The 144,179-nt window shown below is 34.6% G+C and overlaps 6 protein-coding genes and 1 long non-coding RNA gene across 8 annotated transcripts in view; 2 read left to right on the top strand and 5 right to left on the bottom strand.

Moving 5' to 3' along the window:
* The first annotated feature begins 15,805 nt into the window (after positions 1 to 15,805).
* On the top strand, positions 15,806 to 17,513 carry LOC133173683 (uncharacterized). The gene is made up of 3 exons (XR_009719061.1): positions 15,806 to 15,858; positions 16,422 to 16,570; positions 16,931 to 17,513. It is a non-coding gene; the product is annotated as an uncharacterized LOC133173683 (long non-coding RNA).
* Positions 17,514 to 20,515: 3,002 nt separating this feature from the next.
* Positions 20,516 to 22,420, bottom strand: LOC133173736 (immediate early response gene 2 protein-like). The gene has a single exon (XM_061308760.1). The coding sequence runs from the start codon at positions 22,294 to 22,296 to the stop codon at positions 21,355 to 21,357; it is 942 nt and encodes a 313-aa protein (XP_061164744.1). The 5' UTR covers positions 22,297 to 22,420; the 3' UTR covers positions 20,516 to 21,354.
* A 10,990-nt stretch (positions 22,421 to 33,410) lies between these two features.
* LOC133173694 (DNA (cytosine-5)-methyltransferase 1-like) lies at positions 33,411 to 77,527 on the bottom strand. Its single transcript, XM_061308692.1, has 38 exons — positions 77,455 to 77,527; positions 77,334 to 77,382; positions 74,343 to 74,450; positions 73,442 to 73,789; positions 73,332 to 73,359; positions 70,647 to 70,728; positions 70,420 to 70,539; positions 70,102 to 70,243; positions 69,804 to 69,913; positions 69,583 to 69,701; positions 69,155 to 69,247; positions 68,283 to 68,434; positions 67,627 to 67,704; positions 67,409 to 67,512; positions 66,822 to 66,993; positions 66,607 to 66,704; positions 66,020 to 66,098; positions 65,850 to 65,906; positions 65,601 to 65,684; positions 65,050 to 65,174; positions 64,405 to 64,510; positions 62,247 to 62,356; positions 61,883 to 61,994; positions 61,419 to 61,607; positions 61,013 to 61,191; positions 60,680 to 60,753; positions 56,962 to 57,077; positions 56,293 to 56,358; positions 55,712 to 55,835; positions 55,415 to 55,566; positions 47,596 to 47,727; positions 45,592 to 45,794; positions 42,194 to 42,305; positions 41,754 to 41,903; positions 39,033 to 39,199; positions 36,953 to 37,193; positions 36,239 to 36,355; positions 33,411 to 34,090 (listed from the first exon to the last, which is right to left on the bottom strand). Exons 1-38 carry the CDS (start codon positions 77,499 to 77,501, stop codon positions 33,908 to 33,910), a joined length of 4,728 nt encoding a protein of 1,575 aa, XP_061164676.1. The 5' UTR covers positions 77,502 to 77,527; the 3' UTR covers positions 33,411 to 33,907.
* Positions 77,528 to 77,795: 268 nt separating this feature from the next.
* LOC133173224 (FIGNL1-interacting regulator of recombination and mitosis-like) lies at positions 77,796 to 124,372 on the top strand. Of its 2 annotated transcripts, none has more exons than XM_061308201.1 (25): positions 77,796 to 77,874; positions 85,359 to 85,461; positions 85,664 to 85,703; positions 85,831 to 85,919; positions 86,495 to 86,593; positions 87,211 to 87,351; positions 96,654 to 96,740; positions 104,241 to 104,316; positions 109,825 to 109,909; positions 110,349 to 110,484; positions 111,473 to 111,624; positions 111,788 to 111,936; positions 113,091 to 113,171; positions 114,971 to 115,066; positions 115,228 to 115,291; positions 116,169 to 116,250; positions 116,442 to 116,524; positions 116,924 to 117,062; positions 118,524 to 118,712; positions 118,922 to 119,149; positions 119,464 to 119,577; positions 122,694 to 122,882; positions 123,333 to 123,443; positions 123,780 to 123,833; positions 123,957 to 124,372. In XM_061308201.1, exons 2-25 carry the CDS (start codon positions 85,366 to 85,368, stop codon positions 124,116 to 124,118), a joined length of 2,742 nt encoding a protein of 913 aa, XP_061164185.1. In that variant the 5' UTR covers positions 77,796 to 77,874; positions 85,359 to 85,365; the 3' UTR covers positions 124,119 to 124,372. The 2 variants fall into 2 exon arrangements, with proteins under 2 accessions (XP_061164185.1, XP_061164184.1); XM_061308200.1 differs by having other exon boundaries at positions 122,691 to 122,882; positions 123,957 to 124,369.
* On the bottom strand, positions 88,642 to 96,042 carry LOC133173095 (uncharacterized). Its single transcript, XM_061308016.1, has 5 exons — positions 95,765 to 96,042; positions 95,265 to 95,398; positions 92,124 to 92,304; positions 91,423 to 91,544; positions 88,642 to 89,590 (listed from the first exon to the last, which is right to left on the bottom strand). Exons 2-5 carry the CDS (start codon positions 95,376 to 95,378, stop codon positions 89,363 to 89,365), a joined length of 645 nt encoding a protein of 214 aa, XP_061164000.1. The 5' UTR covers positions 95,379 to 95,398; positions 95,765 to 96,042; the 3' UTR covers positions 88,642 to 89,362.
* Positions 124,373 to 132,216: 7,844 nt separating the features above from the next.
* On the bottom strand, positions 132,217 to 134,153 carry LOC133173380 (uncharacterized). Its single transcript, XM_061308363.1, has one exon. The coding sequence runs from the start codon at positions 134,141 to 134,143 to the stop codon at positions 132,308 to 132,310; it is 1,836 nt and encodes a 611-aa protein (XP_061164347.1). The 5' UTR covers positions 134,144 to 134,153; the 3' UTR covers positions 132,217 to 132,307.
* A 5,706-nt stretch (positions 134,154 to 139,859) lies between these two features.
* The window catches only part of LOC133173510 (uncharacterized), a 13,488-nt gene continuing 9,168 nt past the window's right edge, over positions 139,860 to 144,179 (bottom strand). Inside the window, exon 2 of the mRNA XM_061308491.1 lies at positions 139,860 to 144,179. This exon is cut by the window's right edge and continues 863 nt beyond it. Within this exon, the coding sequence (XP_061164475.1) occupies positions 140,040 to 144,179 (4,140 nt within the window). The 3' untranslated portion in view covers positions 139,860 to 140,039.

Raw genomic sequence — 144,179 nt, 5'->3', positions numbered from 1 at the left:
TGATTTTGAATTTCCTGACGATAAAATTTCTAACATGTATTACTTTAAACTTAACAGGACGGTGATAGGACGAGACGGAGTGGATCTTTCACAAATTAATGTAAAATTCATAATGAGTACCGATGTTAAACTTTTAATTCAGGAAAAGATTTTAGATATATGCATAAAGAGTTATAACCAAGATCTTAGCAGTAAATTCAATTTTATACATAATTTTAAAAACTGATACTAAATATTTCAATTTTTGTCACTCTTATAGAAGGAACCAACACCTTTTATTGGAATGTAATACAATTATTTCTAGAATAATTTGTACTTTTTCTTGAAGATAAGACTGGCCTAGTAATCAATATTACAAAGAAATCTTTTATTTTTAGGTTTTATTGAAAATAACACCAATATTCAAAATACCATTATCCTTTAGCTTAAATACATTTATAAGGCAAATGTACGGAGAAACCTTTGAATGTATGCGCAGCAAATATAAAAAAGATATTTTTTTATTGAACACAAAAATTATTTCATGTAAAATGATGGAAAGGAAAAGTTTGATGCCCAATGAAACAGATGGCATCAGCTATTCCCCCCCTCTCTCTCTCTCTTTCTCTCTCTCATCAAACGCATCTTATTGTTTTAATTCAATGTAAAATGTTGTAAAAAGATTTGAGAATTAAATTTTAAAAAATAGTCAAGAAAATTTGGTCTCGTTCCTCCAATCTCTCTCTCTGTCTCTCTCTCTCTCTCTCAACTCTTATTTTTCAAAAATATTTCTGATGGTGTATCATATGTAAAAACAATCCAAGTAGTGAAGAAATGTATAGAATGAAGCAACGATTTGCTTATTTTTTTTTTTACCATGAACACTTACATAAAAATGTAGAATTACAAAGTTTGTAACAATTTTATCAAATAAAGACAAAGTATGTTTGTAGAAGATAAAGTCAATTTATGAAGTAATTTATATTACCTACATATTCCAAAATTACCACGGAGATACAATATCGATTTTATGATAATTTCTTTCTATCCTACTTAAGAGTTTGGAGTTGTGGGGTTGACGCGTGATTGATGCGTATCTTAAGGATTGTACTATATACTACCTGTCGTAAAAATCAATATTTAATAGCTTTAAACATCACATTATCTCCTTGGTCTACAGAACTACATATCACTGTAATGTTCAAATCGATAACAGAGTATTCTGTTCACCGTGGTAAGTTTGTGACGTGCTTGACTGGGACCTGAGATAGTAATAAGGTGAAGAATTCTACTATTTCACTTTCTAGTGGGACAGGGAGACAATGTTATTTATGTATATGTATCTCAGAAAGATCGAACTGCGCACAGTTTATCAAGCAAACACTTGCATTTCATCTGTAAAAAAAATAGACAAATATTAGTAAATAATTCTGAATAATAATGATGCTTTGTCAATTTTTTCTTAGAATTGTAATGTTGTTCATGTGGGAGTAGCTGTTGAGATAATGGTATAAGATATTTTCTGCAACTGAAATGAAACTTTTCAAAACTTTAATTTCTCGATAGGTTTAAAATAGAAACAATTCTGTGGGAATTTTACTGCCCAGTTTCATATTACTATAGATCTATGTAAAACTTCCGTCAATAGTAATACGTGACCTGAAAACCCCGAGACCTATATGTATACACACAAAGCCCAGTTACCTATAAATAGAATGTTCTTCCTTGTCAAAAAGTTTGCGATTGCCTGTTTGTGCTGGATAGACAGATAAACAAACACCGTTACCTCGTAATCTGGTTTTCACCGGTGTGACGGATTTGCACGTCCCACAGTAGGATATTACAACAACTATGACCTATTTACTGAAATAATCCAAAACATTGCAATATACACACAAAAAATGTTAATGTCGCTTAATTTCAAAGTTAAAAATGTTGATGATCAAAAAAAAAAAAAAAAAAAAAAAAGGGGGGGGGGTCACCAGGCGGACACGACAGTAAATAGCTGCAGAGCTGTATCTCTCCGAAAAAAAATATTGACAGACCGGCCTCTGGTCGTCCATCCCACTTTTTTTCAGACCAGCGAGCTACAGATCTGCAGCTAAACGGTAAATTACCTTTGTTTTCTAGTATATAGTATATAGTGGCAAAATTATAGGGGGAGGGATGCAGTCCCCATACCCCCACCATTCCGATGGGCCTGACTCCATCAGTCATTTAATATCACGATAAATGTTAATCACGAAGATATTGTTATAAAAAGGATAACATTTTCAATGATTCAATTGTTTCTAATAAAGTCATGAAGTCAAGAATCAAAAGAATTTAAGAGCAGGTTTGAATTCTAAAAAAAATTCAAATGGCAAACAGGTGAAGCAAATAGCGTCATATAAGAATTTTGATATGTATACTAAAATCAGGCGTTCGGCAATATTCGTCTCTTGAATAACAGAATGTATTCTGCCCACTCCGTCAACTGCCCATTTTTCAGCTTTTCATAGTTGCACCCTCTGTTAACTGCTATTCCTTCAACTTCCCACTCTTTCAGCTCCCCATGGTTTTCCAGTCTGTAATCTGCCCACTTCGTCAACTGTCCACTCTTTCTGCTCGTCTTGGTTGCCCCCTCCGTTAACTGCCTACTCCATCAACTGCCCACTCTTTCTGATCTCCTTGATTGCCCACCCCGTCAAGTTCCAGCTCCGTCAACTGCCCACTCTTTAGACTGTTCGTCTTGGTTGCTCCCTCTGTTAACTGCCAGCTCCATCAACTGCCCACTCTTTCTGATCTCCTTGGTTGCCCACCCCGTCAAATGCCAGCTCCGTCAACTGCCCACTCTTTCAGCTCACCTTAGTTGAGCAGTCTATTCTCTGCCCACTCTATCAGCAATACAAGAGTATCATTGCTGGTGCTCAAATACATCTGTGTATATATATATATATATATATATATATATATATATATATATATATATATATATATATATATATATATATATATATATATATATATATATATATATATATATATATATACGTTTAATGAAGTCACAGGTTTGAAACTTCAGCCTGAAGTTTAAGCCATTGCATCATGAAATATTTTATTCTGATGGAAAACACTGAAAACACTGTTGAGAACCCGCAGCCCACTAATTACTAATCAAATAAATGATTTTTTGTCAACAGTGTACAAGTACCCTTTTCTTAGTAGTCACTTTTCTTTGAAAAAGTGTTTTTCCTGTCCTGAAAATTATGTATATTAAAAAATTAAAAAACCGTGACAGAGGGCAGACATGGAAGTCTGAATAACCCGGATGTTTTGAAATAAAAACACCGAGCACTTCTTAAAACTTGACCCCGGAAAAGTATATAGGAACTTTATTTAAAAAGAGTGACTATTTAAGCTGATAAAACTCCTACCGGGTATTAAATGTTTACAAAGAGAATCTGACTAATATACCTCCGATCATTGCCAGTGTTGAGTAAGTCTGTTATGAAATAGAATCTTTTGTATGTTAATTTGGCAGGGCTATATGATACACTTGGTGGCAGCTTTTTAATTGATGAATAACTTCCTAACGTTTTACTTTCCCATAAATCAGAAGATATGCTGAGAGCTTTTAAAATGTGTTGATAGTTTGAAATACAGAAGCGAATGATGAAATAACATCCCTTTTATCTTGGTAGGCATTTCAGGAGGTTTCTTAAAGCGTGAAGAAACATGACATCTTACACTGTTCAAGTAGAAACGCCCATTTTGGATTAATATTTTTTCATTTCTTGCGCTCATTTTGTATAGATTTATCCGTTGCTAATGGGGGGGGGGGGGATTCTTTTGGCAATTTCACTGGAAGTACAAAAGACCTTTGTTGAGAAAAGTTCAACAAAGAAGAAAAACTAATATGCTATCAATACTTCAGGAATTAATTCTTATTTTTTAAAGAAACATTCTATATCTTCCCTTTCCTAAGTTCACTGTCAATACGAATGCAAAGAATACCGCCCCCCCCCCAAGAAAAACCCAAACAAAATCAAGCCTTGTACAACTGCATTATATGTTAATAGAATAAACAAGCTGATATTTTCTTTATAAGGTAACTGGGTAAAATTTTTATAGAGCTATAAATGGAGGGGGAGTTATCAGTGAAAGTCAACACGGAAGGGACGAGCACCTGTTGTGAAATGACCCAAGATTAACTTCTAGACAAAACCCCCCCTAAACATATAGAGTGTACTGCAATCAATCTTCCAATGGCCATGGTGTCTAGTAGAATGTTAGGGACAATATGGATATGTTATCAATTCCACTGGAGATGTCTATGAACATGATCACTCCTTCATTTGTTGGATATTTGGTGGACCTTTTACTTTAAAACAATGAGCAGAAGACATGCCTTTTTTTTACGTCTCCTGTTTACTCATTACACATTACACTGTGACTCTCCAACAAACGACAGGCATGCACCTATATTCTCAATTCAGACCGTGACCTTGAGGAAATGTTTTCCTGTCACATGAAATGCCACCCCACGTCGGTCTAGTATTGGCCTCAACTGATCGATAAAACCGATAAACTTTGGCAGTCGGTTAAGACCTTCTACTCATTGTGTGTTGTGCAGTTTACTATTTGAGAAATTCTTTATCATACCACTAATTATGAAAGATTTTTCCCTCTTTCCCTTTTCGTGGAGAGATTACCTGATTCATTCTAAGTCAGGGGACTTTGCACCCACTATAAGGCCTCTGCAAACTTTGTCATTTTTGGTTAATAAAATTCCTTAAAAGGAACATTTTTTTTTTACATAATCATATATAATAATCAAAAGCACCTTGCAGTATTGATGACGTAATGGGTGTATTAATTTTCCGATTATGAAACACTGTAACAAAACGATAAATCATATCGATATTATATATAATAGATCCAAGGAGAACATAATTATTTTTACACCGAAATTTAATTCCAGATCAATATTTATGTGCAATGAAAAACAACCCATGACGTAGATGAGGATGAAAGGAAACAGATCAGTGGTGTGATTAGGAATTAATTAGCAGAACAAGTAACTACTGATACTGTGAAATATATATCAACAAAAACCGGAAGTCTGGTATAAATACAACACAGAAAAGGGAAGCAAACGTCAAACTAGAAAAGAACGGTGACTTAATTAATCTTTGTACAAATTGTAACAAATAAAGAAACGTCTTATCGGAAAGGTTGAAGACATTTACATATGTCACACAAGACTCAAGGTATATATATGTAAGGTATTAATATGGGCGAAATACGGGGAAATGACAATTAATAACTCAAGTAAAGAGTCAAAAGCGTCAATCAAAAATCGAGTCACCAAGACTGCAGTTGCTTTATTATGCAGGCTATCTCACTTATAATCGAGGGAAAATTTATATTAATCAGCTGATCAAAATTTCTACTTACCACGAAAAAAATCTACAAATGATATTCAAGCACTAAATAACTGAAAAGTTACATGAATATCTATATGGAAATAATTTGTAACTAGTTTTACCGAGACCTGTGGCCCGCAAATTGATAATACATCATCATCTTAGCAAACCAAAGGATTCCGGTTCATCCCCTATATACTGCATGTTTGTAGGAAGCAGAGTGCAAGCCCTAACACTAACATCAACGTTGGATAATAATGACAAAGAGTCGGTATTTCCTTGCTGCAACATGGGTGGATCCAGGGGCGCATCCTCTTCCCCTAAATGAAGAAAGACTTGATATTTAACGAATGCTATTTCAATTGTATCATCTTCAAAAATTGTGAGTTTTCATAGTAAAGTAAGGATGAAGGAAAGAGGGATGTGTCGTCCAATTCCCATGAAAAAGGATTTTTGTGTTTGACTTTTTTGGTTTATTTTTTGGTTTATTAACATATCTTTGAATATATTTTTTCTTCTTAAACCTGGATCTACCACTATGCAGTTCCAAATATGATTTATGTGAAGGTTGAATACAAATTTAAACGTGAAATGAAACAGTTATTATATCATGTTTTCTACATTAAATGCTAAGTGAACAAAGTTTAGAGTACTCTAAATTGTTGAAGCAATTAAATATCTTTGAAATTTAGATGTCGGCATTTAGTTGTTTACGAAGAAGATATTCAGTGTTGTTTATGCTAGTTACTCGGCAGTTAGTGCTTTCTTTTCAAGGGTCGATGGCCTGAAATCTCTTACTTCTTAGTGGCTCTGGCCGAGTACAAGGTCACTGACCAGTCTATTCTGAGGGAGTCTTGTTTGTAAATGCTTAGCTCAAATGGTCGTAGACCTATCCCTCAGACTCTAAATAAACCACTCCTTAAGTGTCTGTCTCATATAAATTGAATTTAACATAAGGTTCATAAATTTCTGTCCACGGATTTTCAATTTTGAACGATGTTGACCGTGTTTCTAAAATCAGAATACACATTTCTGTGCAAATTAAATTTGCTTGTGCATCGTTGCAAGCGACGGGTTTCGTGTCCATTCTATTTCCACGAACACAACCTGTGTCTTGCGACGGTGGCGTTTGTGCTGTTAATGAAAATAAAAAAAAATCTATGAAAATAACTTATTATGTTTGAAAAAGAAAAAAAAACGTGTACAATACAAATAGCTTTTACTTACAGACTCACAAGATTGTGCATCATTTTGATATTTTATTCTAGAGCTCTCATCCACTTGAAAAAGACACCTTATCCCTGTATGCATACTACACCTATAGTGTTACTTATGTCAAAATATATAAACACACTGGTCCTATAGTGTTACTTATGTCAAAATATATAAACACACTGGTCCTATAGTGTTACTTATGTCAAAATATATAAACACACTGGTCCTATATTGTTACGTATGTCAAAATATATAAACACACTGGTCCTATATTGTTACGTATGTCAAAATATATAAACACATTGGACCCTGTAGATTATATCTAGTGTTACTTACGTCAAAAATTTGTAAACACACTGGTCCTACCTATGTTTATAAGAGGCAAAAGATTAACAGTATCTCAATGAATGTCGATAAAGAATTTTTTCACTTATTTTCTATCTAAATTTTAAACCACTGGAGCTGCAGTCTCTTCAGAGACCTCTGGTTTGTAATAATCTATTCTTCAGAGAGGTCAAATACATGCATACACTATAGTCTATAGCTTCCCACGAAGCTCGGCAAGCCTATAGCCTTTCGCTTGATTCTCAGTATAATCCGACCTTGACTCAGCAATGCTAAATAGAATGTTTAACTTACACACGATATGTAATAGTATACATCAAATAAACTTTTTCTTATATATGTATTTCTGCTGACTTGAAATCTTTCACCTTATAAACCGATAAGCAATGGGCGGATATTTGAGTACAGGTCATCTACATGTATATCATTAACCAGAAGATTTCCTTTTCTTTTCTCAAATTATTTTTCTTAAATTTATCTTGGAATCCATTTCCGTATATTATTCAAAGCTTACAATAAGGAAATAGCGCTCAGCCTAGAATTCCAAACATTCGTTTTCCTGTACAATAAATCGTGGTTTCCTCCCTATTATTTGCATGTAGTTGCTGATTTCAATCAAACAACGTACTGTATTACATAAAGGAAGAAAAGGCGATACAAAGTTATTATCACATTGAAGAAAAGTTAGTTTCACTTAAACTAAAATTGTAAGAATTGTAAATAAACTTTCTAAGTATGTTGAAAACACTTCATTAAAAATTAAAATGATCAAAAATATATAAACGAAAAGCGACCTTCGACATAATTAATGGTGCTTTATTTTGGTACTTCAAATTTAATAGTACTATAAGTGTTTTAGGTAAACATGTTTTGGGCAGGGAGACTTGTCAAGGATTTAGTAAGCAGCAGCCATACAGAGTCTAACAGAGGGTCCTACAGTACAGCCTAGTCTAAGCCTCGGCGTTTTTCGACGTATAGCAATTTCTAACCACAAGTTAATTGTCACGCGGAAATAAGATGTAATGAATTTTGATAAGGGAATCACTATGAGATAATGACTTATTGTGTTACAGTGAATCTTGTCTTTATGTCTCATAAGGATGGCCTTCCAGTGCGGCGATCATTCGGCGCCTTGGTGTTCTTTTTGATATTTAACATAATAATCTTTTGTTTGTGCATTCAAGCTTGGCATCTATATGATAACATTTTTTAAAACAAAAGTATATATTTATGCAGTGATGATTAAGATGATTTAAACAATAATAAATGTGAAGGAATAACAACAGTTGTTTTTAATAATGCATATTATTTGTGTATGTGTTTTAGAAATTAGCTCAAAATAATATTTTTTAAAAATTATTTTCCTCATTTCGGACAATGTGACTATATCTTAGAACTTCTTTGTTTTGTTATTTCATTAGGGCAGATATACAGGGAATTTCTGATTATTTTTCGTTTTTTTAACAGAATCCGGATATTGAACCAGGACATTGAAATAAAATCCTGAACAAGGCGGAAGTAGACTCCTAGGGCTATGTGCTCGCCGTTTGGGGGTCACATTGACACAAGGAAATTTCTCTTCTCCGAGACGTCCCAGTGCGGAACCGTTTAGCTCAAATTTCACACACGGACTAAGTTTTGGACAAAAAAAATCTTCAAATACTTTACAGATTTTTTTAGCATCTATAAGGCTTAACAGAAATCTACTTCAGTGACTAAGTAAATTTGAATCATGCAAAAAATGGAAAATTTTATGATTCAAAAAGCATAAATTCGATTTTCCCCAAAATCAAATGAATTGCAAGCAAGCAGAATTTGAAGTGAAGTGATTGTAATTCCTTAATTGCGTCAGGCTGGTCAATGTGATCGTATTTTTATTTACGCTCGGACTTGCAATGTGACGACCGTTGGGTATCGCTCGTCACATTCAATAACATGCGAGTCTTTCCACACTCTATTGATCTTAAATGCACGTTTATCAGGTATACAGGACCGAAAATGAACCACACAGAAGGAGAAACAAAGACGGTTTTGTCAGGCTGGTTCTTGCCAGCCACCTGTCTAAGCCTGCAGTAGTCCGGGTCGATAGCGGGGACCACAGGACACGGATGATAAAGCATCGGCATCGTTCGGAGTTTCTAGTTCAATGACGCCCATCCGTTTGTTGTGTAGAAAACGCCCATCCTGTAACTATCAATACCTTGCCTTTAGGAGCATAACTAAAGCTGATGACAATTTTTAGTGTGCCTTTTTAAGCTTTTGATCCGAAAAAAAGTTTTATTGAAGTTTTCAGAAACTGTATGTAATAGGTTGAACATTGATAGACATGATTGGAAAAACAAAAAAAAAAAACCAACCAGGAAGTTATATAATGTCAAGAACCGTGACGGGAAGTGCCTCGTCGTACGAATCATGAATGAAATGGTTTCATATTCATATCGAGGAATAAAGGGTTACAAACTTACAATGTACAGGTACATTGTACATATAAGTACGGAGTAAATATTAAGAAATTCCATTTTATTACTACTTGTTTTAAATATGTAGTAAATATTGATTCGTTCTTCAAAAAAGTATAACTCAATCCGTAACATTTCGCTGATTTTTGTCATTGTGCAAGCTAAGAAGCTCACACCTTGATTCTGTCAATCTAGTAATCTTTGACCAGGACTGATCGCCGACGTTACATTACAAAATCTCATAGTCTGACCATACTCTGGGCGTTACCATTTAAAGATTTTTTTTTTTTTTTTTAAATCCATCTTATTTGATGTGAGGTCAATAGGTTATGATGCTATGCTTTCGGTCACCAGAGTGACCTTCTGTACCATACAATACAAAATGTGGGTAAGTTCTTGTCAAAACAGAGTAGATGTGATAACTTTTATAGTTAGTATTTACGTGTCTTGGATATCGATATGATTCTTCTTCAGCTCTTTTGGGTCGTGGAATGTTTGTAAGATATGAAGAATTCCGAGTCAAAAAAAAATTGCTCCCATCTGAGTTGGAATGAACGGAATGTATGTGTTCCTCGGTATCTTCTTCCGCCCTTCAGGAGTTACACACTCTAATGCTGTTTGATCAAAGATCATAATTATCATAATGCAACGACTTTATTTTTATTTATTGTATTTAAAATGTAATGAAGCACTGATAATTATTCTGGGCGTCACTTGCTCCGTGACCTTTTGAACGGGTCGGACAATGGCCTAGTTGTTAGACACAGGTAAAATGAAGCAAGAATCGCTAGACATTTCACCTGGGACAATGAATTAAGGGCGGTAACGCCTAATTGGAAAATCCAGGGCGTTCAAAAACTAGAGGAACACAAATAGTCCTACCACTAACATAATTTCAAATCTGACGTAAAGAGCATGCGTCCTAATGACGAATGTTAACCCTCTTTTATACAATTTTATAGAAATGGAAATAAACTTTTGAAGACCGACAGTTCACGTTTTTGTTCAAGCGTGAAACAGCAGAAAACGATCGCTCTCTGACGCAGAGCTTAATTGATTCAGAATTAAGCGATCATCAATTGCCCTGATTTATTTTCGGCGTCTTAGAACTTCGCCAAAGCAAAGTGAAGCTTCCATCGTTCGAAATATTACTATAGTCTGTGTCCGTTCCACGTACAGTTGTAAAACAAGACAGGCTATTGACGACGACCAATAAAATCTCGTCTTTATTACTTCCTTGAACCGCCAAAGCCCAGAGCAATTCCCATTCTTGTTGAATTTTAATGTATAATTAAATTAATTAGAAATACACATAGTAAATGATTTGATGTCGCGCGCACCACAGGAGAAATGCCTGAGATTCCTGGCTGCTCTACTTAATGACTTTTGACCTACTTAGATATAGGTGCTTTCTTCACACCTGGCTTGGCCAAGATGAGACTCGGTATTTATTTTTCCGTTTCACGGATCCGGTATCAAGTCACCTGGTACACTTTTAATTTTGCAATGTTGCCCAGGACAACTCTTCTCTCATTGTGTAACGCGAGTGTAACGAACCGAAACTTATGATACAGCTAAAATCATTGTTAAACCCGCGCTCAGTCGTATTGATTTCTGATTTCCTCCACACCGATATAACTTAACGCGCTCCTTTACTTAACAGTATACATGTAAATAGCAATGTAATGTGATCCATTATAAACTTAGTCCACATTTTTATTGACAACAGAATTACATAGGTATCTTATCATGGCAACGTCTGACGCCAGTCTCTATTGGACACCATGTTATGACGTCATTAGGATCTATGGCGATGCCCCTCGTCCCAACAGAAAAACAGTAGCTCTCAGAATGAGTGCACATAAAGTTGCTATGGAAACTGGGCGTAGGTTTTGTTTTTCTAATCTTCTATTGCTAAATTATTTACAGTTTTTGGAATTTAATAAATTGACAAACAGAGGATGACTAGCCTACAGTATATTTATTTGATATGCCTTTTACTTTTTTGTTGATTAAACTTATCATAATTGTTCTGCATGCATTTGTAAAACATGACTCAGTAGAAATGGGGAGCTTTTTGAAAGTGTGCTTGTGACATTTTTCGCATTCTTCTAATGACTGTTTAATTAAACATCTAATGAACAACGCATAGGTTGGCGAAAGTAAAAATAGCTACAGTAGACACAACTATTGTTAAATATATCACACACAGTCTCAAAATAGATCTAACCTTTGATGATAATGATAGACAAATAGTACCACCCAGTAATGACTAGCGCGGTGCCTCTCGGTTTGGTGATTAATTAAGAGAAATATATTGTATTTTTTACAGACTTGTTAATATGGACTTCATGATAATTAAAATGTAAGAAAAAAAACATCTTTGTTGACTCTTACTAAAAGGTTTAATAGGCATCCATTTTGGACAGTTTTTACGTTGTCTGACTCAGGTGTTGGAATGACCTTTGTCCTCGACAACCCGGTGTGTGACCTCAAAAAGGGACCAGGGTAGACTCCTCGTGCACCGTGTATAGCACCTGTCGTCTGCCAGTCTGCTCGTATAAAGCTACTGGTCAAAACTTCAGATTTAATCAATTGTCAGTGTCATTAAAAGCTCATCCAAAAATTTTGTTTTTAATCTTCTTTATTCCAAATTGTCTGTAAATAAACAAAAAATTAAGGGTCGTGGAATAAAATTTGAGTTCGTAGGCTGTATAGTCTTTGAAAGTATCTTTCAAATTGAAAGAACCTGAGAGATTGCATTTTTCTTTAGCAATGCTGAATCATAAGTTGTTAATAAAATATTTAGTGTATGCTGTGATTCACTTAAAAACCTCTTTTGAGATCTTTGTGTCTGTTTTTTCCCTGCATTAGTGTATCCATCTTTGGTTAAACAAACAATAAACATCATTTTATGAGTTGACATTAATTGAATCTGAAATATGATGCTGATTGCTTTTTTGTGTTGTTTTATTAATGTTACCTAAAGACACTGCATAAAACTAGTGCAGGGAGACTAAATAAAGGAACCTTAAAAAGATACTCTGTCAAGTCGGAATCGAATGCATGGACACTGACAAAATCTAATATTATCGTGCATAGGTTAAAAAAAATGAATTGAATCCTCACAACTTGGATATGTTTACAAATCAGTTGTTCTATCTTAAGGTCAAGATCTAGTAAATGAAAAATGCCTACAGATTTTTCAAATTGAGAAACGAGTTCTTTTAATGATCCTTTACAAATATGGCTTGCAAAAATAGGGTGTTTCGGGACATAATTTTTTGATAAACTAGACGAAAAAACATATTTTAAACTGTAATTTTTAATGAAAAACGAAGAAAGTCGGGTATAAATTTAGGAGTTTTTTCCATCTCAGATAAAAGAAATGTAACAATACTGCCTAAAGTCTCTAAGAAAACGGTTTTGTCTAGGGAAGCTTTCACATGAGTTTCGTCGTTTCAGTTCCAATGGTCCTTGAGAAGGATTTTTTTTTTAAAAAAAAATCCCTATTTATTAGCTCAACTGAGCTAAAAGCTCAAGTGAGATTTCCTGATCACATTTTGTCTGTAGTCCGTCCGTCTGTAAACTTTTCACATTATCGACCTTCTCCAGAACCACTGGGCCAATTTCAACCAAACGTGCCACAAGCAATTTTGGTGAAGGGGATTCAAGTTTGTTCAAATGAAACCAATGGACCAAAAAAAATTGAAACTTTTATATGTGAAATCTTCATAACATAGAGTAGATTCAAATTTGTTCAAATCATGACCCCCAGGGGTAGGGTGGGGTCACAATGAGGGATCAAAGTTTTACATAGGAATATATAGGGAAAAATCTTTTAAAAAATCTTCTCAGGAACAGCAAAGCCCTGATTGATCATATTTATTTGGAAGCATCCCCAGGTAGTGTAGATTCAAGTTTGTTCAAGTCATGACCCCCGAGAATAGGATGAGGTCACAGTGGGTAATCAAAGTTTTTCATTGCAATAAAAAATAGAAAAAATCTGCTGCTGAAGTTTTACATTGGAATATATAATAGAAAAAAATCTCCTGCTGAAGAACAGCAGGGCCTGTCGACTCAGGTGAGCGTTTTGGCCTATGGGCCTTTTGCTCCAATGTAAAACTTTGATTTCGTATGACCTCATTCCACCCATGGTGTTGATGATTTAAATAATTTTGAATCTACTATGTCAAGAAGCCTTACCATAAGTTTCATTTTTCCCTGGTCCTGTGGTTCTTGAGAAGATTTTTAAAGATTTGTTTCCTTGTATTCTAATGTAAAACTTAAAATCTCCTATTGTGACCCCCTCCCCCTCCCCCCCCCCCCCCCCAGGGGCATGATTTCAACAATTTAGAATCTACATCATGCTACACTTCCATCTTCTACTGTCCAGTTGTTCTTGAGGAGAAGATTTTTAAAAAAAACATGCCCCTATATATTCCAATGTAAAACTTTGATCTCTTGCTGTGGCCCCGACCTATGGTGGCATATTTCTGCCCCCTACATGCAAGATAAATTATGTCAACATGCAAGAAAAGTATGTCAACATGCAAGATAATTATGTCAACATGCAAAATAATTATGTTGACATGCAAGTTACCAATCTTTTTTGAGAATCTAATTTTAATGTTGGTAAATTACTTACTAAAGCCGGTATACGACATCATACAAGCAAGCTGCAACAGAATTATGGTGACATGCGACTTATTTATGTTAACATGCAACATAATTATGCAGACATGCGACTTATTAACAAAATAATTATGTTCCCTAATGTAGATTTTCCAAAGGGTTTGGAAAAGTTTTGGAATTCCATGGAATTCCAAACATTTCCATACAAGAGTCTAAAAGTGTTTTTGGAAGTTTTTGGAATCTTTTGGAATTTGAATAACAAATTTGGACTTAGACATTTTGAGGTTTGGAAAGTTGTGGAATTCTATGGAAAAGCTGATAAAATGAGAAACTTAGACATTTTCTGCTCTGGAAAGCTGTGGAAAATAACTTAGAATTTTTTCTTAAACTGTCGGCTCATAGTACAATTACGTCGGGATCGATGTCGGGCTCGATGAACAATTAATTTAAACTACAGCCCGCCAAAATTCAACAATTCGGCTGCCATGTTGTATTGTTGGACAGAAGGAAAGAGAGTGTCACGAAGAAGGGAACTGCAGTCATTATTAGCTTGGAATGGAATTTGTATTTTGACAAAAGATGCAGACATTTTAAGACCCGGTAGGTACAATGTACAGTAATCAGTATTTTATGTGTTCTTGAAGTTGAATGGATAATTGACTGTTCCTCAGTCTGGGCACCACACACATAGAATGCCCGACGATGAAACCATTAGGGCGAGTTTCATTTCTTTAATAATTATTGTACAACTCTAAACATCTCTTATCAAAATATGTTTGAACAATGTGTGGATTTCAACCCGAATTTCCTCCGTTCGTACATGTCCTTAGACCTCGCTATATATGCTAGTGGCACGTTGCCAATTGCGCCACGACAGTCCATGTTACATCGTACACAGACATCATAACACTATTAGTGTCTCCAATATGTTGCAACATGCAACATCTAAATTGGCTATCTTTACCATGTTTACAACAAAGAAAAAACGTGTAGACGGTGGTAGACTAATAATGCTCTATAAGCTGTCTATATGATATAAAGTTGTGCACAACTTAGTTGCGGTAGACCCAAGCCTCTATTTAGTTTCACAGACTACCACCAACAAAGGCATTTCAAGTCTTCCTTACTTTCAGATCTTTAGTACTTGCACAGATAATTTAAATATAGTCCCCCCCCCCCATTATGGAAATTTATTTCTCTTCCATGCTCAGTGGTGTCGGCAGCCTCTTTGGGGCCAGTTCAGAACTCTGGTCCGGATTATTAGCTAATAACATTCCTTAGTACATGTACTACTTACATTTACAGAGTACATTGTAAATAATTGTATCTATTTTTTAATGCATGTTCATGATCATTCACAGCACTTACTTTTATTATTTTATAGCTGAAGTACTCGATTTGCACAGCGCCGGCATATAATCATCAAGTTTGATGAAATGTCCTAATATGTAGATGTAGATGCTAAGTCATTCAGTCACCTAGCTTGTGAGAATGGTGAGAGCCTGCTCAAATTATCATTCAGCACAAATAAACTAACATTGTTTTTATTAATTAATGTTTTATAGCATAAGATTTTTTTTATTGAACAAGTAACAAGAGGTTTATATTCTTAATTCCTTAATAATGCATAACAATTATAACTTTTGACAGGTAATCTAAACATGCTAAATGCTACATGCATAATCATTTTACATTTTATTTAAGTATAAATATTAAAAATGACTATACTCTATGACATAAAATCATGCATGCATTATTTACAGGAATGCTCATAAAAAGGACAAGAGCGAGAGAGCTGTATGGAAATTTACACAAAGGTAAGATTTTTTAATCATTTTCCTAATCAATAAAATCAAAAGAATTGAAATTATGTGTTTATCAATGTTAGCCAGGCATTGAGAAAAGTTATTATGAACCTTAGACTCCACTCTTTCAAATGTACTTTAGTTATTTTAAGAAGTTGTTGCTTTTAACTTGTTTCCTATGTCAGTTCTCTGTCCTGTTCACAAGTTTTTACCTACGCCTTGTCAATGTCATTCATCATATTCTTACACAAACCTATAACCTTAGTCGCAGATATAAATTTCCAGAAATAAAGAAGTACATGTATACATGTACTAATATATTATCTTACTCAATACTGAATTGTTGAGGCATGGAAGTTACATGTATTTATAACAGTTTATTTAATATTTTATTAATTTTTCAAAAATAAAGTATATGTACTTGTATTCGCATGTTTGAAGCCTAGAACAAATGTATTCTATATATTCACTTTATGTTATTTGCTTTGTCTATATTTTTGTTACATTGTAAATTAACCAATGTGCATTTAAAGCAATTACATATGCCTATAAATTTGTCTTTTCCTCTTTTCAAGGGTCAGTTAACGGAGTAAGCTGATATGGAGGATAATTAATATATCAAAGGCAGCATAGGCGTCCAAACTCCTGTTCAAGGTGCTTTTAATCAGAAGCTTAAGAGACAAAAGACGAGCCATTGACAAGGCAAAACTGAATGTTTTATATGGTATATAAATTATATTTACTAATGTACTTTTTTTCATACCTTAACTTTATTTGCTGAATGTTTTTAAGGGTACATAGTTTATGTAATTTACAATGTTCTCTCTCATATTCAAGGTTAATTAACTTAGACACAATCATGTCTCTTTATTTTTTTTTAATTTCACAACTTCCATTAGTTTAAAAAGAAATCAATCCTAATCTGAACAAAAAATTACAAGATAATAAATTCCTATTCTACAGTATTAAACTGATCTGCCAGGTTGAAAGAACCAATTGTCTTATATAGCTTTAGTTTATTATTTGTCATATATTTATACATGAGATAGATATCATACATCTTTATGGTAATCTTTTCTTTCAGAAATTGAGCAAGAAAAGTTTGAAGTGTCTTTGGGAATGATCAACATCAAAATTGCTGAGCTTTTGAAGCCGTCGTACCAAAAGTGAATCCATTCGTGACACCAATTATCTGACCACCCTCTAACAGAACCAGGGAGGAAGTGATTCTAGCCAATACTTCAGAAGTTTAGGACCCTCAATAATTAGGATCTTGGGGCATGTTTTATGTTGTACATAATTATGTTGCATGTTAACATAATTTATCTTGCATGTAGGGGGCAGAAATTTGCCACCATACCGACCTCCCCTGGCTTACAAAACATCATAACACAGACGGAGAGGTCGTAAGGTTAAGTTACGATTTTTGTTTTGACGTCACAAACATTGAACACCGTGCAAGTAATTCATGCTCACATTGAACATTTATAGCTCTTCCATTAATTGTTACTTACCCGAAGGATAATACAGGGATTTTGAAATATAAATCACATTTGCAGAGAAGGTCGGGAATTGAAAAATGAAAATTTAAATAAGTATTAAATTGTCTTATAAATGCATGCAAACAAATTCAGTAACACACATTTGTTTGCACACACCATTGCAATAATGAGACTACATCTTTCAAATAATAACAATTCAATGCTTAAATATATCAGATATATTATATCATTATTACGTCGTATTTGGCTGACGTTTATATCCGTGATTAGTCTAATGGCAAAGACTCAGAAATTGACCATTTTTGAGCGAATATAGTGCTGACCAATCATACAAGAGCATTAGATTGAACGCCACCTGGCTCTCCTGCCTTGCAGTGGATGAGCCAGGGAACCAGTCTACCTATCGTGAAAGTACGGGTGTTTCCATCGTCGGATACCCAAGGGGATCTCGTCTTTAGCTCATCACCCGTGGACAAACTCGCCGAAATATCGTTGTAAAATATGCTAATTTGTTGATTAAAGACAACCAATCAGAAAATTGGAACACTTCAGAATGCAAAATGCACCGGTGAGTGGATTTATTTGCAATCCGTGTGTCAACTACGGAAACGTTTTTGTCATTGCCGAACATACGTACGTAACTTAACTTTTAAAATTTGTTGACTTGCGACTCTGTGGAGCAGCCAATCAAACGACCCGCGAATATCAATTACATACGGCGATTTTTCGGTGAGTTTGCCCACGGGTGATGAGTAAAAGACGAGATCACCGTGGGTATCCGACGATTTGGTGTTTCGAGTAAGTAGATAATTATAAGGTAGACTGTTCTGAACATTAAGATGTGCCATTACATAGGCCACAAATTTGACATCTTAACTTTCTTTAAAAGGAATACTTGTTTTTTATGCATCTTATAGCAAATAATGTGAAAGATAGAATATTGAACAAGCTCATGACGACACTTTTATTACGGATGTGACGTCAGCAATTTCAAAGAGAGAATGGGTTTCTACAGCTGTAGACACGAATGAAATGGAAACGGATATCGATTTCGTGTTCTACGTGTCAAAGAGCATTTATTGTCTGTACTAAGGAGCGGACGGGAGTGGGAGGACAAACTCTATCCGCTGTAATTATCCGCCGCCGATAAATTTAGTTTAGATACCGTGTTCAACTTCTACACACCAGAAAAAAAAGTCGCACTGTCTTGCCAAAGTGCGAACCTATACTGATCGGGTTCGGGTTTGCGCTTTCCTGGAGAGAAAGTATAACCATGTTCATGTTTCATGCACTTGAGTTTTGTTAATGTATAGAAAAGTATGTTGTTGACACCAATGGTTTGAGAAGATTCTCTATAGTAATTGAGTCAACAAAAGTGCAAAATGATGCTATAGTGTGTAAAAGAGGTAAGCAGTGAAAGGTTATGATATACGTTATATAGGTTATGATATACGTTATATAGGTTGTGATATACGTTATATAGGTTATGATATACGTTATATAGGTTGTGATATACGTTATATAGGTTATGATACATATACGTTATAGACCGTTATAGGTAATGATATACGTTATAGACCTGTAGGTAATGATATACATTACAGACATAATTATTTGAATACAGGTTATTTAAGAATCTTTATTTCATTACTACATTATTTTGATGCTTTAAATAAATAGAATGAAAAAGTGGGTCAAAGTTCCATTATTTTGCACCACTGTCATTAATTATGGTGTTAAGATGGTGACAAATATTACAACTTTGATTTTCAAAGAAAGTTCTAGCTGGTACTAATACGTGATAGCATGCACGTGCTTGCAAGTACACCTCCAGGTTGAAATTTAAATCGTCTATTTGCAGTAATTTGTATATAGCAAATAGCATGTTTAATTGTTGTTCTGTCATAAGATACGTGCCTTGAGCAATAAAAGGGAAATCGCACAGACTATTGTATTATGCAATTATATTCAATGATCCGGAGGAACACGTGCTATTTTCTTCTGATAAATAATGCCTTCATTAAAATAGAATAGACTATAATAGCAATACATCTAACGTTGTTTTGCAAAGCACAAAATTTGATAATTACTTTTCAATTTATTTCTTATTTCCATATTTGTATCATAAATGTAAACCTGTTATCTGTTTTATTTATTTACGTATTGCTTCAATGAATTTACGTAATAAATACTTCTTTGGAATCTGGAAATTTTTTGGTAGGTGGAATAAACCAAAGTATGTCAATTTCTGTGTTGGAATGAATATATATATAATTATATTATATATATATATATATATTCTAGGTTGGAAAAGCTCGTGAGAACATGACCCGCTTAATACTGCCCACCCAGTTATATGTGAATTGAAGTTATAAGTCTAAAGCCTCATATGATCTTTCAGAAAATGTAATATTTTCCTTAAAATATCTTTTTAAATAATAAAGTTAATTATGCCAAATGTAAATGTAGTGAAAGTACAAGAAATGGATTCGATTCTGGAGTTTTTCTTTTAGAAAAACAAAAGCGTAATCTCTGAGGTAAGGAAAACGAACAAAAATCCCTTGTTTATTTATAGAATGTTTGCATAATACGACATGGGAAGGGGAAATCCCTGTTATAACAGTGACCTAGTTAGTAATACTGGATTTTATCGCTGAATTACCGGGAAATCGGGTTCTTATTAGTTTAAGTTTTGGTTTTTGAGAATTAATCATTTAACAATAAGTTGTTTAACATTGGAATTATCGTTAGAGGTGTGTCATCGAGGTCAAATACTGAACTGTACCACGTCAACATGTTTACTAGTCGGTGTTGTAAACAATCCAATCCTGTTCGAATTGCTCTTGGCTTTTTTTTAAACAGATACACTACATATAATAAAATGGTCTTTTTCCACATATTGTTTTGTCAGCATTTGTGTTATTGTATAAATATTCCCATTCAGATACCAATCCCTTTGTTTCGTTTTTGCTTTATTATTCCAGTACACGTTTAAACCTGCTAAACAAACGTTGATGGCCTGTGACAAAGCCACAGCTGTCCCTACCGATCAACCACATCTGCATTACCAGATGTTCTCCACATACATTGTTCTTCCCTTTATTAGTGGCGCCTTCTGTATATTCAAAAACTCTAATAATTGTCCAAATAAAGACAAAGTCAGCATATTAATTCTTTGAATTTTTAATTGATTTTTTGGGGTTTTTTCACAATTTTTCGACATTGTTCAATAAATATATAACATTAAAATATCTCACAAACCAGTTGCATATTCACTTGTTTACAATTCATATATACAGTGATTTAATGATTCACAGCACTAATACACACTTCCGGTAAAAGTCACGCTTTCTCTCGCCTTACATTCATTGTCCCACAAGGATGAACCAGTCATCCATAAAAAAAAAAATCTCGTCATCGCTTTAAAATTCATCCATCATGACAGTGATGATATTTGAAGCTTTGGTCGATTTCATATTTCGTTTAAATATAAAATTTCTCCAAAAAAGAAATAAAAATGAATAATTTTGCTCCCTATCAGTTAAATACAGCGATTTGATTTCTCTGAGATCACATGTGGCAAATAAATGTACATGAAATTTGCATTGCAATTTCATTGCATAATGATAAAGTTTGTGTTTCACAATAAAAATAAATCTGATAAAAGATTTATAAATAAATAAATAGTCATTGGTATGCGAGCTGTTGATTTGTAATCTGTATTATCAATAGGTCGCGTCACTCATCTGTTTACTCTTCACAACGTGAATTGATACAATCCCCTGCGTGGTGCCGCGAGTCAGCCTGGGCCTGAATCATCAGCAAATGCTTCGGCACCAAAAGGTCAACGATGCATGAACACAGTCTGCTATTTGTGGCAAGTGAACCGTAACGGCGGAACGGTAGCCCTTGAGCGATTTGTTTGCAGAAAGTGGACAATTGAGTAATTACCAATAAATAGGCAGTGTTTATTGTCACAATCTGTTCCGCCCACAGGACGAAGAGTTCACACGGTCAATGCAATCGGTGTTGCCATAGAGATCGAGTCACGACTGTTGTCAATGACCTCCGTGCTGCACGTGGAGACGCCATTGTCTTTTATTGTAAATCCATTTATCGATTGAACTGCGTAGAATAAATTTTCACTCGCAGTAAATGTTTTTTCATTGTTGTTGGAGTCCATTGTTTCACTTTCTTTCGATGAGTCTTCACAAAGACCATCGAATCCTGTGCTGAATATGCTGACGAGATTCGTAATTTGAGAAGGTTCAGTTTGCATGTTTTCAACTGAATTGTCAGAATTCACTTCGTTAATTGGTCCATTTTCCATTTTAGCTTTTTTGGCCAAAACACAACTGTCAGAATCGGACACATTTTCAAGGGAACGCCTCCGCTTAGAAGCGCACCTAGTACAGTTTTGTGTAGGTTTGCTGACGTAATCCGTGACCTCTTTCTCCTCAGTACGATGACCTGCATCCGCCAATGGCGCAACTTGCTTATTCGCTTCGATTTTTTCTTGGCAAGGTTCCGCTCGTTCCGATGGTTTCTCAGACTCAATTTTGGCGTTTTCTACCCGTAAGCATTTGGTAGGAGGCGAATTTTCTTTGTCTTCATGAATGGGTGTTCCGTTTTCAACTCTCAACCTTTTGACCTCGACTGAAGCGTCACGCGTACTGCTATCTTTAGAATTCGTAGTATTTTCTGAAGACGTACTTATCTGAAGTCTCTGTTCTTTCTTGGCCTGCTCCTTCGCCTCCGCCTGCGCTCTCCTGTTTGCAAGCACAGTTTGTAAATTCTCCATCATGTAAGCAGTCCTGGCTTTATGTAACACACTGGCGACAAGCAAGTTCTTGTGTAGGTTAATGCCCCCACGTTGCTGTCTAGAAGCAGCAATCTTCCCAAGAGACAAAGCCATCAGACGTTGAGCTTCGCTGCTCATGGTGACCATTTAAGTTCACAATTAAATCCAAAAAATGTAAACAATAAAATTTAAAAGTTTGTTTAATCACTCCGTACAATTACCGAAGTGATCACCACGAGTTGTGAATGTCTAATGACTTGGTTAACATGTTACATCCTCTTTTCAGGCGTATGACGTGCTTGTCTCGGGCATCCACCAATCAGAACGAAGCTTACAAGTGGCTCTACTCGACATATCCAATCAAATTCTTGGTTGTAAAAGTTACGCTGTTATTTTCCCGAATACTACGAGTTCTATTTATAAATTGACCTGCACAAATAAAGGAAAACATGAATGTCGTCATAGTAGCTACTAGGTTCATTCACCAGCGCTGACTCATGAACCGAAAAATGACCAGAAATGACTTGTTATCACAGGCTGTACGACACACCGTTGCGCAATTATAATTGTGTGCAATACACTTACTACATAAGCAGAGTAAATCTATATTAAGATTTCAAAACCTTTATTAAATATAGGCCTACAGATATTTCAAATACCCTTTTATGTAATCATTACGGTTGTGTCTATATAACCTAGCATTTATCATGTTTATATGCTTATGAAATGAAAATCTTCAGATGATTTCTGAAGGCCATTTTTACAGTACATTAATGGCAGCTCTACAAATTGTATAATGATTAAAGATAGTTATTGCAAATTATTAACTTTTAATTTCCTGTTTATCATTTTAAAAAATTGCTTAAAATAATTCTTGAGAAGCATAAATTAGGTGACCACAAAATGCGCATCATGAATTTTGCCGAGCGATCAGAGGGAATATGACAGGACAGGTTATTCAAGAACTAAGGACTTAAAACCAAGCTCACCACACCTCTGCATATTTAATCAATCCATTGTTAGTGCTTGATCATTTTTACACTTTACCTGTATTGTGTCAGTGAGAGATAACAGAAAAACTGAGCGTGTTAAAGTTTACTGAAGTGATGTAGACTACGAAGTGGACCCACTGACGCAAAGTGTTAAAAATTTTAAATATTTTATGATCGAATGCTTAAATAATCGTAAGGCATACCACATAATGTGTGTCACGGGACAAAAGATTTAAACGTGAATCAGTTTCTTTGTGAGTCAGGGACCATCTGCAGAGGAGGGTGGCCGTGTCTGGGTACATAGTTGTGGCGAAATATGAATAGAAACTGACTGAACGCCACCGAGCGTAGGGATTTCCTATCGACCAAATCTTGTGTAAAAATAAACTCGGATTAAAACCAAATTCCAGACAATCAATCTTTTAAAGGGCACGATGTTATTTAATTATTTGCATAGCGAAAATACATAATTAATTAATAATCCTCGGATTTTGGGAAAATTATCCTCAGCTAAAACCACTATATAGATATCAACATATGTTAGGATATTGTTAAGAATAACGGCGTTTTCATCCCCTTGTTTTATTTCCGTATAGAGTGCACGACGTCCATGCGAGAGTGGGCGCCTACTTTTATTTCTGTGGCAAACCTGTCAATTTCAGTTCAAAGACAATAAACAATGTTTATTGTGTACAACCACAGCTAAAAATAGACCGTTCACCGAAAGGTGCTGTAATAAATAGTAAAGGAGTACTTCCCATAATGTACATGTATGTACCTTCTTTTCTAATGGAGTTTGTGTCGCCCAACCACTCCAATATTTGGTAACAGGTGAAATAAACAAACATGGCATCTTGTTGACCTCCAAGAAATAAAATCAAATTTTATGATAAATCTAAACATGAAAAGATAAAATTTTAGATTCTTCCTATAAGCGTGAAGAGCATTCTGCGTATTTTTTTAGCACGTGACGAAATTTTAAATGCGTCGATTCGTCATCGGCAGTAGCGTCACGTGTCGTAAAAGAAAAGGTGAGGCTTTAACTTGTAACCTTGACCCTAGTTGTAAGGAATGTCATTTGTTGGACTGAAAACAATGTTATAATCCATTTGACACCCAAGTACCCCACGATAAGACCAAATCAAGGTAAAATTTATTAATGAAAGGTCTGTTTTGAATAATATTCATTTAAGGAATAACTGTCTAATTTTTTGGATTCATGATGTGATCAATCGAGTGGCTTGCGTGATAATTTGCATAAACGCCGAAGGCGTTTATGCATAAAATTATCACGCAAGCCAATCGATTGATCATCGTCATGAATCCAAAAAATCTGACAGTTATTCCTTATATTTACATGCTCCTGATTCCCGTGCGAATAGCCCCGATTCTGTCTCTATTTGTCCCGCCTCGCACGTGATTTTTTTTTTAACCGCGCCTATCGATGAACCAGTAGATTTATGTAGAAATAAAGTATTTTTACAATTTGTAATTTTATCTCAGACAAAGACATTGGAAATGTAAATATAACAATATATTTCTGTCGAAGAAGGTACATGTATGCATATTATATGAATTATCTATTTTCATGTTTAAGTTCTGTAAAATTATGAAGTACACAGTTATTATGAAAAAAAAAGTCAAATTTAACCTTTGCTGGCGTATGTTCTACTTCTGTAGAAACTGACGTATGTCTTAGTACCTTGTTTGGCCAAAGGAAACATTTAATGATCGCTTCTCTTTAGATCACAGTCAGAAATTTTAAATGGAGTGAGACACCTACGTCATATAACTTCCCTCCGTGGGCTGACAGGACACGCGCTATTGTTTACAAACAGAGAATTATACGCGGATCTGGAAGAACTTTAAGTCTATTTTAAGAATACACATACATGTGTATATATACCATAGTGTGGGTTTTTTGGACGATATAGTTCGTCCAGCTCAGCGATCCATGGAAGCCCTTTACTCACGATTGTAAAGGTACAAACCCTATGACCCAATCAGACATTTAAATAATTTGGGACGGGTCCAGCAATGAGGGCATAAAAACAACAACATGTCGTAAAGTAGAACACAGCATACGGCAAAATGTTCTTTGTTCTAGACACAGAGTGCACCACTCCGTGTATACTAGACTGTGGACCAGGATCCATAGCCCGAAACCTTATCTATCATCAACAGAGTCTAGTCAGTCTACAAAGCCCTCAGTTCCTCTTAACTCTTCATGCTTTACTGCAAAAAGGGACGATGGCATCCGAAATACAATAATCCTAAAATGGAGGGATATTTCGAGAGATAGGTCTTCTTGGTAAACAACATTTATACATGCGTTAATTTACATGCAATGTTTACATGCAATTTATCTATTTTAATATTCATCAGTAAGCTGGGTTTGAATAGATAACTTCTGATGCGCCTTGACTCCAGCTCCATTGTTCGTGAAAGGACTAAGAATAATTAGATGTCATTTACAATGAAATGATACAAATTGACTAAATAGTTGCATGCAAAGTCCGATAGCATTCTGTTGCATTGAAACAGGAAATACCTATAAGTATTGTTTATCAAACTTTATTTATCATAATCATAAACTTATAATACTTTCATCCCTGAGTTAGTGTTGAGGACATTCGTATAAAGACATAGCTAAAAATGATGAAATCTGATTGCAAATTGAGAACTTACAACACTGACTTAAATGTGGATGTTGGACAGGCTTTAAATCTATAAGCCATGCAACCCAGCTTCTTTAGGACCTGATTGGTCAATAAACAACAATACAGCAAAGTTTAGGACCTTTTGGATCAATAAACAACAATAAAAAGTCAAACAACCTTGTTTGATTAAGACCTTTTGTGTCAACAAACAACGATACAACAAACAACTCCGTTTGTTTAGGATCTGTTGGGTCAATAAACAACAATAAGACGTGTAGATCCTTTTGGGTCAATTAACAACAATATGACAAACAACTCCGCTTGTTTAGGACCTGTTGGTCAATAAACAACAATAAGACGTTTAGGACATTTTGGGTCAATTAACAACAATATGACAAACAACTCCGCTTGTTTAGGACCTGTTGGGTCAATAAACAACAATAAGACATTTAGGACCTTTTGGGTCAATTAACAACAAACAACTCCGCTTGTTTTGGACCCGTTTGGTCAATAAACAACAATACGACAAACAACTCCGCGCTTGTTTAGGGTCTGTTGGGTCAATAAACAACAATAAAACGACAAATAACTCCGCTTGATGAGGACCTATTGTCAATAAACAACAATACAACAAACAAGTCCACTTGTGAAGGACCTGTTGTCAACAAACAACAACTAGATCCACTTGTTTAGGATCAGTTGGGTCAATTATGAGCAGTACGACAGACAGCCAAGCTTATTTGATTCTAAACATAAACATTTGGGATCAAAAATATCAGAGTGCATCATGAAATATTTCGACCTTTGGGACCAATAAAACCAAGCTTGTTGGACCTTTTAGTTAAAAACGATCAACTCATATTGTTAGAAAATTTTGGACCAGTATTCCAGTAAGTATAAATATTTGTAGACATCTTGGGGATAAGGACGAAAAGAATAAAATACAGCACATGGGGTAAACCCAATAACAACAAAAACAACAACAAAATCATTCACTTCTATACATGTAGGGACAGTCAAAAAAGTCTATATTGACATTAAAATAAGAGAAATACTGTAATTTGCTCGGCTGACTTGGTAATAAGGAACAAGCCCTTAATTGTTATTTTTAACAAAATCCCCTGCAATCATATCTTGAGGAAAACATCACATACATGTATACAATGTATAGTCAACATCTCAATTTTCTAATCTACATATTTCCTGCTGGACCACTCCTGAATTTTGATTATTTTGGTAAACGTTATTTCTACTAGTCACGGTTTACAGGCATCTAGTGCGCATGTGTGATTCTGTGATTCCTTTCCGGCACTCAGTAAAAGCACTTTAATTACGCCCTTTCATCCTAAGAAGTTACAGTGAAAAGAGTTTCTTCCTAAAAATTCAAGGAATTGTAAGAGGAAAGGGTACAGAGTTCTGAGAATTTTTAGCCTTCTGTTTTTCCACGTCTGTAACCTTGACCTCGGATATTTAAAGAGAAATGATAAACCTCACACTTTGTGGCTATCCATATACCCAGAGTTCATGTTAGGTCAAAACTGGTCATATTTTAGGGGTCAAAGTTCAAATCCAGATTTTATCTCAACTGGACAAATTAACAAATGAGTCTTTTTATAATTACTAACTAGAATTTTTGAACCATGTACAGACACCTAAAGAAGAAGTGCTATGAATACGCCGCGGATATCTACCATCGACATGAAGCTCATTTCAAATGCTAATCGTAAAAAGGATCGAACGAAACTTCAGCCCCTTCGGAACTGGGGGGTTGGGGGTAGAAAATAAAAGCCAATTTACGGTTGTTGACGCCTGGTGTCCTTTTTGTTTTTTGCTTGTCAAGGATTTACTATACCCCAAAACTGGCTTTGTTAGGTATCCCCCTCCCCCAAATAAATAGAAATTGCTTCCTAAGGCCTCGAATTTGTTGCTATCAACTGGATCCTATATATTTGAAGTATTATTTCGGTACAAGTCAATGTTGAAGAACGGATGTATGGTATATATGTGATGTACTTATAAAATGGATGTCATTTTCTACCACAGAACATTTTTATTAAAAGTGCATATTAGAAGGTTGCTAAGAAAAGCTAAATTGCTTGCGAAGCACAACAGAGTTGTATTCACGTGGTGCAGTGCTGTAGTATTCTAAATAGAGCGTGATGCTAACAGTGTTATATAATTGATGATGCATCAGGCGTTACTCAAATACCAACTGGTTGATGACACACTTCCTATAATATACAATAACTCTCTATGTATCATTGTTACTCATATCTCCCAAAAGAAAAATTTCAAAGGAACATTGACCTCAAATTCCTGAATTTTATTTTCGTCGGTATGAATGAAGTTACCTAACCTTGGCGGAATTTTTTGCAACTTTTTGGTCACCAGTGGGCTGTGTCTACAATATGTTTTTGATTGGGCATCCTTTGACCGCCTACCGGTATCTTGATTATCACAGAGTATTTTATACGATTAAAATCGTTTTCTAAAAGACATATTAGCAATCTAAATCATTGGCATAATTCATTCATTTATTAAACCATTTCCTGTTTCCTGCAAAGAAAAATTCAAAACGTTTTACTTGGCGCTCATCTTCACTTCTACTTTTACTAAAGACTTTGTGAATAAACCACTGGACTAGAAAAAATAGTGACATTAAGTTATAGCCGTGTTAAACCTTGACATACATTTAATTGTAACAATTGTCAAAGATCGTGTAATCACAAAGGTTACTGACTTTAAGGTGGGTTTGCTTAAATTTTAAATAACATTAAAGATTGACATCCGCACGACAAGCAGGCAATGTTGGGGTCGGGTTCGTCTGTCAGACTTCTCTTGATGTCAAAGAGCATGAATTGGCAGTTTTAAAAGACCTTTAATACTAATAAATAATTTATCATTGGAGGAAAAAGTGTTTGATTTGAATTAGATTAATTAAAATTTTGCATGCCTAAATAGTAAAATGCTGTGATGGGTGATGTATGACATATTCTAATTAATTTTCTGTCCCACTAGTCATGTTTTAATGATACATGATAAAATTTATCAGTATTACTTTTGAAATAAATCCAGAGAGTCTCCTTGTATATATATTTACGCCCCAGTATCAAAACGATTGAGAGCTCTCAATCTTAAAAACGCGTGCTTCAAATAGAGAGAATCCCCATCTATATTGTATACGTGTCATGTTGTAAATTTTGAATTTACCGGGTGGCAGTAAATACAAAATTTACAACATGATGTCATGTTTGTAATTTTATATTTAAACCCGGTAAATTCAAAATTTACAACATGACAGATGTGCAGCTGCTTTTTATATGTATATACTTCCGATTTATAGTATAGAGATCGTGTACAGAAGTATAGTTTCATTTAACACCGACTGCTTATACGTCACTTATTTAACTAACTGCCAATTACAAGTGTACAACCCTCTCCAGTACATGGTGTGAATTTTGTGTTTACCTCCATACAATGAAATCAATTTAATGTTCCGTAAAACATTAAGATGACACAGAAGATTGATAAATCACCAAGAAGCCATCTCCTAAAACCTTTTTTTTTTACCCAGACAGGATAAGAGTAAGAACCGTCAAAACTCGGAATAACGAGCTACCACAGCGATTTTGACAACATGCATTTTATTGCAAGAACCATCGTTGCCCATGGGTGATTTCGTCTTTTAAAGACGAGCTCGAGATAACTCGTAGGTATCTGACGATGTGCAAAGAACAGGTTTAATTAGGTATCGTGTAACCGAAAAATTACTGCTAAGCATAAGTAACATTTCATCCCTTTTGATAGTTCAAAAGTCTCGACTTTTACACCTTAATGAAAGGAAATCCATGTCGTGCGAGACATAAATAAACATAACTGTAAAATTCTGATCACCGATATCAGCACCAGCAAGGCAAGATGATCTTAAAACAAAATCCAGAAAATCATTAGGTTAAGTGGGTTAAGTTCAGCAAAAATTCTATTTGTACTCAGACAAAAACGCTCCCAAAGCACGTGTTCTTAACATTTGATGTTGGAATGCTACCATCCAATAGATTACAATTAAACCAGGATTGCTTCTGGTATTCGCCCCACTTTGTGATTTGAAAACTCTTCCCCCATCTTAAAATGAAATTTGTCAGGCATAAGGGCAAAAAAGCAGAGTGTCACTAAATGTGTGCCAGCATCACGCACAAGGAAAGAACTTCCATAAAATGCTGTCAATGAGAACACCGCCTGCTGATCTACCTTGCTTAGACTTTTGCTTTACCCATCTCCCAGGGGCATCCTCTATACAAGTGTTGCGTACGTTACTGATAACAATATGGTTAATATGAGGAGCCTGAACAGCACCAGTGACACCATAATGATATCATGACTGTCCCACCTTAATCTGCTCACTTAAGTCACGTGCTTCTTCCAAACTGCTTCTTTCAACATAAGCAGATAAGTATATGCTGTCAAAACTCATTGATCAGCATGAAAGTAAACATAAAGGTCAAAAGACTAAAGAGAAATAATTGTTATGGATCATTATAGTTTCTCTAGTAACTTTTTATCCCATAAACACAAGTTACCATGGTACTTTTCACACAAAGACAAAAAAGGGGGGGGGGGTGTTGGTCCCCATCACTTCTTTCCCGAGAAAGTACACCCCCCCCTCCCCCCCGAAATAGGTTTTTCGAGTTTGGGTAGTTTTTTTCTTGGCCAAAGTTTTTTTAAGGCACTGTCTTTTATTTTCTGTTCTGCTCCCCCCAACCTTTAAAACCTGTAACGGAAATTATTAATTTTTATCATGGTTCTTCCGTGTCAGTTAGAAAACTTGAATGATGGGAGTTGTAAATAATCTGAGTAACTAGTTAACGCAAGGCGGTACACATGTATTAAATACGATGTACTTAAACGTAGAAATTTAAGCCATTCAAGTTTTAAGTGTGGGATGATATCTCTATATTTGGACTTTATCCAATATCTACTTAAATAACTGATGACATGGTTAATGAGGGAATGTTATCGAGTTGGAAGTCGTGGGTTTTAATTCCTCATGTTTTAGCGATATAAGTACCTCAGTATATCACCCTGTAATTCAGAGGTAGTGGGCGTTCCACCTGCTCAAGGTGACTAATGTCCACGTAATGTCCAGTAGAAATCGCACATATGCATTAACGACCAGTGACGTATGTCTTCAGAGCTAGGACAAATATTCTTCACAATGCTGACACGATCATCCATGGTGTACTAAGCAGAATACTCGCGTGTATACCCACACGATCAATATGGTGTCTATCCGTCCGTCCGTTACGCTTAGGGGTACCCATCTCTTTATTATACCACTGAATAAAATTTGATGAGACTTTCATAGAATCATTGTTGCGTAGTGCCATTGTGACCTCCTATTTTACTTTTTGATCAAACATACATTTTTGCATTTCCCATAGCAAACCATAGACACTGCCATTCTTTCTACAATACTAGTATTGAGGGTACCCATCTCTTATCTACAACTCCTATTACGGCTGGGTATACGTATCGGCTGGAAATTTTGTATTGCGATATATGACAGTTAAAATGATCTTTTTCTTATTTTATTAACCCCCATCTATAAGCAGCGTGTGTAAAACTATTATAAATACATTGTTACAAAAAAGTTTTTGTTGATTTCATTACAGTTTTGGAACGAAGTGCAACCATACAACAGCAACCTAACCGTTTGGTACGATTGAAAATGTTTCCGACATATTAAATTTCATATTTTACTTAAGAAATCTCAAGTCCAAGCAGTTTGCCGATATATCGGTACTGGAGAAACGTATCGCAATAGACACGATATTTTTTGCTAATGAATCGCAATATACCGGAATATCGATATTATTGCACAGCCCTAATTCCTATACCATTGAATAAAATTTTATGATACTTTCACAGAATTTTAGTTATATAGTGCCATTGCACCTCCTCCTACATCATGATTTGATCGTAAGATATTTGGGCTTTTCCGTAGCAAAAAAGGCCAAAGGCGTTATACTCATATGGGAGCTGGGGGTATCATTTTGTGAGCTCAGTGCTTACAGTACCTCTGGTTTTTAATTATACTGCCACTGAATTTTTCCCTATATAAAATTAAATCGTTAGATGTGAATAATTTCCTAGAAATCGCTATGAATGGACAATCTCAATTTGTTGTCTTCATTGTCGACCTCGGCTTCGCCTCGGAAAATAGTCCTGACCTCGGGGAACTCTCACAAAATCTTTCAATGATATACTTAAACTGTACCCTATCACCCATTTACCATTCTCTCTTTCCATTGGAGTTTTCGAGCATTTTTAATGTTGTCATATTTCATTATCCCTCATTACAATTTTTGAAACCACAAAATGATAAATGGGTGGAAAATGATAAAACAGTTAAGATGGTGATCCTGTATTTTTTTCTTTTACTAATTGACCTCAGAAAGATAAATTCAAGATACTGGGGTTAACAAATTTCATTAATAGGTTACTAGAAGAATCCGAAAACAAGTATCTCTTTTCATTAGAAAAGAAGTATATAAAGAAGAATCAGTGAATGTTTTGGTCATTCAAAAATAATACATCAGATTTAATAATGCCCTTTGATATAGGGATTTGGTTGGGTTTTTTTTATATTCCACATTTCAAATAAATCTTTTAACAAGTGAATAATCATTTTATGTAAATCTCCAATTTTTTAAAGTCACAGACAAGAAAAATCCTATTATTAACAGTAGAATAAGAAAGGTCGCCCTTCATTATTCTTTTGTACTAGTTTTGAAATCTTGGAAATGGATTCGTCATACCATATATTGACAGTTTGATTGATTTACATACGATTGTCAACAGTCGGCTGTTTCATATTCGGATATTTTACTAGAAAAAGACGCTAATGGTAATCCAACAACAAAGCTTTATGATAAACGTGATGACTTAAACTTTTCAATCGTCAACTTCCCTTACTTATGCAGCAATATACCATTATCACCTGCATATGGGGTGTATATCTCTCAGTTGATTCGATACGCAAGAGCTTGCGCTACGTATGAACAATTTCTAAAACGAGGTAAGTTATTAACAAACAAGTTGATGAAACAAGAACATCAACAGTCTCGTTTAAAGTCATCATTTCGTATGTTCTATGGTCGATTCATTGACCTTGTCCGCAAATACAATCTATCATCAAGTCATATGCTGACTGACGTTTTTCATACTAATTGTTAGGCCATTATTTACACACTGAACTGTCTACGGATTTTTCTGTTATTTCCCGATTATGACAAGGAGCACACGGCGGGTGTGACCTGTCAGCAGGGGATGCTCACTCCTCCATGGCACCTGGTCCCACCTCTGATGTTTTTGGAGGTCCGTGTTTGCTCTGCTCCCAATTTGTATTGTTCTAATGGACTTGAGCTTGAATACTGTTCGTTATCTCCATATTTCATTCCATCTATGTAGAATCCTATGAAGTCAACTGTGAAATACTGGAAATCCAACCAATATTATACACTTTTGGTTTCCTCTCATGAAGTATAAACATTTATGTTAAAGAAATGCAGTGTTTGCAATTAAAACTCCGTAAGACAAGAAAGAAATGGTGTAATGTGCAGTGTTTATTTACATGGGTAACACTGTAAACAAGGTTTAATACAACGTAATGCATGAAAAATTATACATATGATGTGATGTAACCACTTATTATTGTTTGAGGAAAAAAAGGCATTTCATAGCCTAAACAATTATAATAACTTATTCTAAAAATATAGTTTTTTTTAATGGAAAAAAACTTTCAATATCACAGTTTTATTACATTTTTTAACACAATAAATTCTCCTTTTTTCTATTTCTTCTACATTTGTAATCTGAAATTAAACCATGCTTGCTGACAAATCCAATTTTCAAAATATTAAACCCAATTCATACACAGCATTTTATAACAATGACAGTTCATTCATTTGACATTATATATGCCAAGAACTAACTTTGTTTCAACTGAGCCATTTCTGAGCTTTGAAACATTGAAGTAATTTTCTGTATCTATAGATTTAGATCCATGTATTATAACTTTGCTTGTCCATTCAGTTTTTCTAGGTCTCTTTAATCTACAGAAGAGCCAGGTTTACATGGTGATTCCTTGGTGACCTTGACCTCAGTCTTCATTTCACCTTTGACCCCTTCCATTGTATCTGTGTCTGTTTCCTGTGTTATCTTCCACTCTAGACATTTCTTGATCTCAAGTCCAATGAACCTAGCCATAGGTGGTGGTACCGCATTCCCAACCTGTAAAGGAGTGATTATTATCATATAGACCTAATTATCAAAACAGCATATCAATCCAATTCATTTTTGTCAAGTCTATTCATGAAATCACACCACTAACCATTAACATGATTTTAGTCAAACAAGTTCATTCCCCCCCCCCCCCCTTCTAATTTTTTGTTGATAGGAATTAGTCTATCTGTAAAATCTAAGTTACTGGAAAACCCCTACTTGGCACCAAATCTGTATATAAAGTCTCTATATAGAGGATGTGTCAAATCCTTTTCCCAAGGAAATTAAAGCAAGTCCATAGTCAATGGCAGAAAACAAATGTAATTTCATGTCATAGTGGGCACTGAGGTGTAGATAGCACTGTTATACGTTTGTGAAAGCCTCCTTCAATTCATAGTTTTAATACTGTATTTTTGGCCCATGCATGTTTAAAATTGGTTAATCAAAGAGGAAATTTAATCAAAGAGGAAATTTCACCAGTTTGAGCTCCACGAATGGCAAACAAAAGGAATAACTTGGAAGGAAAATACATCATACAAACATAGGTAATCAAAGATTACGAAGCTCACCTGGAAGGTCATCAGTATAACAGTCTCACACAAAAAAAAAATGTTCTGGTAGTGTGCATCACTAGATAAATCATATGTGTGATATGGGTAACCGTAGGGCTTACAGTTACTTGGGAATGAACCTGCTCCAAAAACTTTAACCTGGTCATTCATCCAGAAAACATGGGTCAGATCCAACATCCATAATAAATCTGGAAATGTGCATCCTAGATCCATCATCCATGCAAGTTTGATCACCATAGGACTTTTAGTTATTTGGGAATAGACCTGCAACTAAAATTTTAACCTGGTCATTTATCTGGAAAATATAGGTCAGATCCAGCATCCGAAGGAAGTCTGCTAATGTACATCCCTAGATGCATCAACCAGTCTGGTCACCAATCAGCTAATAGTTACTTGGGAATGGGCCTGGTCCAAACACTCTCAGGTTGCCAATCAAACAGAAAATGTAGGTCAGATCCAGCATCCGAAGCAAGTATGGTAGTGTGCATTCCTAAATGCATCAACCATGCAAGTTTGGTCACCACAGGGATAATAGTTACTTGGGAACAGACCTGCTCCTAAAACTTAAACCGGGATGCTGGCGCCAACGCTGGGGGTATAGTATAAGCTCATCTTGACTTCGTCAAGGTGAGCTAAAAATTATCTATAACAAAAGTTGGTAGAGGTGGGGGGTGGGGGACATGTGTTAGCTTGTCATGATCTTGTCAAGTTCACTGGCAGAAAAAAAACATGTGCAAATCCTGTCTGGGCTTTACCGTTGAAATGGGGAAACCTTAGAAACACAGAGGTTCATCGTGACCTTAATCTATGACAATGAACAGTAATAATGCTAAAAAGTCTTAAAAATTACAAATTGTGAGCAGAGCTTACATGGACCTCTGAAAACAGAGGTAAGATTTAACATTTCCTAACTGGTAAAACAAAGGCCATAACTATGGAAAAGTGGAAGCCCTTAGTTCACATAAGACTGCTAGTCCCCTATACAGTTTCCTGACCTTGAAGTCATTTGAGCAGATTTCAATGTTAATATCATCTCGTCAATTTGTACAAGCCGCCATTTTCCAGGACAACTACTTTCATTTTCAATTTTTTGATAAGTGGTTCGTGTATCATTTCGTATGATAATTCAATGCATGTATCGTAAACCCTATCTTAGCAGAAAATATCGGTATGTATCGGAGTATCAGTATATCATCCCACCTCTACCAATAACCTGGTAATGTAAACCTGATCACAAATTATTTACTCAATGTTAAGGTTACTGGTTAAAGAGAAGAAGGGGGGGGGGGGCATTTTGTGTGTCATCATCACCATATTTCTATAGTTTATCAACCTTTTAAATTTCTACTGCCCACATATTAGTTTACAAAGAGAGGAATTTCCTTCATGCACATCGTCATCTTTCTGGAATTATCACCACATCATTATGTGGGTTGTGTGACATAAATACACAAGTAAACACCTGAGTCTTATCTTATACACAGGGGCTGTGTGACTTACAAGTCATAGCCCTCTTATTAACACCTGTATATGGGTTAGTTTGGGCCACCTATGTGTCCAGGTGAGGAACTTGATCTTTACCCACCTGTCTGTGTTTGTCCAATATGCTGCCAAAGAATCTGTAGGTGTCGGGGAATCCCTGAGATCGGGCACACTCCCGCACGCTTACCACACGATGCTGCTCTGGGTGTAACACTCTACCCTACAAATATATCGACAAATATTAACAGCAGTAGATTTACTTCACATTTTTATCAGTGATGACATTAAGAAGGAATTCTTTAAAGGGAAGAAAAACATAAAAGTGGCCAATCTGTTCTCATAGACTCTGAAGACCCAGCTAATTAACTGATTAGACAAGTGGTCTGTTCTTGCAGGTTATGACATACTGCAACAAAAATATTACTTAGTTCATACCATCTCAATAAAGAATTCAAGAAACATGATGAGAATTTCTTGCAAGATGAAAAAATCCTACGGAAAATTCAAGATTGAATCAGTGATGTTATCTAAAAAGTTCGACTGTCAGCCAACAATAAAAAAACATCTTAAAGATTTGTACTCAAGTCTGTTACATACATGTTATTTCGAGTCCATGATCATAATGGATTTACACTAGTGCAAAGATATCAAGATCATTGGTTCCATTGGCTCTGGTTAGTGACTTATGTTCCAACATGTTTTCCCATTGGATCTGGGTTAGTCGACTTATGTTCTAACCAGTTTTCCTATTGGCTCTGGGTTAGTGACTGTGATTCTAACCTGTTTTCCTATTGGTTTTTGGGTTAATGATTCTAACCTGTTTTCCCATTGGCTCTGGGTTAGTGACTGTGGTGCTGAAGAATCCGTCATATTGAAGTCTTCCATACAGCCCCGCCCAATGATTATGTCTGTTCCCGGTGTGTGGGAGACACCACGGAATTAAAGTATTGAACTGTCGGTCCATGGTCTCACACTGTTTCCCCTCAGCACAAGAACACACCCCTCTAAGACAGCCACTGGAACTCCTCCCATTCTTCTTGTCATGGTGAGTGTACTGCCTGAAATAGCCCAAGAAAAAAATTAGGTTCCTGTTAATATCCTGGTCATACAATAAAGCCAAGAGCAGGTTCATTCTGCATTGTCACCATAATCAAAACTTGAACTTCCACTGAATTTACAATGCTTCTTCCAATGATGATTTAACAGATAATGACAAAACATAGGCAAACTAATCACAGTGTTCAACGGTGATTTATTTATTATCAACAAAGAATTATGGGACAGTCAGGGTAACAACATAATGTTTTTAAAATCAGTATTAATTAACACTTCCCAAACTGACCAATTACCCTCTCAATCTGGAGAGCCATAATTAACTCCAATTTAGCTTGGTAATAAGATTTGTAAAATGCCAAGTTATCAACTTTTTATGAAGAGTTTTCCTTTTTTAAAAATTAATTTTAAAAAATATTGCGCTCAAAGTTACATATATTTTATTTTTTCTGACTGATTACGGATTTTCTAATCGATTTCCATCGTTCCGACTGTTTAATCGGTTAACCAGTTACAAATTGCCATCCCTAATATATAGATTACATTTTGCCTTCTTACACTCGGCATGAGTTATGGCTTGCAAAGTAAAACAAGAGCACCGCTAAGCAGAGCATCCCCTCGCGCCAGGAACTTCACCAGTAATGGCAATGTCTCCATACGAGAGAAAAATTCTCAAAAGGGACTTTAAACAAAATACAATCATCTAGGCCTAGTAATCAACGGTACCCAGTATTCCTATGTAAAGTTTAAAATAAGGTAAAGAAATTAAAATGTATTGCAACACTAATTAAATTTTAACAAAAGTCAAGGTGGATATCCTCGGGGGTGGGGTGGGGATTGCATCATAAGCATACGTGATTGGGCAGTTTCCCTTATTCCTAGCAGAAACATATCACGTATACTTTAAGTTTCATTAATTTTCCTACCTGAGTAAACACCTCACAGTAACATGCAATATGCATCAAATCTGAAAATATGCACGGAAGTAATATTTTTTTGTAGTGAAATATGACAATATACCGTTGTTGAGATGTCAATGACACTTGTGAAACTATATATTTATCACTGTTTATAACTTTCAAGAATTACGTGTGCCTCAGGCCCCTATTGTAAACACACACACGTGTGGTAATTTGGTATTGAAACCGCGACGTTCATCAAATTATTTCAGTTACTCTGTGACAGAGATGACACTTTTAATTCATAAAAACTTTCTCAGATACGCACAATAAAATGACAATACGCAAATACAAAGTAGAACTTACAGAAGTGGCTCTATCAAAACGACCCGAATTTTAACCTGTTAAATTTACGTAAGTGAGTATTGTCAACTCGTACATAAAATTGCAGGGTTTGAAGGTAGTAAAAACGCGATATTTTAAGAACTATTTCACCGCTTAACTTGAAAATGAATAGGGTTCGTCCTTTCACAATGCCACATAAGTATGTGAAGGCTGAAAAATGATAGTGCAAAGGTTCTCTTTAAATCTTGCCCACAAGCTGTAACGGAGACACTAACACACACACATACGCACAGTAGCGATGCTATATCCCCTCCGCAACTAGTTGCGCGAGGGGATAATAATAATGTTCATTTACTCCCAATTTAGCCATTTTTACTCTCTTCTTTGCTGTATTGGAATCAAGATGGTTTTCATTTATGTTCCCAATGCAATATGTTTTACTATAATTATTTCTCATATATTAAAATACTCATCTGTTTTTATTACTTTTTTTCTAAATAATTTACAGATATACAATTAAAGGGAGATAACTTATATATCTTCATGATGGACTGCATTTTTTAGTGGTTTTTTTTTGATAAGATACCAATATTTTCTTACAATTTCTTAGTTTTGGTTCCATCAGAGAGTCGGACCTCTATATTGGGAAGGTCCCTCCAGTCTGATCCTGGGGCCAGGGGAATGTGTTGCATTCTGGCGGCCACTAGTGGACTCATCTCCTTACAAATATGATCTCTCAATATTGGTTGATGTTGTTTACCTCGTATCTAAGACAAAAGTACAACACTTACATAAATAGAAAAGCATTACCTTATGCTTAATGTAACTGGGTTTTAAAGCAAAGACACTGTTTACTTCCAAAATACCAATGGCCATACTCCCTCATAAAACTCTATGGTTGAATGGAAGTTAGTATAAAATTTGGGAGACTGAAATAAATCATTTATTTTTCATTGAAATAAAAATACATAGAGGTATATCGTTTTTTTTTTTATGTAACATTAAACAACATTTTCTAATTAGGCAGACCATCTAAAGAATTTTTTGCAGCAAGTGGTCTTGTATGAATCCCAAGGCCTTTGATTACAATTAACAAATTTAAGGATGTTAACAATTTATAAATATAACATGTCATATGAATGAGTTTTCCAATTATGTCACAAATGTAACAAGTTTTACAATATATCCTTAAGAATGCTGATTACACTGGAAACAGCTATATCACCCTGGAAACAGTTACAACACATGACGGACACAGTTATTACCCCCTCCCAATCATCCTCGCATGCTTTTATGCTACACGTTATAGCTTGGTTTTGAGATTTAATGATGTCGGTCGCTAAGCAAACCTAAACAACAGAGCGTAATTCTTAACGTCATGAAAGCATTATTGGATTATTTGTCTAAACTTGAAGGATTTTAGATGAATTTAGAAAAAAAAGTTATATAACATATACCACATGACTTCTCGGGTGACATACCAGAATATTTGCCTCTGAGTGACAGGAAAGCCCTGGAGAATTATGTCACCCTCTACATTCAGCACTGGGTAACATAACACTCCATGGCTTTCCTGTCACCTTGGGGCAAATATTCTGGTATGTCACCCTCAAAGCCATGTGATATATGTATAATATCAGACTGTTTAGAGCTCTTCGTTCTTAGCTCAGTGGGAGAACTTTCTGGTAAATTTGTTTTTACTCCAACATTCTGTGAACTCTTCACATGTTTAACTGTTTTGTTTTTTGTTTTGTAATTTACTCTGTCTCTCACTTGATGTAAAAACTCTATCTGCTAATCAATTACCTGGCATTTAAGACAGAAAATATTATTTTCTCGACTCTGAAGGGGGTCCCCGCAACAACTTGTTTGTCCTTGACTTTATTTATAGGAAGATGTTTGTAGAATGTAAGAAGAGATGCATAAATTGTATGAATTGTAATCTTATATTGCCTCCTTTCTTCAGTATAAATTATCTTTCAGTAAATTTACTGTGAAGTCACTATTTTTGTAGTTTTTCGAGGTGTTACAAGACCCACAAATTCATGTCCCCCTCGAAATGTGAAGTTTTCATATGCATAACTACACAACACTTTATCAACAAAATCAAATCCCCATAAACTCAAAATTTTCCCTCAAACCACAAAAATTTGTCCCAGCGAAAAAATGTGATTTTACAGTATTTCAGTTACATGTAGAATATGATCTCATGTTTAACTATGATCTCATATTTAACAATCTCATACTTTAAAACATTGCTTCTCATGACCCCCCCCCCCCCCCCCCAACCCGTATTTTTCTTGAAATTGCTCAATAGAATGCAATTTCGTTTAAAAATCTGAGTAGACAAAAAATGCCTCAAAGATAGCCCCATCCAGATACTAGCAATGCTCCATTATGTTTCGGGAAAAACTTCATATTTTGTTAATCTTGTAAATTTACTTGCAGTTAAAGTTAAATAGGAAGCTACACTCATTAATTTTGCACAGTTTTTTTCAGATATTGTAAAATTCATATTTTGTTAATCTTGTAAATTTACTTGCAGATAAAATTAAATAGGAAGCTACACTCATTAATTTTGCACTGTTTTTTCAGATATTGTAAAATTATCCTCAAACAAACATGAGATTTACAGGATGAGTCCTTCACAGTGGGGTGGGTCTTCTTTCAAGTTTGGAGCAGGATTTCGTTTTACAATTCTTTTTCAGTTTGGGGCAGAACTGAGCAAATTATTTTCCTTTACATTGTTAACAGGACAAATACAATCCATTACACTTAGGGCTAATAATTCTTTAGAGGCTGGACTTTTGTGCTTACAATCCTTTATACATGTAGTTAGGGGCAGTATTTAGCTGATTATTTTTTACATTGGAGGCAGGACTTTTGTGCTTACAATCCTTTATACATGTAGTTAGGGGCAGTATTTAGCTGATTATTTTTTACATTGGAGGCAGGGCTTCTGTACTTACAATCTTTTATACATGTAGTTAGGGGCAGTATTTAGCTGATTATTTTTTACATTGGAGGCAGGGCTTCTGTACTTACAATCCTTTATACATGTAGTTAGGGGCAGTATTTAGCTGATTATTTTTTACATTGGAGGCAGGGCTTCTGTACTTACAATCCTTTATACATGTAGTTAGGGGCAGTATTTAGCTAATTATTTTTTACAATGGAGGCAGGGCTTCTGTACTTACAATCCTTCACAGTTAGGGGCAGTATTTAGCTGATTATTTATTATTTTTAACACTGGTAGTTGGGTTTTTGTGCTTACAGTCCTTTACAGGTAGGGAAAGTATTTATCAAATTATTTGTGCTTACAATCCTTTGGAAATGGGACTGGTAATCTCCTTGATAAGAAATCTCCTCAGCTTTGGCCCCGTTCCTGATTTCTGGGAGATCAGACATTGTGTCCCTGACCGTGATTGTCCTGAAAGGAGCTGACTCCGTTCTCGTGATATTGGACATGAACTGTAAAACATCAAATTATACATTCTTATGAATCAACAACTAGCAACATGAAAGATTAAATGTGAATATCTGATTTCAAAATGACATCTGAATGGGAAATGGTGCATTTTTTTTGAATAGTAGATACATGCCTTTTAAAACAGTCTCCTTTATGACAACCTTGCACAATCCAAACAAAAAAAAAAGGTTTTATTTTGTCAGCATATTTTTGCCTATCTAATTATATTTCCATAACCTCATCATCAATTTTCAAAATTCTCTCTTTACCTTATACAGGCACTGTGGTTTACCTTTTTATCGTCCACCACCACAGACAACTGCATGGCTCGAGGAGCAAATACGTGTTGGGGCTCAGGGAAAAATGGCAGCTTCTCTCCGGGAGCAGCAGCTAGGATAATAGCTCTGTCAAACATCACAAAGTTTACATTTATCTTCACTTATCAATAACTTAGCTGATATTTTATGGCTTTTCTATCAGGCAGGATAATAGCTCTGTCAAACATCCCAAAGTTTACATTTATCTTCACTTATCAATAACTTAGCTGATATTTTATGGCTTTTCTATCAGGCAGGATAATAGCTCTGTCAAACATCCCAAAGTTTACATTTATCTTCACTTATCAATAACTTAGCTGATATTTTATGGCTTTTCTATCAGGCAGGATAATAGCTCTGTCAAACATCCCAAAGTTTACATTTATCTTCACTTATCAATAACTTAGCTGATATCTTACAGCTATTCTATCAGGCAGGATAATAGCTCTGTCAAACATCCCAAAGTTTACATTTATCTTCACTTATCAATAACTTAGCTGATATCTTACAGCTATTCTATCAGGCAGGATAATAGCTCTGTCAAACATCCCAAAGTTTACATTTATCTTCACTTATCAATAACTTAGCTGATATCTTATGGCTACTCTATCCTGTACGAGATATTCAAATTTGGACTGATATTTTTATGTATCGATAACTTAGTTGACATCTCAAGCTATTTTATTCCGACAGACAACTGGTCCATGTTGGGATAAGTTAATCTGGATCAACATTTTACATTTACTTAATTTACAATATTTTGTCCATGTTTGTCCACATTTGCAAGTCTCTCTGTGGATTGACTGAAATTTTGTCATGATGCTATTGTTAAAGAGGCCCATGGGCCACCTCACTCAGCTGAGCCACCCTGGCCCTGCTGTTCTTCGTAAGAAGATTTTCAAACTAATGTTTTCAGTCTTTATTCACATGAAAAATTTTGACCCCAAATTGTGGCCCCCACCCTGGCACCACAGGGTCATGGCATTCTAATCTAAATACACATTATGGGGATGCTTCAATATGATTAAAATGGCATTGCTGTTATTGAGAAATGTTCCCCCAATATATATGCATTAAGTAAATTTGATCCCCTACTTTATCCCAACTCTAACCCCAGTGTCAATAATAATGATAAATCATTTCACACAACTTGGGAATGCTTGCAAATTGATGATTCTATCATGGATCTTAAGATGACGATTTTAAATAATTTTCTTCTTATTTATTCCAATGAAAAAATTTGATCCCTTATTGTGGACCAAACCTACCCCCAGAGGCCATGATTTGAACAATTTACAATCTATACCATATCATGAAGCTTTCACATAAGTTTTATCTTTCCTGGCCAAGTGTTTTTTGAGAAGATTTTAAGATTTTTTTCCTCTGTATTCCCATGTAAAACTTACGGTAAATCCCCTTCTGTGCCCCCTCCCAACCCTAGGAGGTCATGATTCATCAATTCGTGCCCTGTTCACATGGAGAGTTTAATTCGAATTAAACGTAAGTTACTGCGAATTAAATTTGAACCGCGTTCACATGGAGAATTTAATGCGAATTAGTTTAATTTGAATTAATTTACTGCGCATTAAACTACTTTGCATAAGCTCCGTGTGAATGCTAAGCGAAGCTAATTCGAATTAAATTTTGACGCATGTGTAAAGACAGAATTAAGTCAAAGACCACATGTCGGTGATCAGATATAGTAATTTGTGCTTTTTTTGAGTAGAAAACCAAAGAAAATTATGTTAATCAATAAAATTTGTACAGACACTATGACATTATGCAAAATGTGACGTAATTTGAAAATGACGTCATAATAGGCTTACAGAAAAGCCTTAATGTAGAAATATAATTTTAATTCGCATTAGTTTACTTCGCATTAGCTCTCGTGTGAACGCAATCTAATTCGCATTAGTTTACTTCGAATTAATTTACTGCGAATTAAACTCTTCGTGTGAACAGGGCATGGGAATCTACACTATGTCAGAACAGGTTACACACAAGTTTTATCTTTCCTGGCCAAGTGGTTCTTGAGAAGATTTTGAAAGTTTTTTTCTCCTAAAAATATTTCCATGTAAAATGTTGATCCCCTAATGTGGCCCCATCTTCCCACAAGGGGCATGATTTCAACAATTAAGATTCTTTACTACAACAGGAAGCTTATATATAAGTTTCATCTTTTTGAGAAAAAGATTGTTTAATGACTCCACCCTATTTTACCTTTTCTTGATTATCTCCTCTTGAAATGGGTCTTGGCCATGCATTTGATTCTGAATCCTCTTTACCAAAGAGTGCCTTGTGCCAAGTTTGGTTAAAATTATGCAAGTGGTTCTCCAGAAGAAAAATTTACAGACAAATGGACAGACAGACAACAGTTGATCAGAAATACTCACTTGAGCTTACATCTCAGGTGAGCTAGATGCAAGAGGCCTATGGTCTTAATGGTCACTTAGAGTTGTCATAATGTAAGTTTTTTTTCTTAACCACATTATGTATTTTTTATTTACTTCATTTCAAATTCTGAGAGCTCCAATGCATCTTCCCTTGGTCAATAAGGCAAAGATTCAGGCAAATTTGAATACATACTAAATATTTTAATGACTTGAAAATATGAATCTCTGATAAAAAAAAAGTTTTTTAAAACTTTAATTCATATCAACCAAGGATGCTTTGTGGGAAATTTACCAGATGAAGAACAAAAACAGATAGAAAGACTTGGGTGACCTAAAAAAAGATATACTTTTCAACACATTTAATGAGATATAGTTAAGTTTTTAAAAAAAAAAAAAATTACAAGCTACTGTTGGGGACTAAGCAATTTGGCATGTGCGAGTAAATTCCCCCACCCCATTTCAATGTCCTATTATAATCTGGTTAAAGCTGGTAAATTCATTATTAAGTGCATAGTTTGCCAACCGACTTCGACTGAAAGGTGAAGCAAATGACAATAAAAACGTGAAACTTAAAGTGCAGAGTGATTAACAGTGGTATTTGGAATCAAAGTTAAATTAGAAACAGAGCAATAACAAAGCTTTTTCCATCATTTGTTACGTTATTCAGCAATACTTAATTAATACAGACATAATAAGAGTTTATACAATCTCATTAAATTAGATGAAACCATCCAACATGCACGTAGAGTGCTCAAAAAGTTCAATCAAAAGTTATAAAATGATAAAATTTACGAGAATTGTCCTTAGAGAGCTCGTATATAAATAATTAATGACATAACAGTATTCCTTAATGTGTGAAATAATTATCAAAGAAATACTCCGTGTGCCTTAATTGTATGATTAACAGGAGACTATTAGTCATTGATGAGCAATTGTTACTCGATTTATTTTAAACAAAGTGCTATTTTTTGTATCTTTACCTTCTCCTAGTTTGTGGGACGCCATAACATCCTGCCTGTAGGACCCCAAATGTACACTGGTACCCCATCCTCGTCAAACATCGCAGGGCTAACTTCAGAACCATGCTGCGCTTAAATGACACAAAGTTCCGGACGTTCTCCAGCAAAAAGAATCTGGGTCGATAATAATCGCAGTAACTCAGATAAGAGGCTATCAGTGAATTCTGTTAAAAACAAGAGGTGTTTGTGAGCACTGATGCCCCCCATGGTAGTTCATGGCCAAGATTCAAGTCTTTCAGAAGTAGATAAAACTCAAAGGTCAATGTCATTAGGTCATAAAAGTTGGTACCCAAAGAAAAGTCTTGTCACAAAAAATATACAAGTGAAATATGAAAGCCCTAGCACCAACGGTTAAGAAGTTATGGACAAGGTAAATGTTTCTGCAGACTAACAGAGAAAAACTATATGTCCAAGAATCTTTGATTACAGGGGCATAAAAATAACCCAAACACTACATCTGAACAATATTGATTCCAATAGGCTTGGAAGCAAGTTTAGATGAAATTAGCTGTTTCTGAAGAAGTCAATAAAATATAAAATATTATATAATATTAAGGATTGTTAAGAAATTTTACTGTAAACAGGGTTATTTTTGCCCCCATGTTACTTTTGCCCAATCATACTGGGGAACGATTCCTGTTTCAAATTAGCCCAGATACAGCTGTGTTGATGGAGAGAAATCACACCCTGCCCAACACCAGATCAAGTGGTCCAGAATTTCAGAAATCTTGTAAAAATATCCCTGCTTATTACAACTATGTTTGCCTCCTAGATGTCCAGGAGCAGAGGAGATTTTCAGAGAATTATTGCATTTTCATTATAGATTCAACTCAGCCCCACCTTTCACCCTGACCCAGGGGCCACAAATTTAACAATTTTGGAAGAGGCATACTTGCTCATCATAAGTTTGCAACAAGTTCATCTGCTAAATACCCAAAAGCAGAGAAGATTTTCAAAGAATTATTCACTACATAATCAATAGAGCCCTGCTCAAGTCCAAAACCAACACCAAAGTCCCAAACTATGAATTTCATAATTTTGAAAGAGGCATTTTTGCTCATCATAACCATGCAATTTCTTTGTCTGATAAATACCCCAGGGGCAAAGAAGATATTTAAAATATTTATGTATTTACAATATTTTTTATATCCCTTCACCCATTGATGCTATATGCTACAATTGGTTGAAATTGGTTCAGAGGTTCTCGAGAAGAGTGACTCAGGTGAACTAAAAACAAGGACAAAAATTTCCCTGTATACAGCATTTTTTATTTGTGAGCAGTCATTTTCCCTTCATTGTTGTTACATCTGATACTTCCAACTTGTTAGGCCATAAAAAATTAATTAATAGTTTCTCAGGCCAAAAATTTCAAAATTTAATGCAACAGGCATTTTTTTTTTTTTTTTTTTTTTTTTTTTAAATTTTTTTTTAGCAGCAGGTGTTATACCTTTTTTCATATCAGTCACTCAACAAAATGACGATATCAACTGATTCTTACTTTTTTTGTTCTCTTACATTAATTAAAATAAGTATTCAACTTTAAATAATGTTATTCCAAACAAAGTTAATTCATAACATACCATATTAACAAGGAATGTATTGTTCATCTAATAAAAACGTTTGTCTATTAGCATTTATGAAATGGGGAATACTGTATATACTCACCTATAAGTCGGTTTTTTGGGAGTTAACTTTGGTCCAAAACTAAAAAAGAATGGTATTTTAGTGGGTCAATCCCTCTAACTTAAGCTTAAAAAATACAACCGACTTATAGGCGGACCGATTTATGGGCGAGTATATATGGTAACTCAATTTTCTTTTTCAACTTGGAAAAATAGAAAATTGAGTTATTTCCCTTTTAAATATGTCAATAAAATTTATCAATGCAGCAGTGTTTGACCTGATGCGGCGGTGCCTGAGAAACTATTGATTAATTTTTTTTGGCCTTAGGCTGTATTAACTGACCTTAAATCTAGAGTATTCCCTGGAGTTGAACCGGTTCATTCCACTGAATCCCTGACAAGGGGGACCTCCACATAGAAGTTCTACATCCCCTTTCTGGGGCAGCCTCTGACCAACATTATTCTTTTTCTCTCCCTGAAAATGGATTTTTACAATGAATCTTAATGATTGATAACAATTTCAGGTACGTACATGTGTCTTATAAAAGAATTCTCCCTGAGCACAGTGATAATACAGATTTAAAATTGACATCATTATAAAGATTAGGTTTGAAATTGTTGTCATATATACATGTACAGTCAAACCTCATTATCTTGAACTCAATGGGACCAAGAAAAAAACTTCGAAACATCCAAGGGTTCAAGATATTGAAGAGTAAAATTTTTTAAGAAAGAGTGATGTGATTTCCAATTCACTTTGACATATCAATGGCTTTTGAAATATCTGTTTGAGATACTGAAGTGCAGCATTTCTTCTTACTAGAGAAGTATTGGAAAATTATGCAAGTAAATGCAAAATACGGCCACATAAATTTAAATTTTCTGGTTTTCAGGCCAATTTTCTCCAAAACAGATAAGGGAGGAAGTTTAAAAAAAAAATTTTTTTTTGCCATAAAGTAGATAAGGGAGGCATTTTTTTTATACCCAAATTTTCTATAAAATAATGATAGAAATACTTTTCTTCATAAATATACTCTATTTATGTCTAGTAAAGTAAATCTACTTCACATCTCACAAAACTACCAAATATACGTATACTGTAAATCACTTTATATATTCCTGAGAACTTTAATTTGCGCAATTACACCAGAGTGTCTGCTCGCAAAAATTTCATTCTCACGTATATTTTTATTTTTAAGGATTATATTCAACAATAACCAGAGTTTGTGAAAAGTTTGTCTCGCTTATAAACACCATGACTTCTCAAGAAAACTAGTATTAATTGTAACGGGGACCGTTACAGATGTTCCCCAAACGCTCCCCAACTTCCTTTTGGTGTCTTATTTCCTGTAAGCTTCATTAAATAAGGCAATCAAGTATGTTGCTTTTTTTACGCATTACACGCACGCGCACTGGCATGCATGTACAAAATGACCATGTCAACTTGTCTACACTTTTAATACATCTTTATATTCAAATTTCATCAAAAGATAAAAAAAAAGATTCGGCTATATTTAGTATATCTGTCATTTAACGCTTTGCAAGCGCGCGCACGCGCATGCATATCCATGATGACCGTGTCATCTTACTATAGTATTAGTATATATCTACATATTTTGAGTTCAAAGCATTTCATCAAAAAGTATGAAAGATACAGCTATATCAAGTATATTGGTCATTTTAGCATTGCATGCGTGCGCACGTGCATGCATGTGCATGTTGACAACATCATTCCGTCTGTACTATAAATGCATCTTTATATTCTCAGTATCAAAACATTTCATCAAAAAATATATAAGTTCCGGCTATATCAAGTATATTGGTCATCTTAGCATTGCGCGCACGCGCACCTGTATGCATGTTCATAATGACCATGCCATTTTGTCTACACTTATGATATGTCTGTTTATTCTTAGTATCAAAGCTTTTCATAAAAAAATATAAAAGTTACGGCTATATTAAGTATATTGGTCATTAAACACATTGCACGCGCGCGCATGTGCATGCATGTGCATGATGGCCACATCATCTTGTCTACACTTTTAATATATCTGTATATTTTTAATATCAAAGCTTTTCATCAAAAAATATAAAAAGTACGGCTATATTAAGTAAATTGGTCATTTAACACATTGCACGCGCGCGCACGTGCATGCATATGCATGCATGTGCATGATGATCATGTCGCCTTGTCTACACTTTAAATACATACAAATATTTTGAGTATCAAAGCATTTCATCAAAAAGTTTCAAAGTTACAACTATATCAAGTAAATTGGTCATTTTACGCTTTGCGCGTGCGCGCACGTGCATGCATGTGCATGTTGACCATGTCATCTTGTTCATACTTTTAATATATCCTTATATTCTGAGTATCAAAGCATTTCATCAAAAAATATAAAAGTTACAGCTATTTCAAGTATATTGGTCATTTTACGCATTGCACGCGCACGCACGTGCATGCGCGTGTGCGCAAAATGACCTTCGTTCCGCAAATCTACATAACATGCCTAGTAACCCTAAAAAGGTTTCACCTCAATCGGATGTGTAGTTTCGGAGATCACTCACGGACAAAAAAGTACCCAGGAAGAAAAATAATAATAACTAGAAACTCATTGCGAGCAATGAGAGGTCTTCCGTCCGAATTTGAAAATAAAAACGTAAATTCAAGCTGAAAAAGTGATAAAAGAAATTCAGACACTCTGGAGATTTAACCCTGGTTGTCAGCGTGAAAATCCAACGTGCTAACCATTAACTATTCACTTTTTTGCATCACTTCCTGTTACGACCGGAAGTAACGGCGATACAAAATTTCCTCGCGATTCAAATAAACTGATGACTGACAATCAGTTCTGAAAGTTTCAGACTTCAGTCGTTTACTGTTGCCGAGCAATATTGTGTGAACAAATTCTAATTCTGAGGACAGGTAAACACGCGACCGGAAGTGAATTTTATAAAAAAAACTTTGACGTTTCTCTAGACATTTGCAGTATCTACAAAATGCATAAAAACATTTCAAGTGCTTTATCGATAAGCAATATTTATGAGAAAGTTAAATATCGAAATAACTTAGTTTATCACATAAAACCGGAAGTTGACGTTTTTGTTTCCAGAGGAATCTAACATATTTCAAAACAGCGAAAGAAATGCAATAAAGTGATGCAAACTTTAATTTAAAAAAGAAAAGTTAAAATTTTTTCGATTTCTTTGATCACTTCATGTGACGACCGGAAGTTACGACGGACGCGTTTAACCAAAATGGTTTTGCCTACTCCTCAAGGTCTGCTACTCATAAAAATTTGGTGTTTTAATCTTTTACCTGTTTTTGAGATCTCGCTCAGATAATTTTCATTTTGAGGACAGAAAAACACGCGACCGGAAGTGAAATTTTGAAAGATATTTGAGATTACTCTAGACCTTTGCAGTCTGAATAACATATTTAAAATTCATTTCAAATACATTATTTATAAAGAATATTTATAGGAAAGTAAAATACTCAAATTTTGTATTTTTTCTCTTATAACCGGAAGTTGTCGTTTTTGTTTCCGGTGGGACCAACATCTTTCGAATCTGTGAAAAAGATGCAATAAAGTGATGCAATTTTTAAATAAAAAAAGAAAAGATGAAATTTTCGATTTATTTGATCACTTCCTGTGACGACCGGAAGTGACGGCTGACGCTCTGAACCCAACTGGTTTTGGCTACATCTTAAGGTCTGTTGCTCATATAAGTCTGGTGTCTTAATCTCTTACCGTTTCCGAGATCTTGCTCAGAAAACTTCTCATTTTGAGGACAGAAAAACACGCGACCGGAAGTGAGTTTTTGAAAGATATTTGAGGTTACTCTAGACATTTATAGTCTGAATAACATATTTAAAATTCATTCCAAATACTTTATCTACAAAAGATATTAATGGGAAAGAAAAATACTCAAATTATGTAGTTTTTCTCTTATAACCGGAAGTTGACGTTTTTGTTTCCGGTGGGACTAACATATTTCAAAAATACAAAAGAGATGCAATAATGTGATGTAAGAATTGATTTAAAAAAGGAAAGTTGAAATTTAACGATTTCTTTGATCACTTCCGGAAGCGACCGGAAGTGCCGACGACGAACGAAAATGTGATTCCACAAATTAAGAAGTCACGTTCTATGCTCTCCAATAAGTCTCCAGTTCATATCTTTAGTCATTCTTGAGAACATTCGCGGACAAAATTTCATTTTAAAATCAGGAAATTGCCCGTAACTTGGAACCAAAATGGAATTTTCCAAATTTTCCTTGTGATGAAACAAGTTCATACAATGACTAATTTTTCCTGAAAGTTTCACGAAAATCCACTGAATAGTTTTCGAGAAAACGCCTGCACAAAATTTGGTCAAAAAAATAATAATAACTAGAAACTCATTACTAGTAATGAGAAGGTCTTCCGTTATACTACTTCCTGTTTGCATGAACATGTCTTATCCAACGTCGGTATAAGCCTAACACTGATTTAGAAACAAAATAACTTAAAAAAATACTTTTTGCTTTATTTCCTGTCACGACCGGAAGTAATGACGACAGACGATTTTTACACGATGCAAATGAACTGAAGACTGACTATAAGTCCTGAAAGTTTTAGACTTCAGTCTTTTACTCTTACCGAGCGATTGTGAGAACACATTCTAATTTTGGGGACAGGAAAACACACGATCGGAAGTGAATTGAATAAAAATCTCTGAATTTTCTCATGACATTTTTAAGTATCTACAGCATATGTATAAAAAAAAACATTTCAAATACTTATCTGTAAGTGATATTTATGAGAAAGCTAAACATCGAAATAACGTAGTTTATCTCAATAAACCGGAAGTTTACAGTTTTTGTTTCCGGTGGAATCTAACATATTTCAAAACACGAAAGAGATGCAATAAAGTGATGCAAGCTTTAATTTTATAAAGAAAAGTTGAAATTTTTGATTTTTTGATCACTTCCTGTGACGACCGGAAGTGACGGCTGACGCGTCTAACCCTATGTGTTTTGCTTACTCCTCAAGGTCTATTACTCATTTAAGTTTGGTGTCTTAATCTCATGCCGTTTCCGAGATCTCGCTGAGATAACTTTTCATTTTGAGGACAGGAAAAACACGCGACCGGAAGTGAATTTTACTAAGATTTTTGACGTTACTCTAGACATTTGCAGTCTGAATAACATATCTAAAAATCATTTCAAATACTTTATCTATAAAAGATATTTAAGGGAAAGTAAATTACTCAAATTATGTAGTTTACCTCTTATAACCGGAAGTTGTCGTTTTTGTTTCCGGTGGGACTGACATATTTCGAAACTACACATGAGATGCAATAATATGATGCAAAAAAAAATTCAAAAAAGAAAAGTTGAAATTTTCGATTTCTTTGATCACTTCCTGTGACGACCGGAAGTGACGGCTGACACGCTTAACCCAAATGGGCTCGCCTACTCCTCATGATCTATTACTCGTATAAGTTTGGTGTCTTAATCTCTTACTGTTTCTGAGATCTCACTCGGAAAAAATATTTTTGAAAAAAACGGAAATCGGACATATCTGACGACCGGAAGTGAATTTTGAAAAAATGAAAAAAACGCCTCGGGGTATTTTCATTCTCTATCAACCCTGAAAATTTCAGGAAAATCCATCCAGTCATCTCTGAGAAATCCTGCCGACAAAAAAAGGGGAAAATAATAATAATAATAATAATAATAATAAACAGTACAATCACTATAAGGTCTTCCGTCTGGAACGGAAGACCTTAATAATAATAATAATAAGAAACAGTAGAATCACTATAAGGTCTTCCGTGAAAACGGAAGACCTTAATAATAATAATAATAATAAGAAACAGAGTAAAAACAATATGTTCCCAAACTTCGTTTGGGGAACATAATAAGGTGTTGCGAAAAATTTGGTGATCTATAGGAAGTGATGCTACTTTATCATGATGTAATTTTTGCCAAGTCCTCATTTCTGTTCATTACCAATAAAATCAGCCACTGAAGCAGTCCATTATTTAATCAAGAATACTCAACTTGTGATTGCTCTATAGAAATACTTATTGAAAATACTGGAATTTCAAAATGTTCACTCATGATACTCATCAGGTTTCAAACTGTTAAAGGGACAGAACTGAAATACTTCTGAAATATTTCCTGTTTAATATTTTTAGTCCCCTACCAGTGAAACCGGAGGGGACTATAGGTTTCCTCTGAGTCTGTCCGTCCGTCTGTCCGTCCGTCTGTCCGTCTGTCTGTCAGTCTGTCCCACTTGGTTTTCCGCACTTTTTTCCTAAACGCTTGCAGATATTGAGCTGATTTTTGGTATGTGAGTGTATTTTGATGAGTTACAGATCAAGTTTGCATTTCGTTCCGCTTCATTGATTTTTGACATAATTACGGCCTTTTCAATTTTTAGGGGTTTTCCGCAATTTTCTTCTAAACGCTTGTAGATATTGAGCTGATTTTTGGTATGTGGCTTTACCTTGATTAGTTATAGATTAAGTTTGAATTTTGTCCCGCTTCATTAATTTTTGACGGAATTATGGCATTTTCAATTCTTAACGGGAACGGAACCAGATTACACTTGCCGGTAGGGGACTAGTATTGCTAATGCAATACTCTCAGAATGCTTGTTACATTTAACATTTCCCGTTTCATTTTTTTTTTATCAATATACAAGCTATCATTTTAAGTAAACAATTTAAGTAATGGAAAACAAAGTTGTGAGTACTGGTATGAGAATATTTTGTTGTGAAAACTACTAGTACTTTTTGGCATCTCTGAGGAAGCAAAGACTGGTACAACTAAATACATGTGAAGCACATGGCTAACATAACCATGTGTAAATATGTGAAGCACATGGCTAACATAACCATGTGTAAATATGTGAAGCTCATGGCTAACATAACCATGTGTAAATATGTGAAGCTCATGGCTAACATAACCATGTGTAAATATGTGAAGCACATGGCTAACATAACCATGTGTAAATATGTGAAGCTCATGGCTAACATAACCATGTGTAAATATGTGAAGCTCATGGCTAACATAACCATGTGTAAATATGTGAAGCTCATGGCTAACATAACCATGTGTAAATATGTGAAGGTCATGGCTAACTTAACCATGTGTAAATATGTGAAGCACATGGCTAACATAACCATGTATAAATGTTTAAACTTCTGCTTTGGTAAGAAACCCATTAAAACCATTAAATTAAAGATAAATAAATGAAAACAGCAAAGACACTATTGTGTACAACTAATGCCTTGTCCTGTGTATATTTATTAACTTATCTGCATAAAATGCATTTGCTCCTACTTTTGTTTTCAATATTTAATTATGGAGATGTTTTTCTTTTTTCATATGATTAGAATATGTTCTATTTCCACTATGGAAGAGTTATACTTCTTAGTGCGCTCTTTCGTGAAAAAGTCTGAAAATGTACAAATCTTGTGGGATTTCTGGGACAAACGTAACATAAACATGTAAACAATATGTTGAATGTCGATGAACATATTCTAAGAAAATGCAAATGAAATATTTTATTGTTGTGAACTTTATATACATCAAGAGTAGGAATTACATTTAACATTTAAAATTGGATTGAGATTGGCATGTTTTGTAATATCCGTAACGCCATGCTGTCCCAGTCAGACGACCAAACGCGCCTCTAATTTTGAAGAGTTCAGTAATGGAAATAGAACGTATTGAGTGTCTTGTAAATTGAAATGCTTCTGATGTTTGACCAATAGATCTGTATCAATGTGTGAACATTAATCATAGGCATTAATGAATTTTTTTAACTGTTTAAAAATGGGTAATGAAGGCAAAATTTGCATCTATGAGAAAATGAGGGCAGAAATTTTTGTTGAGGACTGGTCTACCAATTACTTATTTTTATCAAATTTATGATAAAATTTGTAATATGGCTACCTCAAAATGGATGTACGCGAGGTACAGAACTGTAATTAGAATTTCATGAGGCCTAATTGACCTTCCTATACAAAACTCACTACACAAATTTCCTAAATTCCAGTTCTATTTTGTCTAATTTCATTATCCTTATCTAAAAAAAAATTTGCAATAGTACAGCTTTAAAATCAAAGGGATATATCCCATAAATATCCAATAAAATCACTGAATACCTCCATAACAAGCTTAAGAAGGTCATTGCAGTCATCTGTAAACACGGTACAGCCGGGGTTATTGAGGCGGAATGCCTGGGCTGCTGGTTCCTCCTTCTCGATGGCCCAGCAAGATTCCGCTACACCTGCCTGGTGGAACCCTTCCGATATACCTACAAAGATAGAGATACAAACATGATTATACAAAGACAATCACAAGTATACCTTCATACAAATTATTTATAGACTTCCAGTGTACTTCCTACTGCGATAGGTGTAAATGCAAGTCCAATAATTTAGCAACATATCAAGTCATACCTCCACATCCAGCGAACACATCCAGAGTGCGAAGTCGTTTGTAGTCGATCTTCTTGGGTTCTGTAGATTCCTCCTCTGTTATGGGGGCTGAACTTTTACCCTTCCCTTTGCCTTTACCTTTTCCCTGCTCCAACACAAAGGAAAATAAAACAGGGGGACAAAACTCCAACTTTACAGTCCCAACAATAAGGCACAATTAAACAGATACACAACATTGACTTGTATCCCACCCAAACATGATGTCACAATTAAACAGGTACACAACTTTGACTTGTATCCCACCAAAACATGATGTCACATTTAACAGGTAACAAACTCCTTCCTCCACCCTGTCCCAGCATAATGGCACAATTACACTCCCACTTTTACCCAAACCCATTAAACAGGAAACACAATTCCCATCTTTACCCTGCTACAAGTTGCAATAAACAACATATGGCTATTAGTCTTTCTCAATTCAGTCATATGTATAACTCCTGTCAAATAATACTCTTGAAATTCTAAGTTCAAGTGGTTTGAAATATAAAGGAATCATATCTTCTCTATATGTTAAATAATTCAACAGTGTCCAATGTTTTTACCTTTCCTCCTGAAACTCTGGCTTGTCGTGGTGGTTCCTCAAACATCTTCGACTCCGAATCATATGCCTAAAACAAAGGAATGCCAGACAAGTTCAAAGTAAGTAAAAAAAAAAAGATGTACTATTAAACACTGAGCCCACAAAATGATACCCCTGGCTCCTATATGAGAATGACGGCAAAATTCATTTTTTTTGCCATGGGAAACCCCAAATATCTGTCCGATCACAACATAAAATAGGAGCACAAGTGCACTATTCTGTGAGGTCACATTAAATTTTTATCAGTGGTATAGGAGGAGTTGTGGATAAGAGATGGGTACCCTCAATATTATAGAAAGAAAGGGAGTTTCCATGTTTTGCTATGGGAAACCCCAAATATCTGTCCAACTGATATGAGAAATAGATGCACAATGGCACAGTGTAATAAAGATTCTGTTTAAGTCTAAATCTTATTCAGTGGTATAGGAGGAGTTGCTGATAAGAGATGGGTACCCCTAAGTGTTATGGGCGTACAGAAGGATGTATGGATGGACACTCAGATCACTATAAACCCTCCAGCTTTTTTAAGTGGGGGGTATAATTATTTCAGCTGTCCATCTAAGAAACTTCAAAGTTGAAAATAATGCACCATTAAAATTGATTTTTTTCATCAAATACATGTATAATGTACCTCAGTAAAGTAGAATCTGTCGAGGCCATCCGAGAAGTACTCCTCTAAACTCTTCAGATTCTCGCTGTACACGACCTGACACTTCCCCTTCACCAACTTAAAGTCCGCTACCGCCTCTGATATAATAAAGAAAATATTAATACATTCATGATATAAAAAATTAAAAATTCCCAACATTGACTGGGAAAGGGCTATATCCATTCTAATCTAAGCAAACCAACAGACTTTATATAGGCTTTGTTTCTTCTGAAATAAAACTAGAGTGTTTCACGGAATGCATATTTGTAAATATATAATTCAAAAACATCTGACATTATTCATCAGGTGATAATTATTTAACCAAGTATTTGGATTCTATAGCGCCAACAAGAAGTCTGTGAGCCAATGCTCACTAATATACCCCCGCTCTGATGTGAATACACAAGATCATTTTTGGACAGACACAGGGATAAACAAGAAGTTGACATTAGATTCATACAAAAATGTTTCCCACCATATGACATGCCTAAAACAATGAGTCTGCTAAACTTTCAAACATCTGCAATAAGTAGTTGCTGAGAAATCTGCAACCAAAATTTGTTATGTATGGTAAGGACAGACGCACAGATAAACAGGAAGTTGTCATCATATTCGTACAAAAATTAATCCCACCATATGGCATGCCTAAACATAAAGAGCATGTTAAAATTTCAAGCATCTGCGTTGAGTAATTGCTGAGAAAACTGTGACCAAAGTTTGTTATGTATGGTACGGACAGACACACGGATAAACAGGAAGTTGACATAGGATTCTCACAAAAATGGATCCCACCATATGGTTAAACAAAAACATCTCTAGATATTGAGCTGTCAGTATCTTCCCATGTCTAGTTTCACCCTTTGATCTAGTGACCTCAAAATCAATAGGGGCCATCTACTCCTTAAGGAGTACCAATGTACAAGGTCAAACAAAAGGTTCTCATGATATTTAGCAGTCAATATAGGGTGAGTTAACCATGCATCGGACACATACCTTGCTTTGGACAACTTTAAGCAATAAACTTTCATTGAATCTGAGTCTTTCCGTGTTTCTGTCTTAAAGGTGAAGATCTCAACTTTTAAATGATGTCAATTTTTATTTTCATGTTGTGATAAAAATACCACAAGAATGGCCTTGAAATTACGATATATTTTGCATCATCAAAGGGGAGTAACCAGAATTTTACGATTTTGCATTTTTTAGAGTTGTCGTTCTTTTAAATAGACTTCAACGGAACGAGACAGACCTAGGTAAAATTTGTCAATGATTGACAATTTAAAAGAAATATTTCAACTAGAACTGTCCAAAAGGGACAAATACCCCCCGCTGGGTTTTTCAGAGAAGGTACCAAATCACTAATGTTTCTAGATGTGAGAGGTGTTCACAATTTGCCTAAACATTTAGAATGAGAATTTAATTACTCATATTTTTTTAATGAATGAAACTAACGTGCAGCCTAATAAAACATCAATACTAATAATTACAGTGTTTTTTTATTACATTGAAAAAATAGTTTGCAACTATCTGTCATCTTTGTGAGACATGACACTGCAAATTGATTGTTGAAAAAAAAATTATCATAATTAATTATACAAAATCAAATTGATCTTAATACCTTTATATCAAACTCATTTTAAAAATAAAAGGCTGGTTTTCCAGTAACTATGTATTTTGACAGACATAAATTACAATTAAGAGACTTAGACAACAGAGATCTTTATTTCTTTCTGCCCAATTCCCAGGAGATATAGATAAGACCTGCTTGATCAGAGATGCCCTAACAGCTTCCCACACTGAACTCATTAATTAATCTTTAACTGGATGCATGTCCACTCATTACTCCCAAGGGACAAATGGATTTACAGTATCTGCTGTGTAATGTAAAAACTGTTTTTAATACTTTGTGATTTTTTTTTTTTTTTTAGATCTAATGAGTTGTTTTAAGCTGTAGTTCACATTTTTGTACAGATGTTCTAGATTCTATGCCTCAAACCTTAGACATCAACCCGAAATGACTAACTCAATAAAAATGAAAAAAAAAAAAACAACAGTAAAATGCAGAAAAATTATCAAATACTGTTGAAAATACCAGGTGCAAATCTTCATATGGTAAATAATAAGTGTGCAAATTTTCATACAAATCTATGCAATAGTCTCTGGGAACAGATCCGGACAAAACCATATAATAAAAATGAAAGAAATACCTGTAAAATGCAAAACAATTATCCAATCATGATGAAAATACCAGGTGCACACCTTCATATAGCGAATAATAAGTGTACAAATTTTCAGACAAATCCTTGCAACAGTTTCCAAGAAATGGTCCGGATAAAATCTCGTCTACAGACAGACGAACAGACAGACAGACGGACAAGCTGATTCCAATATACCCCCCCTAAACTTCGTTTGCGGGGGGTATAAAAATTTTACTTCAATGTTTGTATAATATTTTTAGAGTTGTTTTTTACTAGTATGTTTATTTCACTGTACATCGGACACAAATTAACCATGCATCGGACACTTTCCCATGTACGAGTAATCGCTTCCATTTTCATATAAAACCAATATGACAGCTGTTTTTAACAGAAATAGAAAATAAAAACTCTAAATTTTCAGTGAAAATACTGGTTATCGATATATAACGACTAGAAATGGACTCAATTTTATTTCTTTAAACTAGATGATAATAACCCACTAGACAAAGGCGCGAGTTGCCATAATAATAGCATTGTAAAGCCTTTCTAAGCCGATATGATGCAACTAAATCTCTTCATATTTGTGGATCGAAATAGTCATTTAAATTTAACTAGAGGGTTAATTTTTAAATTAAAGATAAAAATGTTTCGATATCACTTATTTTAAAGCACTGAGAACAAGGTATCATATTTTTCTGCTTTAAATACCGTATGTCTGATGCATGGTTAATATTGTCCGATCCATGGCGAATTCCGACTTGTTTCGAAAAAATCGGTTCTTAGTGATATTTCTCAATAAATAGTACACGATTGTGTCAAAAATTTATATTTTAATCACATACCACATGCTAAGTTTCATTTTGATAATATTCGTTCGGTAGTGATATCGCTAGAACTTGTTAAAGTACGAGGGTGCCCGATGCATGGTGAATTCACCTTATTCCTACATCCAGTTTGACCCTTGATCTTATGACCTAAAAATCTACATAGGTCATCCACTCCTAAAGTGGAACCATTCATCAAGTTTTTTTTAAGGGTTCCTAAGATATTGAGCAGTCAATATATTCCCTTGTCCAGTTTGACTGTTGGCCTTCAGATCTAAAAATCAACAGTAGTCAATTACTTTTTCAATGGGAACCTGAGTACCAAATTTGATGTCTGTCAAGCAAAGGGTTATCAGGATACTTAGCTAAAAGAAATTCCTAACTCAAGGAGTATATCATGGATAGTTAAAGATTATAGGTGGATGAATTTAAACAAAACATGGTTCTTTGGGAAAGCCAAATATCACCATAAATTAAAAAAGATCAACTTTATTTTGTAATGCACTTTACCAAAAAATAAACATTTTCTAATGCACTTTACCAAAAAATAAACTTGTGCAAGCTATATCCCTATTATACACGTATAGGTTAACACAATGCCAATACAACTTTTCATTTCTTTGTGATGGGTTTCTATCTTAGAAGTGCCCTTGTTACAGAAAATAATTAGAAGACCCTAACCTTCATCTGACCAGTAGAGCATATTGAGGTCCGTGTGGTACCCAGCCCTGGGTCCTTTGTGTGTGTCCTCTGGTCTATAACAGCAAATAATACTGTGTTTAATCAAAAACCAACAGTTCATTTTATCTAAGCTTGAGGAATGAAGTCATATCTATTAATATAAGTCTTGGATAGATGTAGTTGAATAAAATTCAGAATAAACCAACCGCAGCAGTATAAGGACATCAGGAATGTATTACAATCTATGTATTTCTTGATGTAACTGGGACTTTTTACATTAATGATTACGTAACCCTATTTAATACTGGTTAAGTTTAAGGACCCACCACTCACCTGTAGAACTTTCCCACCTTGACCTTGATTTCCCCTAGGTTGACTATCTTTGACCCTGGGGACTTTTTACAGAAGATTTCCAATATCCTCCCAATCTTGTAAGGTTCAGGGAGGGACTCGTTGGAACCTTTAATGTACTCCCCCTTTCTATAGGCCTCAGGGTAGAGCTCTTCATCCACCTGTAACACACAACAAAGTTATAGTTCAAGTGTGTCTACCATTTTACCTGGATTGAAATTTGCATGAATACTGTAAAGAGTGGACATGGAAATTTTTTTGGGACCTAAGTGTTAATGTAATTTTCAATGTTTTAAAGTTTAATGACAGAACAATTTTTGACGGTAGAACTTTTAAGAATGCATAATCGTGCTAAAAATATCACTTGGATTCATGCACAGGATGGTACCTCTTTCCTTTCAGATTTGACCTTCTTGACAGGTGGCTGTTTGACATTAAATCCAAAGGCAGTGGGCTCTATGTAACAACAATCCCCGATTCTGAACTGGAATCCATCCCGAGCCACACTACTGTAGAACGTCTTGGTGGACGAGGAATCTTCACGTTTTATCTCCTCACCTAGTGATGGATTCTCCTTCTGATGATTTAAAATAAAATTCTGATGAATGGACAGTTCAATCAATAAATCAACTTTCTAATGAATGGACAGCTCAATCAATAAATCACTTTTTTAAAAATTCTATTCACAAAAACCTTAAAAACTCCTCATTACACCATTTTAAGAGATTCTGAAGTGCAACTATACTGCAAAATTGAAATCATAATACTCTAAGTAAGAATACTCTACCTAAATAATATTTTGATGCATATATACTTCTTCTATCATATCTTTATTCAGGTTTACATTTCTACCTTTCTTAGCTGATCCAGCCTTTCGCAGCTAAGACAGAATTTATGATGTTTTGTGTTCTCTGCTTTTTCAGGTTTCGGTAAATCCTCAAAACGTGCCAGCTCTGGGTCATACCTAGGAAAATATAAATTTGTCTCCAACTCAGAATACAACAAAATTTTAGACCAAATGATGATTTGTTTAAGGGGTAAACTCATGGTTATTGTTACCTCAAATATACGTACATTAAAAATGCCTTTTTGAATTCTGATGATTAATTTTTGTCCACTAACCTTATAACTAAAATGAGTAAATATGGAAGATGTTTCCTACAGATATTATCTTCAAAAATTATTGATGACAACTTTTTTTCTAATAAATCCTCACCATTTTTGATAGAAGAATGTATTGCCATCATCCTCTATTGGGAACTCTTCCTCTGGGTGTTCTATACCTCCCATCATATTCCAGTCAAGGGGCGTGTCCTTGTGTAAAACCTACAGAACAAATATGTATACCAGTCAAGGGGCGTGTCCTTGTGTAAAACCTACAGAACAAATATGTATACCAGTCAGGGGGTGTGTCCTTGTGTAAAACCTACAGAACAAATATGTATACCAGTCAAGGGGCGTGTCCTTGTGTAAAACCTACAGAACAAATATGTATACCAGTCAAGGGGCGTGTCCTTGTGTAAAACCTACAGAACAAATATGTATACCAGTCAAGGGGCGTGTCCTTGTGTAAAACCTACAGAACAAATATGTATACCAGTCAGGGGGGCGTGTCCTTGTGTAAAACCTACAGAACAAATATGTATACCAGTCAGGGGATGTGTCCTTGTGTAAAACCTACAGAACAAATATGTATACCAGTCAGGGGATGTGTCCTTGTGTAAAACCTACAGAACAAATATGTATACCAGTCAGGGGATGTGTCTTTGTGTAAAACCTACAGAACAAATATGTATACCAGTCAGGGGGCGTGTCCTTGTGTAAAACCTACAGAACAAATATGTATACCAGTCAAGGGGCGTGTCCTTGTGTAAAACCTACAGAACAAATATGTATACCAGTCAGAGGGCGAGTCCTTGTGTAAAACCTACAGAACAAATATGTATACCAGTCAGAGGGCGTGTCCTTGTGTAAAACCTACAGAACAAATATGTATACCAGTCAGAGGGCGTGTCCTTGTGTAAAACCTACAGAACAAATATGTATACCAGTCAGGGGATGTGTCCTTGTGTAAAACCTACAGAACAAATATGTATACCAGTCAGGGGATGTGTCTTTGTGTAAAACCTACAGAACAAATATGTATACCAGTCAGGGGGCGTGTCCTTGTGTAAAACCTACAGAACAAATATGTATACCAGTCAAGGGGCGTGTCCTTGTGTAAAACCTACAGAACAAATATGTATACCAGTCAGAGGGCGAGTCCTTGTGTAAAACCTACAGAACAAATATGTATACCAGTCAGAGGGCGTGTCCTTGTGTAAAACCTACAGAACAAATATGTATACCAGTCAGAGGGCGTGTCCTTGTGTAAAACCTACAGAACAAATATGTATACCAGTCAGAGGGCGAGTCCTTGTGTAAAACCTACAGAACAAATATGTATACCAGTCAGAGGGCGTGTCCTCGTGTAAAACCTACAGAACAAATATGTATACCAGTCAGGGGATGTGTCCTTGTGTAAAACCTACAGAACAAATATGTATACCATTCAGGGGATGTGTCCTTGTGTAAAACCTACAGAACAAATATGTATACCAGTCAGGGGATGTGTCTTTGTGTAAAACCTACAGAACAAATATGTATACCAGTCAGGGGGCGAGTCCTTGTGTAAAACCTACAGAACAAATATGTATACCAGTCAAGGGGCGTGTCCTTGTGTAAAACCTACAGAACAAATATGTATACCAGTCAGAGGGCGAGTCCTTGTGTAAAACCTACAGAACAAACATGTATACCAGTCAAGGGGCGTGTCCTTGTGTAAAACCTACAGAACAAACATGTATACCAGTCAGGGTGTGTGTCATTGTGTAAAACCTACAGAACAAACGTGTATACCAGTCAGGGTGTGTGTCGTAGTGTAAAACCTGCAGAACATACTTGTATACCAGTCAGGGGGCGTGTCCTTGTGTAGAACCTACAGAACAAACATGTACACCAATCAGTGAAAGGGGGGGGGGGGGGCATGTCCTCGTGTAAAACCTACAAAACAAATATGAATACCAGCAGGGGGTGTGTCCTTGTGTAAAACCTACAGAACAAACATATATACCAGTCAGGGGGCGCGTCCTTGCGTCAAACCTACAAAACAAATATGAAATATGAATACCAGCAGGGGGCATGTCTTTGTATAGAACCTGCACAACAAACATGTACACCAGTCGGGGGGCATGTCTTTGTGTAGAATCTAAGAATAAAACAAATTATGTCTGTATACTAATTCATGGGGCATGTTCTTGTGTAAAACCTATAAAACAAAAACATGAATACCAGTCAGGGGGTATGTTTTTTAAATTAATAACCATTTAACTTACTGTCACTTTCTTTAGAGCTGATTCTAGTTTAATGCTTTCACAGTCATCAATAAAGAAAAGTTCCAATGGATCAGCTGTTTCTCCTAGTAAGGTATCACTTCCTCTGCTGAAGAACAGATGATTCATATCAATTCACAAGATTCAAATTTTAGGAGTGGAGAATTTTTGTTTTCAGAATGCTGTTTCATATCTTTTTCATTTCATCAATATTAAGTAGACAACTTTTTAAAAGGAGTTGAAATTTTCTTTTTTTTTTTTCTTTATACTGCTTTTGCAAATTTATTTTTTCCCCCTCTAAAAATTTAATCTTCTGGAAAATCTAGATTAAATAACTTTGCTTTTAAACAAAATCTTCCAATAGTCTTGAAATACCATGTAAGCAGAAATTTTAACGAGTATTCAATTTTGGCATTTTTAGTGAGGATATCAAGATCGCTAAAATCAAATATCGCTAACAATTTATTCCACATTAGAGGTACCATCATCCTTCTATGCACCATAAAATTGCTAAAATTACTTCTCGCTAAAATTAAATACTGATTTTTTTTAGGATAAATCGCTAAATTTGCATCTCGCTAAAAATTCCACTTATACGGTAGTACAGTATGTTCAAAAGAAGTGTATGTAAGATGAAAATGACCTAACCATAACCACTGAGCATGACACATTTTGTTTCCGTTGGCATTTTCCCAGAGATAGTTGACCTTAGCGATGTACACAGGTATGGACACATCCTCAGGCTTGATGGAAATAAAATCACCCAAGCTTACCTGTCCAAAAATCAAGAGTTTAAGCATACATGCGTTAGATTACCCCAGCAGCAGATAAAAGTACAACTAAAACCGACCAATCAGAAAATTCCTGCTAAAGGATAAATATCTAATGGTGGTGTTATTTTTCTTAATGGCAGAAATTATGGGAAAAACGAGAAAATTGTGGTGACAATTGCAGGGGCAGTAACTACCATTGCCAATTTTTTTTCTAGGATCCTAATTGTACTTTATTCATTCAAAAATTGTGATGAATATGCAAAGAACAACAATAACATCCCCCCCTCCCCAAAGAGAGAAAAGATGATTGGATGGAAAGACAAGTCAGATACATTGTATATGAAGTACATGTGCTTAATGACAATAAAACTTCAGCAAGAGAACTTGCTTTTAAGAATCTCTGTTTGATTTTCTTTTTCTTCCTACCTGTTCATCATTGATTGACACTGCAGCATAATAAGAATTCTTTCCATCTTCATGTATTGCTTCACCAATCCAGGAAAGTTTTGTCTGAAGTTAACAAAATAATTCATTAAATTCAGGAATAACTTGATGTCAGTTTTCTGAAAAATTATTTACTGACGCACATTTTTAGTTCTAAACATCTCTCAGAAATGTTAATAGTAACATTTACTTCAGTGTTAAGAACAAACAAACAGAAATGTAAACATTTACCTTTGTATTAAGAACTGTCTTGTGTTTCTTTATTGGTGTTGTCTCTTTGTTTTCCTTCTGTGATGTCAAAACAAAATTATTTATGATTCATGTTCAGTATAATTTTATCTGTACACTCAAGTTTATAAAGATTCAATTTATTGACCTAATATAAACAAGCTTTAACTGACCACATTTAACTTGTCATCTGTATCATCATCATCTAGAATATCATCTTCATCAGCCTCCTTCATCGCCATATTTGGACATCTAAAAGACCAAACCAAATCTTAAGGACATATGCAACGTAGTTTGAACTTCATTGTCTTTTTCCCTGGAGTTGAAGAGTTCCAATACTTAAAGAAACTGTGTGCTACATTTTAATGTCTATGCTATTGTACACTTCTTCTAAAACAAGTCTGCATAAACAAAACACCTGGAATATATGTTTAGTAATTTTTGTAAATTTTTTTTTTTTGAATTATACAAAAATTTTCATCAATTGATATCTTTTCAAAACCCCTGGTAATGCATGCTGATTTTTCGTCTATGAACATCTGATGGCACTATAATCTTAAATTAAGAATATCTTGAAAAATTATCAGTAGGTAAGGTACATTGCGTATGTCCTTTACTTTGTCTTAAATTAGAATGATGCCTCAGTAAAAGAAATGGCATGTTTAGCTTGCACAGAACTTCCAAATTTGATTATGCTGCATGCAATATCGGTACAAAATGTTCAGCTAATCAAAACCCTTAAACCTGATCTATTCCTCACCTTCTGTTAACACAAGCCTGTTTAGCTCGCCCGGATCCTCCAAACTTGACCATATCTTTACAAGCAGTACATTTCCCACAATCTGGCTGTTGACAGATCTATAGGTGAAAAAATATGCATGTATTTATGTCTCTCTTTTGTTTTTGCTACAAATTAAAGGGGGGGGGAGGCTTCTGAAATTTATGGTTATAGACAGAACAACCTGAAACATTTACCTCACAGATGCCACACCTGCGTCTTTTGGATTTCTGCCCACTTTTATCATCAATCTCCCCCTGAAACATGCTATCAAATATCTGGGTCACCAGCCTCGTTGTGGTGGCCATGGTGAAAGCTGGCTTCTTCACCTTCTCTTTGGTCTTTCTTAACTCTTTCCTCATCTGACGCCTAAAGCAAGAAAACAAATTTCTCCTTCATATACCGTATAAGTAGAAATTTTTGCAAGGATTCAATTTTGGCATTTTTAGCGAGGATACTGAGATCGCTAAAATTGAATATCTGTAACAATTCGTACTGCTTTGGAGGTTACCGTTGTGTCATTTAGGTGTCATTAAATTGTTAAAATTACTTAGTAAGTAGTAAAATTACTTAGTAAGTAGTAAAATTCATGCACTTATTATCAAAAACAAATTGCTAAATTTATGTCGCACTACAAATTCCACTTATAGGGTACTAAGACATACATGGACTTCAGGTGTCTTTATCCAAGATTTTCCCTTCCCTTAATACGTGATTTTTTATCCATTACCAAAAATATTTTAGTACTAGATATGTTTTTCAAGAAACAGGTATCATTAAATACCGTTTTCCAAGGGTGACCCCAGCCAGTTTGATGAGGGCTCTCATGCAGGGTGTTGTGATGAGTAACCCTTCATCATCTTCTGCTGCTTCATCATAACTCTGGACCTGGAAGTAAAAACATGTCCATAACCTGGAGGCCAAACAACAACTGTCTACAACAGTGAAACCTCTTCATCAAAGCTTTATCTTTGTGAGGAGGTGAGGCAGAACAGTGCTTACCTGATCCAAGACAAACTGGGCATGTCTCAGTAAGGAGTCTTCTGTGAGGCTGGACAGTCCAGTAGGGGGCACTGTGGTCTTGAAATAAAAATATAAACATTGTAATAGGTAACCCTGGAATAGGTCTCCATAACTCTTCATCATTTAAAAATAAATACTAGAGATATGTCCACAGGATATGAATGCCCTACCCAAGGTTATTAGTAATGCAACATAAAAAGAAATGTAACTTGGTTCTTTAAGATTACAGTAAATGAGGAATAGTGAGGTCACAGGAAATATTAAGGTCAGAAAATTATGAAAATTATCTCTCACCAATATATATCAGCATATGAAGTTTGATAAATATCTTGAATAGTTTTTTTGAAACTGAGCTAAATGCAAATTAAGAAAAGTGTGGTAAAAATCAAACGAAATGTCAAGGACAAAAAATAACTGCATTTGAATAGTTCTCATTAATATGAATAAGTATATAAGGTTTGATAAAAGATCTTGAATAACTGCTCTGAAACTGAGCCTAACACAGAGTTTGATAGATGGACAGAGAGATGGACATGACAAACCCTATATGCCCCAGCAGTATTCATGATGAAGCATAAAATAAGCTAGCACACATGGTATTCGAGTGTGTGACCTTGTGGACAGTGGTATCATACCTGTATTTTGTTGAGGAGATCCTCGTATGTGGCCTCTTGGTTGTTCTGTAGAAATTCAATGACCACTTTACTCATGTGAATCTTCTCCCTCATGGTGTCCATATAAGGTTGATAGGCCTCACTGGGGGACATCAGGATGTACTCCGCATAGCCTAAATACACAGAAATCATTATAGCCTAAATACACACAAATCATAATCTATAAGGAATGCAAGAATGTACTCCGCATCGCATAAATACACAGAAGTCATAATAGCCTAAATCTGAAGCCAATGTGGAAGAGTATATTCCTACATGCATCATCAATGCATGTTTAGTTCAGGTGGGACTTACAGTTACTTGGGAATGAACCTGCTCCAAAAACTTAAACCAGTTCACTCATGTGAAAGATGTAGGTCAGAGCCTGCATCTAAAGCCAGTCTGGTAATCTGCATCCCTATATTCCTCATCCAAGCAAGTTTGGTCAATATATGGCTTATAGTTACTTGGGAATGAGACTTGTCCTAAAACTTTAACTGGGAAGCCTTTGTCAAGCTAAGCTAAAAATATCCCACATATATGGAAACTAATGAGGGACATCAATTCATCAACTCATATTCGATACTGGCAACATTTTTATTACCTACATGGGTGTGCAATTAGGACTGCCCGATGCCCATACCTATACAGTGTTACCCTTTACCTGTTCTAATACCCTTTAACTGCACAATGTGCCCCTTTACCTGTACTCTTCCACTTTACCAATATCATGTACCACTTTAACTGTACTGTGTACCATTTTACCAATATCATTTACCACTTTACCTGTACTCTACCATTTTACCAATATCATGTACCACTTTACCTGTACTGTGTACCTGTTAACTGATTACCTGTACTAAATCCAATGAGAGCATTCTCTCCTCCATCAAATCCTGCAGTCCACCATTCATTGATTGGACCCAACTTACAAGCTGGTATACCTCCTAAAATATTAATGTACGCCACATCATAAGAGATACTGCATTTTCTAGAAGTGCTTATTATAAAACTATTAATAAATTACATGTGACATAATGTATTTATGAAACAACTTTACTGAAGTTATATTACATATAAATATAAATGTGATATAAATATTTTAAGATGTACTTCACTTCACAAGAGACAATGCATTTTCTAGAAGTTGCTTTTTATAAAATTACTAGTAAGTTACATACAACAATTTGTGGGTAACATAATGTATTCAACCACATGAACAAAACACTTTACTCTATATACTGAAAGTTATATAACATATACATATAAATGAGATAAATACCCTCTGGACTTGAGTTTTCATCATAGATGGGTTTAACGACTCCACTGAAGTAGAGGTATATGTTCTTCTCAATCAACCCCGTGTCAAATGGACACAGGTGGGTGTTCTTGTCATATACACTGAAATAATAAGAGAATCTCTAAAAATTTTAGACAAATCTGCATTACCTATGAGATTTTCATTTCTTTTTGTTATCAGACCATACTGGTCTTCAGTTTTACCTGAAGTTTGTGATTTTATGCTGAGGTCTCTGGTCGTAGCTGTGAATTTCTTCCTCCTCCCCAGTGAACACAGACAGCTTTGGATCAGTCAGGGCTATAAATTCTTCTACCTTAATTACAATGTACATGAAAATTTTTAAAAAATATGAATTTTTGGAAATCTTTTTCTGCTTATTACATACATATTCAGGAGTCTAGCACTGTTCTCTGAATCCTACTTGATTTTGAGTGCTGATTTTGATTTTTCTCTTGCTTTTGTTTGTCATTTTTTCTTGAACTTAAGATATCACAGACATACTGCTGTATCCTGGTCTCCAGGAAACATCCTAAGATCTGGGTCGTCTAGTAGCTGTTTACATTCCCGACACTTGGCAGGAGGTGCCTTAGGCTTCGCGGGTGGAGCTTTAGGTCTTGTTTTCTCTTCAACATTCTTTTCATCTCTAAAAATACATTTTCACTGAAAATAATTTGACATAGAAAAAGTATGAAGATTTCCATTTTTTAAAATCTTTTTGGACAAATTGTAAAAGCACTGCAATATTTCCTTCAAAGATTTAATGCATGAGAGATAAGTCTGGATACAACCACACATTGATGAAAGTCAATCTTGTCTCACCCATCCAAGTCTATAGTTTCCCCAGCTTCATCCTCTTCTAATTTAGCTTTCTTCAACTCCTTCTCCTGATCAGGGGCAGCAATATTCTCATCATCAGCCATAGATTTTCTCTTCCCTGGACTTAAACAAAAATAAAAAATTCTGATCACTAATTTCACCCTAAGCTGTTCACCTCTGACAATTCAAATATCAGCACCAGAATGTAGAATACAAAAATAAAATCTCACGTTCTAGAAAACATGGCTGTTATTGATGGCTGGTTTGATGTTTTCTTTGACTTTTTGTCTCTTTTCGACTTGGCTGGTGTACCTAGTAAAGAGAGGTAACTCATGACTATCCTTATGAAGTTTTTTCCCTTGGAGAGATTAAAAAAGTTTTTTTCTGGACAGAGAAAACAAAATCAAACACAGCAAGAGGCCCAGGGGCCACATCGCTCACCTGAGCACTGTGGCTGCGAAAAAAGCAAAAATCAGTTTAGTATTGCAATGCTTAAATGCATAAGTGGTCCCGATCTACCCCTTAAAGGGAGGAGGCTAGGGGGTATGATTTCAACAAAATTGAATCAACACTAACTAAGGATGCTTACACATTTTTTTTTGACTAAGTGTGATTTTTCCCTATTCAAGTTTAAACTTTCATTGTGGCCCCACCCTACCCCCGGGGGTCATGATTTGAACAAACTTGAATCAACGCTATCTTAGGATGCTTCCATATAAATATGACCAATCAAGACTTTGCTGTTCCTGAGAAGAAGATTTTTAAAGATTTTCCCTAAATATTCCTATGTAAAACTTTGACTGCGCACTGTGGCCCCACACTATCCCCAGGGGTCATGATTTGAACAAAATTGAATCTACACTACATGAGGATGCTTCCATAAAAATATGACCAATATTGGCTTTGTTGTTCTTGAGAACAAGATTTTTAAAGATTTTCCCCATGTATTCCTATGTAAAACTTTGATCGCCCTCTGTGGCCCCGCCCTACCCCCGGGAGTCATGATTTGAACAAACTTGAATCAACACTATCTGAGGATGCTTCCATATAAATATGACCAATCAAGACTTTGCTGTTCTTGAGAAGAAGATATTTAAAGATTTTCCCATGTATTCCTTTATAAAACTTTGATCGCCCACTGTGGCCCCACCCTACCCCTGGGGGTCATGATTTGAACAAACTTGAATCAACACTACCTGAGGATACTTCCACATAAATATGACCAATCTTGGCTTAGTTGTTCTTGAGAAGAAGGTTTTTAAATATTTTCCCATGTATTCCTATGTAAAATTTTGATCGCCCAATGTGACCCCACCCTACCCCCGGGGGTTATGCAGTGCCTGGGAAGGTCAAGCAACAGGTAGGGCCAATGGCCCCACTGTTTGTAAAATGATGGGGCCATTTTGAAATTTAAGGGGCCGAGGGGAAATATATTGGGGCCATTCTAAAATAAATCATAGTATGATGCTATGGGGTAATGCATATATCTCTGACAACAAAATTTAGGAAAATTAAAAAGAAAAATGCGATAGGAATTGACAAGTCATATGACATTGACTAGTGCAAATGATTTTTCCGTTTCTAAGAACTTCAGTCAATCGTCATCTAAATTCTAACCAACTAGTATTTAGAAAAATTATATTTAAACTAGAAGCACCATTTTTAACGATGCTGATTTAGAGATCACGGGACAGGCTAAAATAAGTGGACTTCGTTGAAAAGGTTTTTCATTGTAAGCACAGGGGCTTGCTCCCGGCGTGTAATAATTATTTATGAAAAAAAAAAAAATTCATATACGGTAATACTAGTATTACCGAATATGATTTTTAATAAATAATTATTACACGCCGGGAGCAAACCCCTGTGTTGTAAGGTATATAAATTTTCCATGTGCGTGACTTTCGAAAAGCTGTCAGTGGTCAACCATCGAAAACGACTTGACACTTAAGAATCGAATGACATGAAAAAAAATGTTTCTTTGCCAGTGGATGTCAATATGCCGAATGATGGTTCCGATTTTATTATATAATACATCACAGATTCCATCTAACTTCAATGAAGAATACAGAAAGGGCGGACTGTGACGAACTTACAAAATAATAAAATATGCATACCCGCATTTTGCGGGGCGCGCCACATGGCGCTGCGCACCATTATTTCATTGCACCATTTTTCGACAGTATGCGCATATGGCGCATGGCGCGGCCCCTTCCTAGGCCCTGGTTATGATTTGAACAAACTTGAATCAACACTATCTGAGGATGCTTCCATATAAATATGACCAATCAAGACTTTGTTGTTCTTGAGAAGAAGATTTTTAAAGATTTTCTCTATGTTTTCCTATGTAAAACTTTGATCGCCCAATGTGGCCCCACCCTACCCCCGGGGGTCATGATTTGAACAAACTTGAATCAACACTATCTGAGGATGCTTCCATATAAATATGACCAATCAAGACTTTGTTGTTCTTGAGAAGAAGATTTTCTCTATGTTTTCCTATGTAAAACTTTGATAGCCCACTGTGGCCCCACCCTACCCCTGGGGGTCATGATTTGAACAAACTTGAATCTACACTACCTGAGGATGCTTCCACAAAAGTTTCAAACTTTCTAACACAGTGGTTCTTGAGAAGAAGATTTTTGAAAGATGCCATAAATTTTTCATGAATTCGCAATTATCTCCCCTTAGAAGAAGGCGTGGCCCTTCATTTGAACAAACTTGAATCCCCTTCATCCAAGGATACTCTGTGCCAAGTTTGGTTGAAATTGGCCCAGTGGTTCTGGAGAAGAAGATGAAATTGTGAAAATTTTACGACAACGACGACAGACAACGGACAAATTTTGATCAGAAAAGCTCACTTGAGCCTTTGGCTCAGGTGAGCTAAAAAGCAAAGTAGAATTTAAATGATAACTTACTTTTACTCTCCTCAACCTCCATCTCTTCCTGCAAAGAAATTTTGATACATGAGAATTAATTCACATTGGGAGCAATTTCAGATAAAAGATTTCAATACTTATACAATCACCTCATTCCTCCCACTATCATCTCCAGCCTGTAACTCTTCATCTTTCAATGTGTCTCCATTTTTGGCTTCTGATTTGGACTCATTTTCAGGTTTGGTATCAGTTCCGGGCTCATCTGAAAGCTTGGTATCAGGTTTGGACTTATCTACAGGCCTGGTCTCCAAGAACTCCTCTGAAGCTTTGTCTCTGCTGCCGTGATCACTTTTATCTCCGTTCCTGTGGTCACCATTCTCACAGTCCATCAGTCCATTCCCCGTCTTCTTGCTCGATCCCTCTGTCTCGATCATCACCCCATTCTCACTATCATATACCTTATCAAACACCTTCTTTAGATTCTTGAAATATCCCTTCTGCAGTGGTAAAGAGAAACTGATTTAAAATAATACAGACTAATAAGTAAGCAATCTATTTAAAATAATACAGAGGGCTAAATAATAAACAAAGAATGGTCTCATTCAGACACACACTTCCTCAAACACTTCAGCAGAAATAAGGCATTAAAATTCGTGATTCAGAAAATGAATACAATTCTACAGAATGATTACACATCAGTTAAACAGATATTATTTCTGCCCTTTCCCTCCAAGTCTTCTACGAATTAAAGAAAACCTACAGTTCAGACACCATTCTCTACCCTCCTCAGATTTCCAAAAGTTTTCCCATGCAATGCTACGTTATTTACCTAAACCAACATGAACATCAATAACCCCAGCCCTTTCCCAGTCATTCTACAAAAAAATAATTGCACCTGCGTCTTTTGATCAATAAACCCATCAAAAACTTTTTTCTAAGGTTTTCTCCAAATATTATACTTTTTGCTCTGCTTCCCTGGCGCAGGAACTAAGTTTGATGCGAGGTCTCATCCCTTTTTGTGTTGAATCTGTTATCAATTTCTTCTCTTACCTCAGTAATGATGTTTTCTTTCAGTCCTTTTTCCAGTCCTGTAATAATCTTGCTGACATCCTCTGGTAGATAGCCATCAAATAACTTGCATTTCTTTTTCCAGTATCCCTGAAGTATCAAATGAAAGTTACATATGTGTACACCCATTTATCAGGTCCAGCAATCTCTTGATTTAGCTATATAGCTTGAATTACCTATATTGCTTTACTGAGCTATTCAGAATAGCTTGATAAAGCTATTTCTATGCCGTTTCTCTCAAAAATGTTTTTTGTAAGATTTAAACACAGAAAGTTGCAAATATTCGCATATTCATATATGTACTATGGACTTTCAAAAAAAGCAACCCAAATCAAAGCTACATGTAGTTCTAACACTGCAGCTTTTGAATACTTTCTAAGTAAAAGATGTATTTTCATTGTTTGGAAAACTGTTACCACATTTGTTCGTTTAGGTATGGATAAGTATGATTGCTTCACATTGTGCTGAATTATTACCAATCAATTAACTTGTTGACCAGAATTAACCTCCTTTATAATTTCATTCAAGAAGTAACTGTGTGGTCACAAATCAATTGCTTTATATAGCCCCAAAACTTTTAGAACTTCGAGTACAAAGTCTCTGAAGAAGATGCAATTTGATTAGCGATTTTTTAAATACATTGTTTTCAGAAGAGTTCAAGGCTGAATGACTATCCCTGCACATGGTGCGACTTTTTGTACATGTTGAAAAATAACTAAATTAAGAAAACTTAGGTAATCAAAGATTACGAAGCTCACCTTGACAAATGTTATCTATAAGCAAGGCAAATTTCACATCATTCATATTTTTTTTCTAGTTAGTCAGGGATCGACATTAACGGTTGTCCGATTGCCCGGGACAAGTAAATTCTCAGTTCGGGCAATGAAATTGTCGATGTACTTGTCCGATCGGGCAAGTGAAGTTTTCTCATACAAATGTACATATTTATTTAGTTTACATTAATTTATAAATAACACAATAAATTGAACATCCACACGCACCTGGATGACAATGTTTTTGCATTCGGAATTCCTTGGTAGCTGGGTTATACCGCTCTGTCCGTTCATTTAAAAATCGGATTCGTTATTTTCTTTCATAGTAAATACGCTCTCCGTGTAACAAAATTTTGTTAACCTCTTATTAGGAAATTAGATTATTTATTCACGCACAGAATATAAGTACAGTGTACCACGATGTATCCTGATCAAGATAAGATGTATGTTTCGTAGCAACTATCTTCCTTTAGCGTTGATTCACAGTTATCTCCGAAAGTCACGATTCACAAAAGGATCCGGCCAAAAATAATTTTTTAAAAATATGAATTTTATGAAAAGGAAACGGAAGGTTATTGCTGCATGAAAGTGTGTGTTAAAAGGTTAAATTCACAAGTACAGTCGTATATATTTATGTACAGATGCAGCATCAAAATTTTTTTTCAGGTCAACTTGCCAAATTGACAGTAGTGTATTTGGTCACATTTTTTGTTGTAATAACATTTACAGTAATTTATAATTTTCTTCTTTTCAAAAGTTCTTTCCTAATTCTGAGCAACAAAGTTTTGCATTCGGACAAGTCAAAGTTTGAGATCACTTGCCCGAAGGGCAAGTGAATCTGGAAGTTAATGTCTATCCCTGTTAGTGTACATCCCAAGATCAATATCCATGCAACTTTGGTTTAAGTAGGACTTATAGTTACTTGTAAATAGACCTGCTCAAAAAAACTTATAACCTTGTTTACTAATCAAGAAAATTTTGGTCAGTTCAAACATTCAAAGCAAGTCTAGAAGTTTTCATCCTTAGATGCATCATATATGCAAGTTTAATCATAACAGGCCATAATATTGTATAGATACTCCAAAAAATTATCCTGGTCACTCATCTGGAAAATGTAGGTCGGATTCAGAATCCAAAGCAAGTCTGGAAGTCTCCATCCCTAGATACATCATCCATGCTAATTTGGTTAAAATATGGCTAAAACTCACTCATGTGGAAAATCTAGGTCAGATTCAGCATCCAAAGTAGGTTGGTTAGTGTACATCCCTAGATTCATCATCCATGAAAGTTTGGTCCAGGTAGGGCTTATAGTTACTTGGGAATGGACCTGCTCAAAAATCTTTACCTGGTCACTCATCTGGAAATTCTAGGTCAGATCCAGCATCCGAAGCAAGTGTGGTAGTGTCCATCCCTAGATGCATCATCCATGAAAGTTTGGTCAAGGTAAGGCTTATAGTTACTTGGAAATGGACTTGCTCAAAAAACTTTAACCTGGTCACTCATCTGGAAAATCTAGGTCAGATCCAGCATCCGAAGCAATTGTGTCAGTGTCCATCCCTATATGCATCATACATGCAAGTTTGATCCAGGTAGGGCTTATAGTTACTTAAGAATGGACCTGCTCCAAAAAACTTTAACCTGGTCATTCATCTGGAAAATCTAGGTCAGATCCAACTTCCGAAGCAATTGTGGTAGTGTCCATCCCAAGAAAGTTTGGTCAAGGTAGGGCTTATATTTACTTGGGAATGGACCTCCTCCAAAAACTTTAACCTGGTCACTCATCTGGAAAATCTAGGTCAGATCCAGCATCCGAAGCAAGTGTGGTAGTGTCCATCCCTTGATGCATCATCCATGCAAGTTTGGTCCAGGTAGAGCTTATATATAGTTACTTGGGAATGGACTTGCTCCTAAAACTTTAACCTGGATGCTGACGCTTATGGTATAGCATAAGCTCATCTCGACTTCGTCGAGGTAAGCTAAAAAGTGTGATAAAATAGCTAAATCAAGCTATTCTGATTACCTTAAAAAAGCCATAGCTAATTCAAGCTATATAACAAAATAAAGAGATTGTGCAGACTCATCTTCCAACAGATTTTACTTTCTGGAAGTTGTCATTTAACTTCATTAATGCTTTATATTGTATACAAAATATTTTTAAAGTTTCCATGATGATGTAGAAAATACATTCTGTTTTGTTTACCTTTTCTGTAAGATCACCATCTTGAAATTCTTCCTCCAGCTCTTTCAGCCTGTAAAAAAATAAAATTGCAATGTAAATTGCTTATGATGTAAAATCAGGCGCAAATCTCACATTGTCTTACTTTTCCACGATTTCTGTCGTGATCGGTGGTATCGTTTTCCCAGGCATCGTCTTTCTTTCCACAAGACCTTCGACAATGATTGTTCCCGCTAAATTTTGGTCTTACCTAGAGGAGGGGTGTTAGGTTTTTATTGAGGGAAGAAAAAGAGGCATAATAACTATTACTGAACTTAACAAGAAAATAACTTACTAAATATTAACTTCCTATGTAAGATAGGAAATTAATATTATTTTCAAATTGAATGACAATCTTTCAGTGATAAACAAATTAACCTCAAAAGACCCCTTTTCAAAATGGACTTTACCGGAAGTTATGGACGTAAACAACAGAAGGGAAGAAGCCTTGAAATGTCTGCGCGCCAAGTTTAACATTCAGCAAAAGTCATGTAAAGATGTGTTAACTGAGTAAAAAGCATATCGGGTAAGAAATAAGATTTTAAGGTTGATTTATATTAAACATTTTCTCTGGAAATTTTATTTTGATCTTTTTTATTTGATTTTTTAAAACTAATTTTCTCAAAAAGCGTTCAACAGTGTTCAATATCGAGCCCGAACTTATTTTCGTCATGGTTTAACTAAAAGATTTCTGGACGATGATGGCAGATACACAGGAATTCATACAAAAAGGAAATACAATGAGTATTAAAATTAACTCTCCTTCATAATAACGTTATGGTTTAACAAAAAGAGAGAAAATGCAACGGACCAGGGTTAGCCTATAAACCCTAACCCCGGACCAGACCAGACTCCAACCCAGGCCCTCTGAACTCTGTATAGGTATTCTACCAATGATGAATGAACAAATCTAACAGTTAGTGAATGTAGCGATTGTTTGCAACTTTCAATTAGCAGTTGTTGTAAATGACACCATAAAAAAATCAGTGACTAGTGCTTAAACGAATACCAAAAATCAATATTGTAATATTCGGGAGTACTATTTGATTCATATTCGAATATTCATTGATGTTATATTTAAAGTATATCTTTATAAGATGTTATAATACCTATACCATTTGCAGACCAAAGAAAATTTGTATACATATATATTAATAATAAAACTTATAACGATATAGTTTCTTGTTGTTAAACTGCCCATTGTTAAAAGTTCTCCTCAAATTAAACAGAAAAAACAAATGGTGACCATAGAACAATGGTTCTGTTGTCACTTTCAGATATGTTTCAGTTCTTTTTGAAATCTGCATTCTGTATGTGAAATTTTAAAACAAAATTGTTCTGGAAGTTACTGTAAACCAACTATTATTCGCGTCAACATTTATTCGCAATTCCTCAGTTTGAAATCAGTCCGCCACGATGAATTTTCGCGACTGACGACACATTCTCTACAAAAACAAAGAAAAATAAATAATTTGCGGCGATTAATATTCTCTATTTAAAATAGATCGCAGAAGTCGCGAATATTTCTCGCACGTGAATAAAAGTTGGTTTACAGTAATTGATAGTTTTCATATGACATATTTTTTCTCCGAGTTATTTCCCTTGGCCGCCATCTTGGTGGTCAACCTTGTAATTTTTCCTCTTTGTCTTACCAAATCTAAGAGGGTGTAAAAGAAATATTTGGGGGAAAATCTTTATAGAATAAAAATTATGAAGTAAAGGAAGCTTTAGCAAATGTATATTTTTCAGAAAAACAGTGCTTCCTACCTCACAATGGCCAGTATAAAAAGTTAAAGTTGGTTGAATATTGAAGGAATATGAGCATGTTGACCTCTAATATGGCCGCCAACGGGAAATAACTCTTGCTAATTTGGGCCTACTGAAAACTATCTATTGATTTTCAGTGACATGCTATGATTTCATATTTTTCAGTGGTGCGGATCTTGCCCCAATTTACAGTATCGACCCTATATCACGCAAGGTTAGGTTGGTGGGGAAATGTGTAAATTTACGTACTAGTTAAAATAGGAAACTATCTTTACATGCTAAAATTTATAAAAATCTATGCATGGAAAATACAGAAAAGTCACAGTTTGATAGTAAGAAAGAAACATGCTGTAGAAAAAGTCGGAAGTGCGAAAGTCCAAGTGTGTTATCAGGGTATTCACATTACGCATTACTGAACATGCTTGTAACATATTAAGAGGTCAGTCTGAAAATAAATGTGTTTAAAAAAAATCAAAGTCGATAATTAGTTTTTAGGATTATTTCTTTTTTTAAAAGAAAACACATTTGTGATTTAGTGACACCCGTGATAGAAAAATGCATGGAAATGGTGGGCCATGCAAACAATCGGTGATAAAATTGGTAGGCTTGAATTACACTCAATATGAATTTATGAAAATGAATTTTCTTGAGCGTATATTCAAAAGGATTTACACTAAGAAAAATTATGTGCATTCTTTGTTTTGATTTCTAATTATATTTCTGTACTTTCTAACACTAATAAAATCTCAAGAGGTAGTCAACAGTTCATGTGGAGCATCGAAAGGATAAAGTCGCGCTAAATCCTTATCAATACTATAAGTTTTCATCATTAAAGTACCAATATAATAATTTAATCAACAAAGTAAACATTGAAGTATAAATTATGATACCGAATATTCGAATGCTAAATTTCCATTCGAATATTCGCCATCTACTATTCATTTGCAAATATTCGAACATTTGTTTCAGCTCTATCAGTGACGTCAGTAATTTTTCATTGTATGAACTAATGATACACCATAACCTACCCTTTTCTACTGTGACTAACAAGAAATAAAAATAATAAAGAAAATCTGGGCTTGCTTTCATTCAGAAGAACCAATCAAACTGGGGCTTTCATATTAAGTAGACAGAAAATGTTAACAGAGAGAATGCAGTTGGTACCTCAATGCAGGTTATAGGTTGTTTGTCACCGCAAGGCTTAAAGGTCATAGGAGACAATTACCTGAACATATTGAGTTACATACGGGAATAAGTTCATCTGAGCTGGTAAAATAAGACTGAAGTTGTTTTTGGATTTTTTACGCAAGATAGCTACAGCACAGTCGATCAAAATTACTCAGTCATGAAAATTCACTTTGACAAACGTTGCTTATCTCCCTTGGCATATGACGTCAGTAAGGCACAGTCGCTGTTCAAAGCTATGCAATGTTTACAAACTATCATGTCATTTTGCAGCTTAATTTTAATGAATATCATAATCATGGCTAAAACCTTGTATAAATATACGATCTTCAAACAGGCTAGTATTTCTTTTTAGCTCATCTTTTTAGGCTCAAGTGAGCTTTTCTGATCAAAATTTGTCCGTTGTCTGTCGTCGGCGTCGTTGTTGTCGTAAACTTTTCACATTTTCATCTTCTTCTCCAGAACTACGGGGCCAATTTCAATCAAACTTGACACAAAGTATCCTTGGGTAAAGGGGATTCAAGTTTGTTCAAATGAAGGGCCACTCCCTCCTCAAAGGGGAGATAATTATGAAATAGCAAAAAATTAATGGCATTATTGAAAAATCTTCTTCTCAAGAACCAATGGGCCAGGAAAGATGAAACTCATATGGAATTATTGTCAGGTAGTGTAGATTCAAGTTTGTTCAAATCATGACCCCGGGGGGTAGGGTGGGGCCACAATGGACGATCAAAGTTTTACATAGGAATATATAGGAAAAATCTTCTTCTCATGAACAGCAAAGATATGATTGGTCATATTTATATGGAAGCATCTTCATGTGGTGTAGATTCAAATTTGTTCAAATCATGACCCCTTGGGGTAGGGTGGGGCCACAATGGACAATCAAAGTTTTACATAGGAATATATAGGAAAAATCTTCAAAAATCTTCTTCTCAAGAATAGCAAAGATATGATTGGTCATATTTATTTGGAAGCATCCTCAGGTGGTGTGGATTCAAGTTTGTTCAAATCATGACCATTGGGGGGTAGGGTGGGGCCACAATGGATGACAATTAAAGTTTAACATAGGAGAATATAGGAAAAATCTTCAAAAATCTTCTTCTCAAGAACAGCAAAGCCATGATCGGTCAAATTTATATGGAAGCATCTGCAAGTGGTGTAGATTCAAATTTGTTCCAATTATGACCCCTTGGGGTAGGGTGGGGCCACAATGGACAATCAAAGTTTTCATGGAGTATATAGGAAAAATCTTCAAAAATCTTCTTCTCAAGAACAGCAAAGCTATGATTTGTCATATTTATTTGGAAGCATCCTGAGGTGGTATAGATTCAAGTTTATTCAAGTCATGACCCCCAGGGGTAGGGTGGGGCCACAATGGACAATCAAAGTTTTACATAGGAATATATAGGAAAAATCTTCTTCTCAAGAACAGCAAAGCAATGATTGGTCATATTTATATTGGAAGCATCCTCAGGTGGTGTAGATTCAAGTTTGTTCAAATCATGACCCCCAGGGTAAGGGTGGGGCCACAATGGATGATCAAAGTTTAACATAGGTGTACATAGGAAAAATCTTCAAAAATCTTCTTCTCAAGAACAGCAAAGCTTTGATTGGATATATTTTTTTGAAAGCATCCTCATGTAGTGTAGATTCAAGTTTGTTCAAATCATGACCCCTGGGGGTAGGGTGGGGCCACAATGAACGTTCAAAGTTTTACATAGGAATATATAAGAAAAACCTTTAAAAATCTCAAGAACAGCAAAGCCACGGTTTGTAATATTTATATGGAAGCATCCTCAGATAGTGTACATTCAAATTTGTTCAAATCATGACCTCCAGGGGTAGGGTGGGGCCACAATGAAAGTTCAAACTTGTAGAGAAAAAAGTCATAGTCAAAAAATTATGTAAGCAGTGTAGATTTAATTTTGTTCAAGTCATACCCCCCCCCCCCCCACTCCCTTTTAGGGGTAGGTTGGGACCATTTATGCATTTAAGCTTTTCAATACTAAACTGATTTTTCCTTTTTTCCTAACCACAGTGCTCAGGTGAGCGATGTGGCCCCTGGGCCTCTTGTTAAAAATTCCATTGCATATTTGCAAGATATTTGCATGTTTTATCAGTCAAAATGTTATCATTTTCAACGTTTGACACTTCGATCTATCGAGAGAAAAAAATAAAGCGATCGGAAGATAGAAAGAAGGGAAAGCGCGAGTGAGAATGAATTCATTTTTCATAACCAGGGCAGTTGTTTTAATGAAATCATTTATTTACAACCTAGTTTTACTTTTACAACGGCAGAGTCCAACACTGTCAGTATGACACTTTTCTTGACAAACAATACGTACCTGCTGTGTAGTATCACATGGATTTAAAAAAAAAAACAAGAAAAAAATTTCTTGTGTTACTGTTTTATACAATTTAATCAATTCTTGTTTTTTGACACTGTCTTTATATACACTTACTCATGTACAACATCACCACCAATATACCCGATCGTGTCATTTTTAAACACACTGCAGATGGGTTAAAAACAACTCTGGCTAGAACTATACGTAAACTTGTATATATGTGAGTTAGTACAAACGATGTTTAAACATGTAGACCTATGCATTAAAAAAAAAGGCAGCTCTAACATGTGGAAATATTTCTATGAAGAATAGGGATTCTACCAAATGTAGATATTGAATGAATTAGAAATCGACATTTTTTTTTTAATTTTGTAAAATTTAATACATAAAATACAAAAAAAGATAGGTATCTTTCCCGTCAATTTGATAAAATATTTATCAAAGATCAGTACTTACTAGTATCATCATATACAAACCTATTTATTTTTCCAGTGTGAATTATATTTACGTTTTTTTTTCTGTAAAGGATATAATTTCAAAAGTTTTATTACCTGTTAAAAAGAACATTACTATTAAAATTGTAGCCTCGCAAATGATGGATGGATTTGCAAACTGATCACGGACTGTACTGTTTACTACTACATACAGAGTATTTCAAAAATCGATATTGTCGAGTCAAACCGTGACTGCACAAAGTATCGGCATCGTAACAATCTCATTTGCTCTGGGTTCAACATTTCTTCTTTAAATATATGTATATTTTTTTTATAGAAGAATACGATCATGTCATAAACTCAGGGAATCTATTGCTATATCGTTTTTACAGCAATATGTGTGTTTCGGATCGGTGAAAACAAAATTTCAAAGATGCTGACATTTTCAATGGTTCGCGCTTATCATGGAATTCAATACCACTGGCCCACGTGTTTATTTTTGGGAATCACGTTAGGGATAATCCCCACATACGTGTCATATATATCTTTCTTTAATAGAATATTATAGGCTTAATCAAAATTTTTATTCTAAGCAGAAAAGGTCACTTTTAATAAATTGTTCTATTCTATGTTGCATTATGCAATTTTTCTTGGAATAAAAAACGAGTTAATAGCTTTTTAATGACGATGAAATCCTCTTGGTATGTCGTATATGTGTATTAAACAGGGAAATATTTTTTTGTTTCTAAAGGTTTGATGTAGAGTATGTAATCGAAGTTGTAGCTTAATTTAAGCGTAATTTTATATAGGATATTCATCAGGATCATCCTCCAATAAAAAAGCTCCAGTTTTGAGTTGCCGTGCCTTATTAACGACTCGCTCAAACTGAATTGACCTAACTACGAACTCAGATAACTCACTGAACACATAGACACATTTATATTTACAAAAATAGCTTAAATTAACTAGATAAAATATGGTAGAAATACATTAGTCTAATGCTCTGTTTACATCAGTGGGCTCTTGTGACGTCATAAAACCACAAAATCAAGAAAGATAAGCGGGTAAGAAAAGTAACAAGTGAAAAAGTTTTCACCTCTATTTTTCAGTAGAACAAAGGCCCAAAAATATTACTACTCGTAATTTAACATTCTTTCATATATAGCTTTAGGTTTAAAAAGTGAAAACCTAGTGTTAAGAATCGTTTCCTATGACCTTTAATGTGATTGGTCGAGATATGAAAAAAAATCTGGATTTATAATTTCTCCAGAAGACGTTGTTGCGGTCAGCCCATAAAAAATGAAGTTTGTCACTAGGGGTCTCAAGGCCATGAGAGGACTTGGGATCCCTGGACATTGTAGGAAGTTAATAGGAGAACAAAGGTTAAATTAAGTTTCTTTAAAAGCTAAGCAAAACTTATTATTTGGAGATAAAATTGAGGAAAGTCTTCAGTTTGGGTTTATTGCAGAAAAGTACTACATGTATTTTATGAATGTCGGAAATGAAAACTATAAAATATGGAAATGGAAAGGAGAATATTTTAAAAATTTCTAGAAATGAAATCAGCCTTTCAACCTGTGGATTAGTTATGTTTCATTGCACGTATCACATGTGAATTTGATATTCAAAATTGTCTAAAACACTTGATAAATTTATTTAGAACATGACTTGTCTGTTCATTTTGAGTTAGCTGTTTAAGAAATGAATTTAATTTTTGAAGATTCATGAGGACATGAACTACGATGCTTCACGCTGGCATATTTCATGAAGCGAGTTTTCTGATGAGTTGCCACAAATAACGCCATTCAACTGTCATTTTAAAGGCAAAACACTTTGCACTATAGTTTTGACGTCAAGTACGTTATTATGATGTAACAATTGAGATATTCATGCTCATCCATGGTAGTTCATGAGAAAATGAACAGTATTCGAATTTGCAAAGAATCTTAAGAAAAAATATTTGGAAATGTAAATATAAAAACATAAATATTGTACTTATTGTGTTACAAGAAAACACACTTATAGCGAGTACGCTTATAATGAATTTACGAGGCTCCACTATACAGCAAATTGGTAAAGAGCTGGGTGTGTATGATTTGTAAAATATATAGTCTAACTTAGTTATTATGGAAAGACGTTGATCAGTGGATTTTGAGGTTCTTTGATCACAAAGATCAAAGTCAAGATTATTGATATGGAAAGGATTGAATTAACTTTTGTCTAATCTACTGGTAGTTTATGATTGTATTACTTGATGTTTTTTTCTGTTTTAGACTGACCATGTCCCAGTCCCAGTCCAGCTTCCTGGAGACTGTGGTCAGCTGGGACGGTACCCAGTGTCAGGACAACCTGGACACAGCACTACCCAGACTCATTGTATCCTTCCATTAATTTTAATAAATTACAACAATATATTATAAAGGCTTAGAAAGCATATATACCAGGGACCTCAAACAGTAAGTTCATTTTAAGATAACAAGAATGTTTTGATTTACAAAGATCAAGAACAATTTCTTTGGGGGTCATTTTACTGTCCTAAAACTGTGAATACACACCATTTCCTATACTGTTTTATCAGAGATGTTTTCAAGAAGTGAATATTGTTCAGGAGCAGATTGGTAGGTGAAGATGCTTTATGACGTTGTGATTAATATGAAATTAATGTAGTTGTGCAGGATTTACCATGTAAAGTGGACTTTATATATTAGATTTTAAGCATATTTTCATAAATCTGTTCATTTTCAGGAATTCTCAAAATTATATGCCATTCCTTCTTGCCATGTGTTGAAGCAATTCAAGCAGAGGAGAAGCTTTTTAGCAAACTTATTGATGAGGTAACTAAATGCTTCAATCAACTTGATTCATCGTAAGAACCCTCTATACAATGCACACTAAAGAGTTCTGATTCTGTGGTATTTTTATGCAATTAGAGTAATTTGTCCTTGGATCTTAAATGATATAGATTGAAATCCACTGTGTAATACTCAATTTTTAATCAATTCAAACATTCTTAACATTTTAATAGGTCAAGATAAATTAATTGAACACTTCATTTGCATATGTTTTCCCCACTTAACTAAACAACAGTGATTTCTCTTCAGCAATACATTGTTGTATGAAAATGAAATAGACAAGCTCAATATCTACACCTTTATACTCTATATTTTTCTCAGTGTCCCCCAAAAATTTTTGATTTAGTATATAGAGGGTCCTTAAATCAGTTTCAATCCATGATAATAATTTAAAAAAAACTTAATGATCAAGAAAGTAGTAACAGGGGACTGATTGCACTCTGCTATCCCCTGAATTCAGATTACATTGTATTCTACATATACATGTACCTACAGTGTATTTATATCTGTTGTAATAAGGAGAAAATTAAAGGAGAGGATCTTATGTTTTGACACAGGTGTGTGGTGTGTTTGACAAAGCTTTGGATGATATTCACCAGTACACACAAAGCACAGACAAGAAATCCAGCATTCCTGGTATCAACACAAGCCTACAGGTAAAAAAAAAATTCCACCTCTCCTGCAATTTCAAATTAGTAGGCCAATTAATTGGAATTTTAATTGAAAAGGTTATTTATGTACATATGTAGTACTTGTGAAAAGTCGCAACCCTGTAAAGCATTGTTAAATCTTTAGCTCACCTTGACTAAGTCCAGATGAGCTTCTACTAACCCAGGTAGTTAATGTTTTAGGAGCAAATCCTCCCCAAAATTTTAATAAGCCCTATCCTGGGTGATGCATAGAGATATTCACGCTGCTATACTTGCTTTGGATGCTGCATCTGACCTACATGTAGGTTTTCTGGATGCTTGAACAGGTTGCAGTTTTTGGAGCAAGTCTATACCAAAGTAACTATAATGTAAATTTTCCCAAGTATGCACACTACCAGACCTGCTTCAGATACTGCATCTTACCAACATTTTCCGGATGATTGAACAGTTAAAGATTTTGAGCAGATCCTTTCCCAAGTAAAGTCTTAAGTTCTACCCGAACCATACTTGCATGTTGCATCTAGGGATATATTCTACCTGAACATTCATTTGGTGTGAGACTTTGCCTTATAGATAACATTTGTCTAGGTAAGCTTCATAATCTTTGATTATCTGTGTTTTAGATTTTATTGGACCTACTGGAGTTTCTGGAAACCTGCATCTATCACATGCAGAATGGAAATGTAGCTCTAGACTGGAGCCATATTCACTCTCTACCCAGAGGAACCATTCACTTCCTGAAGGGAGCATATGGACATTGCAAGGTAACCTTCCACTGGAACTGCAATGACAAAATCTTATTTTTTTCTAATCTCCATACACAAGATTCCTTTCCACTTTTTGATTTTACCTACTGAACAAAATTCAGCTGCAAGTTCAAGGAATGAACTTTTTCTAAAAGATGAGGCAATGAAGCTTAATTCAGTTTTGAGGTGGATCAAAGTGTATATGTAGGAAAAATTATTTAAGAATCCTCTTCTTAAAAACCATTGGACCAGAATACATAAAACTTATGTTAAAGCTTCCTGAGGTACTATTAATTCTAAATTGTACAACAAGGTCCCGGGGGGCCACAATAGGGGATCAAAGTTTTGCATTAAAATGTATAGGAAAAATTCTTTAAAAATCTTCTCAAGAACCATTTGGCCAGAACAAATTTTTTTTTATAAAGATGGCCCCAGGTTGAATGCAGACTATAATTGATAGGAAAACATACTATGCCTAATTATCAATTGTGTGCAAAACAGAAAACACCCATTAGATAAAGAGTTAATTATTCAAGTAAAATTGTTTTCTAGATTTATTACCTCCCTTTGTACATAACAACAGAAATTTGAAGGCTTGACTAACATTTCAGCTCATCTAATTTGTAACATTATGTTTAATTTACTAATTCTATGTCATTTAATAACCAGAATAAAACTTCAAAATATGCAAATTAAAAGTTCATACATTTATTTATGAGAAAAATATGCAAAGACATCTATACATATAAACTAGATATAATGAAACAAGTCTTTTAACAAATAAGATATTTTAAAAACAAAATTTTGATTTTAAATTTGTAAAAAGTAAACTCATCTCACAACAATTCATTCATTTCGCACCACATTATTTACTTTTTATCAAGTAATGTCTGGATGAAAAAACAACCTGCATGAAGACATCAAGTATTTACAGGTAAAAATAAATATGAAGACTCCCCAGTACAATTACAACAAATAGATAATATTATTATACCTCTGTGAATTTTTTCTATATGAAAATATTACGAATAAACATGCTATTTTTTCCAAACAGCCCCTACCGTGGAATAGTTTTTGTGCTATTTGCCCATGGTGAAATAGTCATTAAACTATTTACCGGCAGCATTCTGTTCCCTCGCTTTTCATCTCGAAACTCTTCTGGTTTTATACAGATTGTGACGTAACAGAAGTAAAGACTGCTTCGGTATAATAAAACACTTATTTACTGACTATTCGGACAATAGCAAGTTTATCGTTCCCCTCGACAGCAACTATTTCCCTCGGCTGCGCCTCGGGAAATAGTTGCTGTCTTGGGGAACGATAAACTTGCTATTGTCCTCATAGCCAGTAAATAGGTGTATACTATATTGTAAAGAACACTGATGATTTGTCTACAAGTTATAAATGTCTACTCCTATGAACTCCATGGCTTGGAAAGATTAAAATATCATTAAAAAAATCTAAATTATTCAGAAAAAATACTTTAAATACTAGTGTTTCAGTGATTGAATTACAAAAACATATCAGAATTACCTAATTCTTGTTGAGAGAGTCTTGATAAACATTAATGTTTAACCCCATGTAGAAGAAGAATTAATATAAAAACTCAAGTGACCTCAAAAAAAAAAAAAAGAATAAATATATTACATGCAAGTACTCATGACTTCATGAAATAGAATATTTGTATTTGTGTAATGGCAAGGATTAGTATGAGGTGTTGTTTATTGTTAAGGATTTGACTAGAATGGTCAATCTCATTGTAATTGGATTTGATTTTATAAATCTGTAGAAGTCTTAGAAAAGATGATTAAAAACAAATTTGATTGGCATGATTAGGTTGTATGGGGTACCCATATCAATATTTTTTGTGTACTGTATGTGGATGTTACGAAAAATTATCACAGAATTTTTAAGTTTAACAAAAAAAATTGACACTTAGGGCCTAATGTATTTGACACGTAGGGCCTAATGTATTTGATTCATTTCTGATACTTTGCCTCACTGAAGACATCTATGTTTTATCTACGAATTACACAGGTGTGATCTTCATACGGTCCACTTGCCGAACCTTAAACAGGTACATCGTGTCAGTGTTTCGTGACAAATTATTGGGAGGCAGGTAGGTGCCCTGGTTGTCAAAGGCGAGAGGGTGCCCAGTCCACGATAGAATCGCGTAATGTCCATCTTCACTGTTTCCTTTCGTTCTGAAGGCAAAAAATGTGTCATCATTGGTGTCTCTCTGACAAGGATTGTAAGGCTGAAATGTACAAAAAAACTTCTATAAAGTCAAATCACAACAAAGTAATATTTAATAGTGGCTAGTTTTAAGGCCAAAGTTCAGAGAAGTTCTATGATCTGAGGAACCTCTGACTTCCCAATAGGTTTCCTGAATCCATTGTAAAGTTATAAAGAATTGTGAAGTGTACTAAAGCTTTGATAAACCAAAAGTCTCTGATGAAACTGTATCTCTACTGGTTGGTGTTTACAGTAAAATTTGCTTATAACGAAGTCACTGGGACCTGTGAGATTACGTTGCTATGTCCGTAATTTGTTATGTCCATGTAAGGAATTTGTTAAATTTATATAGCTGAGGATCAAAAAAAACTTCGCTATATCTGTGAATTCGCAATATCCGTGTTCGTACTAAACGAGTTTTACTGTATAATGTTTTTCAAAGGAAGGAAAAGGTAGGACTTAGACTTAAAACTTTGACAACAGCAGTATATAGAAGATTAATCCTTGGTTTTTTCTCTTTGTATGCAGTTCGATTAAATATGTAGGACTACCCTTCTGAAAGAATTTCACAGAAATTTCTACTAGTAACCATGGAAATGCCATTCATCAAAATCAAAAATATCAATAGACAGAATTATGTCTCTCGGTGTAGTCTACTTGTGTAAAGGGTTTACTTGAAATTAGACCAAACCTGTAGGAAAAGTAGCCTTTTAAAAGAATCTCACAAATATTTCTTTTTCTAGTAACCATGTCAACTCGTTTAGTATGAACACTGATAAAGTGAATTTATAGATACAGCAAAGTCTTTTGGTATCCCCGGGAAAATTCTTTACAATTTTCTGTGAAGTTTAACAGTTATAACGGACCCTTATATAACAGATTTATGGATACAGTGAACTGGTGCTGTGTCCCGTACAGGTTAAAAGGAGTGTTTACATTTTTTATACAAAATTCATAAGATGATTAAATCTCAAAATTTAGATTGTTGAAATTACAGTTTTTATATTTGAAATTCAATTCATCTGAAAACTTTCATATGCCAATGTAAGATTTGTACATGTATTAAATGCTTCCCTGAACATATTTTAGTCAAACTTGAGGGAAAACATTAATATTGCGAATTCAGCATATATTTCTGGAAAAAAACAACAACAACAACAAAACAACATTTAAATGAATTTGTTGTAAGGATATAACAAATTACTGATATAGCGAAGTAAATTCACATATCCAAGGACTTCACTTTAACCAGTTTTACTGTATATAGTTAGGAGTGAAACGGTTCACCGCGGTATCGATGCACCGCGGTATTTTTTCTCGGTTTGATACACGGTGCAAAATCTCTAATTTTCGGTTCGGTTCCTTTTTCGGTCGGGATCGGTATTCAGTCGGGTTTGGCATAAGGTATAACACGTTACTCAGAATAAATAAGTATGTTTTTGACAGTCAAATAATTTTAATCAATTTCTTCTAGTCAATTTGCAAATAAAATTCGTAAAATATGTGACTAGATTTAGAAAAAGAAAGCATAAAACAACGTAGAATTTGTTTCCTTCTATCAAAATGTATCGTATCGAAAATAACCGAACCGAGACAAAATTATACAATACGTATCGAACCGTGAAGGAGGTGTATCGTTTCACCCCTATATATAGTCAACTTGTGTAAAACAGTCTCATTGAAATCAGACTTAAAGTGTAGGAGGAGTAGCATTTTGAAAAATTATTTACAGAGGGACAACAAACACCTTACTAACATTGCATATGCTCTTCTGTTCCATGACCAGCAGAGCTTCAACTGAAGAGACCTGAGATTACTTCAAAGAGCTTTATATTGATAAATAAAGATAAGTACCCTTGTTTTTAGTGTTGTGCCATCCATGTAAAGTATCATCTGATTATGACAGGTTCCCCACCCCACAATCTGATAACAAAAGCCAGGACGATGCGTGAAATTATGAATGATCTTCAGGAATGCTGAAATATACAAACAACATAAAAAATTCAAACTTTTCACATGCAGGCTTTCACTTGTTTTATAAAGGGGATCACAGTCAATATTCTAGACTTTTATACTGACTCTAGAGTATATAATCAAATTCCTACATTTGATTACATGGCAAGAAAACTTGTGGAAAACACATGGGTATAATTTACACATTTACACTAAATATGTGATAAGAAATCTTTCTTGTAACCCCCCCCCCCTCCCCCCATCCCCCATCACCTCCAGCCATGTCTCAATATCTTTGTACATATTTCATACAATATTGACTACTGGTATACTCATTATATTCAGATATTGATTTCGCAAAGAAAATAACCCTAGACGAGTAGTGCATATGGTTTTTGCTGCTAATTCACACAGTGAGCAACAAAATTATGCACAGTATTTTAATCTAAAAGATTTATCTCAAAACTTGAGTAAACATTTTTGCGTGTCTAGAAATGATCCAAAACAGCACAGTATATTTTATATTCCTGACAGTTGATATGGGATAGTTTTTGACTGAGTGATATGAATTTCTAAGGAATCTGAGTACACTGGACACTCACTCCTGTTGTCTTTGCTTTGTCCATTGGTTCTGACCACCCCGTCGTTGTCCACTAACAGGAAGTGACCACGCGTTCCGTTGATGTGGTACTGAAGCTGTAGGAGGTATTCCTCCTGATGGATGTCCGGTTTGTCCTGAGAGGTCACTCGTAATAAATCCTGCTCAGTTCTGATCTCAGTCACCTGTTATAATGAAGGGCTTTGTGAATCATCACTATTTTGAAATCTGCAAAAATTTTCTCACCACTGTCCTTGCCCATTAAGTACCCATTATCAAATATTCAATTAAGTCATTCAGCTCAGTGTATATAGAATATTATATGTTGGACTCTTTAAGTTAATTGATGGATAGATTGTATTGAGAATTTTTGATTATAAGTATTTAGTTTAAAATAAAATATGTCAGTAATATTTATACCTCGAGCCATCTAAACAGATTTCCCCAAAATACAGGTCACAATGACATGCAGCATCTGATACATGACCTATAGTATATAGTTATTTGAAGACGCATTAAGCAGTGGATCTGCCTTTGTAGCATGTTATGGGCAACAATTCAAACAGACTTGCATAACAAGTCATTTAAGCATTAAAAAGTAAACAAAATCAGAGTTTTTCCAGAGATGTAAAGGGCTTCATTGATTTCTGTATTACAATACTTTTATAAACAGCCTGCTATAGACATAGGGTCCCCCACTCCTCTATCCTTTGGGGAATTGCAATCATTATACCCCCTGCAAACGAAGTTTAGGGGGGGTATATTGGAATCAGCTTGTCCGTCTGTCTGTCCGTCTGTCTGTCTGTCCGTCTGTCTGTAGACGAGATTTTGTCCGGACCATTTCTTGGAAACAGTTGCAAGGATTTGTCTGAAAATTTGTACACTTATTCTTTGCCATATGAAGGTGTGCACCTGATATTTTCATCATGATTGGATAATTTTTTTGCATTTTACAGGTGTTTTTTTCATTTTTATTATGTGGTTTTGTCCAGATCTGTTCCCAGAGACTATTGCATAGATTTGTATGAAAATTTGTACACTTATTATTTACCATATGAAGATGTGCACCTGGTATTTTCAACATTATTTGATAATTTTTCTGCATTTTACAGGTGTTTTTTTTCCATTTTTATTGACTTAGTCATTTCAGGTTCATGTCTAAGATTTGAAACATAGAATCTAGAACATTTGTACAAAAATGTGAACTACAGCTTAAAACTACTCATTAGAACTAAAAAAAAAAAATCACAAAGTATTAAAAAGAGTTTTTACATTACACAGCAGATAGTGTAAATCCATTTGTCCCTTGGGAGTAATGAGTGGACATGCATCCAGTTAAAGATTAATTAATGAGTTCAGTGTGGGAAGCTGTTAGGGCATCTCTGATCAAGCAGGTCTTATCTATATCTCCTGGGAATTGGGCAGAAAGAAATAAAGATCTCTGTTGTCTAAGTCTCTTAATTGTAATTTATGTCTGTCAAAATACATAGTTACTGGAACCAGCCTTTTATTTTTAAAATGAGTTTGATATAAAGGTATTGAGATCAATTTGATTTTGTATAATTAATTTTGATTTTTTTTTTTTCAACAATCAATTTGCAGAGTGTCATGTCTCACAAAGATGACAGATAGTTGCAAACTATTTTTTCAATGGAATAAAAAACACTGTAATTACTAGTATTGATGTTTTATAAGGCTGCACCTTAGTTTCATTCATTAAAAAAAAATATAATGAGTAATTAAATTTTCACTCTAAATGTTTAAGCAAATTGTGAACCCCTCTCACATCTAGAAAACATTAGTGATTTGGTACCTTCTCTGAAAAACCCAGCGGGGGGTATTTGTCCCTTTTGGACAGTTCTAGTTTGAATTAACTATGGGGTATTTCGATTTATTTTTCTACATTTCTGCCACAAAGACAGTCAGTCACAAAGTTACACTGTACGTAACATTTGCTTTGATGTTTTACACAAAGAATATTGTTGAAACTTATCACTTATTTACCTTCATGTATGTAAGCAATGAAAAGTTTACCAGAGATATTGATTAAATAAGTCACAGATAGGATAGACAATTAAATAATGTTATCAGGCCAGGCTTTTGATGTGGAGGTCATCTAAGGTCAGGTTCCCACCATTCTACAAATAATGGGGGGAAAGTTTACTTTAGATATTATCGAGATCATGTAGATGGGTCCAAAACAGGAAGAAACAGAAGGGGGGGGGATTAAAAAAGAATTTCATTGATATTGTACTAAATCCTATAAAACAGTGATTCCCTCTCTCCCCCCCCCCCCCCCCCCCCAAATGTACCCAGTTTCACTCTGATGTATTTATACCTGTCATGTATGTTCAGCATTGTATTTAAAAATTTGTCCAAAAAAAATATAACAGAAAAAAAACTTGATTTTCAAGTCATTATGTATTGAAATAATCATATAAATCCCAGTTTAAAGAGATCACAGAATATGTTTATATGTTTACAATGTGATAAGTAACTTTATATTGCTCAAAAGTCAACCAATTTATTATTATTGGTCAAGGCAGTCAAATCATCATTTTATTTGAGGATAAATAACACAAACTTTTTTCAGAAATTGACAATATTTCTAATAGATTTATATTCAAATAGGTAACCTAATTATTGTTTGCCAGATAAAGTTGGAAAATTTTGTCACAATATTAAAAATATGATAAAATTTTGTACAGAATTACATAGAAAATGACACAAAGTTGTGTATTTAAGCACCAAAGAAAAATTACAATTTCTTTATAATTTAGGGATTTCTTATTATTTATGTTATTTCTATCCAAAATCAGTCAAAAAATATCTATCAATCCATGCTTCAAATTTTTGTTTGCGTTATGTATCTTTAACATCCCTAAAACAATGGGTGAATAATTTTTTTTAATGCTATGAAAGGCAGATTTTGGTTATATTACCATAGGTACTTTATATGAAATATATCTATATTCTTAATGTATAAAAATATTAGCATGTAATGTTTCCTCTTAAAGCCGTAAAACGGTTTTCTCCCCCATATTCATAAACATTAGTACTATATTCTACTGAGGGATGATTTTGCATTGAATTATCCAATTAAATCTGAAAAGATGTGTATAAAGAGAATAAAAACATAGTTTACCTTCAGGTCCTTTATTTTGAAGGCTTCTTTCTGATTGTGGACAAAATCATAGGGATTTGTGATCAGTCTTGGTACGTTAGAATGAGGCGATGTTCTTGACTTGAGAATCTCCATAGTGGTTAATAAAGCTAAAACTGAAATAAAAAAGAAACAACATTCACACAAATATGCAAGACTTTACAGTGACTGCAGTGTGTAGCCACGTGTATATATATACACTTGTGTATAGAGGGTTGGACTTGTCACAGAGTTCAAACTTGATAATAAGTTAAATATATGTACAAAACTGTACGGTGATATTATCAGCTTTGTCAATTTCTCTGCCCTAAGTTCACTTTTCAGAGATCAGAAAGTTGTACTGAATTTAAATTTGCAGGCATGAATGATCTTAATAAAAAATGCAAAAAAGGAGCTTTAAAATGATTCACTTTTTTGTTTAGAGAATATGTTTCAAGCTGTCACTAGAATGAACAATACATAATCATTGACGAGGTACTTGCCTGACTTATTTATGAATGGCTTCCTAAAGTGCTAGCTGTCCATGAATATACAAAGTTATCAACCCCTCGAGTTTATATACACACAACTTACTCCACAACTTGAATCTTCTGTTCTTAATTTGACACTTCAAGTATTTTTAAAAGCTAGATTCCTAGAGTTGCAAAATTGTCCTAATAACCCAGCATTTTCTGTAAATGTCAGATCCATTTAAACGTCAGAAGGGAATTTCCAGTCCCTTGGTAGTAACAATGAGGTCACAGATGTGCATGAGTTATCACGCTAGTCTTTTAAAGTAATCATATCAAGCAGTTTGCAGAAAATCTTGTATTGATTTATTTTTCAGTGAAAATGCTGCTGCATGTTGTATTTTCTGCACATGGAGCAAAAAACAAAACAGCTCACTGACTTGATTCAGAATTCTAGGTCAGATTCTTCAGAAGATTTAAACCTATAGGGGATCTATCCCTCAATTTGTGAATGAGGGAAATCCAACTCTATGATTATCCAATAAGATTTGAGTGGAAAAAAAGGCATTTTGATCTTGAGGTGTGAGTAGGTGTAGAAAAGTCCAAGTCAAATATTTTAGATTAATGCAGATGTTATTGCACATACAGATTAAACCCACAATAATGGAAATTCTTTAACAAAATGCTCTGGACTGATAACTGTCAAGTCACAACCCCCCCGCCCTTTCCCCTCTCCCTCTTCTTTACAAAAAAAAAAATATATATATATTAATAAATTATAAGCAAATTATTTTCTCATAAAAAGTGCTCTTCTATTTATTATGAACATGAAGTGCATGGATTTGAAATATTAAGGTAAATCAATTAAAAGAATGTGAATGAAATACCTGATTTTATTAAATTTTAATATTTATTTTTTTAGGACAGTGGAGATGTGTATCAGGACCTGTTGAGCTCCATGTCAGCTCCACTCTCCAGTCTCTTTAAGAAAACTCACTCCTTACAAGTAGTAAGTAAACGTCCTCTGTTTTTTACTGAAACATACAGGTGTTAGGGTATTACAGTGAGGTTCACACCTAAACTTGACCAAGTTGGCACTCTTCTGAATATGCCCCCTAAACTCTAGAAAGACTAGAATTGAATTTTTCTGATTTTACCACTTCATGAACATTTTGGATGTTCAGAATTTTTGGTGTGCCATACATGAAAATGGAAAGGGAGTGCTAAGAGGTTGATTAGGCTCTGCACTGATCTGAATACTTGCCTATATATATGTCACATGTTTGGGAGTTAAGTTTTAATCAGATGTATAAGTGAATCCTAGAAAATTCAATATTTTTCTTTAAGAGGACATATAATTTTATAACAACTCTAAATAATCATTAGAAAATTAAATGCAGGAAAGGAAAATCTAAAGATGACCATCTTTATGATTGTGCATAAAACACAAATGAAAAATTGGGGACCAACATCTTAAGGTTGAAATTGTGGAAGATTCCCACGTGTGGATACTGAACGGTATTCAATAGGGTCTGTATCTAAAGTTGTAAACTTAAAGACATAATACAGATCACCATCACTTTGTGACAATGCAGCAGTAGATTTATTTTGTTGACCAGTTTTAACGCAAGATGGCCATCATCAGAATTTGTCTGCATTCTCACAAAGAGTTGGTGATCCATTTTAGGTTTACGGTATTTGTTTAAATTGATAATAAGATAACAAATATCAATGTTATATACCAAAACATACTTTGAAACACAGGTAGATACTATACAATTGTGGACTCTCTTGGTGGTGAATATGGTGTGATATTAACCACTAAGAGAGTCCATAATTGTTAGGTCACCACACCTGAAAGACTCGGATTGCTATCTGTTTTTGTTTGTTGTCGTGCGTTAACATTTGAACATTTTCAACTTCTTCTCTAGAATCCCTAAACCAATTTCAACAAATTTTGGCTTATAGCATTCTTGGGTGAAGGGGAACAAAAATTATGAATTTCATGGTCCCTACCCCCTGGGTCCTGAGGGATGGATCTAAAACCACCAAAATTAATGCAATTTTTAAAAATCTATTTTACTCCTGGACATCAAGCAATCAAACTGTTGGCATGATTGTAATATAAAGCATTGAGCCCTCTACCAAAATTGTGAAATTCATGGCCCGAGGGTCAGGGCTTCTGGTACTAGGGTGGGGATTTATAGATCATATAGTGAAAGTGCATTATTTCTTTAAAAATCTTCTCTTCTCCTGGGTATTAAACAAACTAAGTACATAGTTATAATGAACAAGGGTGCCTTTTCCAAAATCGTGAATTTCATGACCCCTGGGTCAGGGGCTCTGGTGTTAGGGCAGGGCTCTATTGATTATATCGTGAAAATGCATTAATTCTTTGAAAATCTTCTTCTCTTCTCCTGGGTATTATTTAAACAGACTAAATGCATGGTTATCATAAGCAAGGATGCCTCTTCCAAAATTGTTAAATTCAATTCATGGCCCCAGGGCTGGGGGTTCTGGTGAAAGGGGGGGGGGGCTCTATTGATTATATAGTGAAAAAGCATAATTTCTTTGAAAGTATTCTTTTCTGTCCCTGGTTATAAAGCAAAGACATTGAGTGTATAGTTATGATGAGCAAGAGTACTTCTTCAGAATTGTGTGTTTCATTTCCCCTGGGTCAGATGTTCTGGTGTAAGGGTCGGGCTCTTTTGATAATATAGTGAAAATATATTAATTCTATTAAATAATTCTGTCTGCTCCTTGGTGTTGAGCAAATACACAAAATGCATAGTTATGATGAACAAGGATGCTTCTTACAAATTATTGTAAGAAAGCCGTGATTAGTCATATTTATATGGAAACATCCGCTGGTAGTTGGGTACAAATTTGTTTAAATCATGACCCAATGGGTAAAATTGGGCTTCAGTGGGGGTGATCTAAGTTTTTCATAGGAATAGATAGGAAAAAGACTGCTGATGAAAGACAAGAATGGCCATAGTTACTCAGAGGAGCAGTGTGGCCATGGGCCTCTTGTTAAAAACCTGCTTAACTTGACAAAAAAAACTTGTATGTCACACAGGAAACTTTTGTGTTTTTATTCTAAATTTTAAATATATAATACTGCAGTTTTCAAAAAGGAACATCCCCATAAGGAAACCTTTTATTCAACTTGTGCAATTTTAGTAAGAAAATATGACTAAAATCAATACAAGTAGGACATGTAAACCCCCTCCCCTAAATAATAATTTAAAAAGGTGTATGTTTTTTTTAGTAGCCTTTTCAGGAACTCATTCATTTATGATTAGCAGAAGTGCTTTAACCCCCCCCCCCCCCAACACACACATGCACATACACACATTCACACACACACAAAACATGATAAATAGTGAACTAAGTTACAGGATAGAAAATAAAGGAACAGAGGTTGTGTGCATATTGCCAGTAGCATTGTAAGAATACATTTAAACTGATTTTTACCTTGGATTATTTTAACTTGCAAATAAATGGTGTTTTTACAATTAAAGTATTCAATGGTCCTTATCTAAAGAAACTTGATGGAAAAGAGTTTGTTGGCTCACCTGAGCCTTCCAAGTGAGCTTTTCTGATTGAAAAATGTCCGCCATCCGTCTGTCCATATGTCTGTCATGAGTTATCAGTAAACCTTTCACATTTTCGACTTCTTCTCCAGGACCACTAGTCCAATTTCAACCAAACTTGCCACAAAGCATCCTTGAGTGAAGGAAAATTAAGATTATTCACATGAAGGGCCATACCCTCTTTCAAGTGGAAATAATTCACAATTAGTGGAAATTTAATGATGTCTTTTTAGGTCACCCGAGTCACTCAGGTGACCTATTGGTATCCGTTTTTGTCCGTCGGCGTGCGTTGTGCGATGTGCGTTAACATTTGAACATTTTTAGCTTCTTCTCTGAAACCGCTCAACCAATTTTAACCAAATTTGGCATATAGCATCTATGGGTGAAGGGGAACAAAATTGTGAATTTCATGGTCCCTGCCCCCCTGGAGCCTGAGGGGTGGGGCTAAAACCATCAAAATTAATGCAATCTTTAAAAATCTTCTTCTTTACTTCTGGACATCAAGCAGTCAAACTGTTGGCATGATTGTAATAAGCATTGAGCCCTCTACCAAAATTGTGAAATTCATGGCCCCAGGGTCAGGGGTTCTGATGTTAGGGCGGGGCTATGTAGATCATATAGTGAAAGTGCATTATTTCTTTGAAAATCTTCTTCTCTGCTCTTGGGTATTAAATAAACTAACTAAGTATATAGTTATGATGAGTAAGAGTGCCTCTTCCAAATTGTGAAATTCATGGCCCCAGGGTCAGGGGTTCTGGTGTTAAGGCGGGGCACTATTGATTATATCGTGAAAATCCATTAGTTCTTTGAAAATCTTCTTCTCTGATCCTGGGTATTAAATGAACTAACTAAGTATATAGTTAGGATGAGCAAGAGTGCCTCTTTCAAAATTGTGAATTTCATGGCCCCTGGGTCAGGGGTTCTGGTGTTAGGGCGGGGTTCTATTCATTATATAGTGAAAATGCATTAATTCATTGAAAATCTTCTTCTCTGCTCCTGGGTATTAAATACTGTAACTAAGTACATAGTTATGATGAGCAAGTCTCAGTGCCTCTTCCAAAATTGTGAATTTCATGGCCCCAGGGTCAGGGGTTCTGGTGTTAGGGTGGGGCTCTATTGATTATATCGTGAAAATGCATTAATTCTTTGAAAATCTTCTTCTCTACTCCTGGGTATTATTGAAACAAATTAAATACATAGTTATGATAAGCAAGGATGCCTCTTCCAAAATTGTGAATTTTGTGACCCCTGGATCAGGGGTTCTGGGGCTCTATTGATTATAAAGAAAAAATGTTTTAATTCTTTAAAAAGCCTTTTCTCAGCACCTGGGTATTATTTAAACAAACTAAGTACATTGTTATGATAAGCAAGGATGCCTCTTCCAAAATTGTGAAATTCATGGCCCAGGAGGCAGGAGTTCTGGTGCTAGGGCGGGGCTATATAGATCCTATAGTGAAGGTGCTTTAGTTCTTTGAAAATCTTCTATGCGCCTGGGTATTGTTTAAACAAACTAAATACATTGTTATGATACGCAAGGATGCCTCTTCCAAAATTGTGAATTTTATGACCCCAGGTTTAAGGGTTCTGGTGGGGGGGGGGGGGGGGGGGGGCTTCTATTGATTATAAAGTGAAAAAGCAAAATTTCTTTGAAAATATTCTTTTCTGCTTCTGGTTAAAAAAGCAAAGAAGCTAAGTATATAGTTATGATGAGCAAGAGTGCTTCTTCCAGAGTAGTAAATTTCATGACCCCTGGGTCAGATGTGCTGGTTTGAGGGTGGGGCTCTTGATAATAGAGTGAAAATGCATTAATTCTATTAAATAATCCTGTTTGCTCCTTAGTGTTTAGCGGATAAACAAAGTGATTAGTTATGATGAGCAAACTTATGGTCCCAGGGTCAGAAGCTCTGGTGTTACGGGGGGGGGGGGGGGGGGGGTCTTTTGAAAATATAGTGAATCTGTAGTAAAAATGCATTATTTCTTTACAAATCTTCTCAACACGTGGGCATATCTGAGGCAAACAGAGTAAAAGTTTTTATAAGGAAGGGAATTTTTACCAGATTTTTGAACATCTGGACCATTTGGTCAAGTGTTCTGGTCCTGGCCAGGGCTCTATTAGTTTGTATTCTACTGAGAGGAGTTATTCCCCTTTGCCATTTACTTTTGATAATTTATCACTGTACTAGCACTATAATGTACTTGAAAGATAAATAGAACAAGAGAATTATGCAAAAACTTTTATTTTATAATACAAAAAGTACTTTTATAGTTTTAATGATCAGGTAGACTTGTAAGTAGTAGATAAATAAAAATGAGACAAAAATAACTTGTCTTATTAAATGTTCATCAAGGACCAAGAGAGGCCAATGTAAGATTTCATCAAGGGATTAAAATAGTACAGAAGCATTGATAATTTTTTAATATACTGTATGGTGATAGTGGTAAATGGGGAACAGATTAAAACCTAATTTATGAACTGTTAATGAATATTAAGACCAATTATTTTGTTGATCATGATCACCCTATTTTTCTTGCTTTTAGGCAACAAAGCTTCACCTTTCAGTTCATTTTATGCTCTATGCATCCTTTAAATTGTTGTATCATACTCAGGTGACCGTTAAGGCCCTTGGGCCTCTTGTTAAAATCTTCTCAAGAACCACAGGGCCAGGAAAGATGAAAATTATTGGAAAGCTTAATTATAAGTGTAGATTTTAATTTGTTCAAATCATGGCCCCCATGGGTAGGATGGGGCCACAACAGGAGATCAAAGTTTTATACAGGAATATATAGGAAATATTCTCAAGAACAGCAAAGCCATAATTAGTCACATTAATACAGAAACATCCTCAGGAAGTGTAGATTCAAGATTGTTCAAATCATGATCTCCCCCATGATCCCCCTCTGGGGGTAGGGTGGTGCCACAACAGGGGATTAAAGTTAAACATAGGAAGATATAGAATATATCTTAAAAAATCTTATTCTCAAGAGCAGGAAAGCCATGGTTAGTCATATTAATAGATATAGAAACATTCTCAGGTAATGTAGATTCAGATTTGTTCAAATCGTAGCCTGAGCTAGGTAGGGCAGTGCCACAATAGAAGATCAATCTTTTACATAGAAATATATTGGGAAAAATCTTTAAGAATCTTTTAAAGCCATCTAATAAGTCAAAGAAAATGGAAGCATCCTCAATTAGTGTAGATTCAATATTGTTAAAATCATGTCTCCCTCCCCCCAGGGAGATAGGTTGGGACCACTTATTTATTTAAACTTTTTAATACTGAACTGATTTCTGCTTTTCTGTAGCTGAAGTGCTCAGATGAGTGACGTGGCACATATGGGCCTCTTGTTAATTTTATCACCCGAATATACATGTCAGTTATTGTTTAGGGGAGTGGATCAGCTAAACCACAACTTCCTAGTTTAACCTGGTAACATAATCTGCTTGTTTAACATTATATACAGCGGCACCTTTGTACACTTGTCACCTGTATGATTTGTAGGGGGAACTCCAGTTTCTTATAATTTTAAAAGTATCTTTTAAATATCACTAACATAAAATAGCTCCTTTGCTTATTTTAAGTCACTTTTTAAAAATTCACACATCTGTTTTAACATGTTTAAGGATGAGATTGGAATTTCTCTGGGGAGCAAATAATTGAAACCTGGATGTAATATGATGCTTTTTTTTCTCTCACAAAGTGCAGCAACCCCCAAGCACTTTAGTGACTGAACTCAACTTCCAAAAAAGATTTTGATAAGTTTCAGTTTGAACACTTACATAATTGAATGACGATTGATAGTGAAAAACCTCAAACAGAGAACTTCCGAGCATTTTTCTGTAACTATTAAAGGGCATCAGACAAGTTCGTAGAAAATTACTTAATCAGACAGAGTTGTGTAACTACTTTAACAGATAGTGTTGGGTAATCGTTAAGTAGGAGGATATATGTTAGTTTTTTCTGGTCTAGAGAGGAAGTACTTGTACTTCACACCAGAACCAGCTCAGCTAGAGAGAACTGTTAATTATAAAGAGACAGTACATTTAGAAAGTGTACTTGAGATATTTGTGTGATAAGTTTTGTAGTTGGTTAGCTGTTAAATTTCAATGACCTTTTAAACCAGTTTGATTTTTAATGATCATCAATACATATTTCACAAATACATAAATCAGATCTAATACACATATAGTGATATACACATTTATCTTTTCAACTGAAGATGTTCAGACTACATGCACTAAGGTATAGCTAAGTGAATATAATGTTTTCAGACTAATAGCAGTGGTGTGTTTTTAAATTGAGGGATCAGTCCTTCTGCAGGGGAGATAAAATAATAAGTAGTACTTGTTCTTATTAATGTCCTCTCTTTACCTACTTTCTAACAAACTTACCTCAAAATATTATCATGATAATGAGGATTAAATTTAAAGTTTTTAATGCAGAGAGATCTAATTACAAAACACATAGTTCTAGATTCATTTACATTCATTTGGACATATAATATTTTAATAGTTTTGACCTTGTATTCAATGGTTGAATTTAAAACTGGGCAAAATTGCAGAAGAGGCATGTTTCTTAGGTGTAGTAGATCAGCTTTAAGTGAATAAATTAGGTAAAATTTGATGGTTAAATGTAATACTAAACTTAAAGTTCACAATGGCTAGATAAATAGAAATTGTGATATTTAAAAATGTTTCCTCAAAACCACTGGGCCATGTTTGAGCTTGCAAAATTCCATTTCATTATGATATGCCAAGATTAAAAGCACAGTCTAGATTTGAGTATTTCAGTGATTACTGGGCCACACTTAAACATTTGTCAAATGCAAGTTAAAGCAAGGTTTCTTGTGTGACATTCATGGCCCATTGTCTTCTTATTTTTTTCACCAATAATTAATTTTTTTATTTCATACAGGCTTTCCTCCGGCTTCTAGACAACATAAAACTCAGTGACCCTGTCACAGAACAAGATGTCCTAGACCTCACTCAGGGTAATTTATTCTAAAGAAAATGCATTAAATCTTTTCAAAATCTCCTGTACTACATGAAATTGAGCAAAAAAGTGTTTGACATTTTTGAGCATGACATTTATGAGCAATTATATTCCTAACCCCCCCCCCCCCCCTTTTAATTGAAATACCCATAACACCATATTAATAGCCATTCTCTGTAAGCATTTAAACTCTTATATAGGGAGTGTGGCACGCTAGGTCTTGGATTTTTATGAAACTTGGCACACATTCCTATATTGATGTATGAAACTAAAATTCATAATAAAATGGTTGCTATGGTCAATGGTTACCATGGCAACCAACATACATTTTTCATGGCCTACAAAATGCTAAATTTTGATGAAAAATGACCATTTTTGACTAATTAAAAGTCTTTAATACAAAAAGATATTTACATGACTTTATCTTTTTGTCAAAATACATCATTTTTATAGTTCTTTAGATAATTTCTAGTATTTGAGTAACTTAACCTCATAGAAAAAATATCCCTCTTTTTTAAGTATGATTTTTTTAAGGAAAAATTGTAGATTTTAGGCTCTTTTGAAAAGCCTGGTATAAATTTTTGCGGACATATTGGAAAAAATAAATACATTGGTTTGAAAGTCCATATATAGTTGTAATATAAACCATAAAGAACCACTTGGTATTCATATCTTGTTTTCATGTTACCATGGTTACAAACTAATGCTTTTTTAAGAATTCCAGACAAGGGCAATAGGTATCTACTATCAGTTTCCATATAAATACCTGAGTATTTTAAAATGGATTAAAACCAAATTTGTACATATAGTACACAATAGCAAAAACAAAGAAAAAAAATCAATTTTCATAACAAAAGGTCAAAGTTCAAGGTCAATATGGCTCGAGTTAGATGGAAAAGTAAGGAAACTAAGCACATTTTTTCAATGCCATAACTAATACTTGTGTTTTAAACAACATAATTATGAATAAACAAAATTACAGTTCTGGTGGACAATACATGTAACTAGCATCACATGAATTGGTAAATACGGACAGAAGGTCAAAGTTCAAGGACACAATGGTATATAAAATTTGCCTTTTTGTCCCCTACTTTCACTTAAAGTGGGGGATATTTATTTAGGTCTGTCTGACGTCCATCCGTCTGTCAGTCTGTCTTTCTGCAACACTTTCGTTTCTGCACGATGTTGCGTGAAGCCTTTGAGCCTTTGCAATGAAAGTTTATATAACAACTCCCTGTGACCTAAGGAAGACCCCCATTGATTTTAAGGTCAAAGGTAAAGGTCATGAATCATAATTCTGTCTGTTTTAACACTTTATTTCCGCGCAATATCTCAAAAACTTCGAGCTTTTGCAATGAAATTTTACACTGAAACTCCCTATGGCCTAAAGAGGACCACTATTGATTTCGAGTTCAAAAGGTCAAAGGTCAAGGTCAAAAATGTATACATTCTGTTTGTGTGTTAACTTTTCATTTCCGTGCAATATCTCAAGAAGCTTTTAAGCTTTTGCAATGAAATTTTATATCATAACTCCCTTTGGTCCCGCCCGCAACTCTTAAAGTATCCCGTTCCCCCAACCCCACCATCCTCCGACCCCACCCCTCAAGATCCGTACATGCTCTTTTTTTCCTTAAGCAGGGGACACAGCTTCTCTGAATTAGCTTGTTAGTATAGCATTTAAATTCGGATATTGTGAATGTCGTATCCTGTTTTATATACAATGCATTTTACTGAAATTGGTATTACATTCTCACCTTTAGCTTGATGCATAATGTTAAAATGCTATGAGAATGGTTTCATTTATTGAAAAAAAAGTAGCCAACTCAAAATATTGAAAGCCTATACACGTACCATATTGAGTGACTCGTACGTAGAGCATACGTGCATGTAAATACACTCTTTTGTTGTTTTGGTAGACTAAGTCCTTGTTCTAAAATGTACATTTTTAGACCCTATTCAACACTCCACACTTTTCCAGTGACAGTCAGAATGTGTTTTCCTGTGACTTTTTTTTTCAGAGAAGTTGACAGAAAAAGCCTAAATCCATTTTACTTTGCAATACAGTAAAAATCTATCATGTATTATTCTTAAAAACTTGAAAATTAAGAGACACTGAGATGATAAATATTTTAACCCAAATATGCCTGGATTTAAGTAATAGATCTGCTACTTCCAATATTTAATCAATAATAATCTTTTGTAAAAATCTGCTGGACCTGCTCAGATAATCTGATTTTGTGTTTTCTCGAATTTATGTCGGTTGCTAAGTTTGAGTTGGTTGGTAAGCTTGATAGAACCGTACACCTTATGGTTTGTATTGTAAACATAATTTCTAAACTTGAGTCCTTGAAAATATTGAAAATAATCTGTCCCTGCCTCCTTCCTACGGTTTTCATTTTTTAAAATGAACATGATAAAGTAACCAATGACCAGGACTTACTCCATCCCTTCCAGGAACAATGTAAAAGCACTTACCCCAAATGAATGGATAAGAGGCATTTGTAAGAAAAACACGGATCCGTTGTGAAACATTAAGAAACGTTATATATAAATATGAAAGAAAGCGGTTCATTCATAAGTGATTAACCCCAACCCGCCCCCATTCTCGAGTATAGATTTTTTGTGTTTAATTTTATGATTTTTTTCTTTTGGTAGAAAGGGGTGGGGTGGGGGTGGGGACTTGTCAGAAATTTATTTGTTTTCATTATTAATAAAATACAGCTACACAGATTTACTATTAATTTTACTGCTACAAGGTTCAATCTACATTTATCTTAGTCTAGAGAAATGATAAACTTGATAAAAGTGATAACTTTAAATATGATTCAGACAATTTGTATTTCTATGCACCCCCCCCCCCCCCCCCCCCTTACAAAAAAATTGAAAGTATAATTTTCACTGGTCGAAAGGAATCAATTACAAAACAAAACTTTTTCATTACTGACCTTAACAATTTTTTTTTATTCTTTTTTTTTGGATAAAGACCATTAATTCCCTTAAAGAAAATACTTGGATCAGGAACATTATCAATTTCTTTGTAAATATTTTCAAAGTCATTGAATAAAAAGTTCAAATCTGAAATATACACAGATAACTTTTCTCTCTTTTTTTCTGAATCAGATACAGATAAAGGCAAACAGTAGTATTAAAAAGATTGAGTTTTCTGTTACATCCCTCACAAATACAGGGTTTTTAGGTGTGGATTTTTTTTCTACATGTAGCCTTTAAATAGTCTAGAGATAAAATATACTTTTACGTTCTTTAATTTTAGAATGAGGGTGTAAAGAGTATCAGTTTATATTTCAAATGTAGCAAATCCTATCAAGTGAAAACACTCATCATATAAAAATTGTAAATTATGAATGACATAAATTCTGTTTAAAACTGCATAATATGACTGCGTTGACTATGGGTTAAGGGACGACCGTTTGATTCAGAAGGGGGGGGGGGGGCAAATTTTTTCCAAGTCAGATCATTTATTTTCATGGAATTGAAGGACAGATTATTTATTTCCAATATGATCCAGGACAGATTATGCATTTTTTTGCTTCACAGAAAAAAGTCTGAAAATAAAATAAACAATCGACCCCGCCCCAAGGGAATGGGGGGGGGGGGCGTAGGCATTTGTTTCGGGAATAATTTTTTTTTTTATTATTTTTTATAATAATAATACTTATTATAATATGGGTTAAAAATTATTACCGAAACATTGAGTGCCTTTGGGTTGGAGGTTGTAGCACTTATCAAAGATGGATTATTTATTTTCCTGCCAGTTGAGGACTGATTATTTATTTCCAACATTTTCAAGAACGGACTTTAGTTTCTAAAATCTGTAACCCCCCCCCCCCCCCCCCCCCCCCCGCATCAAATGGTCATCCCTTTAATGACAGACATCAACTTACATACATCATTCAATATTCAACTTCAACTTCCAGTTCTGTACAAACATGTAAATGTAGCTTGACTTTAATTATTTAGGTAAAATCAATAGCCTAGTTCTCTCACATTATAATTCAGTTTTTTTTTCACATTTGTTTTAAAAAGGCACTGACTTTCCAAGGCTGTATTCATTATAATACATGTATATCACTCTGACTAGGACATTGTACCTCTTCTTACAACCAATTCAATATAATTCTGATATCTCAAGTTTATCTTTTATCCCCATTTTGAAACTCCTAAGACCTTGAGGCTTAGGTTTCAATATCATGAATGTGCACAGAGCTGATTTCCTGTACCATGTGGTCTTTTACATTTCGCCACTGTTCACTCATCAAAATTATTCTTTTGCATGCAGGAAATAAACAAAGCGGTTAAAATTTGTATGCATATTAAATAAATAGAAAAAACCAGTTGATTTTACTTGAAATCCAGGATACATGTTGATAATGTAAACAACTTCCAGTCAGTTTTGTCCAATGATTTTTTTTATCTCTCGCACTAAAGAGCTCACAATTATCAAAGGGAGATAATTCAATTTTTAAATGAATGTCTGCTATTTTAATCATAGATTTCTTATATTTATAGACTGAATACCAACAATGTTTTTAAATACCTTTTAAAATCAGATGTCATACTTTTTATTTCTGTGAGTAACATGGATTGAAGTAGCCGCATTTCATTGATTGCCATTCCCAAAAATTGCATTTTTTCAGAAAAAATCAACTTTAGACACCGTTTCCATGGTAACTACTCAACATTCATATGATCTAACAATATTTTTTGGAGTAGTTTATGAAGTGGTAAATTCTAGCCAAAGAACTATATACGGTAAGGGCGTATTCCTGCCCCCATAATAGTCAAATTTTGAAAATCTCTTGAAATGAGAAAAAGTGCATATATTGTATAAAATAATCCAATTTAATACAATATATAATGAAATTGGAAAAATTAGTTGGCTTTTCTTGTCTCTATGACGTCACAAACTATTTGGATTTCCGTTATTTTTAAAATAGAGGCCAAAATGTACAGAGTTTGTTCAATTTTGACTATAGTATTTATAGAGCGCAAGCTTGCTCAGGTACCATATTCACACATTTCATTGATATTATCATTCTACTTATTATATCAAAAGATCTAGTCTGAGCAGACCTGCGCTCGATAATTTCCAATCAAAATACCGACGTAAAATACACTATTTTCTCTCAAAATCATTGCAATTTGGAATTTACGTCATTTTATTGACGTCATATCTAACTAATGATGTCATAGTTGATAAAAATATTTAATGCTTTGAAGTCTGCAAATATCCACCTGGTTTAGAACATAATTAAAGATTTCTCCATCAAAGTTTTATTTTGGGGGCAGATACTGGCCACTACAGAATATAGTCCTTTGAAAAAAATCTGTGACTATGCGTGCCACAAAAGTTTAAGTGGTTACAGAGAATGGCTATTAAGTGACTGTCAATACCTGTTACAGAGTATTTGGATGCAAACTGAGTTTACAGGATTCTGTGTTTATGAAATGATTAAATGCAATAGCTTTTTTTTGTTTTTCATTTTAGTTTGCCGTGGCCTATTTGATGTTTGTCAGATAGTAACATCTTTAGATATGAAGTTGATGGTGACCCTGTGGAAAGCTATATCTAAGTAAATTGATCCTTTAATTTTAATGACATTGTAAATGAAACCGACTTAGAATTTTTTTCATTTTAAATTGATTAAAGGCATTTTCAATATTGTTGGAATATCACAAATCCTTAATGTGCTTTACTGCACCTTTGTTACCTTTTTCTTTCCCACAAGACCAGGATGTCAAAGAAAAAGATTTCTGGGAAAGAAACATCTTGAACATATTAAGTTTTTTGAAGTTGTGTTCAATACCTTTAACACAACTGTCCATTATATTAATTCAAAGATTTTTAACTTAAGCAAATAATTGCTAAAATGCAGTCTTGCATCCCAAATCAAAGAGTTTTTCTGACCTGCAGAGGAAAAAGAAAACTGCTACTGTTCTATTCTTAGCTTTACTTGACAATTGAAAGTAACTGTGAACTGAAACTAAAAGAAGATCCCTCTGTGCTTATAGACATGCCATTAATAACAAGGTCCATGTTGGTCAGCGATTGGAGGTGGGGGGTATGATTGGTCACCTTTGTGGGGAAATCCAGAGTGGATTCCTCTTCCTCCTCCAGCTGATTCCGCAGGTGGATCCAGAAGGAGCGGTGGGTTGTTTTGACCTTTATTGACACCACCATGTTGGCATACAGTCAAGATAACACATCACATGAAACTGAATTATAACATAATGACTAGAGCATTCAAGACAAATTCACACAATTCTTTGTAGTCCATGGATTTATTTTCTTTGCATGAAGCATCTATCTAAATAGCTACATAAATGTTTTGTAGTATTATAATTACATGGGTTACTGTAAATTCCTTATTTTACGCGAGTACTTAATATCACGAAATGGCCCAAGGGCGTCAAATCGCGGGAACGATAATTCGCGAATCAGTGATTTATCTAGAGATTTTACATACATTAAAGCACCATAAAAATAAAAGCGAGTAATTTTATTTCGCGAGTGGTGCTTCTCGCGTAATTACACGATAATTTATTCCTCGTGTATATTTAGGAATCTACAGTAACAATTTCTTTAATGGGATCAGTGCCAAAGAATAGTTTATCACTGAAAATATCAAAATATTGAAATCAAAGTTTGTCATAAACAGGGCATTAAGGTACAAAGAGGTGCAGTAGTTCTTTATACAGTGAGATTTATATATCCGTGCCCTTGAGCTGAGTTAGGATTGTTTTATGAAAATAACATAACTCATGATGGTGTAAAATAGCCCACAACTTAAATTTTAACTAAGCTGTGAATTCACATAAGTGCAGATAACAAACTATAAAAAGAATTTTAAGCAAGGATTTGGGCATTATTGGCCAAAGTTTTGAGATTGCTACAATTGAATATCACCAACAATTCATACTGCATCAAATGTAATAGTTATTTTTCTTGGCATTATAAAACTACATTTTGCACAAAAAAAAATAATGAAATAATATATATATATATTGTTAGGGAAAAATTGCTAAATTTGCATTTTAACCATAGATTAGTAGGGTAAGACTTCAATGTATGAATTGTTGAAATAAGAAGGCCATTTATAAATTGTTATATATTGAATAATACACTCCTGTTTTAGGTGTTATCTCAGGGAGACGAGAAAGGATTCCAGAAATCCCTCAAGATCCTGGGATTCCAGATGAAAATCCTAGTGATGCTGGTGCGGGAATTCTCGGATGTTGTTCATGGCTGTGAGGAGCTGGTCTACAGCTTGCTCCTAACACTGATGAGGTGTCGTACTCTGATTTCTCTGCTTTACCTCGTACAAATTTCTCTGAAACTGTTGTTCTGATCCTGAAAGCCAGAGTTTTCTTTGAAGAATTAAAACACATAGATAATTATTTAAAGAACTTTTACATAGAGAATAGACAATTATTGTTTAATTTATTTACAGATTGCTTCCTCCCAGTCTGTCAGCCCAGCAGATAGATGAAAAACACCTCAGAGACATCAGGCAACATTTAACTAATGCTATTGACATACTTATCAAAGCCTTAATATCAAATAGAGCATTCACAGAGGCTGTTACTGGAGCAGAGAAAGGTTTGTAACCACAGAATTTCCTATTTGTCATCAAGCACTGAATTGTATTCAGATTTATAAAAAGGTTGAATAGAATTGTATTGATAAAATCCAAAGGATGAACCAAATTCAATGGAAACACTGTTACAGAAAACTCAGTTTTAAAGGAGTCAGCAGGACTTTTAACTTTTGTTTCCGTATAACTAAAATTCTTTATATCTGTATAAGGAACCTAATGCAAAGTCATAAAGTGTATTTATAACAGAGAAACCCATACAAAAAAGTTTATTATAGCCATGTTTTGCTGTAGAATGAATCCCTGTATATTGTTACATTTTGTCAGGGAGGGTCACAATTTAATGGATCATAAATACTACAAAATATCATCTTTTAACTAAATGAGAATGATGAAGATCTTACCTGGAATGAGCTTAATTTTTTTGTCACCTGAATCACTTAAGTGATCTTGTGTACCTGCTCATGTCTGTTATTCTTCATCCTTCATTGTTCATCAACTCAAGAACATGTTTATTTCTTCTCTGAAATGGCTTCCAATTTAAACCAATGGTGAAATATTGTATCTAATGTGTGAAAGGAATTAAAAAAGTATAGATATTGTTTTGGCTAGCCATGGAGGGTCGGGTCTAAACTAAGCCTTCATCTTTAGTAAATGTAATGAGAAATTAGCTCTTTGTTGACATTTAAGAATTTTGACCCCAGATTTAAGCTAGAATCTTCACTCCTGAGCATCATATACAGTAAAACTCGGTAATAACGAAGTCACTGGGACCTGTGAAATTACTTCGCTCTATCCATAATTTGTTATATCCGTATAAGAAATTCGTTAAATTTATATAGCTGGGGATCCAAGAAAAATTCGCTATATCCGTAAATTCGCTATATCTGTGTTCGTACTAAACGAGTTTTACTGTATGAAAGATGCAATATAGCTTTAAAATTCCTCTTCACATTAAAGTATAGAGGAAAAATCTTAATCTTTTGTGAGTAAAAAAAATGTGTCCTCTACCAATTTGTACGATTTCTTCTCGCATAACTGTCAAGTCCTATTGTCAAGTCTTATTGTTGAAATTGATAAAGAGAAACATTGATCACGAGATATACATGTATGATAATGTATTTTGTTAAACAAATTCATTATCACTTATCTTTTGTAGTCAGAAGTTTGACAGATGGAGACAGTTTTCCACATCTACAGACTGTACTGAAGGTTTTAGAATTTCTTCCTCAAATGCCAGGTCAGTAGACTAAATACCATTCTGATGAAGAGTTACAGAGTTACCTCTCTTTTCTAAAGATGCTGATTTTCAGAGCTCAGAAAAAATTGATGATTGATAGTTCAAGAAATGCCACTTAAGGTTCCAAAAATATTATAACAGAAATTTAAAAATGATAAGGGTAATCCATTCCTCTTATAGGCCAAAAAGTCTATCCTAAACAATCTAATTTCTTGTGTCTATACAAGTGTTAGTCATTTTCAAAATCTACATAATTAAAATCTACAAAAAAAAAATCAGCAAAATTTCATGTGCTCAAGAGTGAAAATGTTTGAAGAATGTTAAAATGCTGATCTCCCTTTTAAAATTTACTCAAGGATATTTGCTTCTCAGCCAAGAACAATAACTCTTAAAATTATCATTTGATCCAATAAGTCTCAAGATGAAGCTTGAAATTGAATCTTTTTCTTGCAACAATTTTTAGCCCACCTGAGCCAAAGGCTCAATTGAGCTTTTTTGATAGAAAAGTGTCCAGCGTCCGTCCGTCTTCTGTCGTGTGTTGTCTATTCACATTTTTGAGGATTTTAGGGTGGGTCCACAACGGTGCATCAAAAGTTTTCATAGTAATATATGGGAAAATTTTTCAATTCAAATGCCTATAATAGGAAGGACAGATATGTAGAAATAATCTATTAATAATATTTTTAATAGCCTTTGCCTCACAATATTCATTCCTAAACACTTTCTACATGTATTGACAATTTAAATGCATCTCACAGGAAGGACAGGGTTTTAAAAGGAAGACCAAACTTTGCAATGCAAATCTTTCTAGTTCATATACTGCAGGAAAAATTAGGCTCTGGGTATTTTTATTGTTTTAAAAATAACTAATTCTTTAAATAAATATGGAGTAGTGCAGTCACTAAAAAATGGCAAAGTTTTCCACTCCTTTGATATGAAAGTGTAATAGAAGGAACTTGAATGTAACCAGAAAGAATCATTTCAAATGTATGTATTTTTCATGTTTTGAGAACTGCATCAATTCATGTTCTTGTGAAATCAAGAGAAATTGTTGTAAGTTTAACAAATAATGCATGATATTTACCTTGTGCTTTCCATGTCACATGTTCAAGTCTTGCTTCATTTAGACCCAGGCTTGAGACAGATAGTGCCAAAATTTTGGAATTTAGATAAAATTGTAAAGTCTTCTGAATCACTTACAACAAAATGTGGCAATCTCAAGTGAGAATACAGATGTATTGGATATGATAATGAATACGAGATTGTTGACTATGCTCATTGAATCCTGCTAATTTTCAGAGTTAATTTTTAGCTCACCTGAGCTGAAGGCTCAAGTTAGCTGTTCTGATCATATTTTGTCTGTCGTCTGTCTGTCCGTCTGTAAATTTTTAAATATCTTCTTCTCGAACAACAAAGTATTGATTGGTCATATTTATATGGAAGCATCCTCATGTAGTGTAGATTAAAGTTTGTTCAAATCATGACCCCCAGGGGTAGGGAGAGGCCACAATGGGTGATCAAAATTAAAAATTATACATAGAAATATAAAAGAAAAAAATCATTTGAAATCTTGTTTTCAAGAACAGCAAAGCCATGATCATATTAATTTGGAAGCATGTTCAGGTAATGTAGTTTCAAGAGTGTTTAAATCATGCCCCCCCCCCCCCCCCCCCTTCTTTAAAATTTATATTTTAACTTTTCAATACTGAACTGATTTCTGCTTTTCCCTGGCCATAGTGCTCAGGTGAGCAATGTGGCTGATGGGCCTCTTGTTAGAATCTGTCCCATTGTTTCCACAGATGATGTACAAGACCAGTGGGTGGATCCAAAATTACATCCAGAAGATGAAGACAGATTAAGTGTGATTGATGTTGTGTTCAAAACAACCTCAAAATGTATGGGTGACCATTTTCTGTAAATTTCCTTAACATCAATGGATATTCCATTTACATTTTATCAATAAAAAAAGAAAACACAAAATACGGAAGAAAAATCTTAGATCGCCAAATCTGTCAAAAACATTTAACACATATTGAATATTCTGATATTTTTTCAGGCAGTAAAGAGCTTAACTTGCCTATTGTCCTTACAGACTCAATGTTGTCAGCAAAACCAGAAAGGTTAGATTTCTAACAAATACTTTTAAGAATGCTTCTAGGAAAAAAAATCTTAGATTTCCAACATACACTTTTAAGAATGGGTATGCTTCTAGAAAATTGTTATTTCTGCAGATGATTTTGATCAATCTATTTTTAAAAAAAAATAATATCAGGACGTGCAGTATTTGTTTGGATTAATTGTTGTTTGCGCCCCAAACAGATAAGACCCTTAAAGCAGGGTACCACTGTTCTCTGAATCTAAAAATCACAAAAAAGGCTAAGAAATCATTGCATGGACAAATTGGTTGCATGATTGAAATTCTGTCATGCATGGAATACATTACATACCCCTTGAACATTTGGGGGATCTATCTTGACCACACCACAGTTTTATCTGAGTGTATCCTTTATGTTGCTTTAGCAGGTGACACATGCATTACATGGAACACTCTAGTACCACAATTTGGTGCCAATAACTTACTTAAAATGATAGTTGAAGTTAGTATTCTTATTTACATGGTATTGTTTATTGGAGAATGGATGAACTGTGTTCAAATTTGAGTTAACAGGAACCTTTCATAACATCATTCCCAAACAACTGTGAAACTCTTTGTAAAATGTTACATAGCATTTTGAGTTTGTACAGGTCCTTAACATCAACTTGAAAACAAGGGCACCAAAAAGCAAAGCATCCCCTTACAAGAGAGCACATCCATCCCAAATAATAAATTATTACTTCTGCTAGGCACAAACTCACTAACCCAATTCAACCTATGTTGCAAGGGGATAAAAAGACTTGAAGACAAATATTGCATCACTTTTATTATTTTTACAAACACCTCAATGAAGATATACAGTAGTCTTGTACATATTTCAGTTTTTGTGTTTGATATTTCAGGGAGGTTATCTTGTATGAGGTGTGCTGCACCAGATTATGTGCATTCCTTGGATCTTTATCTGCTAAACATTTCCTTAGAGCTGTGAGTAAAACAAAATATGCAACTACAACCACGCTTAAATGAAGTTGGCTTTTTTGAGAGAAAAACTTCTATTTGCACGCTGCCACTGAAAATACTAGCAATTTTAAAGGAAAGTAAAACTTGCATTTAACATTTACCAAAGAAGTTTTAGACCATCCAAACAAAATTATTTATATGTTTATCTTTAATAGGAAGGAATTCTGTTTGAAAACGCTCTGTCACATGACTTCTGGTGTCATCTACTAGCTGAGGATATCTGGTGCTTTATCATCAGGTTTGTGTTTATTAATAACATATTTGTAATGAAATGAATCTGATATTCAATTCTAGAGTGATATTTTTTGCTAATCAAAGTGCATAAATCACACAGGTTCACATTCAAATTGAATAAGCACTAGAGTAGGGGGAGGTCTCAGCTAGAAAATTGCATCTACAGCTTTGGTGACAAAAGTATAATATAAGCTTTGCAAGTGGTATAAAACTTTACAAGTGGTAGTATAATGCTTTACAAATGGTGTAAACCTTTGCTTAATTTTGAGGATGTTTATTTGAAACTGTAAATACCACACATATTAGGTAAATTAAAAGAGTGGAAAAAAAGGAAAGTAAAGATGTTATCTAGTTCCATTCATACTGATACTGATGGAATCAAAAGGTTTTTTTTATATTGTAGGTATGGCTCAGCTGACCTTTGTCGAGATCATGTGACCTTTTTACTTGAAGTGATGAAGCAGTGTTGGTCCTTTGACCTTGAGTCCCCACTACTTTCATTGGTTGTTCGATTAATTAAGTGCCTGTCCTCGGAACATCAGGTAACTTCTCGCCTCAACAATTTATATGAAGCAGCAATAATGCAAACTCATTAATAACTTAGAAATTCATTTGGTATTATGTTGTTCAGTGACACATTGAACATCAAATAGTGATGTAGACAGTATATTTTGCATGAGATTAAAGTCTAAGCGTTGGAAAAATTTCACAGAGTTCAGTTTGTAGATCAGGGTTGACCATAAGAATTGAAATAGTAGGGGGCATTAAAAAAAGTAAAGGGGGATCAGATGATCCTCCCCTAACAAGTGGTTGATGGGGAATATTTGAACAACTGGGGAATTACGTGATTACAGGGATAGACATTAACTTTTAGATTAACTTGACCAAAGGGCAAGTAATCTCAAACTTTGAATTGCCCGACTGCAAAACTTGGTTGCTCAAATTTAAGAAAGAAGAAAATAACAAATCATTGCTGGAAATGTCTATATGATAAGAATAAAGTATGACCAGATACACTAACTGTCTATTTGGCAGGTTGAGCTACATGAAAAAACAATTCAATGCTATGTTTGTACATGAAATTCAATGTTTACCACTGTCCTTGTCAATCTAACTTGGAAACACACACAGCCATCCAGCAAAAACCCAGCCCCCTCTTGTTTTCTTTACTAATAAAATTCATACTTCTAAAAATTATTTTCGGAAAGATCCTTTTCTGAATTTTGATTCAGAAAAGATAACTAAAGGTAGACACTTGCTACGAAATGTACATGTCTTGATCAGGATACCTTGTGTTATTTGTATTCTTTGAGTGAATAAGTAATCTTAATATTTCCTAATAAGTAGGCAACAGAGCTGTTAGACATAGAGCATAATTACCATGAAAGAAAACAATAAGGAACCCAATTATCAAATGAAATTACGTGTATGATATAGAATGCTACCGAGGGATTCCAAATGCAAAAAAAAATGTCAGGCACGTACCTGGTGGAAATCAATTTTTTTATTAATTGTTTTATTTATAAACTAATGTAATCTACATTTCTATCAGAAAAATTCACTTGCCAGATCAGACAAGTATGTTGACAGTTTCACTTGCCTGAACTTAGATTTTACTTGCCCTGGGCAATCGGACAACATTTAATCTCGATCCCTGGATTATCAGTGGGAAAATTCCCTAGCCGAGTCTTAGGGACAACCCTGTAGATACAGTGTTCTCTACAATAAATAGATTAAACTACAATTAACAGGTCAGAGTGTTGTTTGTCACTAACACAAGAAAATCCGAACTGTTAATAAAAATTATAGTCAGATAATTCCAGATATTACTTATAATTACATTGTTTCTTTGATAACTGTGTTTCATGAAAACTTTTTCATCTTAATAGTTACAATATACTACATATAAGTGCTTTAAGGTGCTGAAAAAAATCTGTGATATAAAGCTTGTGTTCATGTAGTGTTACAAATTGATCTACCTGATATCACCTGCTATGTTTCAGACCGAGTTGATAAGAAGATTAAGCTCAGAAGAGGACCTCTCCTTGCTGTATGTTTTATCCTGCTGTCTACCCAGTTTCTCTGACGAGAACAATCAGAATCTGGTGGAGAAAGTGTCAGAAAAATGTTCCAAAATTCTGCAGGAGTTTACAGTTGCCTCAGAAAAGACTCAACAAGACTTCTACAGAATGGTCAGTATACTAGATGAGGAATTTTTCTAAATGTAGGTGATTCTTTCTAAAGTCTATTTCAAAGAGCAACATTTGAACTTATCTCAATTTTGTAGTTTACATCAATGCAAAATGGTATTTTTGTATGCATTTATTATTGCTGCTTTAAAATTGGTTTCCAAAAATTCAACATTTATATTAATTTCTTTTATTTTTTTTTCTTGTCTCAGTTGAATTCTGTTTCCTGCCTGTGTGAGTTAATGAACAACAATGATACAATTGGATTGGCTGTCCAGTCAGCCATGACAATGTCCCTTACAGACAGTGTCAGTCAGGTGTGGAGAGAGATGTTTATCTCAGACTGGACAGACTCGTCACTACTCGAGCTGTGTCTCCAGAGACTCGTATTACTCAGTTCACATCTCTCCACTCTTATGGAGAATGATGTTCTCCTGAAGGTATTGTAAATCTTTTTCTTTTAGTGCTAAGTTGTATTTCTGTATGTTCAGTTTGCAATGAGGTTAAAAAGATCTAAAAAACTTCAAAACTAGAGAAGAGGTAGATTCTATTAAAGTCAAAATTATACTTGTGCATTCTTAGGGAAATTCTGAAAAAAACATGTCAAATGTTACTCTGTATTGAGTTATATAGAGACTTTTTTCATGCTTTGAAACACTTAATTGTGATATACATTTATTTCAATAAAAGGAGTCTTGTCCTCAACAGGAACTAGAGTTTAAGCATATTAATGGACATTTCTCTTTGTTTATAGATTCTATCTGTAATGAGTTTCCTGTTACTACAAGGCTGTTCCAGCCACCTACATCTTACCATTGTCTGTTTTCTGAAGTCCTTTGGTAAAATCAGGCTTACAGCAACTCCAGAGGTACCTGCCAAATCAATCTTTAACATTTTTTTATATCAAAAAAAAAGACAAAACTAACAGACAAAATGTTTGAAGGAGACTTCAAAGTTGATAACTTATTTTTCCAACATAATAATAACCTAGAGGTAAATATTTTTTGTTGATGTGAACTTTTATGACAAAGTTTCCTTACATTAATAATCAAAGGAGTCACCTTTTTACTGTAGGTCACTTCACTGCAAATGTTCAGTAATGCATTCCAAAAATATTTAAAGGTCAAATTCAAAGGAAATAGATACACTTGCAAATGATATAATGTTGTAAATAATAGTTAATAAGAGGGAACCACAATATTCGTAAATTTTTTAACCTCGTTGTTTTCTTTGTTTACCTGTTTAAAAACCGCTAAAAATAACACTATCAATAGAGTTACTTCCCCTTTTTGTGACGTCACAATAGACATCAACATCAGAAAACGATAATATCTAGTAATATAAATATAGTATAGTGCTCTCGATTATCATTAAAAAAAAAGGCAAATTTTAGCGACAGTGAAACTGAGGTGATATATACCAGAGGTAGATCTTTTAGTTAAGAAAAGACCCTACATGTTTGAGCCAATCAAGGAAAGTACGTAAGTTGTAAATGATTATTCTTCAACCAATTCTGTTAATATTGTCCAAAGCAGGTGATGGTGAAAGTGGAAATGAAAATAACACAATCGCAATACCTAGCGAATATACATAACTGGTATTCAATCCCTTTCACTAAGCACTCAATATTTCAGAAAAATGTTAGGAAAATTGATTTTATGTATTGTTTCATATTCATCATAGCATTAGAACTGTAACGGATGAAAACATATACATATATAATTCTTCTTTTATTTTTTTTTACATTGCATGGCCGTAGGAGCCGGGTGCTCGGCAATTTTTTCCCTATATAAAGTATACTATAGAAAACAAAATAACGTATGTCTGATAACTTTTTTTTTATGCGTGAGAAGGAATTTTTGCTTGGTAGAATGAAATCACAAAATCTGTGTAATATCCGTGGAAAATGTCTTACAGGTACGAAGTATCGGGGGAGGGGGTGCTCCCCTGACTTTTTCCTAGAATTAAATTCTTGCTTTTTATGCCCCCGGATCGAAAGATCCCGGGGGTATATTGTTTTTGTTCTGTCTGTTTGTCTGTTTATCTGTTGTCTGCTGTCTGTTGTCAACTTTAACCTTGCCCATAACTTTTGATTGGTTGGAGCTTTGACTTTCATATTTCACATGTATATTCCTTGTGACAAGACCTTTTTTTAGGTACCATCATATTTGACCTTTTGACCTTGACCTTGGAGTTTGACCTTTAACAAGATTTTATGAGACTTTAACCTTGGCCATAACTTCTGAACAGTTGGTGCTTGAGGTTTCAAACTTCACAAGTGTATTCTTTGTGGCAAGGCCTTCCTTTGAATATCAACAACTTTGACCTTGACCTTGGAGTTTGACCTACTTTTGAAAAACTATAACCTTGGCCATAACTTTTGAACAGTTGGTGCTTGGGGTTTCAAACTTCACATGTGTATTCCTTATGACAAGACCTTCCTCTGGATACCAACCACTTTGACCTTTTGACTTTGACCTAGGAGTTTGACCTACTTTTGAAAAACTTTAACCTTGGCCATAACTTTGGAATGGTTGGTGCTAGGGCTTTCATACTTCACATATGTAATCCTTGTGACAAGACCTTCCTTTGGATACCAACCACTTTGACCCTTTGACCATGACGTTTTACTTACTTTTAAAAAACTTTAATCTTCGCCATAACTTTTGAACAGTTGCAGCTAGGGCTTTCAAATTTCACAGGTATATTCCTCGAGACAAGACCTTTCTTTTGGTACCAACATTTTTCATCTTTTGGCCTGGATTTTGACTTGCATTTGAGAAACTTTACTTTAACCTTCGTCATAAGCTGCCATACGGGGGCATCAGTGTTTCACAAACACATCTTGTTACCTTTACTTTTTTCCTAGAAGTAACTCCTTACCTATAATTTAAAATGAAAATTTTCATGAAAGGCTGGTAACAACCCCCTCCCCATTTTGTTACAGTACGGTCAATCTCTCAAACCTCACTTTATCCAATTTTTTAGTCAGAAATAGATTACGTCACCCCTCCCCTTTTTCATTTTTTTTAAGGTTTTCAGAGTTTCAAACTTTGGATTTATTTTTTTGCTTGTTAAAATTTTATCAAGCATCTTTTTGACTTATCAATTATTCCCCTTCCCCCCATATTCAGTCTGCCCCCCTTCCCCCTGGATATTGATTCTGTCACCATGCTAAACAATTTTCTTATTTATTTGAAAGAAAAACATTTATGTACATAAGGAAAAAAAACATGCAAATGACATTTCCTTTATTACTAGTATTTCCTACTCCACAGACATCTCGTTTATCAGTTTATCACAGATTTGTCGGATGGGTATATCAGCGCCTCGGGAATATTCTTCCATCATGTGTAGTAATGAAAATCCGAAAAACCTTTCCCTCCAAACAGTATTGCAGCTATAAATACCCAAACTGTCAAGCTAAAATACAATATAAATTTTGAAATAGAACCAAGAACTGTGTGGGTCATTTTATATTTAATTAAACTGTAAACTGGTTCATGTAAAAATGTCGCTCAGAAAGCTTCGCATGTTGATTGGGTTCAAAACCATATCTTTTCAATTTTAATGTCCATATTTCCCCCAATTTTGGGTTCTTAGAAATAACTCAGGCCTTCTCCCGATTAATTGGTACAGTGATAAGTGCACATAGCACCAGCTCGCAAACAATAATGTTCCAAAACCTGTAATATAGTTTGTACTCTCTATTTCTCGTTGTCTCTTATGACGTCACGCAACAAGGGAGAGAAGCAATTTACAAAAAAGCTCCACTTGTCGCACAGGTAAATTTAAACGACGACTAGTGATGACATTGGTGACAAAAAAATTAAACAGACCATATAATGTCATTCATATTGCTCCAAAGGCTGATAATTATGAATAATTTTGTATTTTCAAAAAAATATTATATTTGACCTTTAAAAAGAGAGGAACCAACATTAGTAACTTATGTGACATTTTTCTGAAATGAATTTTCAGCAGCCTCAGATTTTGAAGAAGTTTTCTGACCTCTTTGTGATGACCTTGACCTCGCCTGACCTTTTCATTCACCACCATGGGTTATCTGCATTTACACAGTTTGCTGAGAACACAATACATGAATCTGTGGTTCCAGATTGTATTGATCAACAACCTCAGCTTCAAGACTTTGTGGTTCAGTTTCTTAGCAAGGTGAAGTAACATTGAATTGTGAACTGTACTATTATGTGAATTCGTATTACAGTATGATTATAAACTTAAATGTGTAAATTTAAAGATGTAATTAGTTGGTAAGCATTAAACCAGGCGTGGTTATGAACTTGGTTGCCTGTAGAATATGTAAAAAGGGATAACAATTTCCTACCAGTTTTGAATAAGAATTGCAACATTTCTGATTAAAAAAACTAATACTTAAACTACAGGAATGTAAAGATTTAGAACTGAAAGTGTTATGCTGACCAGTGCAGAGAAAACATTTTACCATTAAATCCATATAGTTTTCTGTAAACATTGATAATCACCTATTAATGGTTAGACTGACAGTAACTGATGAATTAATGTTAATCTCGAGAAAGATCGTCTAGAACTGTTGGCCGAAGTGACAGTGAAAAAGGAATATATTCTTTAATTATTTTCTTTTAGATACCACACACCTGTGAAGAGTTGAGCCGACTGGAGTTCTTGAGAATGGAACCACCCCCTGATTCAAATGTTAACAGAGAAAGAAATGACACCATAAAGACAAAAAATGAGGTAATCTTAGAGTGCTAAAATATCCAAAATGGTGCATAATGTGTACAATATTTTTAGCTCACCTGAGTCAAAGACTAAAGTAAGCTTTTCTGATCAACATAATTATGTCTGCGATGTGTGCTGCACCTGTGGATTATTAACTTTCTTGAAATTTATATTCAGTATCAGATTACTTGTTTGTAGTTCTAATCTAAATATGCCAAATAAAAAAAAGTATTACTTTTGAATGATTTGTTGCAAAAATCAATTTTATATGTGTAAAAGCAACTGTAGATACTCATATAAATTGTGTGAATTTAGGAATTTCTGATTGATTTCGAATTGTTTCTTTTTTAGCCCAGTAGTAAGAGACCAAGACTAATGGACAATGATAGTAAAATAACTACAAAGGTAAAGATAAGGAAGACATCCTTTATTTTTAATTTCAGGAGACGAGTTTCAGTGGTACTTTATTGAGAAATCTCTGTAAAAATATTAAGTCGTTTTCATATTTCATATTTTTTTTTTAAACAGCTGGGGATGCAGGTAAAGGAGTTGGTGGTAGTGTTACGACAAACTTTATCAGAATTAGAGAACTTAAACAACACAGAGGATTGTAATTTGTCTTCACATTCCTGGAACAACCTGGAAACAATTCACTGTAAAATTACTGGTATCTTAAAGGAAAAGGGGTGACATTTTTTGTCTTTAAATTAAACCTTATATAGTCGACTCTATATTGGAGCTCGTATATTTCAGTATGATCTGTTGAGTTTGACTTTAATGAATCCAGTCTTGTATAAAATAATTCTGCTATTTTTACAATTTGCTAAATTGCAATGTATATTTGAATGTAGATGAGCTGGATTTGGAACAGATGCTGTATGAATGAAATGTGTTTTGGTGTATGACATATGGTTATAGAAATGAATAAAATCATTTAAGAAAAAATCTTTTTATTTGGTCATGTATGGATACACAAATTAACTTTTTTCTACTTCATTTGCAATTTTCTGTTGATCAAAGAACTACTAAAGATATATGAGAAATGTGAAAGGTGTTTACAAGTTACTTCTTCCATAATCATAAAAAATTGTTTTTAAGCTCACCTGAGCCAAATCCAACCAAACTTGCCAGAAAGCATCTTTGGTTAAAGGAGATTCAAGCTTCTTCAAATAAAGGGTTACAGACTCATATAATTGGAGATGATTAAGAAATATGGAACATTTAAATATCTTCTCATGAATCACTGGGCCAGAAAAGATGAAAGCTTTCTGACATAGTTTAGATTTGAATTTGTTCAAGTCATGGAACTCGGGGGTAGGTGGAGCCACAATAGGGAATCAAAGTTTTACATGGAAATGTATATTAAAGGAAAAAAAAAGCTAAAACAAATCTCAAAAAAGGCAGAATACAGGACGATGGGTTAATGATCCCCAGGTAGTGCAGATCCAGTTTAGATCAAATTATAACCCCAGGGGATAATAGGGCTCCAAGAGGGCATTATACTTTTTCATGGTAATATAAATGAAAATCACCTCAAGAACAACAAGACCATGATTAGGGCCATTAATATTAAATATTATAATTACTGTGACTAGAAGATACCAGGATATCCCATTAAAGCTCGAGAGTTTATTTCCAATGGAGTCCTAATTTAAATAACACAACAACGCAATGTTTCGTCATTTATACCAATGTCTTTGACTTTCCTCAATATAATTTATTATCTCCATCCATGAGTCTAGTCTGCTCTGATTTTTGCAAAATATAAAATAAAACTAATTTTCGTAAATGGGCATTTATTACAATACCAAACGAATTAACCAAATACGTAAAAAAGTTACACGTCCGTATTTTAATATATCCCTTATAATGATATTAAAATACATAATGAAAAAATAAAGGTATGAATAGATAAAATGGCATATAAGATGGTACACCCTTTAAAAACACGCCTGGTCTTGATTAGTGATATATCAAAATATCCAAGCGTCCTGGATTGCAGATTTAGTTTTGATCAAAGTATGGTCCATGAGGGTAGGTTTGGGCTCAATAGGGGATCAAAATTTTACATAATAATTTAAGGATAAGTTGTTTTAAAGTCTAAAAAATAGTTGAATCATGACTGGTTAAGCATCCTCAGGTTTGCAGATTCAAGAGTGTTCAAATCATGGTCCCTAGGGGTAAGTTGAGGCAATAATAGAAGTCAAAATGTAGAAGTTGAATATATAAAAGGGTTTTAGAAATTCTTTTGAGAACTAGCAGGGCCAAATCACATTTATATGGAAACATTCCTACATTAGCAGATTAATATTTTCAAACTATGGATCCTTGGGTTGAGAAGGCCTAAAATCAGGGAGCAATTGTTACCGTTTACATCTGCAGAACAGCAAGGCCATGTTAGTCATAAAGATCAAGAAGCATCCACAGGATGTGTGAATTCAAATTACATTATGTCATTACCCAAGTAGGATAGGGTGGGACCACAATATATAATAAAAGATTTTTTGTTTGGAGAAAAAAAAGAACAGCTAAGACAAGGAGACTCAGGAGAACATTGTAGCCCATGGGCCTCTTGTTATCTTTTCTGAGCCAAATAGTAAATAGTTAAGAAAAAACAAGATGAAGATGACTAACAGTGTTTATTTTCAAAAAACCTAACAATACATATTTGGGAACAAGGCATAAAACACGAACCCCTGAATATTCCAGCGGAAATATCCCGTGTCTAAGAACAGTAAGCATCCCCTGTCAACCGGTCACAAGCTGTGGACCCTATGTATTGATCAGGTAAGAATAATCCAGTCAAATCTAGTATAAAACAATGGCCTTAAAATTGGTATGAAATATGTCAGTCAAAATATGACCCAATGAAAGGCTGTATTTGCAAACAAGGTCATTATTTTAAATGCCGACTTTAAAGGAAGTTGTTGATTGATTGATTGATTGTATGTTGTTTTACGTCCCATTCGAGAATTTTTCACTCATATAGAGACGTCACCATATACCGGTGAAGGGCTTCAAATTTTGACCTTTACTCGGCACTCAGGGCCATTGAGCAGTGAGGGATCTTTATCGTGCCAACGCCTGTCGTGACACGGGGCCTCGGTTTTTAAGGTCTCATCCGAAGGACCCGCAACTTTCACTTCAAAGTGCCGAGCGCATGGCGAAGGAACTGCTACCCATTTTTTATCGACTTAGGTCAGTCGCGGCCGAGATTCGAACTCACGACCTCCCGGTTACGGAGCGAGCGCTCTACCGACTGAGCTACCGTGAACGGTAGAAGTTGTTGAAGTCACTGTAATATCAACTTATTTGTCAGTAGGTCTCTTCGGTTTGAAAATCGATCGTACTCGGAGCATGCTCTTGCATATTGATTAAGTTGGGAGACACAATATGCAAGTGACAGTGGAATATTACCATATAAATAAGGAAAGTCAATAATGGAAAAGCTGAAGTCATCTCAGTTCCTTGGGCCATGGGTTTCATTTCTTCTAAAAATAGGAATGTGACCAATAAACAATGGAATATAATTAGGGAAATATAAAAAAAAAAGTAGTGATTATTAAAACTTCTTTATCTAAAGAATCACTGGGCCTTATACCATTTAACTTCAACATCAGAAAATCTTGTCTGCTGATGCACATTAAGATCTGGATTACATCTTCCCCAAAATAGGTCATGGTGATCTAACTTCTTCAATTTTGCAGCTATTTACTTACAAATTGTTTTTGATGGATATTTTAGACACTTTGATGTCTAAGATCCTCAAAACATGTCACTTGATGCATCCTGGGGCCTTGAAAGGTGCCAAATAAACAGTAGGTGACAATATTATTGCTATTCATTTTCAAAACATTTTAGTCAAATATTTTGCATACTATGAGGTTTAAAATCATCAAACATTGTCAGGTGATGCATGCATCTTGTGGTGTGTAAACTTAAAACTAGGTCACAGTGACCTGAATTCAATTTTTACAGCTTTTATTTCATAGTTCTCTTTCTAAGGAAGAAATTCTTCAAAATCATATATCAGGTATGAATATTTTTAATATTCCAAACAACCAAAATTAATTGAATTACCATATCTATATTGGATTCCGAAACTTCATAAAAATCCTACCAAACAAAGATACATATCGGGTTCCAGTAAATGTTCAACCAAGCCTCTTTCTTTACTCCTCACTAAAATATTAACAGTAGTGAAGGAGAAACTTCAAGAGTACTGTGCAACAATATATTCGAGAAGTGATGTAAATCAGATGTGGATACTTAAAAATTCCAAGGAACTTTTGGATAATTTGAAATCACAAGATTTTACCAAAATCAACAGCTTAAAACTTACGACTTTTCAACTTTATACACAACCATTCCCCACGATAAATTAAAATCCAAGCTTTTTGATATAACTGACAGCTACTTTTTCAATAAAAATGGAAATTGTAAATTTACTTACCTTGTCATTGGTCATTATTTTGTTAAAAAACATTCTGATTGTACACACAAGTACTCTGAAGTTGACATTAAAAAGATGCTTGAGTTTCTGATTGACAATATCTATGTGGTTTTTAAAGACCAGGTCTTCCAACAATCTATTGGAATTTCCATGGGTACCAATTGCGCCCCGTTATTAGCAGACCTTTTTTTGTATTCATATGAAGCAGAATTTGTCCAAAATCTTGTACGTGAAAAGAAGAAAACACTTGCTGTGGCCTTCAACTCGACATTTAGATATATCGACGACGTATTGTCAATTAACAATGGCTATTTTCATTCTTATGTCGATACGATATATCCTTGTGAATTTGAGATAAAAGATACCACAGAGTCTGATACATCTGTTTCATATTTGGATATTTTACTTGAAAAAGATGTTAATGGTAATCTAACAACCAAGCTTTATGATAAACATGATGACTTTAACTTTTCAATCGTCAACTTCCCTTACTTATGCAGCAATATACCTTCATCACCTGCATACGGGGTATATATCTCTCAGTTGATTCAATACGCAAGAGCATGCTCTACGTATGTACAATTTCTAAAACGAGGTAAATTATTGACAAATAAGTTGATGAAACAAGAATATCAGCTGTCTCGTTTAAAGTCATCATAAGTTCTATGGTCGATACAATGACCTTGTCAGCAAATACAATTTATCATTGAATCAAATGCTGACTGACGTTTTTCATACTAATTGTTAGTCCATTATTTACACACTGAATTGTCGACGGATTTTTCCGTTATTTCCCGATCATGACAAGGAGCACACGGCGGGTGTGACCGGTCGGCAGGAGATGCTCACTCCTCCATGGCACCTGATCCCACCTCTGATGTTTGGAGGTCCGTGTTTGGTCTGCTCCTATTTTGTATTGTATAATGGACTTTTGAGCTTGAATACTGTTGGTTATTTCCATATATTTCATCTCTCAGTTGATTCGATACGCAAGAGCATGCTCTACGTATGTACAATTTCTAAAACGAGGTAAATCATTGACAAACAAGTTGATGAAACAAGAATATCAGCAGTCTCGTTTAAAATCATAATTTCGTGGTTCTATGGTCGATACAATGACCTTGTCAGCAAATACAATTTATCATTGATTCAAATGCTGACTGACGTTTTTTATACTTATTGTTAGTCCATTATTTACACACTGAATTGTTGACGGATTTTTCCGTTATTACCCGATCATGACAAGGAGCACACGGCGGGTGTGACCGGTCGTCAGGGGATGCTCACTCCTCCATGGCACCTGATCCCACCTCTGATGTTTTGGAGGTCCGTGTTTTTCATCTTTAATGATTATCAAACCTTGTCAGTTTAAGCATCTTGGGTCTTTGCGATATATCAAACTTCAAATACGCCATAGTCACCTACATTTTGAATTTAGCAGCTATTCGTTTAAATTGTTTTGATGTATGTTTTCGATAGTGGGAAGCATAGAATAGACAAATTTGTCAGTTGGTGCATCTTAAGGCCTGGGAGCGTGTCACATTACAACTAGGTGACTTACTTTTGAATTTTATGGCTATTCATTTTCAAAACGTTTAGCGGGGTATATTAAATACAAAGCATCAACACTTATTAGTTGATGGATCATGGTTTCTTGGAATGTGTCAATGAAAAAGTAGGCCACAATGACCTACTTCAAAATTTTATATCTATTCATTTTGAAATATTTAAGTTAAATAATAAAGATACCAAGAGATTAAGAATAATTAAACTTCGCCAGTCGATGCTTTTGGAGTTCGAGGGTATCAACAAAAAATGGGTCACTTCCTTGGTTTTACGACTTATCACTTCATAATCCTCGATCCTTTATATTTTTACCGCTATGACATTTAGGGATTCCAAAATTTGATGAATCTTGGGCCCTGGAATGTGACAATTTAAAAGTAGATCTAAGCGACCTAAATTTATTATTATCAACAGTGAAATCTTTTATCCTTTTAGATGTAATACTAAGAGGACTAGGATCATGAAACCTTGTAAGTTGATGCATCCTGGGGCCTTGCAATATATTAATACAAATGTATTTCATAGTGACATACTTTTTTGACTTTAGCAGCTATTAGTTTGCAGGTTGTCTAATATGCTTATCTTGGACACTGTAAAGCCAAGGATAATCAAACCTTGACAGTAAATGCATCTTTAGGCATCTAAGTGCGTCACTTGAAAAGTAGGTCACATTGATCTACTTTTGGAATTTAATGACGATTTATTTTCAAAACATTTCAAGGTCTTTCAGATAAATAGTTGTTTAGAATCATGAGACCTTTTTAGTTGTTGCAAAGAAATTGGTCATTTTAAAGTCTTTAAACCTTTTTTTTTAACAATGTGACATGTAGGGTCACAAACTTGAATTACGTTCGTTAACTTCACCGTACTCATTTATTGATTTGTGTAATTTTTATAGTGGGAAAGAGTATCAGGAAATGATGGAATGCACAGGTCTATTTTGATGGGGTGTCAGTGATTTATATCAACTGGATCATCTTCAATCAAAGAATCTTTTGGGGAAGGGAATTCAAATTTGTTCAAGTTAATTGTCACGCCCTCTTTCAGGAGGTAATCAAGAAACATGGATTTGAGCCCCTTGGACCATTTCTTTATCAAAAAGTAGTTTTCACTCACATATGCATGACGTAGTAAATCCACTGAGAGAATAAACGCTGAATGAAAAAAGATGAACAGTGATCAAACTAAGAAAAATCTACAAAATACAAATCTGTGAACAGGACATAAAATATGGACCCCTGGAAATTCAAGAGGTGAGATCAGGTGCATGAAATATATGGAGATAACTAACAGTATTCAAGCTCAAAAGTCCATTAAACAATACAAAATAGGAACAGAACAAACACGGACCTCCAAAACATCATAGGTGGGATCAGGTGCCATGAAGGAGTGAGCATCCCCTGCCGACCGGTCACACCCGCCGTGTGCTGCTTGTCATGATCGGGAAATAAGGAAAATCCGTCGACAATTCAGTGTGTAAATAATGGCCCAACAATTACTATGAAAAACGTCAATCAGCATTTGACACAAAGATAAATTGTATTTGCTGACAAGGTCATAGGAGGAGTAAGCATTCCCTGTTGACCGGTCACACCTGCTGTGAAGCCCTATATATTGGTCAGTATGGTCAAGTAGACAGAATATTCCGTAGTCAAATTTAGTATAAAACAAGGCCTAACCATTGGTATTGAAAACGTCAGCCAAATTATGACCCAATGATAGGTTATATATTAAGATCATCATAGCAAAGATAATATAATATATGAAATGCTAACTTTTAAACGAGGTTGTTGAAATCCCTGTAACAATAACTTATCTGTCAGTAACTGCCTCGGTTCAAACATTATTCGTACTTGGAGCATGTTCTTGAGTATCGAATAAGTTGGGAGTCTCAGGTAAACACCATATACAGGTAAAAACAGAATATTACTACAAAAATATGGAGAGTTGACGATAGAAAAACTAAGTCACCTTGTTTGTCATAAAATTTAGTTGTAAGTCTGCTCTTATCGTCAATTGTCAGTGAAACATCCAAATATGCGAAAAGATGTGGTAGACTCTTTGGTGTCTTTATTTCGAGTTCACTAGGATATATCGAGTGAACATATGAATGGAAGAAAGAAATGGCGGTGGATGAAATTGCTATGCGTGGAGTCAAACTCATTGTTGAAAATGATATATCCTGAGCACATCTTCAGAATGATTAGCAATGGAAATGTTTATCTTTGCTCAGATTCCTTGTTTAATAATTACTCATTATACCTCTAGTAGTTGCTTTTCACGTTATATTTAAACTATCAACAGAGGAGCCAGTGGAATTAAAAAAGATATAAAGAAAAATAATGAACAGTTTTGTAAACAAGGCATAAAATGTGGACCTCTGAACATTCTAGAGGAAATGAATATAGACATTATTAATACTAATTAATAAGGCAGGGTTAAAAAGGTAAGGCACAAATATATTCTGTTAACCAAAAATTATGCTATCAATCTTTATAAATATGTATGATACTAACAATAACTTTAACAAATTTTGCCCTTCCAACATAAATGAGTGATGCAAATAGCATCGGAATTAGCGATTAATTCGTCTTATTTACGACATTCACCAATTACTAAAAAAAGAGGTATCATGGCAAGTGTTCATGCTGGATTGTTAAATGTGATATCTCCCAGTAGACTCATAGTAAGTGTTCATGCTGGATTGCTCTCATTATATCCTGTATTCTCATCAGTGTAGCAGTTTGTATTTGTTGGAGTGGACGTTTTTGTCTGAGGGATTGTTGGTATGAGAAAAGAGCAACCTGAAGGTCCCCTGTGATCTGTTGACAGATCCCCAGGATCTGCCATGATATGTTTTTCATTCTTTCAGGTACATACACCCCTCGTCAAAGTGGACTAAGGCCTGTAGATTTTCGAGAGCTCTTTCTGCACGTAATCTGTCAATATGGATGGAGCAGAGGATCTCTAGCATGTACAGCAGGATAAATGAGGGAATAAGCAGACAAAAACTTCCAATCTGTATTCCAGACTGTTCTGGTACTAATTCAGTTATGTAACAGAGGTTAGTGTAAAGTTTGATGTCGACTGCTGTAGCCCGCCTTCGTTTTGTAGAAAAAGACTGTCTCCCTACAGCCTCAATATATTTCGCTGGGTAGACATGATCGTTATACATCAGATATGGCTGTATTAATTTAGTTTTTGTCATCTCTATAAAAGATAGAGATTTCATGTGTCTAGATGTCTGGTAATAGTACATGGCAATGTACAACATGTCAGAAATACAACCAAACTTGGCTGCTAATGTCAGCATGTGACACACCATTTTATCATTTGTGTACATCAATTTGTTGGCACATGTGATAGTCCTCCTGTTAAATAATAAAGTAGCAGTTGTTTGAAGTAATTGAGCAGTATGTTTCTGTAACAAGACAACTTGATACTGTGTCAGATATGAACCTATTAAATGTTCTACTGTGTGTAGATTCCTTATGCAAGAATCTAGGTCCCAAAACAAAAATGAACCAGCATTATATATCTCCTTGAAAAGTTCCCAATCAAGCTCAGTCTCTGTATTGAGATTGTATTCATCTGTGTAGAGAGACAGACTAGGATTATGAAGGACAATTATAACATAGGGCCTGATAGAAGGACTGTAAAGCAGGCAAGCTAAACCCTTCTCATATAACTCATACAGTCTGAGGAATAAAATCTTTTGTACTTCACCATGGATTTTACTCAGAAACATATTGTTTTCAGGAATAAAAAAATTTGGACAGACCCCCTCATAGACCCATTTAAGGAGAAGCTTAAAACAGACCCATAAACATTTCAGGAGATTTTGTGGACACCAAAAAGGGATTGTGTTTTGTTGAAGTGCCCAGAAAACTGCTGTTTTCATGTGATAAGAACACAGTAATTTATCCTGGGAATCCAATCCACTATTAATTATCTCTTTGAGAAAAATTTTAAGCAAACCATAAGATAAGAATTGACAATGGTTCATTGAATACATAAGTTTTTGTTCTGCTTGAGAAAAAGATATTCTCCATTCATGGTCTTCATGATTTCCTAATTTGTGTCCTATAGGAACAAAATGACATCCATTTCTGACTATATCATGAACAACTTGAGGCTGTGGCCAAGAGTGACATCTGTCTACCCATGAGGAGCCAGATGGAGGCCAAAAGTTGCACTGAAAGCAGAAGGCAACATCATAATCTATGTTTCTATGACTGCCACTTGCACAGGGTCCATGTTCATAGCAATTTGGAAGGAATCCTGAACACATCAATCGTCTGAATTTGGAACTGGAGATATAAAGTTTGTCATTCATTATGACACATGCTTGTGGCATTACTCTTCCCTGCATTGGTGTCATTAATTTTAGTAATGTGAAACCAGGAGGGCTCTCAGAACACTCACATAGAAGGAGACATTTTTTGTCTGTAATGTACCGAGCTTGATCCAAGTCCCAGACTACTTGATTTTTGAGTGACCAGTACATCGTGTCCACATCGGATCCTTCCAGTCTGAATCCTTCTCTGTAACTACCACTGTATATCACTTGTTCCAAGTTTACTGACATTATTTCATTAAATAAAATTTGGGTGATGTCCATTATTTGTCTCCTTATGTTGACCTGCATGGAAGTTCCCTCTTTTCGACACAGTCCAGCAAACACAGACTCTGACATGCGCTGTATTCCTGACTCACTGACAGAAATACATCAGCAAGTTAACATAAATCTTATACTAACGAGGGTTGTTCAATAAATAATGCAAAAGGTCATCTGAAAATAGGAAAAGCACGTAAAGCAGATTCTTAATACCTTCAACCCCTAAAAGCATTCCCTGTTAACATTTACACATGTCTAAAGTCTTTGTACCCAAAAATAAAAGTTACCATTGATAATCCTTTCTTTGGCTGTATGTACATGTTTTACTGGACCTCTTAAATAATAGGAAAATTAATAAAACATATTTGGAGCCCTTGCTTCTCATTGCAATAATAGGACGACAGCTTTCTCTTTGATTCCACATTTTATTCTTGATCTTCCTTGATCTTCCTTTTCGGCTATAAAAAGTACAACAATGTTTCGTCATCTATCACTCAAGTTTATCAAATCTTCTTTTTTGTAAAAATGTTTATTTTTAAATAGACCATTGGCACATTTAACGTGTGTTTTCTCTTAGGCATTTGTAAAGATATAAGGCACCCTTCTGATAGAATTATTGTTAGATTTATTTCAATTGTCAGAACTCTATAAAGTGTCCTGACGATGAAACGTTTTGTGTTTTGGCATTTTCAGATATCATTTTGCTCACAGCATCCATAGTTTTGGTAAAATTAAATACTTCTACATTTATTATGATAAACTGTATGTTGCATTACTTATTGAATGACCCTCGTATTACATGAATTCATTAAATATTACTTAATAAAATTCCACAAATTTTATTAGTAAAATCTATTTTGTATTTCAAGACTGATTAATAATTTGTGTAAGTAATTAAGACTATCTTACACTAGAGATGAAGAGTAGGAAGCCACCTCTCAGAAATTTCTTCTAATACATAGATAAAATGAATGTGGAGTAGAGCAGTCTCTAGAACAAAGCAATCAAGTTTTCCATTGCTATAATATATAGGTGCAAAGGGAAAAAATTCTTTCAAATATTTCATAATATTTCAAGTATCAAATCATGGTTTTCAGATCATTAGGAAACATTTAACAAATTATGCTTGATATAGCTCTATTTAAATGTTGTGTAGTTCATGATTACTAGTATCAGGAAGGCCTTTACTGATAAAATAAATTTGTTTATTCACATCCTTGCCAACCCTTCTCAAAGTGCCCAAAGCTATCATTTATGAGTTTGGTTTAAAAATGTAAATAACATACAAATGTACGTGTAATTCAATCTTAACAGGAAACAAATACTGAGTTTTATATTGTCAAAATTATTCCATATTCAATTTTCTTGACTAAATTATGATAAACATCTAAAATCAAGAAGCGTTGTCTACCATGCGTACTGCACGTGTGGATAATTAACTTTCTTAAAATTTATATTAAATTAAACAATAAAATGCTTTCTTTGGTTGTTAGCATGGGAATAAATGTTGCAGTTGTTGCAGGAAAAAAATATATAACCCACTTAAGTGGGTCATGTATTTTTTTCTGCAATACCTGCAATTTAATTCCCATACTAACAAAGAAGGAAAGACATTTTATTATTTATATTTATATCTGTATAAATATTCAGCTAATATAAAATTAAACACTCTAAATATAATATCATTGAAATGTACATCATTATATGTTTCATGGATGGAACAGCCGCTGTCCAAGACTGATGGACAACGATAGTAAAATATCTACAAAGGTACAGATAAGGATAAGGAAGAATCCTCTTTTTAATTTGATTGGATGAGTTTCATTGATGCTTTATTAAGTAATATCAGTGGATGTCATATTTGTATATTTTTTTTTTCCAGTCAGTTGGCGATGCAGATAAAGGAGTTTGTGGTAGTGTAGTGTTACGACAAACTTTATCAGAGTTAGAGAACTTAAACAACATAATGATTGTAACATGTCTTCACATTCCTGAAACAACCTGGAAACTATTTACTGTATAATTACTGATATCTTGAATGAAAAGGGGTGACATTTTTTGCTTTCAAATTTAACCTAATATAGTTGACTTTATATTAGAGCTTTTATATTTAAAATAATCTATTGAATTTGATTATATTTTTAATGAATCCAGCCTCTTTACAATGTAGAATGTTTTGTACCAATTGCACCCCGTTATTAGCAGACTCTTTTTTGTATTCATATGAAGCAGAATTTGTCCAAAATTTTGTACATGAAAAGAAGAAAACACTTGCTGTGGCCTTCAACTCGACATTTAGATATATCGACGACGTATTGTCAATTAACAATGGCTATTTCCATTCTTATGTCGATACGATATATCCTTGTGAACTTGAGATAAAAGATACCACAGAGTCTGATACATCTGTTTCATATTTGGATATTTTACTTGAAAAAGATGTTAATGGTAATCTAACAATCAAGCTTTATGATAAACGTGATGACTTTAACTTTTCAATCGTCAACTTCCCTTACTTATGCAGCAATATACCTTCATCACCTGCATACGGGGTATATATTTCTCTCAGTTGATTCAATACGCAAGAGCATGCTCTACGTATGTACGATTTCTAAATCGAGGTAAATTATTGACAAATAAGTTGATGAAACAAGAATATCAGCTGTCTCGTTTAAAGTCATCATTTCGTAAGTTCTATGGTCGATACAATGACCTTGTCAGCAAATACAATTTATCATTGATTCAAATGCTGACTGACGTTTTTCATACTAATTGTTAGTCCATTATTTACACACTGAATTGTCGACGGATTTTTCCGTTATTTCCCGATCATGACAAGGAGCACACGGCGGGTGTGACCGGTCGGCAGGGGATGCTCACTCCTCCATGGCACCTGATCCCACCTCTGATGTTTTGGAGGTCCGTGTTTGCTCTGCTCCTATTTTGTATTGTATAATGGCGCAGCACAGTTAAGGCTGCAATAAGGAGGTGGGGCCTAATTTATACGGGAAATGCTTACTATGACATCATACAAAAATTGAAGTTCTTCAAATTACCACAAAATAAAATGATTTGCTATTTTAAACTCTTGGATAGCTGTAAACTACATCAATACTAACTAGTGCATGCATTTTTGTCGTTGGTTAAATCCCAAACAGCAATATATAAACAATTCACTGATCGCGATGCACTTGTCAATGTGACGTCATATTGTAAAATTTGACGCAGTTTGTATGCAGTGAGAGGCGGATCAAGTATATTTTATACAATGAAAAATGTATTTTGTAATTAAATAAAATATTATTTGCAGATATATAAGAGGCCATTAACTTGGATGCCATATCTATTTTATGATTTTATTCATATAGTTCCCGTACATTCCCTAGACAAACGATACTGCCGTATATTTGTATGCAGATTCATTGAAGGGTAATAGAAGGGTCGTAATAAATCGATATATTGCAAGGGCATACCTTCAATGAATTATGACAAGCTTTTACACATAAACTCAAGAAGTATGAAGATATTTGAAAAGTGCTGCGAACCTGTTGAAATCTTACAGATGAATTAATTATATCTATATTTAATGTACTTGACCAGCAAAATATTCAACATACGGTCTAACAAATGTAATTTTAGCAATTAGATAGTAGAATCTATATAGGTTCGCAGCACTTTTCACAAACTACAAAAAGTGTTGAAAATAATTATATATTAAACTTAGATTTTTAACTTGGTTATGCCCTTGCAATATTGGAATTTATAGATGACCTCAATACTTCAGGTATATTTGCTAAAATCACGTGACTTCCACATCACGTGACAAGTCTAAATAAGAAATCTAATTGTCCTCAACATGTAGTTTTTAACCAAATTGCATTTGTCCAATAATAGTAAAGTCCTAAAAAGAATCGCCCATCCTTGTAAAGAATGTATTTTCTATGTAAAAGATTCGCCGATATTTCCATTTGGCACCTTAACTGTACTGCGGGACTTTTGAGCTTGAATACTGTTCGATATCTCCATATATTTCATTGTATGAAATAATTCTGCTTTGTACAATTTGCTTAATTGCATTGTATATTTGAACGTAGATGACCTGGGTCTGGAACAGATGCTGTATGATTTAAGTGTGTCTTTTAGTATAATTTGTGTTTATGAAGTAAATAAAATCATTTAAGAAAATTTACTCCTATTTGGTTACATGTAAGTATACAATAGTTAACTTTTTTTTTCCTACTTCAGTTCAAATTTTCTGTTGTTCAAAATACTATTAATATACATGTATATGAGAAATATGATAAGTGTTAACAGATGTCTTTCGTCCTTAATCATCTTAAATGTTTTTTTTTAACTTACCTGAGCCGAATCCAACCAAACTTTTAAGTTTAAACTAAACATCTTTGGTTCAAGTTTCTTCAAATAAATGGTTAAAGACTCATTACAGACTCATTCAGTGGAAGAGAATTAAAATATATAGAAAATTAAAATCTCACGAATCACTGAGCCAGAAAAGATGAAACGTGAAACCTGAAAGCTTTCTGGCATAGTTTTGATTCAAATTTGGTCAAGTCATGGAACTCGGGTAGGTTCGAGCCACAATTAGGGAATTACATGGAAATAAATAAGTTCCTTGTTATGTAGCAATATACCCTTAACACCTGCATATTGAGTCTCAGTTGATTAATATGAATGAAATATGGAGATGGCAAACAGTAATCAAGCTCAAACTCATCTGAAACATTACAAACTGGGAGCAGGGCAAACACGGACCTCTAAAAACATCAGAGGTGGGATCGGGTGCCATGGAGGAGTAAGCATTCCCTGTAGACCGGTCATACCCGCCATGTGCTCCTTATCATGATCAGGAAAACGGAAAAATCTGTAGATAATTCTGTGTGTAAATACATGTAATGGCCTAACAACTGGTATGAAAAACGTCAGTTAGCATTCGACTTAATGACAGATTTATTTGCTGACAAGGTCATTGTATTGACCATAGAACCATTTCCAAATGGTGATTTTAAATAAAACTGTTGATATTCTTGTTTCATCAACTCGTTTGACAGTAGCTTGTCTCATTTTACAAATTGTGTGCACGAGGAACATATTGCATGTCGAATCAACTGGGAGACATAAAGCAGGTAATAATGGTATATTGCTACATAAGTTATGGAAGTTTACGTAAAATAACGGTAAATGTAAAATTTAAATATTTGAAAATGATTCGTTCATGCTTTCATTTATTGAGTGCAATATCCATATAAATTAAATCTCTTGGTCAAACATATGGAATGTATATCCATACATATGATAAACGCACAAATGATGCACAGATGTCTTCAAAAGATAATTCAGAGAATCATTCTGCACAAAATATCTCTACTTAAAAACTACACAAGAACACTAACTTCTTATTCTATTGGTCATTACTAATAATCAAAAGTCCATAGTTATGTACATAATAAAATATAAACATGGAATAGCTACAAATCTCTCTCTCTCTCTCTCTCATATCATACTTATATACATACTTTTAAAGCAAACAATAAATAATGTATAGAATACAAAACTTCTCAAGATATTGAATAGTAAAATAAAACATAAAAAAGAAAAATGTAGGAGCCAAGTTTACACAACATATACAGACTTTTATTAGATATTGTAACTATGTCCGAAATACATTTAATGATAAATATATCATTTATCAAACATAAACACACTGCTTATCAATATTTTAATTTATATTAATACTACAAATATATAACAGTTTGAACATTTTTCAGACAGAAAAAGTAGTTGTTTCCGATATTTTGTTTTTGTTTAGTTTTCACAATATATTTTAAATCAACCTAACGCTATTATGACGATGGAAGTTAACACTAATAGAAAGGTTACATTCTGGAATAGTGAACTGGTATACCAATCAATTCATATAAACTTTCACCGTAGTTTATAACATACTTCCGAATTTCTAAGCAAGATTGTTAACATTTTTCTTGCGGCTAAGAAAATAAACCATATCTATATCCCCCGCCTTAGAAGAAGAATCTAAAGCTGTATTACCATCACAGTCTTTGACATCCAAGAGGTGGGGATAATGTGTTAAGAGTAATTCACATGCATCATACATTTGATGAAGACATGCAATATGAAGTACACTTTTTCTATCATTTGTCAAATCATTAATATCCATATCATATGCGACAAGATAGGAAATTATTTCTACATTTCCACCTTTACAAGCTGAATGTAACACTGTCCAACCTTTACTGTCTCTTAAATGTAGTAAATCTGAATTGCAATTGACAAGATACTCACATGTCTTCATATGCTCATGGCTACAACAGAAATGAGAAATTGTTTCTCCACCTTTTCCTGCATGACTGACATCTACCCATTTCCCAGTCAAAAGCTTAACAATATCAATATTACCACCCATGGCTGCATCATGTAAAACTGATCTACTACGTTTGTCCAAAAAATTCAGTAAATGGGGGTAGTGTTTGATAAGGAAATCACACAAGTCATACTGGCCATTGAGACAAGCAACATGAAGAACACTCTGATGTTCATTTGTAACTGCATTAATATCCATACCTTTTTCAATTAGAAAAGAACAAGTTTCAACGCTTCCCGCTTCGCATGCTGAATGTAACACGGTTTTGCCTTGTTGGTCCCTAAGACGAAGCAAATGACCACACTTATTGACAAGAAACTTACACATTTTTAATTTACCTTCACGACAACAAAAATGTAAAAGCGTCTCGTCGTTTTTTCGTACAGATCTCACGCATAGCTCTTTATCAATCAACTTCTTTACAATGTCAATGTTTCCTCCGATGATTGCATTATCTAAAACAGAACGTCCACATTTGTCGCCGACATCCAGTAACTGTAGATAATTATTAAATAAGTATTCAAATATTCCATAATTGCTATGAAGACAAGCAATATGGAGAACATTTGCACCATTTTTTGTCAATGCTTTGATATCCAAACCCTTCGCAATAAGGTAGGGAATCATTTCTACATTTTCACTCTTGCAAGCTGAATGTAATACCGTGCAACCTTCATTATCTGTGATTTCTTGTAAAAAGGAATACTTACTGAGCAGATACTTACAAGTGTCAAGTTTACCCCCACGACAACAAAGATGTAAAACTGTTTCTCCATTGTTTCGGGGTGTTTTGACATTCATTCCTTTATCAATAAATAACTTTACGAATTTATCCTTGCCTCCAAAGGCTGCATCATGTAATACAGTATTTCCACACTCATCCTTGACATTAAGTAATTGTGGATGGTTATCAATTAAATACTTACACACATCAAACTTACCATTCAGACAAGCAATATGAAGAACAGTTTGACCTGATTTAGTCAGTGAATTGATATTTGTACCTTTGCTGATCAGAAAGGAAACAACCTTCAGATTCCCATGTTTGCAAGCTGTATGTAACGCTGTCCACCCATGAGGGTCCTTGAGAGCCAGTAAATTGCTATAATTATTGACCAAATACTTAATCATTTTAATTTTTCCTTTACGACAACAGACATGCAAAACTGTCTCTTCACTGCTGTTCAAAGAGCCAATGCCAATTCCTTTCTTAACAAGCAATTCTACAATATTTACATTACCTGCAACTACTGTACTATGTAAGAGAGACTTTCTGTCTGTGACATTCAGCAATTGTTGGTGATGCTCTAGTAAGTATTTACATGCATCATACTTACCTCTAAGACAAGCAATTTCGAGAACATTTTGTCCATTGTTTGTCGATTCAAGAATGTTTAAACCCTTTGTGATAAGTAAAGAAATCATTTCTAAATTTCCACCCTTGCAAACTGAATGTAACACCGTGAATCCATTTTGGTCCTTGGCTTTCAATAAATCAGGAAAATTCTCGATAAGATACCGGCATACTTGTATTTTGCCATCTAGAGCACAAACATGCAGAACTGTTTCTCCTTTGTTTGTAAGAGATCTAAAGTTCGCTCCATTGTCAATCAACATCTTTACGATGTCAACATCACCTCCCAAAACTGCACTATGTAAAACTGAATAACCGTACTTATCTGTGCCATGCAGTAAGTTTTCATAATTCTGGACTAAGTACTTGCACATTGCATAGTTACCATATCGACAGGCAATATGCAGAGCGTTTTTACTATCCTTTGTCAATTCATTGATATCCATACCCTGTGTTATCAAAAAAGAAAGTATCTCTTCGTTCCCACCCATGCAAGCTGAATGTAACGCTGTCCAACCTTTAACATCTCTATCAGGCAATAAATCAGAATGATTGTTAATTAAATACTGACACATTTCTAGCTGACTATTACGACAGCAGAGGTGTAAAACTGTGTCCCCGGTTCTTGTTACTGATCTGACGTTCCATCCTTTCTCAATCAACAACTTAACGATATCAATATAGCCTTTCCAGGCAGCACAATGTAAAACTGAAACAGTTTCGTCCATGATATCTAACGATTGTGGATAGTTATGTATTATGTACTCACACACGGCATACTGACCATACCTACAAGCAATGTACAGAACAGTTTCTTTTTTCTTTGTCAGTGCATGCATATCCATACCTTTTGTGACCAGGAAGTCAATAATATCAACGTTTCCGCCAAGACAGGCTGCGTGTAACACTGTCCATCCATAACAGTCAGTGACATGTAATATTTGGGAATAGTTATTGACAAGATATTTACAGATGTCTGTTCTACCCTCAAGACAACATATGTGCAACACGGTTCTACCGAAATATGTTTTTTCGTCAATTTCTAAATCTTTATCTACATGTAATAAAAACTGAAAAAGAGATAAGCTTCCACCCCTGGCAGCTTTATGAAGGACATTTTCACGACTTAGGTCCCTAACTTTTAACAGATGGGGATACCGATTCATTAAATATTTAGTCAAATTTTCCCGGCCACTTGAACACGCGGTATGGAGGATTGTTTCGCCAAAAATATTTTTACTATTGGCAATAGGTCTTTGAGAATCTGTCATAGGGACTACCTTCTCCTTTTCAAATAAATCTAGTATATATTCAAACATATCAATTTGTCCAGAGAAAGCAGCCCAATGCAGCAACGTTTTCCCATGTTTATCAGTATGGTATTGGACCAGCATAGGGTATTTTTCTATCAGGTATTTCACCATTTCTAATTTTCCTTCTTGACATGCACACGTGAGAACTGTGTGTCCATTTTGAGTATCTTTTTCGTATGGATCCAAACCATGTTGTAATAACAGCTCAAACATAGCTTTGTCTCCAGCACTTGCTACGGAATGTAATGCATTAGCGCCCTGGTCACTTTTTATTTTTGCTAGAGACGGATATTTTTCCAATACTTGTTCTATGATGTGAGTTTGTCGCATGTAACAGATTTCTTGAAGTAAACTGTGTCGCATACAACTCCATATTGGATGTAAGGAAGCGCTGGTGTTATTGAGATTAACAGACTCACATATTTGCATCAGTAAATTTAAATTTCCACTCTGCACTGCATTAAAACACGTTTTCAGATCACACTCCACCCCTTGCGATAAAATAAAATCAACGATAAAAGTTTGATTTTTTAAACAAGCTGCGTTGAGTGATCTATATCGTTGAGTATTGTCTGAATTCGGCAGTAAGTATTCTACCCAACTCTTATTTCCAGCTTTTGCAAAGTGTACCATTATTGAATCTCCGTTTAAGTCACGACAATTCCTAAAATTACTTGTACATTCTTGTGTCTTAGAAATGAAGTCATGGAATTTTGAATCGCTCCATAATTCCAATAAGGATACTGAAATATATCCTGAGACGGACTTTTCACTAACAATCTTTGCAATGCGAATTGCAACCACCTCAAACAAATCGTTATCAATTGTTACTTGTGAGGTGTTAGGAATTTCACTCGTTGTCAACATCAGGAGAAGTGGGTGATCGCAATGTTCTATTATTTCTTTAGGCCTATATTTGATAAATACATTAAAAATTGAGTCTTGAACAGAGCTATGAAAAAATTTACAGGTGTTTTCTATCGTATCCCTAATTGTTAAAAAATTATCAAAACAATTCACGTTGTCCTGAAACTCATTCATATTTGA

This window comes from Saccostrea echinata, unplaced genomic scaffold, assembly GCF_033153115.1.
Source record: "Saccostrea echinata isolate AGI-Se365-2 ecotype Australia unplaced genomic scaffold, CSIRO_AGI_Sech_v1 ptg000056l, whole genome shotgun sequence".
Taxonomy (NCBI): Eukaryota; Metazoa; Mollusca; class Bivalvia; order Ostreida; family Ostreidae; genus Saccostrea; species Saccostrea echinata.
This window is presented reverse-complemented; position numbering and strand designations above follow the sequence as displayed.

Excerpts from the sequence above, each read along its gene's own strand:
- LOC133173380 (XM_061308363.1), bottom strand. The coding sequence starts at position 134,143 with ATGTCAGAGTCTGTGTTTGCTGGACTGTGTCGAAAAGAGGGAACTTCC.
- LOC133173694 (XM_061308692.1), bottom strand. The coding sequence starts at position 77,501 with ATGCCTGGGAAAACGATACCACCGATCACGACAGAAATCGTGGAAAA. Across the intron at positions 77,383-77,454 it reads ACGACAGAAATCGTGGAAAA|GCTGAAAGAGCTGGAGGAAG; the intron begins GTAAGACAATGT and ends ATTTTTTTACAG. Across the intron at positions 61,995-62,246 it reads ACATTCTTCTATCAAAAATG|GTATGACCCAGAGCTGGCAC; the intron begins GTGAGGATTTAT and ends ATATTTTCCTAG.
- LOC133173736 (XM_061308760.1), bottom strand. The coding sequence starts at position 22,296 with ATGGTCACCATGAGCAGCGAAGCTCAACGTCTGATGGCTTTGTCTCTT.
- LOC133173224 (XM_061308200.1), top strand. The coding sequence starts at position 85,366 with ATGTCCCAGTCCCAGTCCAGCTTCCTGGAGACTGTGGTCAGCTGGGAC. Across the intron at positions 110,485-111,472 it reads AGGTGGATCCAGAAGGAGCG|GTGTTATCTCAGGGAGACGA; the intron begins GTGGGTTGTTTT and ends CTCCTGTTTTAG. Across the intron at positions 118,713-118,921 it reads AACAAGACTTCTACAGAATG|TTGAATTCTGTTTCCTGCCT; the intron begins GTCAGTATACTA and ends TTCTTGTCTCAG.
- LOC133173095 (XM_061308016.1), bottom strand. The coding sequence starts at position 95,378 with ATGGAGATTCTCAAGTCAAGAACATCGCCTCATTCTAACGTACCAAGA. Across the intron at positions 91,545-92,123 it reads ACAAAGCAAAGACAACAGGA|CATTCCTGAAGATCATTCAT; the intron begins GTGAGTGTCCAG and ends TGTATATTTCAG. Across the intron at positions 89,591-91,422 it reads GCACAACACTAAAAACAAGG|CCTTACAATCCTTGTCAGAG; the intron begins GTACTTATCTTT and ends TGTACATTTCAG.